Consider the following 144,179-nt stretch of genomic DNA (forward strand, 5'->3'; position numbering starts at 1 on the left):
GAACACGTGCCTGATCATACACTGATCACGTGGCTCATCATGCAGTGAATACGAAGCTGATCATACACTGATTACATGACTCTGTATGCACTGATCACTTCGCTGATCTTGCACTGTTCATGTGGCTGATCATGCACTGATCACGTGGTTGATCATACACTGATCACATGGCTGACCGTGAACTAATCACGAAGCTCATCATACACTGATAACGTGACTTTGCATGCACTGATACGTGGTTGATCATACACTGATCACGTGCCTGATCATACACTGACCACGAGACTGCACAGGCACTGATCACGTGGCTGATCATGCACTGATCATGAAGCTGATCATAAACTGATTACGGGACTGTGCATGCACTGATTATGTGGTTGATCCTGCACTGATCACCTGGCTGATCATGCACTGATAACCTTGCTATCATACACTGATCACGTGACTGTTCAAGCCCTCTTCAAGTGCCTGATAATGAACTGATCACGTGGCTGACCATGCACTGATCACGAAGCTGATCATACACTGATCACCTGACTGTGCATGCACTGATCACGTGGCTGAACATGCAATGATCACGTGGGAGATCATGCACTGATCACGTGTCTGATCACTCACTCTTCCCTTGCCTGATCATGCACTGATCACGTGGCTGACCATGCACTGATCACGAAGCTGATCATACACTGTTCACATGACTGTGCACGCACTGATCACGTGGCTGAACATGCAATGATCACGTGGCTGATCATGCACTGATCACGAAGTTGATCATACACAGATCACGTGACTGTGCATGCACTGATCACGTGACAGAACAGGCAATGATCACATGGCTGATCATGCACTGATTACGTGGCTCATCATGCACTGATCACGTGGCTGATCATGCACTGATCACGTGGGAGGTCATGCACTAATCAAGTGGCTGATCATGCACTCTTCACGTGCCTGATCATGCAGTGATCACGTGGCTGACCATGCACTGTTCACGAAGCTGATCATACACTGATCACGTGTCTGTGCATGCACTGAACCCGTGGCTGAACTTGCTATGATCACGTGGCTGATCATGCACTGATCACGAAGCTGATCATACAATGGACACGTGACTGTGCATGCACTGATCACTTGGCTGATCATACAGTGATCACGTGGCTTATCATGCACTGGTTACATGGCTGATCATGCTCTGATCACGTGGCTGATCATACAGTGATCACGTGACTGATCATGCACTCATCACATGCCTGATCATGCTCTGATCACGTGGCTGATCATACAGTGATCACGTGGTTGATCATGCACTGATTACGTTGCTGATCATGCACTGATCATGAAGTTGATCATACACTAATCCCGTGACTGTGCATGCACTGATCACACGGCTGATCATGCACTGATCACGTGGATGATCATGCACTGATCACATGGCTGATCATACACTGATCACGTGCCTGGTCATGCAGTGATCATGTGGTTGATCATGCAATGAAGACGAAGCTGATCATACACTGATCATGGGACCATGCATGCACTGATCACGTGGCTAATCATGCACTGATCACGTGACTGTGGATGCACTGATCACGTGGCTGATCATACACTGATCACGTGCCTGACCATGCAGTGATCATGTGGTTGATCATGCAATGAAGACGAAGCTGATCATACACTGATCATGGGTCCATGCATGCACTGATCACGTGGCTGATCATGCACTGATCACGTGGTTGATCATACACTGATCACATGGCTGATCATGAACTAATCACGAAGCTGATCATACACTGATCACATGACTGTGCATGCACTGATCACGTGGCTGATCATGCACTGATCACGTGCCTGGTCATACACTGATCACGAGCCTGCACATGCACTGATCACCTGGCTGATCATTCACTCTTCACTTGCCTGATCATGCACTGATCACGTGGCTGACCATGTACTGATCACGAAGCTCATCATTCACTGATCACGTGACTGTGCATGCACTGATCACGTGGTTGAACATCCAATGATCACGTGGCTGATCATGCACTGATTATGTGGCTGATCATGCGCTGATCCCATAGCTATCATGCACTGATCACATGGCTATCATGCACTCATCACATGCCTGATCATGCACTGATCACGTGGCTGATCATAAACTGATTACGAAGCTGATCATACACTGGTCACGTGACTGTGCATGCACTGATCACGTGGCTGATCATACAGTGGTTATGTGACTGAACAAGCAATGATTACGTTACTGATCATGCAGTGATCATGTAGCAATCATGCACTGATCACATGGCTATCTTGCACTGATCCCATGGCTCATCGTGCACTGATCACGTAGCTATCATGCACTGATCACATGGCTATCATGCACTGATCCCATGGCTCATCATGCACTGATCACGTGACTGATCATGCAGGGGTCACGTGGCTATCATGCACTGATCACGTGCCGGATATTGCACTGATCTTGAAGCTGATCATACACAGATAACGTGGTATCATGCACTGATCACGTGGCTGATCATACACTGATCACGTGCCTGATCATGCACTGATCACGTGGCTCATCATGCAGTGATCACGAAGCTGATCATACACTGATTACATGACTCTGTATGCACTGATCACTTCGCTGATCTTGCACTGTTCATGTGGCTGATCATGCACTGATCACGTGGTTGATCATACACTGATCACGTGGCTGATCATGCACTGATCACGTGGCTGATCATGCACTGATCACGTGGCTGATCATGCACTGATCACGTGGCTGATCATGCGCTGATCACGTGCCTGATCATACACGGATCACTAGACTGCACATGCACTGATCTCGTGGCTGGTCATGCACTGAACACGTGGCTGATCATGCACTGATCATGAAGCTGATCATACACTGATCACGTGACTGTGCATGCAATGATCACGTGGCTGATCATGCACTGATCACGTGTCTGACCATGCACTGATCACGAAGCTGATCATACACTGATCACCTGACTATGCATGCACTGATCACGTGGCTGAACATGCAATGATCACGTTGGAGATCATGCACTGTTCACATGTCTGATCACTCACTCTTCCCTTACCTGATCATGCACTGATCACCTGGCTGACCATGCACTGATCACGAAGCTGATCATACACTGTTCACATGACTGTGCATGCACTGATCACGTGGCTGAACATGCAATGATCACGTGGCTGATCATGCACTGATCACGAAGTTGATCATACACAGATCACGTGACTGTACATGCACTGATCACGTGACTGAACAGGCAATGATCACGTGGCTGATCATGCACTGATTACGTGGCTCATCATGCACTGATCACGTGGCTGATCATGCACTGATCACGTGGGAGATCATGCACTAATCAAGTGGCTGATCATGCACTCTTCACGTGCCTGATCATGCAGTGATCACGTGGCTGACGATGCACTGTTCACGAAGCTGATCATACACTGATCACGTGACTGGGCATGCACTGAACCCATGGCTGATCAAACAGTGATCACGTGGCTGATCATGCACTGATCTCGTGGCTGATCAGACACTGATCATCAGGCTGTTCATGCACTCATCATGTGTCTGATCATACACTGATCACATTACTGATAATGCACTGAACACGTGCCTGATCATGCACTGATCACATGGCTCATCATGCACTGATCACGAAGCTGATCATACACTGATTACGTGACTGTGCATGCACTGATCACTTGGCTGATCTTGCACTGTTCATGTGGTTGATCATGCACTGATTACGTGGTTGATCATACACTGATCACGAGGCTGATCATGAACTAATCACTAAGCTGATCATACACTGATCACGTAACTGTGCATGCACTGATTACGTGGCTGATCATGCACTGATCACGTGGCCGATTATGCACTGATCACGTGCCTGATCCTACACTGATCACGAGACTGCACATGCACTGATCACGTGGCTGATCATGCACTGATCATGAAGCTGATCATACACTGTTCACATGACTGTGCACGCACTGATCACGTGGCTGAACATGCAATGATCACGTGGCTGATCATGCACTGATCACGTGGCTGATCATGCACTGATCATGAAGCTGATCATACACTGATCACGTGACTGTGCATGCACTGATCACATGGCTGATCATGCACTGATCACGTGGGAGATCATGCACTGATCACGTGTCTGATCACTCACTCTTCCCTTGCCTGATCATGCAATGATCACGTGGCTGACCATGCACTGATCACGAAGCTGATCATACACTGTTTACATGACTGTGCACGCACTGATCACGTGGCTGAACATGCAATGATCACGTGGCTGATCATGCACTGATCACGAAGTTGATTATACACAGATCACGTGACTGTGCATGCACTGATCACGTGACAGAACAGGCAATGATCACGTGGCTGATCATGCACTGATTACGTGGCTCATCATGCACTGATCACGTGGCTGATCATGCACTGATCATGTGGGAGGTCATGCACTAATCAAGTGGCTGATCATGCACTCTTCACGTGCCTGATCATGCAGTGATCACGTGGCTGACCATGCACTGTTCACGAAGCTGATCATACACTGATCACGTGTCTGTGCATGCACTGAACCCGTGGCTGAACTTGCTATGATCACGTGGCTGATCATGCACTGATCACGAAGCTGATCATACAATGGACACGTGACTGTGCATGCACTGATCACTTGGCTGATCATACAGTGATCACGTGGCTTATCATGCACTGGTTACATGGCTGATCATGCTCTGATCACGTGGCTGATCATACAGTGATCACGTGACTGATCATGCACTCATCACATGCCTGATCATGCTCTGATCACGTGGCTGATCATACAGTGATCACGTGGTTGATCATGCACTGATTACGTTGCTGATCATGCACTGATCATGAAGTTGATCATACACTAATCCCGTGACTGTGCATGCACTGATCACACGGCTGATCATGCACTGATCACGTGGATGATCATGCACTGATCACATGGCTGATCATACACTGATCACGTGCCTGATCATGCAGTGATCATGTGGTTGATCATGCAATGAAGACGAAGCTGATCATACACTGATCATGGGACCATGCATGCACTGATCACGTGGCTAATCATGCACTGATCACGTGACTGTGGATGAACTGATCACGTGGCTGATCATACACTGATCACGTGCCTGACCATGCAGTGATCATGTGGTTGATCATGCAATGAAGACGAAGCTGATCATACACTGATCATGGGTCCATGCATGCACTGATCACGTGGCTGATCATGCACTGATCACGTGGTTGATCATACACTGATCACATGGCTGATCATGAACTAATCACGAAGCTGATCATACACTGATCACATGACTGTGCATGCACTGATCACGTGGCTGATCATGCACTGATCACGTGCCTGGTCATACACTGATCACGAGACTGCACATGCACTGATCACCTGGCTGATCATTCACTCTTCACTTGCCTGATCATGCACTGATCACGTGGCTGACCATGTACTGATCACGAAGCTCATCATTCACTGATCACGTGACTGTGCATGCACTGATCACGTGGTTGAACATCCAATGATCACGTGGCTGATCATGCACTGATTATGTGGCTGATCATGCGCTGATCCCATAGCTATCATGCACTGATCACATGGCTATCATGCACTCATCACATGCCTGATCATGCACTGATCACGTGGCTGATCATAAACTGATTACGAAGCTGATCATACACTGGTCACGTGACTGTGCATGCACTGATCACGTGGCTGATCATACAGTGGTTATGTGACTGAACAAGCAATGATTACGTTACTGATCATGCAGTGATCATGTAGCAATCATGCACTGATCACATGGCTATCTTGCACTGATCCCATGGCTCATCGTGCACTGATCACGTAGCTATCATGCACTGATCACATGGCTATCATGCACTGATCCCATGGCTCATCATGCACTGATCACGTGACTGATCATGCAGGGGTCACGTGGCTATCATGCACTGATCACGTGCCGGATATTGCACTGATCTTGAAGCTGATCATACACAGATAACGTGGTATCATGCACTGATCACGTGGCTGATCATACACTGATCACGTGCCTGATCATGCACTGATCACGTGGCTCATCATGCAGTGATCACGAAGCTGATCATACACTGATTACATGACTCTGTATGCACTGATCACTTCGCTGATCTTGCACTGTTCATGTGGCTGATCATGCACTGATCACGTGGTTGATCATACACTGATCACGTGGCTGATCATGCACTGATCACGTGGCTGATCATGCACTGATCACGTGGCTGATCATGCACTGATCACGTGGCTGATCATGCGCTGATCACGTGCCTGATCATACACGGATCACTAGACTGCACATGCACTGATCTCGTGGCTGGTCATGCACTGAACACGTGGCTGATCATGCACTGATCATGAAGCTGATCATACACTGATCACGTGACTGTGCATGCAATGATCACGTGGCTGATCATGCACTGATCACGTGTCTGACCATGCACTGATCACGAAGCTGATCATACACTGATCACCTGACTATGCATGCACTGATCACGTGGCTGAACATGCAATGATCACGTTGGAGATCATGCACTGTTCACATGTCTGATCACTCACTCTTCCCTTACCTGATCATGCACTGATCACCTGGCTGACCATGCACTGATCACGAAGCTGATCATACACTGTTCACATGACTGTGCATGCACTGATCACGTGGCTGAACATGCAATGATCACGTGGCTGATCATGCACTGATCACGAAGTTGATCATACACAGATCACGTGACTGTACATGCACTGATCACGTGACTGAACAGGCAATGATCACGTGGCTGATCATGCACTGATTACGTGGCTCATCATGCACTGATCACGTGGCTGATCATGCACTGATCACGTGGGAGATCATGCACTAATCAAGTGGCTGATCATGCACTCTTCACGTGCCTGATCATGCAGTGATCACGTGGCTGACGATGCACTGTTCACGAAGCTGATCATACACTGATCACGTGACTGGGCATGCACTGAACCCGTGGCTGATCAAACAGTGATCACGTGGCTGATCATGCACTGATCTCGTGGCTGATCAGACACTGATCATGAGGCTGTTCATGCACTCATCATGTGTCTGATCATACACTGATCACATTACTGATAATGCACTGAACACGTGCCTGATCATGCACTGATCACATGGCTCATCATGCACTGATCACGAAGCTGATCATACACTGATTACGTGACTGTGCATGCACTGATCACTTGGCTGATCTTGCACTGTTCATGTGGTTGATCATGCACTGATTACGTGGTTGATCATACACTGATCACGAGGCTGATCATGAACTAATCACTAAGCTGATCATACACTGATCACGTAACTGTGCATGCACTGATTACGTGGCTGATCATGCACTGATCACGTGGCCGATTATGCACTGATCACGTGCCTGATCCTACACTGATCACGAGACTGCACATGCACTGATCACGTGGCTGATCATGCACTGATCATGAAGCTGATCATACACTGATCACCTGACTGTGCATGCACTGATCACATGGCTGATCATGCACTGATCACGTGGGAGATCATGCACTGATCACGTGGCTGATCATGCACTCTTCCCTTGCCTGATCATGCAATGATCACGTGGCTGACCATGCACTGATTACAAAGCTGATCATACACTGATCACGTGACTGTGCATGCACTGATCACGTGGCTGAACATGCAATGATCACGTGGCTGATCATGCACTGATTACGTGGCTGAACATGCGCTGATCACGTAGCTATCATGCACTGTTCACATGGCTATCAGGCACTAATCCCATGGCTCATCATGCACTGTTATGTGATTGATCATGCAGGGGTCACGTGGCTATCATGCACTGATCACATGCCTGATCATGAACTGATCAAGTGCCTGATCATGCACTTATCACGTGACTGATCATGCACTCATCACATGCCTGATCATGCTCTGATCACGTGGCTGATCATACAGTGATCACGTGGCTGATCATGCACTGATTACGTGGCTGATCATGCACTGATCGTGAAGCTGATCATACACTAATCCCGTGACTGTGCATGCACTGATCACACTGCTGATCATGCACTGATCACATGGCTGATCATACACTGATCACGTGCCTGATTATGCAGTGATCATGTGGTTGATCATGCAATGAAGACGAAGCTGATCATACAGTTAACATGGGTCCATGCATGCACTGATCACGTGGCTGATCATGCACTGATCACGTGACTGTGTATGCACTGATCACGTGGCTGAACATTCAATGATCACGTGGCTTATCATGCACTGATCACGTGGCTGATCATGCACTGATCACGTGGCTTATCATGCACTCTTCACGTTCCTGATCATGCACTGATCACGTGGCTGACCATGCACTGATCACGAAGCTGATCATACGATGATCACGTGTCTGTGCATGCACTGATCCCGTGGCTGAACATGGAATGATCACGTGGCTGATCGTGCAATGATCACGAAGCTGATCATACACTGGTCACGTGACTGTGCATGCACTGATCACGTGGATGATCTTACAGTGATCACGTGGCTGATCATTCACTGATTACATGGCTGAACATGCACTGATCACGTAGCTATCATCATTGTTAACATGACAATCAAGCAATGATCACGCGGCTGATCATACACTGATCATGAGGCTGTTCATGCACTCATCACGTGTCTGATCATACACTGATCTCATTACTGATAATGCACTGAACACGTGCCTGATCATGCACTGATCACGTGCTTCATCATGCACTGATCACGAAGCTGATCATACACTGATTATGTGACTGTGCATGCAAGGATCACTTGGCAGATCTTGCACTCTTCATGTGGCTGATCATGCACTGATCACGTGGCTGATCATGAACTGATCACGTGGCTGATCATGCGCTGATCACGTGCCTGATCATGCACTCATCACATGCCTGATCATGCTCTGATCACGTGGCTGGTCATGCACTGAACACGTGGCTGATCATGCACTGATTACGTGGCTGATCATGCACTGATCATGAAGCTGATCATACACTAATCCCGTGACTGTGCATGCACTGATCACACGGCTGATCATGCACTGATCACGTGGGTGATCATGCACTGATCACATGGCTTATCATACACTGATCACGTGCCTGATCATGCAGTGATCATGTGGTTGATCATGCAATGAAGACGAAGCTGATCATACACTGATCATGGGACCATGCATGCACTGATCACGTGGCTGATCATGCACTGATCACGTGACTGTGGATGCACTGATCACGTGGCTGAACATGAACTGCTCACTAACCTGATCATACACTGATCACGTGTCTGTGGATGCACTGATCACTTGGCTGAACATTCAATGATCACGTGGCTTATAATGCACTGATCACGTGGCTGATCATGCACTGATCACGTGGCTGATCATGCGCTGATCACGTGCCTGATCATACACGGATCACTAGACTGCACATGCACTGATCACGTGGCTGATCATGCACTGATCACGTGGCTGATCATGCACTGATTACGAAGCTGATCATACACTGATCACGTGACTGTGCATGCACTGATCCCGTGGCTGAAAATGCAATGGTCACGTGGCTGATCATGCACTGAACACGAAGCTGATCATACACTGGTCACGTGACAGTGCATGCACTGATCACGTGGCTGATCATACAGTAATCACGTGGGTGATCATGCACTGACTACATGGCTGATCATGCACTGATCACGTAGCTATCATGCACTATTAACATGGCTATCATGCACTTATCACACGGCTGATCGTACACTGATCATGAGGCTGTTTATGCACTCATCACTTGTCTGATCATACACTGATATAATTACTGATAATGCACTGAACACGTGCCTGATCATGCACTGATCACGTGGCTCATCATGCACTGATCACGAAGCTGATCATACACTGATTACGTGACTGTGCATGCACTGATCACTTGGCTGATCTTGCACTGTTCATGTGGTTGATCATGCACTGATCACGTGGTTGATCATACACTGATCACGTGGCTGATCATGAACTAATCACGAAGCTGATCATACACTGATCACGTGACTGTGCATGCACTGATCACGTGGCTCACCATGCACTGATCACGTTGCTGATCATGCACTGATCACGTGCCTGATCATACACTGATCACAAGACTGCACATGCACTGATCACCTGGCTGATCATTCACTCTTCACTTGCCTGATCATGCACTGCTCACGTGGTTGACCATGCACTGATCACGAAGGTCATCATTCACTGATCATGTGACTGTGCATGAGTGATCACGTGGCTGAACATGCAATGATCACGTGGCTGATCATGCACTGATTACGTGGCTGTTCATGCGCTGATCCCATAGCTATCATGCACTGTTCACATGGCTATCATGCACTGATCAAGTGCCTGATATTGCACTTATCACGTGACTGATCATGCACTCATCACATGCCTGATCATGCACTGATCACGTGGCTGATCATAAACTGATTACGAAGCTGATCATACACTGGTCACGTGACTATGCATGCACTGATCACGTGGCTGATCATACAGTGTTTATGTGACTGAACAAGCAATGATTACGTTGCTGATCATGCACTGATCATGTAGCAATCATGCACTGATCACATGGCTATCTTGCACTGATCCCATGGCTCATCATGCACTGATCACGTAACAGATCATGCAGGTGTCACGTGGCTTTCATGCACTGATCACGTGGCTGATCATACACTGATCATGTGACTGATTATGCACTGATCACATGCCTGATCAGTAACTGATCACGTGCCTGATCATGCACTTATCACGTGACTGATCATGCACTCATCACCTGCCTGATCATGCACTGATCACGTGGCTGATCCTGCACTGATCACGAAGCTGATCATACACTTGTCACGTGACTGTGCATGCACTGATCACGTGGCTTATCATACAGTGATCACATGGCTGATCATGCACTGATTATATGGCTGATCATGCACTGATCACATGGCTATCATGCACTTATCCCATGGCTCATCATGCAGTGATCACGTGACTGATCATGCAGGGGTCATGTGGCAATCATGCACTGAACACGTGCCGGATAATACACTGATCTTGAAGCTGATCATACACAGATAACGTGGTATCATGCACTGATCACGTGGCTGATTATACACTGATCACGTGCCTGATCATGCACTAATCACGTGGCTGATCATGCACTGATCACGAAGCTGATCATACACTAATCCCGTGACTGTGCATGCACTGATCACATGCCTGATCATGCACTGATCACGTGGGTGATCATGCACTCTTCACTTGCCAGATCTTGCAAAGATCACGTGGCTGACAATGCACTGATCATGTGGCTGATCATGCACTGAAGACGAAGCTGATCATACACTGATCATGGGACCATGCATGCACTGATCACGTGTCTGATCATGCACTGATCACGTGGGTGATCATGCTCTGATCACATGTCTGATATTACACAGATCACGTGACTGATCATGCACTGATCACGTGGCTGATCATGAACTGATCATGAAGTTGATCATACACAGATCACGTGACTGTGCATGCACTGATCACGTGACTGAACAGGCAATGATCACGTGGCTGATCATGCACTGATTACGTGGCTGATCATGCGCTGATCACGTAGCTATCATGCACTGATCACATGGCTATCATGCACTGATCCCATGGCTAATCATGCACTGATACGTGATTGATCATGCAGGGGTCACGTGGCTATCATGTACTGTTCACGTGGCTGATCATACACTGGTAATATGACTGTCATGCACTGATCACATCCCTGATCATGAACTGATCAAGTGCCTGATCATGCACTTACCACGTGACTGATCATGCACTCATCACATGCCTGATCATGCACTGATCACGTGGCTGATCATGCACTGATCACATGGCTGACCGTGAATTAATCACGAAGCTCATCATACACTGACCACGTGACTGTGCATGCACTGAAACGTGGTTGATCATACACTGATCACGTGCCTGATCATACACTGACCACGAGACTGCACATGCACTGATCACGTGGCTGATCATGCACTGATCATGAAGCTGATCATACACTGATCACGGGACTGTGCATGCACTGATCATGTGGTTGATCCTGCACTGTTCAACTGGCTGATCATGCACTGATAACCTTGCTATCATACACTGATCACGTGACTGTTCAAGCCCTCTTCACGTGCCTGATAATGAACTGATCACGTGGCTGACCATGCACTGATCACGAAGCTGATCATACACTGATCACCTGACTGTGCATGCACTGATCACGGGGCTGAACATGCAATGATCACGTGGGAGATCATGCACTGATCACGTGTCTGATCACTCACTCTTCCCTTGCCTGATCATGCACTGATCACGTGGCTGACAATGCACTGATCACGAAGCTGATCATACACTGTTAACATGACTGTGCATGCACTGATCACGTGGCTGAACATGCAATGATCACGTGGCTGATCATGCACTGATCACGAAGTTGATCATACACAGATCACGTGACTGTGCATGCGCTGATCACGTGACTGAACAGGCAATGATCACGTGGCTGATCATGCACTGATTACGTGGCTCATCATGCACTGATCACGTGGCTGATCATGCACTGATTACGTGGCTCATCCTGCACTGATCACGTGGCTGATCATGCACTGATCACGTGGGAGATCATGCACTAATCAAGTGGCTGATCATGCACTCTTCACGTGCCTGATCATGCAGTGATCACTTTGCTGACCATGCACTGATCACGAAGCTGATCATACACTGATCACGTGTCTGTGCATGCACTGAACCCGTGGCTTAATTTTCAATGATCACGTGGCTGATCATGCACTGATCACGAAGCTGATCATACAATGGACGCGTGACTGTGCAAGCACTGATCACGTGGCTGATCATACAGTGATCACGTGGCTTATCATGCACTGGTTACATGGCTGATCATGCACTGATCACGTAGCTATCATGCACTGATAACATGGCTATCATGCACTGATCACGTGGCTGATCAGACACTGATCATGAGGCTGTTCATGCACTTATCATGTGTCTGATTATACACTGATCACATTACTGATAATGCACTGAACACGTGCCTGATCATGCACTGATCACGTGGCTCATCATGCACTGATCACGAAGCTGATCATACAGTGATTACGTGACTGTGCATGTATGATCACTTGGCTGATCTTGCACTGTTCATGTGGTTGACCATGCACTGATCACGTGTTTGATCATACACTGATCACGTGGCTGATCATGAACTAATCACGAAGCTGATCATACACTGATCACGTGACTGTGCATGCACTGATCACGTGGCTGATCATGCACTAATCACGTGGCCGATCAGGCACTGATCACGTGCCTGATCCTACACTGATCACGAGACTGCACATGCACTGATCCCGTGGCTGATCATGCACTGATCATGAAGCTGATCATACACTGATCACGTGACTGTGCATGCACTGATCACATGGCTAATCATGCACTGATCACGTGGGAGATCATGCACTGATCACGTGGCTGATCATGCACTCTTCACTTGCCTGATCAGGCAATGATCACGTGGCTGACCATGCACTGATTACGAAGCTGATCATACACTGATCACATGACTGTGCATGCACTGATCACGTGGCTCAACATGCAATGATCACGTGGCTGATCATGCACTGATTAAGTGGCTGATCATGCGCTGATCACGTAGCTATCATGCACTGATCACATGGCTATCAGGCACTGATCCCATGGCTCATCATGCACTGTATGTTATTGATCATGCAGGGGTCACGTGGCTATCATGCACTGATCACATGCCTGATCATGAACTGATCAAGTGCCTGATCATGCACTTATCACGTGACTGATCATGCACTCATCACATGCCTGATCATGCTCTGATCACGTGGCTGATCATACAGTGATCACGTGGCTGATCATGCACTGATTACGTGGCTGATCATGCAATGATCATGAAGCTGATCATACACTAATCCCGTGACTGTGCATGCACTGATCACACGACTGATCATGCACTGATCATGTGGGTGATCATGCACTGATCACATGGCTGATCATACACTGATCACGTGCCTGATCATGCAGTGATCATGTGGTTGATCATGCAATGAAGACGAAGCTGATCATACACTGATCATGGGACCATGCATGCACTGATCACGTGGCTGATCATGCACTGATCACGTGACTGTGGATGCACTGATCACGTGGCTGAACATGAGCTGATCACTAACCTGATCATACACTGATCACGTGACTGTGGATGCACTGATCACGTGGCTGATCATGCACTGATCACGTGGCTTATCATGCACTCTTCACGTTCCTGATCATGCACTGATCATGTGGCTGACCATGCACTGATCACGAAGCTGATCATATGCTGATCACGTGTCTGTGCATGCACTGATCCCGTGGCTGAACATGGAATGATCACGTGGCTGATCATGCAATGATCACGAAGCTGATCATACACTGGTCACGTGACTGTGCATGCACTGATCACGTGGATGATCATACAGTGATCACGTGGCTGATCATTCACTGATTACATGGCTGAACATGCACTGATCCCGTAGCTATCATGCACTGATAACATGACAGTCAAGCAATGATCACGCGGCTGATCATTCACTGATCATGAGGCTGTTCATGCACTCATCACGTGTCTGATCATACACTGATCACATTACTGATAATGCACTGAACACGTGCCTGATCATGCACTGATCACGTGGCTCATCATGCACTGATCACGAAGCTGATCATACACTGATTACGTGACTGTGCATGCACTGATCACTTGGCAGATATTGCACTGTTCATGTGGCTGATCATGCACTGATCACGTGGCTGATCATGCACTGATAACGTGGCTGATCATGCGCTGATCACGTGCCTGATCATACACTGATCACTAGACTGCACATGCACTGATCACATGGCTGGTCATGCACTGAACCCGTGGCTGATCATGCACTGATCATGAAGCTGATCATTCACTGATCACGTGACTGTGCATGCAATGATCACGTGGCTGATCATGCACTGATCACGTGGCTGATCATGCACTGATCACGAAGCTGATCATACAGTGATCACGTGACTGTGCATGCACTGATCCCGTGGCTGAACATGCAATGGTCACGTGGCTGATCATGCACTGAACACGAAGCTGATCATACACTGGTCACGTGACTGTGCATGCACTGATCACGTGGCTGATCATACAGTAATCACGTGGGTGATCATGCACTGACTACATGGCTGATCATGCACTGATCACGTAGCTATCGTGCACTATTAACATGGCTATCATGCCCTGATCACACGGCTGATCGTACACTGATCATGAGGCTGTTTATGCACTCATCACGTGTCTGATCATACACTGATATAATTACTGATAATGCACTGAACACATGCCTGATCATGCACTGATCACGTGGCTCATCATGCACTGATCACGAAGCTGATCATACACTGATTACGGGACTGCATGCACTGATCACTTGGCTGATCTTGCACTGTTCATGTGGCTGATCATGCACTGATCACGTGGTTGATCATACACTGATCACATGGCTGATCATTAACTGATCACGAAGCTGATTATACACTGATCACATGACTGTGCATGCACTGATCACGTGGCTGATCATGCACTGATCACGTGCCTGGTCATACACTGATCACGAGACTGCACATGCACTGATCACCTGGCTGATCATTCACTCTTCACTTGCCTGATCATGCACTTATCACGTGGCTGACCATGCACTGATCACGAAGCTCATCATTCACTGATCACGTGACTGTGCATGCACTGATCACGTGGCTGAACATCCAATGATCACGTGGCTGATCATGCACTGATTACGTGGCTGATCATGCGCTGATCCCATAGCTATCATGCACTGATCACATGGCTATCATGCACTGATCAAGTGCCTGATATTGCACTTATCACGTGACTGATCATGCACTCATCACATGCCTGATCATGCACTGATCACGTGGCTGATCATAAACTGATTACGAAGCTGATCATACACTGGTCACGTGACTGTGCATGCACTGATCACGTGGCTGATCATACAGTGTTTATGTGACTGAACAAGCAATGATTACGTTGCTGATCATGCACTGATCATGTAGCAATCATGCACTGATCACATGGCTATCTTGCACTGATCCCATGGCTCATCATGCACTGATCACGTAGCTATCATGCACTAATCACATGGCTATCATGCACTGATCCCATGGCTCATCATGCACTGATCACGTGACTGATCATGCAGGGGTCACGTGGCTATCATGCACTGATCACGTGCCGGATATTGCACTGATCTTGAAGCTGATCATACACAGATAACGTGGTATCATGCACTGATCACGTGGCTGATCATACACTGATCACGTGCCTGATCATGCACTGATCACGTGGCTCATCATGCAGTGATCACGAAGCTGATCATACACTGATTACATGACTCTGTATGCACTGATCACTTCGCTGATCTTGCACGGTTCATGTGGCTGATCATGCACTGATCACGTGGTTGATCATACACTGATCACGTGGCTGACTATGAACTAATCACGAAGCTCATCATACACTGATCACGTGACTGTGCATGCACTGATACGTGGTTGATCATACACTGATCACGTGCCTGATCCTACACTGATCACGAGACTGCACATGCACTGATCACGTGGCTGATCATGCACTGATCATGAAGCTGATCATACACTGATCACCTGACTGTGCATGCACTGATCATGTGGTTGATCCTGCAGTGATCACCTGGCTGATCATGCACTGATAAACTAGCTATCATACACTGATCACGTGACTGTTCAAGCCCTCTTCACGTGCCTGATAATGAACTGATCACGTGGCTGACCATGCACTGATCACGAAGCTGATCATACACTGATCACCTGACTGTGCATGCACTGATCACGTGGCTGAACATGCAATGATCACGTGGGAGATCATGCACTGATCACGTGTCAGATCACTCACTCTTCCCTTGCCTGATCATGCACTGATCACGTGGCTGACAATGCACTGATCACGAAGCTGATCATACACAGTTCACATGACTGTGCATGCACTGATCACGTGGCTGAATATGCAATGATCACGTGGCTGATCATGCACTGATCACGAAGTTGATCATACACAGATCACGTGACTGTGCATGCACTGATCATGTGGCTGAACAGGCAATGATCACGTGGCTCATCATGCACTGATCACGTGGCTGATCATGCACTGATCATGTGGGAGATCATGCACTAATCAAGTGGCTGATCATGCACTCTTCATGTGCCTGATCATGCAGTGATCACGTGGCTGACCATGCACTGTTCACGAAGCTGATCATACACTGATCACCTGTCTGTGCATGCACTGAACCCGTGGCTGAAATTGCTATGATCACGTGGCTGATCATGCACTGATCACGTGCCTGATCCTACACTGATCACGAGACTGCACATGCACTGATCACGTGGCTGATCATGCACTGATCATGAAGCTGATCATACACTGATCACATGACTGTGCATTCACTGATCACGTGGCTGACCATGCACTGATCACGAAGCTGATCATACACTGTTCACATGACTGTGCATTCACTGATCACGTGGCTGAACATGCAATGATCACGTGGCTGATCATGCACTGATCACGTGGCGGATCATGCACTGATTACGTGCCTGATCCTACACTGATCACGAGACTGCACATGCACTGATTACATGGTTCATCATACACTGATCACGTGGCTGATCATGAACTAATCACGAAGCTGATCATACACTGATCACGTGACTGTGCATGCACTGATCACGTGGCTGATCATGCACTGATCACGTGGCCGATCTTGCACTGATCACGTGCCTGATCCTACACTGATCACGAGACTGCACATGCACTGATCACGTGGCTGATCATGCACTGATCACGTGGCTGATCATGCACTGATTACGAAGCTGATCATACACTGGTCACGTGACTGTGCATGCACTGATCACTTGGCTGATCATACAGTGATCACGTGGCTGATCATGCACTGATTACATGGCTGATCATGCACTGATCACGTAGCTATCATGCACTGATCACATGGCTATCATGCACTGATCCCATGGCTCATCATTCACTGATCACGTGACTGATCATGCAGGGGTCAGGTGGCAATCATGCACTGAACACGTGCCGGATAATACACTGATCTTGAAGCTGATCATACACAGATAACGTGGTATCATGCACTGATCACGTGGCTGATCATACACTGATCACGTGCCTGATCATGCACTGATCACGTGGCTGATCATGCACTGATCACGAAGCTGATCATACACTAATCCCGTGACTGTGCATGCACTGATCACATGGCTGATCATGCACTGATCACGTGGGTGATCATGCACTCTTCACTTGCCAGATCTTGCACCGATCACGTGGCTGACAATGCACTGATCATGTGGCTGATCATGCACTGAAGACGAAGCTGATCATAAACTGATCATGGGAACATGCATGCACTGATCACGTGTCTGATCATGCACTGATCACGTGGGTGATCATGCTCTGATCACATGGCTGATCATACACTGATCACCTGACTGATCATGCACTAATATCGTTGCGGATCATGCACTGATCACGCAGCTGATCATACACTGGTCATGAGGCTGTTCATGCACTCATCACGTGTCTGATCATACACTGATCACATTACTGAAAATGCACTGATCACGTGCCTTAACATGCACTGATCACGTGGCTGATCATGAACTGATCACGAAGTTGATCATACACAGATCACGTGACTGTGCATGCACTGATCACGTGACTGAACAGGCAATGATCACGTGGCTGACCATGCACTGATTACGTGGCTGATCATGCGCTGATCACGTAGCTATCATGCACTGATCACATGGCTATCATGCACTGAACCCATGGCTAATCATGCACTGATACGTGATTGATCATGCAGAGGTCACGTGGCTATCATGTACTGTTCACGTGGCTGATCATATCCTGGTCATGTGACTGATCATGCACTGATCACATGCCTGATCATGAACTGATCAAGTGCCTGATCATGCACTTACCACGGGACTGATCATGCACTCATCACATGCCTGATCATGCACTGATCACGTGGCTGATCATGCACTGATCACGAAGCTGATCATACACTGGTCACGTGACTGTGCATGCACTGATCACGTGGCTGATCATACAGTGATCACGTGACTGATCATGCACTGATCACGTAGCTATCATGCACTGGTCACATGGCTATCATGCACTGATCCCATGGCTCATCATGCAGTGATCACGTGACTGATCATGCAGGGGTCACGTGGCTGCCATGTACTGATCACACGGCTGATCATACACTGATCTTGTGACTGATTAGGCAATGATCACATGCCTGATCAGTAACTGATCACGTGCCTTATCATGCACTTATTACGTGACTCATCATGCACTCATTACCTGCCTGATCGAGCACTGATCACGTGGCTTTTCCTGCACTGATAACGAAGCTGATCATACACTGGTCACGTGACTGTGCATGCACTGATCACGTGGCTGATCATACAGTGATCACGTGGCTGATCATGCACTGATCACGTGGCTGATCATGCACTGATTACATGGCTGATCATGCACTGATCACGTAGCTATCATGCACTGATAACATGCCTATCATGCACTGAGCACGCGGCTGAACATACACTGGTCACGTGACTGTGCATGCAATGATCTCGTGGCTGATCATACACTGATTACGTGCCTAATCATGCACTGATCACGTGGCTGATCATGCAGTCATCACGAAGCTGATCATACACTAATCCCGTGACTGTGCATGCCCTGATCACATGGCTGAACATGCACTGATCACGTGGGTGATCATGCACTCTTCCCTTGCCAGATCATGCACTGATCACGTGGCTGACCATGCACTGATCATGTGGACGATAATGCACTGAAGACGAGGCTGATCATACACTGATCATGGGACCATGCATGCACTGATTACATGGCTGAACATGCAATGATTATGTGGCAGACAATGACGGATCACGAAGCTGATCATACACTGTTCACGTGACTCTTCATGCACTGATCACGTGGCTCAACATGCAATGATCAAGTGGCTGATCATGCACTGATCACGAATTTGATCATACACATATCACGTGACTGTGCATGCACTGATCACGTGACTGAACAGGCAATGATCACGAGGCTGATCATGCACTGATTACGTGTCTGACCATGCACTGATCACGAAGCTGATCATACAGTGATCACCTGACTGTGCATGCACTGATCACGTGGCTGAACATGCAATGATCACGTGGGAGATCATGCACTGATTACATGTCTGATCACTAAATCTTCCCTTACCTGATCATGCACTGATCACGTGGCTGACCATGCACTGATCACGAAGCTGATCATACACTGTTCACATGACTGTGCATGCACTGATCACGTGGCTGAACATGCAATGATCACGTGGCTGATCATGCACTGATCACGAAGGTGATCATACACAGATCACGTGACTGTACCTGCACTGATCACGTGACTGAACAGGCAATGATCACGTGGCTGATCATGCACTGATTACGTGGCTCATCATGCACTGATCACGTGGCTGATCATGCAATGATCACGTGGGAGATCATGCACTAATCAAGTGGCTGATCATGCACTCTTCACGTGCCTGATCATGCAGCGATCACGTGGCTGACCATGCACTGTTCACGAAGCTGATCATACACTGATCACGTGTCTGTGCATTCACTGAACCCGTGGCTGAACTTGCTATGATCACGTGGCTGATCATGCACTGATCACGTGACTGATCATGCACTCATCACATGCCTGATCATGCACTGATCACGTGGCTCATCATAAACTGATTACGAAGCTGATCATACACTGGTCACGTGACTGTGCATGCACTGATCACGTGGCTGATCATACAGTGGTTATGTGACTGAACAAGCACTGATTACGTTGCTGATCATGCACTGATCATGTAGCAAACATGCACTGATCTCATGGCTATCTTGCACTGATCCCATGGCTAATCATGCACTGATCACGTTACTCATCATGCAGGGGTCACGTGGCGTCATGTACTGATCACGTGGCTGATCATACACTGACCATGTGACTGAATATGCACTGATCCCATGGCTCATCATGCACTGATCACGTGGCTGATCATCCACTGATTACATGGCTGATCAAGCACTGATCACGTAGCTGTCATGCACTGATCACATGGCTATCATGCACTGATCCCATGGCTCATCGTGCACTGATCACGTGACTAATCATGCAGGGGTCACGTGGCTATCATGCACTGATCACGTGCCGGATCATGCACTGATCTTGAAGCTGATCATACACTGATCACGTGGTATCATGCACTGATCACGTGGCTGATCATACACTAATCCCGTGATTGTGCATGCACTGATCACATGTCTGATCATGCACTGATCACGTGGGTGGTCATGCACTCTTCACTTGCCAGGTCTTGCACTGATCACGTGGCTGACCATGCACTGATCATGTGGCTGATCATGCACTGAAGATGAAGCTGATCATACACTGATCATGGGACCATGCATGCACTGATCACGTGGGTGATCATGCTCTGATCACATGGCTGATCATACACTGATCACGTGAGTGATCTTGCACTAATAACGTTTCGGATGATGCACTGATCACGCAGCTGATCATACACTGATCATGAGGCTGTTCATGCACTCAACACGTGTCTGATAATACACTGATCACATTACTGAAAATGCACTGATCACGTGCCTTATCATGCACTGATCACGTGGCTCATCATGCACTGACCACGAAGGTGATCATACACTGATCACGTGGCTGTTCATGAACTAATCACGAAGCTGACATTACACTGATCACGTGACTGTGCATGCACTGATCACATGGTTGATCTTGCACTGTTCATGTGGCTGATCATGCACTGATCACGTGGTTGATCATACACTGATAACGTGGCTGTTCATGAACTAATCACGAAGCTGATCATACACTGATCACGTAACTGTGCATGCACTGATCACGTGCCTGATCATACACTGATCACGAGACTGCACATGCACTGATCACCTGGCTGATCATTCTCTCTTCACTTGCCTGATCATGCACTGATCACGTGGCTGACCATGCACTGATCACGAAACTGATCATACACTGATCACGTGACTGTGCATGCACTGATCACATGGTTGATCTTGCACTGTTCATGTGGCTGATCATGCACTGATCACGTGGTTGATCATACACTGATAACGTGGCTGTTCATGAACTAATCACGAAGCTGATAATACACTGATCACGTAACTGTGCATGCACTGATCACGTGCCTGATCATACACTGATCACGAGACTGCATATGTACTGATCACGTGGCTGATCATGCACTGATCACGAAGCTCATCAAACACTGGTCACGTGACTGTGCATGCACTGATCACGTGGCTGATCATACAGTGATCACGTGGCTGATCATGCACTGATTACGTGGCTTACCATCGCTGATCCCGTAGCTATCATGCACTGATTACATGGCTGATCATGCAGTGATCACGTAGCTATCATGCACTGATAACATGTCTATCATTCACTGATCACGCGGCTGATCATACACTGATCATGAGGCTGTTCATGCACTCATCACGTGTCTGATCATACACTGATCACATTACTGATAATGCACTGAACACGTGCCTGATCATGCACTGATCACGTGGCTCATCATGCACTGATCACGAAGCTGATCATACACTGATTACGTGACTGTGCATGCACTGATCACTTGGCTGATCTTGCACTGTTCATGTGGTTGATCATGCACTGATCACGTGGTTGATCATACACTGAATACATGACTCTGCATGCACTGATCACTTGGCTGATCTTGCACTGTTCACGTAACTGTTCATGCCCTCTTTACGTGCCTGATAATGAACTGATCACGTGGCTGACCATGCACTGATCACGAAGCTGATCATACACTGATCACCTGATTGTGCATGCACTGATCACGTGGCTGAACATGCAATGATCACGTGGGAGATCATGCACTGATCACGTGTCTGATCACTCACTCTTCACTTGCCTGATCATGCACTGATCACGTGGCTGACCATGCACTGATCACGAAGCTGATCATACACTGTTCACATGACTGTGCATGCACTGATCACGTGGCTGAACATGCAAAGATCACGTGGCTGATCATGCACTGATCACGAAGTTGATCATACACAGATCACGTGACTGTGCATGCACTGATCACGTGGCTGATCATGCACTGATTACGTGGCTGATCATGCGCTTATTACGTAGCTATCATGCACTGATCACATGGCTATCATGCACTGATCCCATGGCTCATCAGGCACTGATGCGTGATTGATCATGCAGGGGTCACGTGGCTATCATGCACTGTTCACGTGGCTGATCATACCCTGGTCATGTGACTGATCATGCACTGATCACATGCCTGATCATGAACTGAACAAGTGCCTGATCATGCACTTACCACGTGACTGATCATGCACTCATCACATGCCTGATCATGCACTGATCATGGGGCTGATCATGCACTGATCACGAAGCTGATCATACACTGCTCACGTGACTGTGCATGCACTGATCACGTGGCTGATCATACAGTGATCACGTGGCTGATCATGCACTGATCACGTAGCTATCATGCACTGGTCACATGGCTATCATGCACTGATCCCATGGCTCATCATGCACTGATCACGTGACTGATCATGCAGGGGTCACGTGGCTGCCATGTACTGATCACACGGCTGATCATACACTGATCTTGTGACTGATTAGGCAATGATCACATGCCTGATCAGTAACTGATCACGTGCCTTATCATGCACTTATTACGTGACTCATCATGCACTCATCACCTGCCTGATCGAGCACTGATCACGTGGCTGATCCTGCACTGATCACGAAGCTGATCATACACTGGTCACGTGACTGTGAATGCACTGATCATGTGGCTGATCATACACTGATCACGTGACTGCATGCACTGATCACGTGGCTGATCATGCACTGATCATGAGGCTGTTCATGCACTCATCACGTGGCTGATCATGCACTGATCATGAAGCTGATCATACACTGATCACGTGACTGCATGCACTGATTACGCGGCTGATCATACACTGATCATGAGGCTGTTCATGCACTCATCACGTGTCTGATCATACACTGATCTCATTACTGGTAATGCACTGAACACGTGCCTGATCATGCACTGATCACGTGCTTCATCATGCACTGATCAGGAAGCTGATCATACACTGAGTAGGTGACTGTGCATGCACTGATCACTTGGCAGATATTGCACTGTTCATGTGGCTGATCATGCACTGATCACGTGGCTGATCATGCACTGATCACGTGGCTGATCATGCACTGATCACGTGGCTGATCATGCACTGATCACGTGCCTGATCATACACTGATGACGAGACTGCACATGCACGGATCACCTGGCTGATCATTCACTCTTCACTTGCCTGATCATGCACTGATCACGTGGCTGACCATGCACTGATCACGAAGCTCATCATACACTGCTCACGTGACTGTGCATGCACTGATCACGTGGCTGATTATACAGTGATCACGTGGCTGATCATGCACTGATTACATGGCTTATCATGCGCTGATCCCGTAGCTATCATGCACTGATCACATGGCTATCATGCACTGATCCCATGGCTCATCATGCACTGATACGTGATTGATCATGCAGGGGTCACGTGGCTATCATGCACAGTTCACGTGGATGATCATACCCTGATCATTTGACTGATCATGCACTGATCACATGCCTGATCATGAACTGATCAAGTGCCTGATATTGCACTTATCACGTGACTGATCATGCACTAATCACATGCCTGATCATGCACTGATCACGTGGCTGATCATGCACTGATTACGAAGCTGATCATACACTGGTTACGTCACTGTGCATGCACTGATCACGTGGCTGATCATACAGTGGTTACGTGACTGAACAAGCACTGATTACGTTGCTGATCATGCACTGATCATGTAGCAATCATGCACTGATCACATGGCTGTCTTGCACTGATCCCATGGCTCATCATGCACTGATCACGTGGCTGATCATCCACTGATTACATGGCTGATCAAGCACTGATCACGTAGCTGTCATGCACTGATCACATGGCTATCATGCACTGATCCCATGGCTCTTCGTGCACTGATCACGTGACTAATCATGCAGGGGTCACGTGGCTATCATGCACTGATCACGTGCCGGATCATGCACTGATCTTGAAGCTGATCATACACTGATCACGTGGTATCATGCACTGATCACGTGGCTGATCATACACTAATCCCGTGATTGTGCATGCACTGATCACATGTCTGATCATGCACTGATCACGTGGGTGGTCATGCACTCTTCACTTGCCAGGTCTTGCACTGATCACGTGGCTGACCATGCACTGATCATGTGGCTGATCATGCACTGAAGATGAAGCTGATCATACACTGATCATGGGACCATGCATGCACTGATCACGTGGGTGATCATGCTCTGATCACATGGCTGATCATACACTGATCACGTGAGTGATCTTGCACTAATAACGTTTCGGATGATGCACTGATCACGCAGCTGATCATACACTGATCATGAGGCTGTTCATGCACTCAACACGTGTCTGATAATACACTGATCACATTACTGAAAATGCACTGATCACGTGCCTTATCATGCACTGATCACGTGGCTCATCATGCACTGACCACGAAGGTGATCATACACTGATCACGTGGCTGTTCATGAACTAATCACGAAGCTGACATTACACTGATCACGTGACTGTGCATGCACTGATCACATGGTTGATCTTGCACTGTTCATGTGGCTGATCATGCACTGATCACGTGGTTGATCATACACTGATAACGTGGCTGTTCATGAACTAATCACGAAGCTGATCATACACTGATCACGTAACTGTGCATGCACTGATCACGTGCCTGATCATACACTGATCACGAGACTGCATATGTACTGATCACGTGGCTGATCATGCACTGATCACGAAGCTCATCAAACACTGGTCACGTGACTGTGCATGCACTGATCACGTGGCTGATCATACAGTGATCACGTGGCTGATCATGCACTGATTACGTGGCTTACCATCGCTGATCCCGTAGCTATCATGCACTGATTACATGGCTGATCATGCAGTGATCACGTAGCTATCATGCACTGATAACATGTCTATCATTCACTGATCACGCGGCTGATCATACACTGATCATGAGGCTGTTCATGCACTCATCACGTGTCTGATCATACACTGATCACATTACTGATAATGCACTGAACACGTGCCTGATCATGCACTGATCACGTGGCTCATCATGCACTGATCACAAAGCTGATCATACACTGATTACATGACTCTGCATGCACTGATCCCTTGGCGGATCTTGCACTGTACATGTGGCTGATCATGCACTGATCACGTGGTTGATCGTACACTGATCACGTGGCTGATCATACAGTGATTACGTGGCTGAACATGCACTCATTACGTTGCTGATCATGCACTGATCACGTAGCAATCATGCACTGATCACATGGCTATCATGCACTGATCCCATGGCTCATCATGCACTGATCACGTGACTGATCATGCAGGGGTCACGTGGCTGTCATGCACTGATCACGTGGCTGATAATACACTGATCATGTGACTGATTATGCACTGATCACATGCCTGATCAGTAACTGATCACGTGCCTGATCATGCACTTATCAAGTGACTGATCATGCACTCATCACCTGCCTGATCATGCACTGATCACGTGACTGATCCTGCACTGATCACGAAGCTGATCATACACTGGTCACGTGACTGTGCATGCACTGATCACGTGGCTGATCATACAGTGATCATGTGGCTGATCATGCACTGATTACATGGCTGATCATGCACTGATCACGTAGCTATCATGCACTGATCACATGGCTATCATGCACTGATCCCATGGCTCATCATGCACTGATCACGTGACTGATCATGCAGGGTTCACGTGGCTCTCATGCACTGATCACGTGCCGGATCATATACTGATCTTGAAGCTGATCATACACTGATCATGTGGTATCATGCACTGATTACGTGCCTGATCATGCACTGATCACGTGGGTGATCATGCTCTGATCACATGGCTGATCATACACTGATGACGTTACTGATCATGCACTAATAACGTTGCGGGTCATGCACTGATCACGCAGCTGATCATACACTGATCATGAGGCTGTTTTTGCACTCATCACGTGTCTGATAATACACTGATCACATTACTGAAAATGCACTGATCAAGTGCCTTATCATGCAATGATCACGAGGCTCATCATGCAATGATCACGAAGCTGATCATACACTGATTACGTGACTGTGCGTGCACTGATCACTTGGCTGATCTTGCACTGTTCATGTGGCTGATCATGCACTGATCACGTGGTTGATCATACACTGATGACGTGGCTGTTCATTAACTAATCACGAAGCTGATGAAACACTGATCACGTGACTGTGCATGCACTGATCACGTGCCTGATCATACACTGATCACGAGACTGCATATGCACTGATCACGTGGCTGATCATGAACTGATCACGAAGCTCATCATACACTGGTCTCGTGACTGTGCAGCACTGATTACGTGGCTGATCAGACAGTGATCACGTGGCTGATCATGCACTGGTTACATGGCTGATCATGCACTGATCACGTAGCTATCATGCACTGATAACATGGCTATCATGCACTGATCACGCGGCTGATCATACACTGATCATGAGGCTGTTCATGCACTCATCACGTGTCTGAGCATACACTGATCACATTACTGATAATGAACTGAACACGTGCCTGATCATGCACTGATCACGTGGCTCATCATGCACTGATCACGAAGCTGATCATACACTGATTACATGACTCTGCATGCACTGATCACTTGGCTGATCTTGCACTGTTCATGTGGCTGATCATGCACTGATCACGTGGTTGATCATACACTGATCACGTGGCTGATCATGAACTACTCAAGAAGCTCATCATACACTGACCACGAGACTGCACATGCACTGATCACGTGGCTGATCATGCACTGATCATGAAGCTGATCATACACTGATCACGGGACTGTGCATGCACTGATAATGTGGTTGATCCTGCACTGATCACCTGGCTGATCATGCACTGATAACCTTGCTATCATACACTGATCACGTGACTGTTCATGACCTCTTCACGTGCATGATGATGAACTGATCATGTGGCTGACCATGCACTGATCACGAAGCTGATCATACACTGATCACCTGACTGTGCATGCACTGATCAGGTGTCTGAACATGCAATGATCACGTGGGAGATCATGCACTGATCACGTGTCTGATCACTCACTCTTCACTTGCCTGATCATGCACTGATCACGTGGCTGACCATGCACTGATGACGTGGCTGATCATGCACAGATCTCATGGCTGATCATGCACTGATCACGTGGCTGATCATACACTGATCACGTGAATGTGCATGCGCTGATCACATTGATGATCATGCACTGATCACGAAGCTGATCGTACACTAATCCCGTGCCCGATCATGCACTGATCACGAAGCTGATCATACACTAATCCCGTGACTGTGCATGCACTGATCACATGGCTGATCATGCACTGATCACGTGGGTGATCATGCACTGTTCTCATGGCTGATAATACACTGATCACGTGCCTGGTCATGCAATGATCATGTGGCTGATCATGCACTGAAGGCGTAGCTGATCAAACACTGATCATGGGACCATGCATGCACTGATCACGTGGCTGATCATGCACTGATCAGGTGGGCGATCATGCTCTGATCACATGGCTGATCATACACTGATCACGTGACTGATCATGCACTAATCACATTGCGGAACATGCACTGATCAAGTGGCTTATAATACACTGATCATGAGGCTGTTCATGCATTGATTACGTGTCTGATCATACACTGATCACATTACTGAAAATGCACTGATCACATGCCTGATCATGGACTGATCACGTGGCTCATCATGCACTGATCACGAAGCTGATCATACACTGATCACGTGACTGTGCATGCACTGATCACGAACTGATCATACACTAATCACGTGACTGTGGATTCACTGATCACATGGCTGAACATGCAAAGATCACGTGGCTGATCATGCACTGATCACCTGGCTGATCATGCACTGATCACGTGGGAGATCATGCACTGATCACGTAGCTGATCATACAGTGATCACGTGGCTGAACATGCACTGGTTACATGGCTGATCAGGCACTGATCACGTAGCTATCATGCACTGATAACATGGCTATCATGCACTGATCACGTGGCTGATCATACACTGATCATGAGGCTGTTAATGCACTCATCATGTGTCTGATCATACACTGATCACATTACTGATAATGCACTGAACACGTACCTGATCATGCACTGATCACCTGACTGGTCATGCACTGATAACTTTGCTATCATACACTTATCACGTGACTGATCATTCATACTTGACGTGCCTGATAATGCACTGATCACGTGGCTGATCATGCACTGATCACTTCGGAGATCATGCACTGATCACGTGGCTGATCATGCACTGATCACGAAGCTGATCATACACTTATTACGTGACTGTGCATGCACTGATCACTTGGCTGATCTTGCACTGTTCATGTGGCTGATCATGCACTGATCACGTGGTTGATCATACACTGATCACGTGGCTGTTCATGAATTAATCACGAAGCTGATTATACACTGATCACGTGACTGTGCATGCACTGATCACTTGCCTGATCATACACTGATCACGAGACTGTATATGCAGTGATCACGTGGCTGATCGTGAACTGATCACAAAACTCATCATACACTGATCACGTGACTGTGGATGCACTGATCTCGTGGCTGAACATGCAAAGATCACGTGGCTGATCATGCACTGATCACGTGGCTGATCATGCACTTATCACGTGGGAGATCATGCACTGATCACGTGTCTGATCATGCACTCTTCACGTGCCTGATCATGCACTGATCACGTGGATGACCATGCACTGATCACGAAGCTGATCACACACTGATCACGTGACTGTGCATGCACTAATCACGTTGCGGATCATGCACTGATTAAGCGCCTTATAATACACTGATCATGAGGCTGTTCATGCATTCATTACGTGTCTGATCATACACTGATCACATTACTGAAAATGCACTGATCACATACCTGATCATGGACTGATCACGTGGCTCATCATGCACTGATCACGAAGCTGATCATACACTGATCACGTGACTGGGGATGCACTGATCACGTGGCTGAACATGCAAAGATCACGTGGCTGATCATGCACTGATCACCTGGCTGATCATGCACTGATCACGTGGGAGATCATGCACTGATCACGTAGCTGATCATACAGTGATCACGTGGCTGAACATGCACTGGTTACATGGCTGATCAGGCACTGATCACGTAGCTATCATGCACTGATAACATGGCTATCATGCACTGATCACGTGGCTGATCATACACTGATCATGAGGCTGTTAATGCACTCATCATGTGTCTGATCATACACTGATCACATTACTGATAATGCACTGAACACACGCCTGATCATGCACTGATAACTTTGCTATCATACACTTATCACGTGACTGATCATTCACACTTGATGTGCCTGATAATGCACTGATCACGTGGCTGATCATGCACTGATCACTTTGGAGATCATGCACTGATGACGTGGCTGATCATGCACTCTTCACGTGCCTGATCATGCCCTGATCACGTGGCTGACCATGCACTGATCACGAAGCTGATCATACACTGATCACGTGACTCTGCATGCACTGATCATGGGGCTCATCATGCACTGATCACGTGGCTGATCATGCACTGATAACCTTGCTTTCATACACTTTTTACGTGAATGGTCATTAACTCTTCACATGCCTGATCAAGCACTGATCATGGGGCTGACCGTGCACTGACGACGAAGCTGATCATGCACTGATCACGTGGCTGATCATGCACTGATCACTTGGGAGATCATGCACTGATCATGTGGCCAATCATGCACTCTTCACGTGCCTGATGATGCACTGATCACGTGGCTGACCATGCACTGATCACGAAGCTGATCATACACCGATCACGTGACTGTGCATGCACTGATCACGTGGCTGAACATGCAATGATCACGTGGCTGATCATGCACTGATCACGAGGCTGATCATGCACTGATCATGGGACTGATCATGTACTGATCACATGCCTGATCATGAACTGATCACGTGCCTGATCATGCACTTATCACGTGACTGATCATGAATTCATCACCTGCCTGATCATGCACTGATCACGAAGCTGATCATACACTGGTCACGTGACTCTGCATGCACGGATCACGTGGCTCATCATACAGTGATCACGTGGCTCATCATGCACTGATTACATGGCTGATCATTCACTGATCACGTAGATATCATGCACTGAAAACATGGGTATCATGCACAGATCCCGTGGCTCTACATGCACTGATCATGTAACTGAACATGCAGGGGTCACGTGGCTTTCATGCACTAATCACGTGGCTGATCATACACTGATCAAGTGACTGATGATGCATTGATCACATGCCTGATCATGAACTGATCACGTGACTGATCATGCACTTATCACATGACTGATCATGCACTCATCACCTGCCTGATCGTGCACTGATCACGTGGCTGATCATGCACTGATCACGAAGCTGATCATACACTGGTCACGTGACTGTGCATGCACTGATCATGTGGCTGATCATACAGTGATCACGTGGCTGATGATACACTGATTACGTGGCTGACCATGCACTGATCACGTAGCTATCATGCACTGATCACATTGCTATAATGCACTGATCCAATGGCTCATCATGCACTGATCACGTGACTAATCATTCAGGGGTCACGTGGCTATCATGCACTGATCACGTGCCGGATCATGCACTGATCACGTGGCTGATCATGCACTGATCATGAAGCTGATCATACACTGATCACGTGATTGTGCGTGCACTGATCACGTGGCTGATCATGTACTGATCCCATGGCCGATCATGCACTGATCATGTGACTGATCATACACTGATCACGTGCCTGATCATGCACTGATCATGTGGCTGAACATGCACTAATCACGTGGGTGATCATGCACTGATCTCATGGCTGATCATACACTAATCCCGTGTCTGATCAGGCACTGATCAGGTGGCCGATCATGCACTGATCACGAAGCTGATCATACACTAATCCCGTGACTGTGCATGGTCTGATCACATGGCTGATCATGCACTAATCACGTGGGTGATCATGCACTGATCTCATGGCTGATCATACACTGATCACGTGCCTGATCATGCACTGATCATGTGGCTGATCACGCAGTGAAGACGAAGCTGATTATACACTGATCATGGGACCATGCATGCACTGATCACGTGGCTGATCATGCACTGATCACGTGGGTGATCATGCTCTGATCACATGGCTGATCATACACTGATCACGAAGCTGATCATACACTAATCCCGTGTCTGATCAGGCACTGATCACGTGGCCGATCATGCACTGGTCACGAAGCTGATCATACACTAATCCCGTGACTGTGCATGCACTGATCACATGGCTGATCATGCACTAATCACGTGGGTGAGCATGCACTGATCTCATGGCTGATCATACACTGAGCACGTGCCTGATCATGCACTGATCATGTGGCTGATCACGCACTGAAGACGAAGCTGATTATACACTGATCATGGGACCATGCATGCACTGATCACGTGGCTGATCATGCACTGATCACGTGGGTGATCATGGTCTGATCACATGGCTGATCATAGACTGATCACATGACTGATCATGCACTAATCACGTTGTGGATCATGCACTGATCACGCGGCTGGTAATACACTGATCATGAGGCTGTTCATACACTCATTACTTGTCTCATCATACACTGATCACATTACTGAAAATGCACTGATCACGTGCCTGATCATGCACTGATGACGTGGCTCATCATGTACTGATCACGAAGCTGATCATACACTGATTACATGACTGTGCATGCACTGATCACTTGGCTGATCTTGCACTGTTCATGTGGCTGATCATGCACTGTTCACGTGGTTGATCATACACTGAGCACGTGGCTGTTCATGAACTAATCACGAAGCTGATCATACACTTATCACGTGACTGTGCATGCACTGATCACGTGCCCGATCATATACTGATCATGAGACTGCACATGCACTGATCATGTGTCTGATCATGAACTGATCACGAAACTGATCATACACTGATCACATGACTGTGGATTCACTGATCACGTGGCTGAACATGCAAAGATCACGTGGCTGATCATGCACGGATCACGTGGCTGATCATGTACTGATCACGTGGGAGATCATGCACTGATCACTTGGCTGATCATGCACTCTTCAGGTGCCTGATCATGCACTGATCACGTGGCTGATCAGGCACTGATCACGAAGCTGATCATACACTGATTACGTGTCTGTGCATGCACTGAACCCGTGGCTGAACTTGCTATGATCACGTGGCTGATCATGCACTGATCACGAAGCTGATCATACAATGGACACGTGACTGTGCATGCACAGATCACGTGGCTGATCATACAGTGATCACGTGGCTGATCATGCACTGATTACATGGCTGATCATGTATTGATCACGTAGCTATCATGAACTGATAACATGGCTATCATGCACTGATCACGTGGCTGATCATACACTGATCATGAGGCTGTTCATGCACTCATCATGTGTCTGATTATACACTGATCACATTACTGATAATGCCGTGAACACGTGCCTGATCATGCACTGATCACGTGGCTGATCATGCTCTGATCATGAAGCTGATCATACACTGATCACGTGACTGATCATGCACTGATAACTTTGCTATAATACACTTAACACGTGATTGATCATGCACACTTGACGTGCCTGATCATGCACTGATCACGAAGCTGATCATACACTGATCATGTGACTGTGCATGCACTGATCACGTGGCGGAAAATGCTCTGATCACGTGGGTGATCATGCACTGATCACATGGCTGATCATACACTGATCACATGACTGATCTTGCACTAATCACGTTGTGGATTATGCACTGATCATGCGGCTGATCATAGACTGATCAGGAGGCTGTTCATGCACTCATCACGTGTCTGATCATACACTGATGACATTACGGATTTTGCACTGAACACGTGCCTGATCATGCACTGATCACGTGGCTCATCATGCACTGATCACGAAGCTGATCATACACTGATTACGTGACTGTGAATGCACTGATCGCTTGGCTGATCTTGCACTGTTCATGTGGCTGATCATGCACTGATCACGTGGTTGATCATACACTGATAACGTGGCTGATCATGAACTACTCACTAAGGTGGTCATACACTGATCACGTGACTGTGCATGCACTGATCACGTGGCTGATCATGCATTGATCACCTGGCTGATCATGCACTGATCACGTGCCTGATAATACACTGATCACGAGAGTGCACATGCACTGATCACGTGGCTGATCATTCACTGATCATGAAGCTGATCATACACTGATCACGTGACTGTGCATGCACTGATCACGTGTCTGATCATGCCCTGATCACAAACCTGATCATACACTGATCACGTGACTGTGCATGCACTGATCATGTGGTTGATCATGCACTGAACACCTGGCTGATCATGCACTGATAACCTTGCTATCATACACTGATCACGTGACTGATCATGCGCTCTTCACGTGCCTGATAATGAACTGATCACGTGGCTGACGATGCACTGATCACCAAGCTGATCATACACTGCTCACGTGACTGTGCATGCACTGATCACGTGGCTGATAATACAGTGATTACGTGGCGGATCATGCACTGATCATGTGACTGATTATGCACTGATCATATGCCTGATCACTAACTGATCACGTGCCTGATCATGCACTTATCACGTGACTGATCATGCACACATCACGTGGCTGATCATGCACTGATCACGTAGCTACATTTCAGTGATCACATGGCTATCATGCACTGATCCCATGGCTCATCATGCACTGATTACGTGACTGATCATGCAGGGGTCACGTTGCTATTATGCACTGACCACCTGCCGGATCATGCACTGATCACGTGGCTGATGATGCACTGATCCCATGGCTAATCATTCACTGATCACGTGCCTGATCATGCATTTATGACGTGACTGATCATGCACTCATCACGTGCCTGATAGTGCAATGATCACGTGGCTGATCACGCACTCATCACGAAGCTGATCATACACTGGTCACGGGACTGTGCATGCACTGATCACTTGGCTGATCTTGCACTGTTCATGTGGTTGATCATGCACTGATCACGTGGCTGATCATGCACTGATCACGTGGCTGATCATGCACTGATCACGTGCCTGATCATACACTAATCACGAGACTGCACATGCACTGATCACGTGGCTGATCATTCACTGATCATGAAGCTGATCATACACTGATCACGTGACTGTGCATTCAATGATCACGTGGCTGATCATGCACTGATCACGTGGCTGACCATGCACTGATCACGAAGTTGATCACATATTGATCACGTGACTGTGCATGCACTGATCCCAGGGCTGAACATGCAATGATCACGTGGCTGAGCATGCACTGATCACGAAGCTCATCATACACTGGTCACATGACTGTGCTTGCACTGATCACGTGGCTGATCATACAGTAATCACGGGGGTGATCATGCACTGACTACATGGCTGATCATGCACTGATCACGTAGGTATCATGCACTGATAACATGGCTATCATGCACTGATAACATGGCTAAAATGCACTGACCACACTGCTGGTCATACACTGATCATGAGGCTGTTCCTGCACTCATCACGTGTCTGATCATACACTGATGTAATTACTGATAATGCACTGAACACGTGCCTGATCATGCACTGATCACGAGGCTCATCATGCACTGATCACGAAGCTGATCATACACTGATCACATGACTGTGCATGCACTGATCTCTTGGCTGATCTTGCACTGTTCATGTGGCTGATCATGCACTGATCACGTGGTTGATCATACACTGATCACGTGGCTGATCATGAACTAATCACGAAGCTGATCATACACTGAACACGTGACTGTGCAGGGACTGATCACATGCCTGATCATGCACTGATCACGTGCCTGATCATGCACTTATCACGTGACTGATCATGCACTCATCACGTGCCTGATCGTGCACTGATCACGTGGCTGATCATGCACTCATCACGAAGCTGATCATACACTGGTCACGGGACTGTGGATGCACTGATCACGTGGCTGATCATACAGTGATCACGTGGCTGATCATGCCCTGATTACATGGCTGATCATGCACTGATCACGTAGCTACAATTCAGTTATCACATGGCTATCATGCAGTGATCCCATTGCTCATCATGCACTGATCACGTAACTGATCATGCACTGATCACGTGGCTATCATGCACTGACAAAGTGGCTATCATTCACTGATCATGTGTCGAATCATGCAATGGTCAGGTGACTGATCATGCACTGATCACGTGATTGGGCATGCACTGATCACGTAACTGATCATGCACTGATCACGTGGCTATCATCACTGATCATGTGGCTATCATGCACTGATCAGGTGTCTATCATTCACTGATCATGGGTCGAATCATGCAATCATCACGTGACTGATCATGCACTGATCTCGTGACTGATCATGCACTGATCATGTGGCTATCATGCACTGATCAGGTGGCTATCATGAACTGATCAGGTGGCTATCATTCACTGATCATGTGTCAAATCATGCAATGATCACGTGACTGATCATGCACTGATCACGAGGCTCTTAGGCACTGAGCAGGTGGCTATCTTTCACTGAACAGGTGGCTATCATCCACTGATCAGGTGACTATCATGCAGTGCTCACGTGGATAATCATGCACTGATCATGTAGCTATGATGCACTGATCACGTGATCCGGCATGCACTGATCACGTAACTGATCATGCACTGATCAGGTGACTTATCATGCACTGATTACGTGGCTATCATGCACTGATCACGTGGCTATCATGCACTGATCAGGTGGCTATAATTCAATGATCATGTGCCGAATCATGCAATGGTCAGGTGACTGATCATGCACTGATCACGTGATTGGGCATGCACTGATCACATAACTGATCATGCACTCATCATGTGGCTATCATGCACTGATCATGTGGCTCTCATGCACTGATCTGGTGGCTATCATTCACTGATCATGTGTCGAATCATGCAATGATCACGTGACAGATCATGCACAGATCACGTGACTGATCATGCACTGATCACGTGGCTATCATGCACTGATCTGGTGGCTATCATGCACTGATCAGGTGGCTTTCATTCACTGAGCATGTATCGAATCATGCAATGATCACGTGACTGATCATGCACTGATCACTTGGCTATCATGCACTGATCAGGTGGCTATCATGCACTGATCAGGTGGCTCTCATTCACTGATCATGCACTGATCATGAGACTGATCATGCACTGATCACGTGGCTCTTATGCAATGAGAAGGCGGCTATCATTCACTGATCAGGTGGCTATCATCCACTGATCAGGTGAGTATCATGCAGTGGTCACGTGGATAATCATGCACTGATCATGTAGCTATGATGCACTGATCACCTGATTGGGCATGCACTGATCACGTAACTGATCATGCACTGATCAGGTGACTCATCATGCACTGATTACGTGGCTATCATGCACTGATCACGTAACTGATCATGCACTGATCATGTGACTGTGCATGCACGGATCACGTAACTGATCATGCACTGTTCACATGGCTATCTTGCAATGATCAGGTGTCTATCATGCACTGATCTGTTGGCTATCATTCACTGATCATGTGTCGAATCCTGCAAAGATCACGTGACAGATCATGCACTGATCACGTGGCTATCATGCAATGATCAGGTGTCTATCATGCACTGATCAGGTGGCTATCATTCACTGATCATGTGTCGAATCATGCAATGATCACGTGACTGATCATGCAGTGATCTCCTGCCTGATCGTGCACTGATCACGTGGCTGATCATGCACTGATCACGAAGCTGATCATACACTGGTCACGTGACTGTGCATGCACTCATCACATGGCTGATCATACAGTGATCACGTGGCTGATCATGCACTGATCACATGGCTATCATGCACTGATCCCATGGCTCATCATGCACTGATCACGTGACTGATCATGCAGGGGTCACGTGGCTATCATGCACTGATCACGTGCCAGATCATGCACTGATCACGTGGCTGATCATGCACTGATCATGAAGCTGATCATACACTGATCACGTGGCTATCATGCACTGATCATGTGGTTGATCATGCACTGAAAACGAAGCTGATCATTCACGGATCATGGGACCATGCATGCACTGATCACGTGGCTGATCATGCACTGATCACGTGACTGTGGATGCACTGATCACGTGGGAGATCATGCACTGATCCCGTGGCTGATCATGCACTGATCACGAAGTTGATCATACACTGATCACGTGACTGAACATGCAATGATCATGTAGCTATCATGCACTGATCACATGACTATCATGCACTAATCCCATGGCTCATCATTCACTGATCACGTGACTGATCATGCTGGGGTCACGTGGCTGTCATGCACTGATCACGTGGCTGATCATGCACTGATTACGTGGCTGATCATGCACTGATCCCATGGCTGATCATGCACTGATCACGTGCCTGATCATGCACTTATCACGTGACTGATCAAGCACTCATCTCCTGCCTGATCGTGCACTGATCACGTGGCTGATCATGCACTGATCACGTGGGTGGTCATGCACTGATCAAATGGCTGATCATACACTGATCACCTTACTGATGATGCACTAATCACGTTGCGGATCATGCACTGATCACGCGGCTGATCATAAACTGATCATGAGGCTGTTCATGCACTCATCACGTGTCTGATCATACACTGATCACATTACTGATAATGCACTGAACACGTGCCTGATCATGCACTGATCACGTGGCTCATGATGCACTGATCACGAAGCTGATCATACACTGATTACGTGACTGTGCATGCACTGATCACTTGGCTGATCTTGCACTGTTCACGTGGTTGATCATACACTGATAACGTGGCTGATCATGAACTAATCACGAACCTGATCATACACTGATCACGTGACTGTGCATGCACTGATCACGTGGCTGATCATACACTGATCACGAGACTGCACATGCACTGATCACGTGGCTGATCATGCACTGAACACGACGCTTATCATACACTGATCACGTGACTGCATGCACTGATCACATGGCTGATCATGCACTGATCAGGTGGGAGATCATGCACTGATCACGTGGCTGATCATGCACTCTTCACTTGCCTGATCATGCACTGATCTCGTGGCTGACCATGCGCTGATCACGAAGCTGATCATACACTGATTACGTGACTGTGCATGCACTGATCACTTGGCTGATCTTGCACTGTTCATGTGGCTGATCATGCACTGATCACGTGGCTGATCATGCACTGATCACGTGGCTGATCATGCACTGATCACGTGCCTGATCATACACTAATCACGAGACTGCACATGCACTGATCACGTGGCTGATCATGCACTGATCACGCGGCTGGTAATACACTGATCATGAGGCTGTTCATACACTCATTACGTGTCTCATCATACACTGATCACATTACTGAAAATGCACTGATCACGTGCCTGATCATGCACTGATGACGTGGCTCATCATGTACTGATCACGAAGCTGATCATACACTGATTACATGACTGTGCATGCACTGATCACTTGGCTGATCTTGCACTGTTCATGTGGCTGATCATGCACTGTTCACGTGGTTGATCATACACTGAGCACGTGGCTGTTCATGAACTAATCACGAAGCTGATCATACACTTATCACGTGACTGTGCATGCACTGATCACGTGCCTGATCATATACTGATCATGAGACTGCACATGCACTGATCATGTGGCTGATCATGAACTGATCACGAAACTGATCATACACTGATCACATGACTGTGGATTCACTGATCACGTGGCTGAACATGCAAAGATCACGTGGCTGATCATGCACGGATCACGTGGCTGATCATGTACTGATCACGTGGGAGATCATGCACTGATCACTTGGCTGATCATGCACTCTTCAGGTGCCTGATCATGCACTGATCACGTGGCTGATCATGCACTGATCACGAAGCTGATCATACACTGATTACGTGTCTGTGCATGCACTGAACCCGTGGCTGAACTTGCTATGATCACGTGGCTGATCATGCACTGATCACGAAGCTGATCATACAATGGACACGTGACTGTGCATGCACAGATCACGTGGCTGATCATACAGTGATCACGTGGCTGATCATGCACTGATTACATGGCTGATCATATTGATCACGTAGCTATCATGAACTGATAACATGGCTATCATGCACTGATCACGTGGCTGATCATACACTGATCATGAGGCTGTTCATGCACTCATCATGTGTCTGATTATACACTGATCACATTACTGATAATGCCGTGAACACGTGCCTGATCATGCACTGATCACGTGGCTGATCATGCTCTGATCATGAAGCTGATCATACACTGATCACGTGACTGATCATGCACTGATAACTTTGCTATAATACACTTAACACATGATTGATCATGCACACTTGACGTGCCTGATCATGCACTGATCACGAAGCTGATCATACACTGGTCATGTGACTGTGCATGCACTGATCACGTGGCGGAAAATGCTCTGATCACGTGGGTGATCATGCACTGATCACATGGCTGATCATACACTGATCACATGACTGATCTTGCACTAATCACGTTGTGGATTATGCACTGATCATGCGGCTGATCATAGACTGATCAGGAGGCTGTTCATGCACTCATCACGTGTCTGATCATACACTGATGACATTACGGATTATGCACTGAACACGTGCCTGATCATGCACTGATCACGTGGCTCATCATGCACTGATCACGAAGCTGATCATACACTGATTACGTGACTGTGAATGCACTGATCGCTTGGCTGATCTTGCACTGTTCATGTGGCTGATCATGCACTGATCACGTGGTTGATCATACACTGATAACGTGGCTGATCATGAACTACTCACTAAGGTGGTCATACACTGATCACGTGACTGTGCATGCACTGATCACGTGGCTGATCATGCATTGATCACCTGGCTGATCATGCACTGATCACGTGCCTGATAATACACTGATCACGAGAGTGCACATGCACTGATCACGTGGCTGATCATTCACTGATCATGAAGCTGATCATACACTGATCACGTGACTGTGCATGCACTGATCACGTGTCTGATCATGCCCTGATCACGAACCTGATCATACACTGATCACGTGACTGTGCATGCACTGATCATGTGGTTGATCATGCACTGAACACCTGGCTGATCATGCACCGATAACCTTGCTATCATACACTGATCACGTGACTGATCATGCGCTCTTCACGTGCCTGATAATGAACTGATCACGTGGCTGACGATGCACTGATCACCAAGCTGATCATACACTGCTCACGTGACTGTGCATGCACTGGTCACGTGGCTGATAATACAGTGATCACGTGGCGGATCATGCACTGATCATGTGACTGATTATGCACTGATCATATGCCTGATCACTAACTGATCACGTGCCTGATCATGCACTGATCACGTAGCTACAATTCAGTGATCACATGGCTATCATGCACTGATCCCATGGCTCATCATGCACTGATTACGTGACTGATCATGCAGGGGTCACGTTGCTATTATGCACTGACCACCTGCCGGATCATGCACTGATCACGTGGCTGATGATGCACTGATCCCATGGCTAATCATGCACTGATCACGTGCCTGATCATGCATTTATGACGTGACTGATCATGCACTCATCACGTGCCTGATAGTGCAATGATCACGTGGCTGATCACGCACTCATCACGAAGCTGATCATACACTGGTCACGGGACTGTGCATGCACTGATCACTTGGCTGATCTTGCACTGTTCATGTGGTTGATCATGCACTGATCACGTGGCTGATCATGCACTGATCACGTGGCTGATCATGCACTGATCACGTGCCTGATCATACACTAATCACGAGACTGCACATGCACTGATCACGTGGCTGATCATTCACTGATCATGAAGCTGATCATACACTGATCACGTGACTGTGCATTCAATGATCACGTGGCTGATCATGCACTGATCACGTGGCTGACCATGCACTGATCACGAAGTTGATCACATATTGATCACGTGACTGTGCATGCACTGATCCCAGGGCTGAACATGCAATGATCACGTGGCTGAGCATGCACTGATCACGAAGCTCATCATACACTGGTCACATGACTGTGCTTGCACTGATCACGTGGCTGATCATACAGTAATCACGTGGGTGATCATGCACTGACTACATGGCTGATCATGCACTGATCACGTAGGTATCATGCACTGATAACATGGCTATCATGCACTGATAACATGGCTATCATGCACTGACCACACTGCTGGTCATACACTGATCATGAGGCTGTTCCTGCACTCATCACGTGTCTGATCATACACTGATGTAATTACTGATAATGCACTGAACACGTGCCTGATCATGCACTGATCACGAGGCTCATCATGCACTGATCACGAAGCTGATCATACACTGATCACATGACTGTGCATGCACTGATCTCTTGGCTGATCTTGCACTGTTCATGTGGCTGATCATGCACTGATCACGTGGTTGATCATACACTGATCACGTGGCAGATCATGAACTAATCACGAAGCTGATCATACACTGAACACGTGACTGTGCAGGGACTGATCACATGCCTGATCATGCACTGATAACCTGCCTGATCATACACTGATCACGAGACTGCACATGCACTGATCACCTGGCTGATCATTCTCTCTTCACTTGCCTGATCATGCACTGATCACGTGGCTGACCATGCACTGATCACGAAACTGATCATACACTGATCACGTGACTGTGCATGCACCGATCACGTGGCAGAACATGCAATGATCACGTGGCTGATCATGCACTGATCACGAAGCTGATCATACACTGATCACGTGACTGTGCATGCACTGATCACGTGACTGAACATGCAATGATCCTGTAGCTATCATGCACTGATCACATGGCTATCATGCACTGATCCCATGGCTCGTCATTCACTGATCACGTGACTGATCATGCTGGGCTCACGTGGCTGTCATGCACTGATCACGTGGCTGAGCATACAGTGATCACGTGGCTGATCATGCACTGATTACATGGCTGATAATGCACTGATCACGTAGCTATCATGCACTGATCACATGGCTATCATGCACTGATCACGTGGCTGAACATGCACTGATCACGTGGGTGGTCATGCACTGATCACATGGCTGATCATACACTGATCACCTGACTGATCATGCACTAATCACGTTGCGGATCATGCACTGATCACGCGTCTGAACATATACTGATCATGAGGCTGTTCATGCACTCATCACGTGTCTGATCATACACTGATCACATTACTGATAATGCACTGAACACGTGCCTGATCATGCACTGATCACGTGGCTCATCATGCACTGATCACGAAGCTGATCATACACTGATTAGGTGACTGTGCATGCACTGATCACTTGGCTGATCTTGCACTGTTCATGTGGCTGATCATGCACTGATCACGTGGTTGATCATACACTGATCACGTGGCTGATCATGCACTCATCACGAAGCTGATCATACACTGGTCACGGGACTGTGCATGCACTGATCACGTGGCTGATCATACAGTGATCACGTGGCTGATCATGCACTGATTATGTGACTGATCATTCACTGATCACGTAGCTACAATTCAGTAATCACATGGCTATCATGCAGTGATCCCATGGCTCATCATGCAGTGATTACGTGAATTATCATGCAGGGGTCACGTTGCTATCATGCACTGACCACCTGCCGGATCATGCACTGATCACGTGCCTGATCATGCACTTATCACGTGACTGATCATGCACTGATCACGTGCCTGATCATGCACTTATCACGTGACTGATCATGCACTCATCACGTGCCTGATCGTGCACTGATCACGTGGCTGATCATGCACTCATCACGAAGCTGATCATACACTGGTCACGGGACTGTTGATGCACTGATCACGTGGCTGATCATACAGTGATCACGTGGCTGATCATGCCCTGATTACATGGCTGATCATGCACTGATTACATGGCTGATCATGCACTGATCACGTAGCTACAATTCAGTGATCACATGGCTATCATGCAGTGATCCCATTGCTCATCATGCACTGATCACGTAACTGATCATGCACTGATCACGTGGCTATCATGCACTGACAAAGTGGCTATCATTCACTGATCATGTGTCGAATCATGCAATGGTCAGGTGACTGATCATGCACTGATCACGTGATTGGGCATGCACTGATCACGTAACTGATCATGCACTGATCACGTGGCTATCATCACTGATCATGTGGCTATCATGCACTGATCAGGTGTCTATCATTCACTGATCATGGGTCGAATCATGCAATCATCACGTGACTGATCATGCACTGATCTCGTGACTGATCATGCACTGATCATGTGGCTATCATGCACTGATCAGGTGGCTATCATGAACTGATCAGGTGGCTATCATTCACTGATCATGTGTCGAATCATGCAATGATCACGTGACTGATCATGCACTGATCACGAGGCTCTTAGGCACTGAGCAGGTGGCTATCTTTCACTGAACAGGTGGCTATCATCCACTGATCAGGTGACTATCATGCAGTGCTCACGTGGATAATCATGCACTGATCATGTAGCTATGGTGCACTGATCACGTGATCCGGCATGCACTGATCACGTAACTGATCATGCACTGATCAGGTGACTTATCATGCACTGATTACGTGGCTATCATGCACTGATCACGTGGCTATCATGCACTGATCAGGTGGCTATAATTCAATGATCATGTGCCGAATCATGCAATGGTCAGGTGACTGATCATGCACTGATCACGTGATTGGGCATGCACTGATCACGTAACTGATCATGCACTCATCATGTGGCTATCATGCACTGATCATGTGGCTCTCATGCACTGATCTGGTGGCTATCATTCACTGATCATGTGTCGAATCATGCAATGATCACGTGACAGATCATGCACAGATCACGTGACTGATCATGCACTGATCACGTGGCTATCATGCACTGATCTGGTGGCTATCATGCACTGATCAGGTGGCTTTCATTCACTGAGCATGTATCGAATCATGCAATGATCACGTGACTGATCATGCACTGATCACTTGGCTATCATGCACTGATCAGGTGGCTATCATGCACTGATCAGGTGGCTCTCATTCACTGATCATGCACTGATCATGAGACTGATCATGCACTGATCACGTGGCTCTTATGCAATGAGAAGGTGGCTATCATTCACTGATCAGGTGGCTATCATCCACTGATCAGGTGAGTATCATGCAGTGGTCACGTGGATAATCATGCACTGATCATGTAGCTATGATGCACTGATCACCTGATTGGGCATGCACTGATCACGTAACTGATCATGCACTGATCAGGTGACTCATCATGCACTGATTACGTGGCTATCATGCACTGATCACGTGACTGATCATGCACTGATCATGTGACTGTGCATGCACGGATCACGTAACTGATCATGCACTGTTCACATGGCTATCTTGCAATGATCAGGTGTCTATCATGCACTGATCTCTTGGCTATCATTCACTGATCATGTGTCGAATCCTGCAAAGATCACGTGACAGATCATGCATTGATCACGTGGCTATCATGCAATGATCAGGTGTCTATCATGCACTGATCAGGTGGCTATCATTCACTGATCATGTGTCGAATCATGCAATGATCACGTGACTGATCATGCAGTGATCTCCTGCCTGATCGTGCACTGATCACGTGGCTGATCATGCACTGATCACGAAGCTGATCATACACTGGTCACGTGACTGTGCATGCACTCATCACATGGCTGATCATACAGTGATCACGTGGCTGATCATGCACTGATCACATGGCTATCATGCACTGATCCCATGGCTCATCATGCACTGATCACGTGACTGATCATGCAGGGGTCACGTGGCTATCATGCACTGATCACGTGCCAGATCATGCACTGATCACGTGGCTGATCATTCACTGATCATGAAGCTGATCATACACTGATCACGTGGCTATCATGCACTGATCATGTGGTTGATCATGCACTGAAAACGAAGCTGATCATTCACGGATCATGGGACCATGCATGCACTGATCACGTGGCTGATCATGCACTGATCACGTGACTGTGGATGCACTGATCACGTGGGAGATCATGCACTGATCCCGTGGCTGATCATGCACTGTACACGTGGCTGATCATGCACTGATCACGAAGTTGATCATACACTGATCACGTGACTGAACATGCAATGATCACGTAGCTATCATGCACTGATCACATGACTATCATGCACTAATCCCATGGCTCATCATTCACTGACACGTGACTGATCATGCTGGGGTCACGTGGCTGTATTGCACTGATCACGTGGCTGATCATGCACTGATCACGTGGCTGATCATGCACTGATCCCATGGCTGATCATGCACTGATCACGTGCCTGATCATGCACTTATCACGTGACTGATCAAGCACTCATCTCCTGCCTGATCGTGCACTGATCACGTGGCTGATCTTGCACTGATTACGTGGCTGACAATTCACTGATCACGAAGCTGATCACATACTGATCACGTGACTGTGCATGCACTGATCCCAGGGCTGAACATGCAATGATCACGTGGCTGATAATGCACTGGTCACGAAGCTGATCCTACACTGGTCACATGACTGTGCTTGCACTGATCACGTGGCTGATCATACAGTAATCACGTGGGTGATCATGCACTGACTACATGGCTGATCATGCACTGATCACGTAGTTATCATGCACTGATAACATGGCTATCATGCACTGATCACACGGCTGGTCATACACTGATCATGAGGCTGTTCATGCACTCATCACTTGTCTGACCATACACTGATGTAATTACTGATAATGCACTGAACACGTGCCTGATCATGCACTCATCACGAGGCTCATCATGCACTGATCACGAAGTTGATCATACACTGATTACGTGACTGTGCATGCACTGATCTCTTGGCTGATCTTGCACTGTTCATGTGGCTGATCATGCACTGATCACGTGGTTGATCATACACTGATCACGTGGCTGATCATGAACTAATCACGAAGCTGATCATACCCTGATCACGTGACTGTGCAGGGACTGATCACGTGGCTGATCATGCACTGATCACGTGCCTGATCATACACTGATCTCGAGACTGCACATGCACTGATCACCTGGCTGATCATTCTCTCTTCACTTGCCTGATCATGCAGTGATCACGTGGCTGACCATGCACTGATCACGAAGCTGATCATACACTGATCACGTGTCTGTGCATGCACTGAACCCGTGGCTGAACTTGCTATGATCACGTGGCTGATCATGCACTGATCACGAAGCTGATCATACAATGGACACGTGACTGTGCATGCACTGATCACTTGGCTGATCTTGCACTGTTCATTTGGCTCATCATGCACTGATCACGTGGTTGATCATACACTGATCACGTGGCTGATCATGAACTAATCACGAACCTGATCATACACTGATCACGTGACTGTGCATGCACTGATCACGTGGCTGAACATGAAATGATCACGTGGCTGATCATGCACTGATTATGTTGCTGATCATGCGCTGATCATGTTGCTAGTATGCAATGATCACATGGCTATCATGCACTGATCCCATGGCTCATCATGCACTGATACGTGATTGGTCATGCAGGGGTCACGTGGCTGTCATGCACTGTTCACGTGGCTGATCATACCCTGATCATGTGACTGATCATGCACTGATCACATGTCTGAACATGAACTGATCAAGTGCCTGATCATGCACTTATCACGTGACTGATCATGCACTCATCTCCTGCCTGATCGTGCACTGATCACGTGGCTGATCATGCACTGATCACGAAGCTGATCATACACTGGTCACGTGACTGTGCATGCACTCATCACATGGCTGATCATACAGTGATCACGTGGCTGATCATGCACTGATCACATGGCTATCATGCACTGATCCCATGGCTCATCATGCACTGATCACGTGACTGATCATGCAGGGGTCACGTGGCTATCATGCACTGATCACGTGCCAGATCATGCAATGATCACGTGGCTGATCATGCACTGATCATGAAGCTGATCATACACTGATCACGTGGCTATCATGCACTGATCATGTGGTTGATCATGCACTGAAAACGAAGCTGATCATTCACGGATCATGGGACCATGCATGCACTGATCACGTGGCTGATCATGCACTGATCACGTGCCTGTGGATGCACTGATCACGTGGCTGAACATGTACTGATCACGAAGCTGATCATAAACTGATCACGTGACTGTGGATGCACTGATCACATGGCTGATCATGCAATGATCACGTGGCTGATCATGCACTGATCACGTGGCTGATCATGCACTGATCACGTGGAGATCATGCACTGATCACGTGGCTTATCATGCACTCTTCACGTGCCTGATCATGCACTGATCACGTGGCTGACCATGCACTGATCACGAAGCTGATTATACACTGATCATGTGTCTGTGCATGCACTGATCCCGTTGCTGATCATGCACTGATCACGTGTCTGATCATGCACTGATCATGAAGCTGATCATACACTGATCACGTTACTCTGCACGCACTGATCACGCGGCTCATCATGCTTTGATCACCTGGCTGAGCATGCACTGATAACCTTGCGCTCATACACTTATTACGTGAATGATCATGCACTCTTCATGTGCCTGTTCATGCACTGATCACGTGGCTGACCGTGTACTATTGACAAAGCTGATCATACAATGATCACGTGATTGTGCATGCACTGATCACGTGGCTGAACATGCACTGATCACGTGGGTGGTCATACCCTGATCACGTGCCTGATCATGCACTGATCACATGGCTGATCATGCACTGATCAGGTGGGAGATCATGCACTGATCACGTGGCTGATCATGCACTCTTCACTTGCCTGATCATGCACTGATCTCGTGGCTGACCATGCACTGATCACGAAGCTGATCATACACTGATCACGTGACTGTGCATGCACTGATCATGTGGTTGATCATGCACTGATCACCTGGCTGATCATGCATTGATAACCTTGCTATCATACACTGATCTCGTGTCTGATCATGCCCTCTTCACGTGCCTGATAATGAACTGATCACTTGGCTGACCATGCACTGATCACGAAGCTGATCATACACTGATCACCTGACTGTGCATGCACTGATCACGTGGCTGAACATGAAATGATCACGTGGCTGATCATGCACTGATTATGTTGCTGATCATGTTGCTAGCATGCAATGATCACATGGCTATCATGCACTGATCCCATGGCTCATCAGGCACTGATACGTGATTGATCATGCAGGGGTCACTTGGCTGTCATGCACTGTTCACGTGGCTGATCATACCCTGATCATGTGACTGATCATGCACTGATCACATGCCTGATCATGAAGTGATCAAGTGCCTGATCATGCACTTACCACATGACTGATCATGCACTCATCACATGCCTGATCATGCACTGATCACGTGGCTGATCATGCACTGATCACGAAGCTGATCATACACTGCTCACGTGACTGTGCAGGCACTAATCACGTGGCTGATCATACAGTGATCACGTGGCTGATCATGCACTTATCACGTAGCTATCATGCACTGGTTACATGGCTATCATGCACTGATCCCATGGCTCATCATGCACTGATCACGTGACTGATCATACAGTGATCACGTGGCTGATCATGCACTGATTACATGGCTGATCATGCACTGATCACGTAGCTACAATTCAGTGATCACATGGCTATCATGCAGTGATCCCATTGCTCATCATGCACTGATCACGTGACTGATCATGCAGGGGTCACGTTGCTATCATGCACTGACCACCTGCCGGATCATGCACGGATCACGTGGCTGATCCTGCCCTCATCCCATGGCTGATCATGCACTGATCACGTGCCTGACCATGCACTTATCACGTGACTGATCATGCACTCATCACGTGCCTGATCGTGCACTGATCACGTGGCTGATCATGCACACATCACGAAGCTGATCATACACTGGTCACAGGACTGTGCATGCACTGATCACGTGGCTGATCATACAGTGATCACGTGGCTGATCATGCACTGATTACATGGCTGATCATGCACTGATCACGTAGCTACAATTCAGTGATCACATGGCTATCATGCAGTGATCCCATGGCTCATCATGCACTGATCACGTGACTGATCATGCAGGGGTCACGTTGCTATCATGCACTGATCACCTGCTGATCATGCACTGATCACGTGGCTGATCATGCACTGATAATGAAGCTGATCATACACTGATCACGTGACTGTGCATGCACTGATCACGTGGCTGATCATGCACTGATCACGTGGTTGATCATACACTGATAACGTGGCTGATCATGAACTAATCACGAACCTGATCATACACTGATCACGTGACTGTGCATGCACTGATCACGTGGCTGATCATACACTGATCACGAGACTGCACATGCACTGATCACGTGGCTGATCATGCACTGAACACGACGCTTATCATACACTGATCACGTGACTGCATGCACTGATCACATGGCTGATCATGCACTGATCAGGTGGGAGATCATGCACTGATCACGTGGCTGATCATGCACTCTTCACTTGCCTGATCATGCACTGATCTCGTGGCTGACCATGCACTGATCAGGAAGCTGATCATACACTGATTACGTGACTGTGCATGCACTGATCACTTGGCTGATCTTGCACTGTTCATGTGGCTGATCATGCACTGATCACGTGGCTGATCATGCACTAATCACGTGGCTGATCATGCACTGATCACGTGCCTGATCATACACTAATCACGAGACTGCACATGCACTGATCACGTGGCTGATCATTCACTGATCATGAAGCTGATCATACACTGATTACGTGATTGTGCATTCAATGATCACGTGGCTGATCATGCACTGATTACGTGGCTGACCATTCACTGATCACGAAGCTGATCACATACTGATCACGTGACTGTGCATGCACTGATCCCAGGGCTGAACATGCAATGATCACGTGGCTGATCATGCACTGGTCACGAAGCTGATCCTACACTGGTCACATGACTGTGCTTGCACTGATCACGTGGCTGATCATACAGTAATCACGTGGGTGATCATGCACTGACTACATGGCTGATCATGCACTGATCACGTAGCTATCATGCACTGATAACATTGCTATCATGCACTGATCACACGGCTGGTCATACACTGATCATGAGGCTGTTCATGCACTGATCAGGTGGGAGATCATGCACTGATCACGTGGCTGATCATGCACTCTTCACTTGCCTGATCATGCACTGATCTCGTGGCTGACCATGCACTGATCACGAAGCTGATCATACACTGATCACGTGACTGTGCATGCACTGATCATGTGGTTGATCATGCACTGATCACCTGGTGTTCATGCACTGATAACCTTGCTATCATACACTGATCACGTGTCTGATCATGCCCTCTTCACGTGCCTGATAATGAACTGATCACTTGGCTGACCATGCACTGATCACGAAGCTGATCATACACTGATCACCTGACTGTGCATGCACTGATCATGTGGCTGAACATGAAATGATCACGTGGCTGATCATGCACTGATTATGTTGCTGATAATGTGCTGATCATGTTGCTAGCATGCAATGATCACATGGCTATCATGCACTGATCCCATGGCTCATCAGGCACTGATACGTGATTGATCATGCAGGGGTCACTTGGCTGTCATGCACTGTACACGTGGCTGATCATACCCTGATCATGTGACTGATCATGCACTGATCACATGCCTGAACATGAACTGATCAAGTACCTGATCATGCACTTATCACGTGACTGATCATGCACTCATCACATGCCTGATCATGCACTGATCACGTGGCTGATCATGCACTGATCACCAAGCTGATCATACACTGCTCACGTGACTGTCATGCACTGATCACGTGGCTGATAATACATTGATAACGTGGCGGATCATGCACTGATCATGTGACTGATTATGCACTGATCATATGCCTGATCAGTAACTGATCACGTGCCTGATCATGCACTTATCACGTGACTGATCATGCACTCATCACGTGCCTGATCGTGCACTGATCACGTGGCTGATCATGCACTCATCACGAAGCTGATCATACACTGGTAACGGGACTGTGCATTCACTGATCACGTGGCTGCTCATACAGTGATCATGTGGCTGATCATGCACTGATTACGTGGCTGATCATTCACTGATCACGTAGCTACAATTCAGTAATCACATGGCTATCATGCAGTGATCCCATGGCTCATCATGCAGTGATTACGTGAATGATCATGCAGGGGTCACGTTGCTATCATGCACTGACCACCTGCCGGATCATGCACTGATCACGTGGCTGATCCTGCACTGATCCCATGGCTGATCATGCACTGATCACGTGCCTGATCATGCACTTATCACGTGACTGATCATGCACTCATCACGTGCCTGATCGTGCACTGATCACGTGGCTGATCATGCACTCATCACGAAGCTGATCATACACTGGTCACGGGACTGTGCATGCACTGATCACGTGGCTGATCATACAGTGATCACGTGGCTGATCATGCACTGATTACATGGCTGATCATGCACTGATCACGTAGCTACAATTCAGTGATCACATGGCTATCATGCAGTGATCCCATGGCTCATCATGCACTGATCACGTGACTAATCATGCAGGGGTCACGTTGCTATCATGCACTGATCACCTGCTGGATCATGCACTGATCACGTGGCTGATCATGCACTGATCATGAAGCTGATCATACACTGATCACGTGACTGTGCATGCACTGATCACGTGGCTGAACATGCACTGATCCCATGGCTGGTCATACACTGATCATGTGACTGATCATACACTGGTCACGTGGCTAACATGCACTGATCACGTGGCTGATCATGCACTGATCACGTGGCTATCATGCACTGACCAGGTGGCTATCATGCACTGATCAGGTGGCTATCATTCACTGATCATGTGTCGAATCATGCAATGATCACGTGACTGATCATGCACTGATCACGTGGGTGGTCATGCACTGATCACATGGCTATTCATACACTGATCACCTGACTGATCATGCACTAATCCCGTTGCGGATCATGCACTGATCACGTGGCTGATCATAAATTGATCATGAGGCTGTTCATGCACTCATCACGTGTCTGATCATACACTGATCACATTACTGATAATGCACTGAACACGTGCCTGATCATGCACTGATCACGTGGCTCATCATGCACTGATCACGAAGCTGATCATACACTGATTACGTGACTGTGCATGCACTGATCACTTGGCTGATCTTGCACTGTTCATGTGGCTGATCATGCACTGTTCACGTGGTTGATCATACACTGATCACGTGGCTGATCATGAACTAATCACGAACCTGATCATACACTGATCACGTGACTGTGCATGCACTGATCACGTGGCTGATCATACACTGATCACGAGACTGCACATGAACTGATCACGTGGCTGATCATGCACTGAACACGACGCTTATCATACACTGATCACGTGACTGCATGCACTGATCACATGGCTGATCATGCACTGATCACGTAGCTACAATTCAGTTATCACATGGCTATCATGCAGTGATCCCATGGCTCATCATGCACTGATCACGTGACTGATCATGCAGGGGTCACGTTGCTATCATGCACTGATCACCTGCTGGATCATGCACTGATCACGTGGCTGATCATGCACTGATCATGAAGCTGATCATACACTGATCACGTGACTGTGCATGCACTGATCACGTGGCTGAACATGCACTGATCCCATGGCTGGTCATACACTGATCATGTGACTGATCATACACTGGTCACGTGGCTAACATGCACTGATCACGTGGCTGATCATGCACTGATCACGTGGCTATCATGCAGTGACCAGGTGGCTATCATGCACTGATCAGGTGGCTATCATTCACTGATCATGTGTCGAATCATGCAATGATCACGTGACTGATCATGCACTGATCACGTGGCTCTTATGCACTGAGCAGGTGGCTATCATTCACTGATCAGGTGGTTATCACCCACTGATCAGGTGACTATCATGCAGTGCTCACGTGAATAATCATGCACTGATCAAGTAGCTATGATGCACTGATCACGTGACTGTGCATGCACGGATCACGTAACTGATCATGCACTGTTCACATGGCTATCTTCCAATGATCAGGTGTCTATCATGCACTGATCTGTTGGCTATCATTCACTGATCATGTGTCGAATCCTGCAAAGATCACGTGACAGACCATGCACTGATCACGTGGCTATCATGCAATCATCAGGTGTCTATCATGCACTGATCAGGTGGCTATCATTCACTGATCATGTGTCGAATCCTGCAAAGATCACGTGACAGACCATGCACTGATCACGTGGCTATCATGCAATCATCAGGTGTCTATCATGCACTGATCAGGTGGCTATCATTCACTGATCATGTGTCGAATCCTGCAATGATCACGAGACTGATCATGCACTGATCACGTGACTGATCATGCATTGATCACGTAGCTATCATGCACTGATCACGTGACTGATCATGCACTGATAACGTGGGTATCATGCACTCATCACGTGGCTGATCATGCACTGATCACGTGACTGATCATTCACTGATCACGTAGCTATCATGGACTGATCATGTGACTGATCATGCACTGATCACGTGGCTATCATGCACTGCTCAGGTGGCTCTCCTGCACTGATTAGGTGGCTATCATTCACTGATCACGTGACTGATCATACACTGATCACGTGGCTGATCATGCACTGATCACGTGGGAGATCATGCACTGATCAAATGGCTGATCATGCACTCTTCACGTGCCTGATCATGCAGTGATCACGTGGCTGACCATGCATTGATCACAAAGCTGATCATACACTGATCACGTGTCTGTGCATGCACTGAACCCGTGGCTGAACTTGCTATGATCACGTGGCTGATCATGCACTGATCACGAAGCTGATCATACAATGGACACGTGACTGTGCATGCACTGATCACTTGGCTGATCTTGCACTGTTCATGTGGCTGATCATGCACTGATCACGTGGTTGATCATACACTGATCACGTGGCTGATCATGAACTCATCACGAACCTGATCATACACTGATCACGTGACTGTGCATGCACTGATCACGTGGCTGAACATGAAATGATCACGTGGCTGATCATGCACTGATTATGTTGCTGATCATGCGCTGATCATGTTGCCAGCATGCAATGATCACATGGCTATCATGCACTGATCCCATGGCTCATCATGCACTGATACGTGATTGATCATGCAGGGGTCACGTGGCTGTCATGCACTGTTCACGTGGCTGATCATACCCTGATCATGTGACTGATCATGCACTGATCACATGCCTGAACATGAACTGATCAAGTGCCTGATCATGCACTTATCACGTGACTGATCATGCACTCATCTCCTGCCTGATCGTGCACTGATCACGTGGCTGATCATGCACTGATCACGAAGCTGATCATACACTGGTCACATGACTGTGCATGCACTGATCACGTGGCTGATCATACAGTGATCACGTGGCTGATCATGCACTGATTACATGGCTAATCATGCACTGATCACGTAGCTACAATTCAGTGATCACATGGCTATCATGCAGTGATCCCATGGCTCATCATGCACTGATCACGTGACTGATCATGCAGGGGTCACGTTGCTATCATGCACTGATATCCTGCTGGATCATGCACTGATCACGTGGCTGATCATGCACTGATCATGAAGCTGATCATACACTGATCACGTGACTGTGCATGCACTGATCACGTGACTGAACATGCACTGATCCCATGGCTGGTCATACACTGATCATGTGACTGATCATACACTGGTCACGTGGCTAACATGCACTGATCACGTGGCTGATCATGCACTGATCACGTGGCTATCATGCACTGAACAGGTGGCTATCATGCACTGATCAGGTGGCTATCATTCACTGATCATGTGTCGAATCATGCAATGATCACGTGACTGATCATGCACTGATCACGTGGGTGGTCGTGCACTGATCACAAGGCTATTCATACACTGATCACCTGACTGATCATGCACTAATCACGTTGCGGATCATGCACTGATCACGTGGCTGATCATAAACTGATCATGAGGCTGTTCATGCACTCATCACGTGTCTGATCATACACTGATCACATTACTGATAATGCACTGAACACGTGCCTGATCATGCACTGATCACGTGGCTCATCATGCACTGATCACGAAGCTGATCATACACTGATTACGTGACTGTGCATGCACTGATCACTTGGCTGATCTTGCACTGTTCATGTGGCTGATCATGCACTGTTCACGTGGTTGATCATACACTGATCACGTGGCTGATCATGAACTAATCACGAACCTGATCATACACTGATCACGTGACTGTGCATGCACTGATCACGTGGCTGATCATACACTGATCACGAGACTGCACATGCACTGATCACGTGGCTGATCATGCACTGAACACGACGCTTATCATACACTGATCACGTGACTGCATGCACTGATCACATGGCTGATCATGCACTGATCACGTAGCTACAATTCAGTGATCACATGGCTATCATGCAGTGATCCCATGGCTCATCATGCACTGATCACGTGACTGATCATGCAGGGGTCACGTTGCTATCATGCACTGATCACCTGCTGGATCATGCACTGATCACGTGGCTGATCATGCACTGATCATGAAGCTGATCATACACTGATCACATGACTGTGCATGCACTGATCACGTGGCTGAACATGCACTGATCCCATGGCTGGTCATACACTGATCATGTGACTGATCATACACTGGTCACGTGGCTAACATGCACTGATCACGTGGCTGATCATGCACTGATCACGTGGCTATCATGCACTGACCAGGTGGCTATCATGCACTGATCAGGTGGCTATCATTCACTGATCATGTGTCGAATCATGCAATGATCACGTGACTGATCATGCACTGATCACGTGGCTCTTATGCACTGAGCAGGTGGCTATCATTCACTGATCAGGTGGTTATCACCCACTGATCAGGTGACTATTATGCAGTGCTCACGTGAATAATCATGCACTGATCAAGTAGCTATGATGCACTGATCACGTGACTGTGCATGCACGGATCACGTAACTGATCATGCACTGTTCACATGGCTATCTTCCAATGATCAGGTGTCTATCATGCACTGATCTGTTGGCTATCATTCACTGATCATGTGTCGAATCCTGCAAAGATCACGTGACAGACCATGCACTGATCACGTGGCTATCATGCAATCATCAGGTGTCTATCATGCACTGATCAGGTGGCTATCATTCACTGATCATGTGTCGAATCCTGCAAAGATCACGTGACAGACCATGCACTGATCACGTGGCTATCATGCAATCATCAGGTGTCTATCATGCACTGATCAGGTGGCTATCATTCACTGATCATGTGTCGAATCCTGCAATGATCACGTGACTGATCATGCACTGATCACGCGACTGATCATGCATTGATCACGTAGCTATCATGCACTGATCACGAGACTGATCATGCACTGATCACGTGGGTATCATGCACTCATCACGTGGCTGATCATGCACTGATCACGTGACTGATCATTCACTGATCACGTAGCTATCATGCACTGATCATGTGACTGATCATGCACTGATCACGTGGCTATCATGCACTGCTCAGGTGGCTCTCCTGCACTGATTAGGTGGCTATCATTCACTGATCACGTGACTGATCATACACTGATCACGTGGCTCATCATGCACTGATCACGTGGCTGATCATGCACTGATCACGTGGGAGATCATGCACTGATCAAATGGCTAATCATGCACTCTTCACGTGCCTGATCATGCAGTGATCACGTGGCTGACCATGCACTGATCACGAAGCTGATCATACACTGATCACGTGTCTGTGCATGCACTGAACCCGTGGCTGAACTTGCTATGATCACGTGGCTGATCATGCACTGATCACGAAGCTGATCATACAATGGACACGTGACTGTGCATGCACTGATCACTTGGCTGATCTTGCACTGTTCATGTGGCTGATCATGCACTGATCACGTGGTTGATCATACACTGATCACGTGGCTGATCATGAACTAATCACGAACCTGATCATACACTGATCACGTGACTGTGCATGCACTGATCACGTGGCTGAACATGAAATGATCACGTGGCTGATCATGCACTGATTATGATGCTGATCATGCGCTGATCATGTTGCTGGCATGCAATGATCACATGGCTATCATGCACTGATCCCATGGCTCATCATGCACTGATACGTGATTGATCATGCAGGGGTCACGTGGCTGTCATGCACTGTTCACGTGGCTGATCATACCCTGATCATGTGACTGATCATGCACTGATCACATGCCTGAACATGAACTGATCAAGTGCCTGATCATGCACTTATCACGTGACTGATCATGCACTCATCTCCTGCCTGATCGTGCACTGATCACGTGGCTGATCATGCACTGATCACGAAGCTGATCATACACTGGTCACGTGACTGTGCATGCACTGATCACGTGGCTGATCATACAGTGATCACGTGGCTGATCATGCACTGATTACATGGCTAATCATGCACTGATCACGTAGCTACAATTCAGTGATCACATGGCTATCATGCAGTGATCCCATGGCTCATCATGCACTGATCACGTGACTGATCATGCAGGGGTCACGTTGCTATCATGCACTGATATCCTGCTGGATCATGGACTGATCACGTGGCTGATCATGCACTGATCATGAAGCTGATGATACACTGATCACGTGACTGTGCATGCACTGATCACGTGACTGAACATGCACTGATCCCATGGCTGGTCATACACTGATCATGTGACTGATCATACACTGGTCACCTGGCTAACATGCACTGATCACGTGGCTGATCATGCACTGATCACGTGGCTATCATGCACTGAACAGGTGGCTATCATGCACTGATCAGGTGGCTATCATTCACTGATCATGTGTCGAATCATGCAATGATCACGTGACTGATCATGCACTGATCACGTGGGTGGTCGTGCACTGATCACATGGCTATTCATACACTGATCACCTGACTGATCATGCACTAATCACGTGGCGGATCATGCACTGATCACGTGGCTGATCATAAACTGATCATGTGGCTGTTCATGCACTCATCACGTGTCTGATCATACACTGATCACGTTACTGATAATGCACTGAACACGTGCCTGATCATGCACTGATCACGTGGCTGATCATGCACTGATCACGTAGCTGATCATACACTGGTCACGTGACTGTGCATGCACTGATCACGTGGCTGATCATACAGTGATCACGTGGCTGATCATGCACTGATTACATGGCTGATCATGCACTGATACGTAGCTACAATTCAGTGATCACATGGCTATCATGCAGTGATCCCATGGCTCATCATGCACTGATCACGTGACTGATCATGCAGGGGTCACGTTGCTATCATGCACTGATCACCTGCTGGATCATACACTGATCACGTGGCTGATCATGCACTGATCATGAAGCTGATCATACACTGATCACGTGACTGAACATGCACTGATCATGTGACTGATCATACACTGGTCACGTGGATAACATGCACTGATCACGTGGCTGATCATGCACTGATCACGTGGCTATCATGCACTGAACAGGTGGCTATCATGCACTGATCTGTTGGCTATCATTCACTGATCATGTGTCGAATCCTGCAAAGATCACGTGACAGACCATGCACTGATCACGTGGCTATCATGCAATCATCAGGTGTCTATCATGCACTGATCACGTGGCTATCATTCACTGATCATGTGTCGAATCCTGCAATGATCACGTGACTGATCATGCACTGATCACGTGACTGATCATGCACTGATCACGTAGCTATCATGCACTGATCACGTGACTGATCATGCACTGATAACGTGGCTATCATGCACTCATCACGTTGCTGATCATGCACTGATCACGTGACTGATCATTCACTGATCACGTAGCTATCATGCACTGATCATGTGACTGATCATGCACTGATCACGTGGCTATCATGCACTGCTCAGGTGGCTCTCCTGCACTGATTAGGTGGCTATCATTCACTGATCACGTGACTGATCATACACTGATCACGTGGCTCATCATGCACTGATCACGTGGCTGATCATGCACTGATCACGTGGGAGATCATGCACTGATCAAATGGCTGATCATGCACTGTTCACGTGCCTGATCATGCAGTGATCACGTGGCTGACCATGCACTGATCACGAAGCTGATCATACACTGATCACGTGTCTGTGCATGCACTGAACCCGTGGCTGAACTTGCTATGATCACGTGGCTGATCATGCACTGATCACGAAGCTGATCATACAATGGACACGTGACTGTGCATGCACTGATCACTTGGCTGATCTTGCACTGTTCACGTGGCTGATCATGCACTGATCACGTGGTTGATCATACACTGATCACGTGGCTGATCATGAACTAATCACGAACCTGATCATGCACTGATCACGTGACTGTGCATGCACTGATCACGTGGCTGAACATGAACTGATCACGTGGCTGATCATGCACTGATTATGATGCTGATCATGCGCTGATCATGTTGCTGGCATGCAATGATCACATGGCTATCATGCACTGATCCCATGGCTCATCATGCACTGATACGTGACTGATCATGCAGGGGTCACGTGGCTGTCATGCACTGTTCACGTGGCTGATCATACCCTGATCACGTGACTGATCATGCACTGATCACATGCCTGAACATGAACTGATCAAGTGCCTGATCATGCACTTATCACGTGACTGATCATGCACTCATCTCGTGCCTGATCATGCACTGATCACGTGGCTGATCATGCACTGATCACTAAGCTGATCATACACTGATCACGTGGCTGTGCATGCACTGATCACGTGGCTGATCATGCACTGATCACGTGGCTGATCATGCACTGATCACGTGCTGATCATGCACTGATCACGTTGCTATCATGCACTGATCACGTGGCTATCATGCACTGATCCCATGCTGATCATGCACTGATACGTGGCTGATCATGCACTGGTCACGTGGCTATCATGCACTGTTCACGTGGCTGATCATGCCCTGATCATGTGGCTGATCATGCACTGATCACGTGCCTGATCATGCACTGATCACGTGGCTGATCATGCACTGATCACGTGACTGATCATGCACTGATCACGTGGCTGATCATGCACTGATCACGCCGCTGATCATGCACTGATCACGTGGCTGATCATACACTGATCACGTGGCTGATCATACAGTGATCACGTGGCTGATCATGCACTGATTACATGGCTAATCATGCACTGATCACGTAGCTAAAATTCAGTGATCACATGGCTATCATGCAGTGATCCCATGGCTCATCATGCACTGATCACGTGACTGATCATGCAGGGGTCACGTGGCTATCATGCACTGATCACCTGCTGGATCATGCACTGATCACGTGGCTGATCATGCACTGATCATGAAGCTGATCATACACTGATCACGTGACTGTGCATGCACTGATCACGTGGCTGAACATGCACTGATCCCATGGCTGGTCATACACTGATCATGTGACTGATCATACACTGGTCACGTGGCTAACATGCACTGATCACGTGGCTGATCATGCACTGATCACGTGGCTATCATGCACTGACCAGGTGGCTATCATGCACTGATCAGGTGGCTATCATTCACTGATCATGTGTCGAATCATGCAATGATCACGTGACTGATCATGCACTGATCACGTGGGTGGTCATGCACTGATCACATGGCTATTCATACACTGATCACCTGACTGATCATGCACTAATCACGTTGCGGATCATGCACTGATCACGTGGCTGATCATAAACTGATCATGTGGCTGTTCATGCACTCATCACGTGTCTGATCATACACTGATCACATTACTGATAATGCACTGAACACGTGCCTGATCATGCACTGATCACGTGGCTCATCATGCACTGATCACGTGGCTGATCATACACTGATCACGTGACTGTGCATGCACTGATCACTTGGCTGATCTTGCACTGTTCATGTGGCTGATCATGCACTGTTCACGTGGTTGATCATACACTGATCACGTGGCTGATCATGAACTAATCACGAACCTGATCATACACTGATCACGTGACTGTGCATGCACTGATCACGTGGCTGATCATACACTGATCACGTGACTGCACATGCACTGATCACGTGGCTGATCATGCACTGAACACGTGCTTATCATGCACTGATCACGTGACTGCATGCACTGATCACATGGCTGATCATGCACTGATCACGTAGCTACAATTCAGTGATCACATGGCTATCATGCACTGATCACGTGACTGATCATGCAGGGGTCACGTTGCTATCATGCACTGATCACCTGCTGATCATGCACTGATCACGTGGCTGATCATGCACTGATCATGAAGCTGATCATACACTGATCACGTGACTGTGCATGCACTGATCACGTGGCTGAACATGCACTGATCCCATGGCTGGTCATACACTGATCATGTGACTGATCATACACTGGTCACGTGGCTAACATGCACTGATCACGTGGCTGATCATGCACTGATCACGTGGCTATCATGCACTGACCAGGTGGCTATCATGCACTGATCAGGTGGCTATCATTCACTGATCATGTGTCGAATCATGCAATGATCACGTGACTGGTCATGCACTGATCACGTGGCTCTTATGCACTGATCACGTGGCTATCATTCACTGATCACGTGGCTGATCACGCACTGATCACGTGCCTATCATGCAGTGCTCACGTGACTGATCATGCACTGATCAAGTAGCTATCATGCACTGATCACGTGACTGTGCATGCACGGATCACGTAACTGATCATGCACTGTTCACATGGCTATCTTCCAATGATCAGGTGTCTATCATGCACTGATCCGTTGGCTATCATTCACTGATCATGTGTCGAATCATGCAATGATCACGTGGCTGACCATGCACTGATCACGTGGCTATCATGCACTGATCACGTGTCTATCATGCACTGATCAGGTGGCTATCATGCACTGATCACGTGCCTGATCATGCACTGATCACGTGACTGATCATGCACTGATCACGTGACTGATCATGCACTGATCACGTAGCTATCATGCACTGATCACGTGACTGATCATGCACTGATCACGTGGCTATCATGCACTCATCACGTGGCTGATCATGCACTGATCACGTGGCTGATCATGCACTGATCACGTAGCTATCATGCACTGATCATGTGGCTGATCATGCACTGATCACGTGGCTATCATGCACTGCTCAGGTGGCTCTCATGCACTGATTAGGTGGCTATCATGCACTGATCACGTGACTGATCATACACTGATCACGTGGCTGATCATGCACTGATCACGTGGCTGATCATGCACTGATCACGTGGGAGATCATGCACTGATCACATGGCTGATCATGCACTCTTCACGTGGCTGATCATGCAGTGATCACGTGGCTGATCATGCACTGATCACGTGGCTGATCATACACTGATCACGTGTCTGATCATGCACTGAACCCGTGGCTGAACTTGCAATGATCACGTGGCTGATCATGCACTGATCACGAAGCTGATCATACAATGGACACGTGACTGTGCATGCACTGATCACTTGGCTGATCTTGCACTGTTCATGTGGCTGATCATGCACTGATCACGTGGTTGATCATACACTGATCACGTGGCTGATCATGAACTAATCACGAACCTGATCATACACTGATCACGTGACTGTGCATGCACTGATCACGTGGCTGAACATGCACTGATCACGTGACTGATCATGCACTGATTATGTTGCTGATCATGCGCTGATCATGTTGCTGGCATGCAATGATCACATGGCTATCATGCACTGATCCCGTGGCTGATCATGCACTGATACGTGACTGATCATGCAGGGGTCACGTGGCTGTCATGCACTGTTCACGTGGCTGATCATACCCTGATCATGTGGCTGATCATGCACTGATCACATGCCTGAACATGAACTGATCAAGTGCCTGATCATGCACTTATCACGTGACTGATCATGCACTCATCTCCTGCCTGATCATGCACTGATCACGTGGCTGATCATGCACTGATCACGACGCTGATCATACACTGGTCACGTGACTGTGCATGCACTGATCACGTGGCTGATCATACAGTGATCACGTGGCTGATCATGCACTGATTACATGGCTAATCATGCACTGATCACGTAGCTACAATTCAGTGATCACATGGCTATCATGCAGTGATCCCATGGCTCATCATGCACTGATCACGTGACTGATCATGCAGTGGTCACGTGGCTGATCATGCACTGACTACATGGCTGATCATGCACTGATCACGTAGCTATCATGCACTGATAACGTTGCTATCATGCACTGATCACGTGACTGATCATGCACTGATCATGAGACTGTTCATGCACTCATCACTTGGCTGGTCATACACTGATCATGTTACTGATAATGCACTGGTCACGTGGCTAATCATGCACTGATCACGTGGCTGATCATGCACTGATCACGAAGCTGATCATGCACTGATCACGTGGCTGTGCATGCACTGATCACTTGGCTGATCTTGCACTGTTCATGTGGCTGATCATGCACTGATCACGTGGTTGATCATGCACTGATCACGTGGCTGATCATGAACTAATCACGAAGCTGATCATACCCTGATTACGTGACTGTGCAGGGACTGATCACGTGGCTGATCATGCACTGATCACGTGCCTGATCATGCACTGATCACGTGACTGCACATGCACTGATCACCTGGCTGATCATGCTCTCTTCACTTGCCTGATCATGCACTGATCACGTGGCTGACCATGCACTGATCACGTGTCTGATCATACACTGATCACGTGACTGTCATGCACTGATCACGTGGCTGATCATGCACTGATCACGTGGCTGATCATGCACTGATCACGAGGCTGATCATACACTGATCACGTGACTGAACATGCAATGATCACGTAGCTATCATGCACTGATCACATGGCTATCATGCACTAATCCCGTGGCTCATCATGCACTGATCACGTGACTGATCATGCTCTGGTCACGTGGCTGTCATGCACTGATCACGTGGCTGATCATGCACTAATGACGTTGCTGATCATGCACTGATCACGTGACTGTGCATGCACTGATCACGTGGCTGATCATGCACTGATCACGTGGCTGGTCATGCACTGATCACATGGCTATCATGCACTGATCACTTGACTGATCATGCACTGATCACGTGCTGATCATGCACTGATCACGTGGCTGATCATACACTGATCACGTGGCTGATCATGCACTGATCACGTGGCTGATCATGCACTGATCACGTGACTGATAATGCACTGATCACGTGCCTGATCATGCACTGATCACGTGGCTCATCATGCACTGATCACGTGGCTGATCATACACTGATCACGTGACTGTCATGCACTGATCACGTGGCTGATCATGCACTGATCATGTGGCTGATCATGCACTGATCACGTGGCTGATCATACACTGATCACGTGGCTGATCATGCACTGATCACGAACCTGATCATGCACTGATCACGTGACTGATCATGCACTGATCACGTGGCTGATCATGCACTGATCACGTGACTGCTCATGCACTGATCACGTGGCTGATCATGCACTGATCACGACGCTTATCATACACTGATCACGTGACTGCATGCACTGATCACGTGGCTGATCATGCACTGATCACGTGGCAGATCATGCACTGATCACGTGGCTGATCATGCACTCTTCACTTGCCTCATCATGCACTGATTACGTGGCTGATCATGCACTGATCACGTGGCTGATCATGCACTGACCACGTGACGGTGCATGCACTGATCACGTGGCTGATCATGCACTGATCACATGGTGATCATGCACTGATCACGTGCCTATCATGCACTGATCACGTGGCTGATCATGCCCTCTTCACGTGCCTGATCATGCACTGATCACGTGGCTGATCATGCACTGATCACGAAGCTGATCATACACTGATCACGTGACTGTGCATGCACTGATCACGTGGCTGATCATGCAATGATCACGTGGCTAATCATGCACTGATTACGTGGCTGATCATGCGCTGATCACGTGGCTAGCATGCAATGATCACATGGCTATCATGCACTGATCCCATGGCTCATCATGCACTGATACGTGACTAATCATGCAGGGGTCACGTGGCTGTCATGCACTGATCACGTGGCTGATCATACACTGATCACGTGGCTGATCATGCACTGATCACATGGCTGATCATGCACTGATCACGTAGCTGATCATGCACTGATCACGTGGCTGATCATGCACTCATCACGTGCCTGATCATGCACTGATCACGTGGCTGATCATGCACTGATCACCAAGCTGATCATACACTGATCACGTGACTGTCATGCACTGATCACGTGGCTGATCATGCACTGATAACGTGGCTGATCATGCACTGATCATGTGGCTGATCATGCACTGATCATGTGGCTGATCATGCACTGATCACGTGCTGATCATGCACTGATCACGTGACTGATCATGCACTGATCACGTGGCTGATCATGCACTGATCACGTGGCTGATCATGCACTGATCACGAAGCTGATCATACACTGGTCACGTGACTGATCATGCACTGATCACGTGGCTGCTCATGCACTGATCACGTGGCTGATCATGCACTGATCACGTGGCTGATCATGCACTGATCACGTAGCTGATCATGCAGTGATCACATGGCTATCATGCACTGATCCCATGGCTGATCATGCACTGATTACGTGACTGATCATGCAGGGGTCACGTGGCTATCATGCACTGATCACGCGCCTGATCATGCACTGATCACGTGGCTGATCCTGCACTGATCACGTGGCTGATCATGCACTGATCACGTGCCTGATCATGCACTGATCACGTGACTGATCATGCACTCATCACGTGCCTGATCGTGCACTGATCACGTGGCTGATCATGCACTGATCACGAAGCTGATCATACACTGGTCACGTGACTGTGCATGCACTGATCACGTGGCTGATCATACAGTGATCACGTGGCTGATCATGCACTGATTACATGGCTGATCATGCACTGATCACGTAGCTACAATTCAGTTATCACATGGCTATCATGCAGTGATCCCATGGCTCATCATGCACTGATCACGTGACTGATCATGCAGGGGTCACGTTGCTATCATGCACTGATCACCTGCTGGATCATGCACTGATCACGTGGCTGATCATGCACTGATCATGAAGCTGATCATACACTGATCACGTGACTGTGCATGCACTGATCACGTGGCTGAACATGCACTGATCCCATGGCTGGTCATACACTGATCATGTGACTGATCATACACTGGTCACGTGGCTAACATGCACTGATCACGTGGCTGATCATGCACTGATCACGTGGCTATCATGCACTGACCAGGTGGCTATCATGCACTGATCAGGTGGCTATCATTCACTGATCATGTGTCGAATCATGCAATGATCACGTGACTGATCATGCACTGATCACGTGGCTGGTCATGCACTGATCACGTGGCTATTCATACACTGATCACGTGACTGATCATGCACTAATCCCGTTGCGGATCATGCACTGATCACGTGGCTGATCATGCACTGATCACGTGGCTCATCATGCACTGATCACGAAGCTGATCATACACTGATTACGTGACTGTGCATGCACTGATTACGTGACTGATCTTGCACTGTTCATGTGGCTGATCATGCACTGATCACGTGGTTGATCATACACTGATCACGTGGCTGATCATGCACTAATCACGAACCTGATCATACACTGATCACGTGACTGTGCATGCACTGATCACGTGGCTGATCATACACTGATCACGTGACTGCACATGCACTGATCACGTGGCTGATCATGCACTGATCACGTCGCTATCATACACTGATCACGTGACTGCATGCACTGATCACATGGCTGATCATGCACTGATCACGTAGCTACATGCAGTGATCCCATGGCTATCATGCACTGATCACGTGACTGATCATGCAGGGGTCACGTTGCTATCATGCACTGATCACCTGCTGATCATGCACTGATCACGTGGCTGATCATGCACTGATCACGAAGCTGATCATGCACTGATCACGTGACTGATCATGCACTGATCACGTGGCTGATCATGCACTGATCCCGTGGCTGATCATACACTGATCACGTGACTGATCATACACTGGTCACGTGGCTATCATGCACTGATCACGTGGCTGATCATGCACTGATCACGTGGCTATCATGCACTGACCAGGTGGCTATCATGCACTGATCAGGTGGCTATCATTCACTGATCACGTGTCGGATCATGCAATGATCACGTGACTGATCATGCACTGATCACGTGGCTGATCATGCACTGAGCAGGTGGCTATCATTCACTGATCAGGTGGTTATCACCCACTGATCAGGTGACTATCATGCAGTGCTCACGTGGCTGATCATGCACTGATCACGTGGCTGATCATGCACTGATCACGTGACTGTGCATGCACGGATCACGTGGCTGATCATGCACTGTTCACGTGGCTATCTTGCACTGATCAGGTGTCTATCATGCACTGATCACTTGGCTGATCATTCACTGATCACGTGGCTGATCCTGCACAGATCACGTGACAGACCATGCACTGATCACGTGGCTATCATGCAATCATCAGGTGGCTATCATGCACTGATCACGTGGCTATCATTCACTGATCATGTGTCGAATCATGCAATGATCACGTGACTGATCATGCACTGATCACGTGGCTGATCATGCACTGATCACGTGGCTATCATGCACTGATCACGTGACTGATCATGCACTGATCACGTGGCTATCATGCACTGATCACGTGGCTGATCATGCACTGATCACGTGGCTGATCATGCACTGATCACGTGGCTGATCATGCACTGATCACGTGACTGATCATGCACTGATCACGTGCCTGATCATGCACTGATCACGTGGCTGATCATGCACTGATCACGAAGCTGATCATGCACTGATCACGTGACTGTGCATGCACTGATCACGTGGCTGATCATACACTGATCACGTGGCTGATCATGCACTGATCACGTGGGTGATCATGCACTGATCAAATGGCTGATCATGCACTCATCACGTGCCTGATCATGCAGTGATCACGTGGCTGACCATGCACTGATCACGAAGCTGATCATACACTGATCACGTGTCTGTGCATGCACTGAACCCGTGGCTGAACTTGCTATGATCACGTGGCTGATCATGCACTGATCACGAAGCTGATCATACACTGGTCACGTGACTGTGCATGCACTGATCACGTGGCTGATCTTGCACTGTTCACGTGGCTGATCATGCACTGATCACGTGGCTGATCATACACTGATCACGTGGCTGATCATGCACTGATCACGAAGCTGATCATGCACTGATCACGTGACTGTGCATGCACTGATCACGTGGCTGAACATGCAATGATCACGTGGCTGATCATGCACTGATCATGTTGCTGATCATGCGCTGATCACGTGGCTAGCATGCACTGATCACATGGCTATCATGCACTGATCCCATGGCTCATCATGCACTGATACGTGACTGATCATGCAGTGGTCACGTGGCTGTCATGCACTGTTCACGTGGCTGATCATACCCTGATCATGTGACTGATCATGCACTGATCACATGCCTGAACATGAACTGATCAAGTGCCTGATCATGCACTTATCACGTGACTGATCATGCACTCATCTCCTGCCTGATCGTGCACTGATCACGTGGCTGATCATGCACTGATCACGAAGCTGATCATACACTGGTCACGTGACTGTGCATGCACTGATCACGTGGCTGATCATACAGTGATCACGTGGCTGATCATGCACTGATCACGTGGCTAATCATGCACTGATCACGTGGCTATCAATGCAGTGATCACATGGCTATCATGCACTGATCACGTGGCTGATCATGCACTGATCACGTGACTGATCATGCACTGATCACGTGGCTGATCATGCACTGATCACGTGGCTGATCATGCACTGATCACGTGGCTGATCATGCACTGATCACGTGGCTATCATACACTGATCACGTGACTGATCATGCACTGATCACGTGGCTGATCATGCACTGATCACGTGGCTGATCATGCACTGATCATGTGGCTGATCATGCACTGATCACGTGGCTGATCATGCACTGATCACGTGGCTGATCATGCACTGATCACGTGGCTGATCATGCACTGATCACGTGGCTGATCATGCACTGATCACGTGGCTGATCATACACTGATCACATGACTGATCATGCACTGATCACGTGACTGATCATGCACTGATCACGTGGCTGATCATGCACTGATCACGTGGCTGATCATACACTGATCACGTGACTGATCATGCACTGATCACGTGGCTGATCATGCACTGATCACGTGGCTGATCATGCACTGATCACGTGGCTGATCATGCACTGATCACGTGGCTGATCATGCACTGATCACGTGGCTGATCATGCACTGATCACGTGACTGATCATGCACTGATCACGTGGCTGATCATGCACTGATCACGTGACTGTCATGCACTGATCACGTGGCTGATCATGCACTGATCACGTGGCTTATCATACACTGATCACGTGACTGATCATGCACTGATCACGTGGCTGATCATGCACTGATCACGTGGCTATCATGCACTGATCACGTGACTATCATGCACTGATCACGTGGCTCATCATGCACTGATCACGTGGCTGATCATGCACTGATCACGTGGCTGATCATGCACTGATCACGTGGCTGATCATGCACTGATCATGAAGCCGATCATGCACTGATCACGTGGCTGATCATGCACTGATCACGTGGCTGATCATGCACTGATCACGTGGCTGATCATTCACTGATCATGTGACTATCATGCACTGATCACGTGACTGACCATGCACTGATCACGTGGCTGATCATGCAATCATCACGTGGCTGATCATGCACTGATCAGGTGGCTATCATGCACTGATCATGTGGCTGATCATGCACTGATCACGTGGCTGATCATGCACTGATCACGTGACTGATCATGCACTGATCACGTGGCTGATCATGCACTGATCACGTGGCTGATCATGCACTGATCACGTGGCTATCATGCACTGATCACGTGGCTGATCATGCACTGATCACGTGGCTGATCATTCACTGATCACGTAGCTGATCATGCACTGATCATGTGGCTGATCATGCACTGATCACGTGGCTGATCATGCACTGCTCAGGTGGCTATCCTGCACTGATTAGGTGGCTATCATTCACTGATCACGTGACTGATCATGCACTGATCACGTGGCTCATCATGCACTGATCACGTGGCTGATCATGCACTGATCACGTGGGATCATGCACTGATCACGTGGCTAATCATGCACTCTTCACGTGGCTGATCATGCACTGATCACGTGGCTGATCATGCACTGATCACGTAGCTGATCATGCACTGATCACGTGTCTGATCATGCACTGATCACGTGGCTGAACTTGCAATGATCACGTGGCTGATCATGCACTGATCACGTGGCTGATCATGCAATGGTCACGTGACTGTGATCATGCACTGATCACGTGGCTGATCTTGCACTGATCATGTGGCTGATCATGCACTGATCACGTGGTTGATCATGCACTGATCACGTGGCTGATCATGAACTAATCACGTGGCTGATCATACACTGATCACGTGACTGTGCATGCACTGATCACGTGGCTGAACATGAAATGATCACGTGGCTGATCATGCACTGATTATGTGGCTGATCATGCGCTGATCATGTTGCTGGCATGCAATGATCACATGGCTGATCATGCACTGATCCCATGGCTCATCATGCACTGATACGTGATTGATCATGCAGGGGTCACGTGGCTGTCATGAACTGTTCACGTGGCTGATCATACCCTGATCATGTGGCTGATCATGCACTGATCACATGCCTGAACATGAACTGATCAAGTGGCTGATCATGCACTTATCACGTGACTGATCATGCACTCATCACCTGCCTGATCGTGCACTGATCACGTGGCTGATCATGCACTGATCACGTGGCTGATCATACACTGATCACGTGACTGTCATGCACTGATCACGTGGCTGATCATGCACTGATCACGTGGCTGATCATGCACTGATCACGTGGCTGATCATACACTGATCACGTGGCTGATCATGCACTGATCACGTGCCTGATCATACACTGATCACGTGGCTGATCATGCACTGATCACGTGGCTGAACATGCACTGATCACGTGGCTGATCATGCACTGATCACGAACCTGATCATACACTGATCACGTGACTGTGCATGCAATGATCACATGGCTGATCATGCACTGATCACATGGCTCATCATGCACTGATTACGTTGCTGATCATGCACGGATCATGTTGCTGGCATGCAATGATCACGTGGCTATCATGCACTGATCCCGTGGCTCATCATGCACTGTTCACGTGGCTGATCATGCCCTGATCATGTGACTGATCATGCACTGATCACGTGCCTGAACATGAACTGATCACGTGCCTGATCATGCACTTATCACGTGACTGATCATGCACTCATCACGTGCCTGATCGTGCACTGATCACGTGGCTGATCATGCACTGATCACGTGGCTGATCATACAGTGATCACGTGGCTGATCATGCACTGATTACATGGCTAATCATGCACTGATCACGTAGCTACAATTCAGTGATCACATGGCTATCATGCAGTAATCCCATGGCTCATCATGCACTGATCACGTGACTGATCATGCAGGGGTCACGTTGCTATCATGCACTGATCACCTGCTGGATCATGCACTGATCACGTGGCTGATCATGCACTGATCATGAAGCTGATCATACACTGATCACGTGACTGTGCATGCACTGATCACGTGACTGAACATGCACTGATCCCATGGCTGGTCATACACTGATCATGTGACTGATCATACACTGGTCACCTGGCTAACATGCACTGATCACGTGGCTGATCATGCACTGATCACGTGGCTATCATGCACTGAACAGGTGGCTATCATGCACTGATCAGGTGGCTATCATTCACTGATAATGTGTCGAATCATGCAATGATCACGTGACTGATCATGCACTGATCACGTGGGTGGTCGTGCACTGATCACATGGCTATTCATACACTGATCACCTGACTGATCATGCACTAATCACGTTGCGGATCATGCACTGATCACGTGGCTGATCATAAACTGATCATGAGGCTGTTCATGCACTCATCACGTGTCTGATCATACACTGATCACATTACTGATAATGCACTGAACACGTGCCTGATAATGCACTGATCACGTGGCTGATCATGCACTGATCACGAAGCTGATCATACACTGGTCACGTGACTGTGCATGCACTGATCACGTGGCTGATCATGCAGTGATCACGTGGCTGATCATGCACTGATTACATGGCTGATCATGCACTGATACGTAGCTACAATTCAGTGATCACATGGCTATCATGCAGTGATCCCGTGGCTCATCATGCACTGATCACGTGACTGATCATGCACGGGTCACGTTGCTGATCATGCACTGATCACCTGCTGGATCATGCACTGATCACGTGGCTGATCATGCACTGATCATGAAGCTGATCATACACTGATCACGTGACTGTGCATGCACTGATCACGTGACTGAACATGCACTGATCATGTGACTGATCATACACTGGTCACGTGGATAACATGCACTGATCACGTGGCTGATCATGCACTGATCACGTGGCTATCATGCACTGAACAGGTGGCTATCATGCACTGATCATGTTGGCTGATCATGCACTGATCATGTGGCGGACCCTGCACAGATCACGTAGCTGATCATGCACTGATCACGTGGCTATCATGCACTGATCAGGTGGCTATCATGCACTGATCACGTGGCTGGTCATTCACTGATCACGTGACCTGATCATACACTGATCACGTGACTTGCATGCACTGATCACGTGGCTGATCATACACTGATCACGAGACTGAACATGCACTGATCACGTGGCTGATCATGCACTGATCACGTGGCTTATCATACACTGATCACGTGACTGATCATGCACTGATCACATGGCTGATCATGCACTGATCACGTAGCTACAATTCAGTGATCACATGGCTATCATGCAGTGATCCCATGGCTCATCATGCACTGATCACGTGACTGATCATGCAGGGGTCACGTTGCTATCATGCACTGATCACCTGCTGATCATGCACTGATCACGTGGCTGATCATGCACTGATCATGAAGCTGATCATACACTGATCACGTGACTGTGCATGCACTGATCACGTGACTGAACATGCACTGATCATGTGACTGATCATACACTGGTCACGTGGATAACATGCACTGATCACGTGGCTGATCATGCACTGATCACGTGGCTATCATGCACTGAACAGGTGGCTATCATGCACTGATCTGTTGGCTATCATTCACTGATCATGTGTCGAATCCTGCAAAGATCACGTGACAGACCATGCACTGATCACGTGGCTATCATGCAATCATCAGGTGTCTATCATGCACTGATCAGGTGGCTATCATTCACTGATCATGTGTCGAATCCTGCAATGATCACGTGACTGATCATGCACTGATCACGTGACTGATCATGCATTGATCACGTAGCTATCATGCACTGATCACGTGACTGATCATGCACTGATCACGTGGCTATCATGCACTGATCACATTGCTGATCATGCACTGATCACGTGACTGATCATTCACTGATCACGTAGCTATCATGCACTGATCATGTGACTGATCATGCACTGATCATGTGGCTATCATGCACTGCTCAGGTGGCTCTCCTGCACTGATTAGGTGGCTATCATTCACTGATCACGTGGCTGATCATGCACTGATCACGTGGCTGATCATGCACTGATCACGTGGGAGATCATGCACTGATCACGTGGCTGATCATGCACTCTTCACGTGCCTGATCATGCAGTGGTCACGTAGCGGACTATGCACTGATCACGAAGCTGATCATACACTGATCACGTGTCTGTGCATGCACTGAACCCGTGGCATAATTTTCAATGATCACGTGGCTGATCATGCACTGATCACGAAGCTGATCATACAATGGACACGTGACTGTGCATGCACTGATCACTTGGCTGATCTTGCACTGTTCATGTGGCTGATCATGCACTGATCACGTGGTTGATCATACACTGATCACGTGGCTGATCATGAACTAATCACGAACCTGATCATACACTGATCACGTGACTGTGCATGCACTGATCACGTGGCTGAACATGAAATGATCACGTGGCTGATCATGCACTGATTATGATGCTGATCATGCGCTGATCATGTTGCTGGCATGCAATGATCACATGGCTATCATGCACTGATCCCATGGCTCATCATGCACTGATACGTGATTGATCATGCAGGGGTCACGTGGCTGTCATGCACTGTTCACGTGGCTGATCATACCCTGATCACGTGACTGATCATGCACTGATCACATGCCTGAACATGAACTGATCAAGTGCCTGATCATGCACTTATCACGTGACTGATCATGCACTCATCTCCTGCCTGATCGTGCACTGATCACGTGGCTGATCATGCACTGATCACGAAGCTGATCATACACTGGTCACGTGACTGTGCATGCACTGATCACCTGGCTGATCATACAGTGATCACGTGGCTGATCATGCACTGATTACATGGCTAATCATGCACTGATCACGTAGCTAAAATTCAGTGATCACATGGCTATCATGCAGTGATCCCATGGCTCATCATGCACTGATCACGTGACTGATCATGCAGGGGTCACGTTGCTATCATGCACTGATCACCTGCTGGATCATGCACTGATTACGTGGCTGATCATGCACTGATCATGAAGCTGATCATACACTGATCACGTGACTGTGCATGCACTGATCACGTGGCTGAACATGCACTGATCCCATGGCTGGTCATACACTGATCATGTGACTGATCATACACTGGTCACGTGGCTAACATGCACTGATCACGTGGCTGATCATGCACTGATCACGTGGCTATCATGCACTGAACAGGTGGCTATCATGCACTGATCAGGTGGCTATCATTCACTGATCATGTGTCGAATCATGCAATGATCACGTGACTGATCATGCACTGATCACGTGGGTGGTCGTGCACTGATCACAAGGCTATTCATACACTGATCACCTGACTGATCATGCACTAATCACGTTGCGGATCATGCACTGATCACGTGGCTGATCATAAACTGATCATGAGGCTGTTCATGCACTCATCACGTGTCTGATCATACACTGATCACATTACTGATAATGCACTGAACACGTGGCTGATCATGCACTGATCACGTGGCTCATCATGCACTGATCACGAAGCTGATCATACACTGATTACGTGACTGTGCATGCACTGATCACTTGGCTGATCTTGCACTGTTCACGTGGCTGATCATGCACTGTTCACGTGGTTGATCATACACTGATCACGTGGCTGATCATGAACTAATCACGAACCTGATCATACACTGATCACGTGACTGTGCATGCACTGATCACGTGGCTGATCATACACTGATCACGAGACTGCACATGCACTGATCACGTGGCTGATCATGCACTGAACACGACGCTTATCATACACTGATCACGTGACTGCATGCACTGATCACATGGCTGATCATGCACTGATCACGTAGCTACAATTCAGTGATCACATGGCTATCATGCAGTGATCCCATGGCTCATCATGCACTGATCACGTGACTGATCATGCAGGGGTCACGTTGCTATCATGCACTGATCACCTGCTGGATCATGCACTGATCACGTGGCTGATCATGCACTGATCATGAAGCTGATCATACACTGATCACGTGACTGTGCATGCACTGATCACGTGGCTGAACATGCACTGATCCCATGGCTGGTCATACACTGATCATGTGACTGATCATACACTGGTCACGTGGCTAACATGCACTGATCACGTGGCTGATCATGCACTGATCACGTGGCTATCATGCACTGACCAGGTGGCTATCATGCACTGATCAGGTGGCTCTCCTGCACTGATTAGGTGGCTATCATTCACTGATCACGTGACTGATCATACACTGATCACGTGGCTCATCATGCACTGATCACGTGGCTGATCATGCACTGATCACGTGGAGATCATGCACTGATCAAATGGCTAATCATGCACTCTTCACGTGCCTGATCATGCAGTGATCACGTGGCTGATCATGCACTGATCACGTGGCTGATCATACACTGATCACGTGTCTGTGCATGCACTGAACACGTGGCTGAACTTGCTATGATCACGTGGCTATCATGCACTGACGTGGCTATCATGCACTGATCACGAGGCTGATCATACAATGGACACGTGACTGTGCATGCACTGATCACTTGGCTGATCTTGCACTGTTCATGTGGCTGATCATGCACTGATCACGTGGTTGATCATACACTGATCACGTGGCTGATCATGAACTAATCACGAACCTGATCATACACTGATCACGTGACTGTGCATGCACTGATCACGTGGCTGAACATGAAATGATCACGTGGCTGATCATGCACTGATTATGTTGCTGATCATGCGCTGATCATGTTGCTGGCATGCAATGATCACATGGCTGATCATGCACTGATCCCATGGCTCATCATGCACTGATCACGTGATTGATCATGCAGGGGTCACGTGGCTGTCATGAACTGTTCACGTGGCTGATCATACCCTGATCATGTGGCTGATCATGCACTGATCACATGCCTGAACATGAACTGATCAAGTGCCTGATCATGCACTTATCACGTGACTGATCATGCACTCATCTCCTGCCTGATCGTGCACTGATCACGTGGCTGATCATGCACTGATCACGTGGCTGATCATACAGTGATCACGTGGCTGATCATGCACTGATTACATGGCTAATCATGCACTGATCACGTGCCTGCTACATTCAGTGATCACATGGCTGATCATGCAGTAATCCCATGGCTCATCATGCACTGATCACGTGACTGATCATGCACGGGTCACGTGGCTGATCATGCACTGATCACCTGCTGGATCATGCACTGATCACGTGGCTGATCATGCACTGATCATGAAGCTGATCATACACTGATCACGTGACTGTGCATGCACTGATCACGTGACTGAACATGCACTGATCCCATGGCTGGTCATACACTGATCATGTGACTGATCATACACTGGTCACCTGGCTAACATGCACTGATCACGTGGCTGATCATGCACTGATCACGTGGCTGATCATGCACTGAACAGGTGGCTATCATGCACTGATCAGGTGGCTGATCATTCACTGATAATGTGTCGAATCATGCAATGATCACGTGACTGATCATGCACTGATCACGTGGGTGGTCGTGCACTGATCACATGGCTATTCATGCACTGATCACCTGACTGATCATGCACTAATCACGTGGCGGATCATGCACTGATCACGTGGCTGATCATGCACTGATCATGAGGCTGTTCATGCACTCATCACGTGTCTGATCATACACTGATCACATTACTGATAATGCACTGAACACGTGCCTGATAATGCACTGATCACGTGGCTGATCATGCACTGATCACGTGGCTGATCATACACTGGTCACGTGACTGTGCATGCACTGATCACGTGGCTGATCATACAGTGATCACGTGGCTGATCATGCACTGATTACATGGCTGATCATGCACTGATCACGTAGCTACAATTCAGTGATCACATGGCTATCATGCAGTGATCCCATGGCTCATCATGCACTGATCACGTGACTGATCATGCAGGGGTCACGTTGCTATCATGCACTGATCACCTGCTGGATCATGCACTGATCACGTGGCTGATCATGCACTGATCATGAAGCTGATCATACACTGATCACGTGACTGTGCATGCACTGATCACGTGACTGAACATGCACTGATCATGTGACTGATCATGCACTGATCATGTGACTGATCATACACTGGTCACGTGGCTAACATGCACTGATCACGTGGCTGATCATGCACTGATCACGTGGCTATCATGCACTGAACAGGTGGCTATCATGCACTGATCAGGTGGCTATCATTCACTGATCATGTGTCGAATCCTGCAAAGATCACGTGACTGATCATGCACTGATCACGTGGCTGATCATGCACTGATCACGTGTCTATCATGCACTGATCACGTGGCTGATCATTCACTGATCACGTGGCGGATCATGCACTGATCACGTGGCTGATCATGCACTGATCACGTGACTGATCATGCACTGATCACGTGGCTGATCATGCACTGATCACGTGGCTGATCATGCACTGATCACGTGGCTGATCATGCACTGATCACGTGGCTGATCATGCACTGATCATGTAGCTGATCATACACTGATCACGTGACTGTCATGCACTGATCACGTGGCTGATCATGCACTGATCATGTGGCTGATCATGCACTGATCACGTGGCTGATCATGCACTGATCACGTGGCTATCATGCACTGATCACGTGGCTATCATGCACTGATCACGTGGCTGATCATGCACTGATCACGTGACTGATCATGCACTGATCACGTGGCTGATCATGCACTGATCACGTGACTGATCATGCACTGATCACGTGGCTGATCATGCACTGATCAGGTGGCTGATCATGCACTGATCACGTGACTGATCATGCACTGATCACGTGGCTGATCATGCACTGATCACGTGGCTGATCATGCACTGATCACGTGGCTATCATGCACTGATCACGTGGCTGATCATGCACTGATCACGTGGCTATCATGCACTGATCACGTGGCTATCATGCACTGATCACGTGGCTGATCATTCACTGATCACGTGGCTGATCATGCACTGATCACGTGACTGATCATGCACTGATCATGTGGCTATCATGCACTGATCAGGTAGCTATCATGCACTGATCAGGTGGCTATCATGCACTGATCACGTGTCGATCATGCACTGATCACGTGGCTGATCATGCACTGATCACGTGGCTGATCATGCACTGATCACGTGGCTGATCATGCACTGATCACGTGGCTGATCATGCACTGATCACGTGGCTGATCATGCACTCATCACGTGGCTGATCATGCACTGATCACGTGGCTGATCATGCACTGATCACGTGGCTGATCATGCACTGATCACGTGGCTGATCATGCACTGATCACGTGGCTGATCATGCACTGATCACGTGGCTCATCATGCACTGATCACGTGACTGATCATGCACTGATCACGTGGATATCATGCACTGATCACGTGGCCTGATCATGCACTGATCACGTGGCTGATCATGCACTGATCACGTAGCTGATCATACACTGATCACGTGGCTGATCATGCACTGATCACGTGGCTGATCATGCACTGATCACGTGGCTGATCATGCACTGATCACGTGGCTGATCATGCACTGATCACGTGGCTGATCATGCACTGATCACGTGGCTGATCATGCACTGATCACGTGGCTGATCATGCACTGATCACGTGGCTGATCATGCACTGATCACGTGGCTGATCATGCACTGATCACGTGGCTGATCATGCACTGATCACGTGGCTGATCATGCACTGATCACGTGACTGATCATGCACTGATCACGTGGCTGATCATGCACTGATCACGTGGCTGATCATGCACTGATCACGTGACTGATCATGCACTGATCACGTGGCTGATCATGCACTGATCACGTGGCTGATCATGCACTGATCACGTGGCTGATCATGCACTGATCACGTGGCTGATCATGCACTGATCACGTGGCTGATCATGCACTGATCACGTGGCTGATCATGCACTGATCACGTGGCTGATCATGCACTGATCACGTGGCTGATCATGCACTGATCACGTGGCTGATCATGCAGTGATCACGTGGCTATCATGCACTGATCACGTGACTGATCATGCACTGATCACGTGGCTGATCATGCACTGATCACGTGGCTGATCATGCACTGATCACGTGGCTGATCATGCACTGATCACGTGACTGATCATGCACTGATCACGTGGCTGATCATGCACTGATCACGTGGCTGATCATGCACTGATCACGTGGCTGATCATGCACTGATCACGTGGCTGATCATACACTGATCACGTGGGTGCATGCACTGATCACGTGGCTGATCATGCACTGATCACGTGGCTGATCATGCACTGATCACGTGGCTGATCATACACTGATCACGTGGCTATCATGCACTGATCACGTGGCTGATCATGCACTGATCACGTGACTGATCATGCACTGATCACGTGGCTGATCATGCACTGATCACGTGGCTGTTCATGCACTGATCACGTGGCTGATCATGCACTAATCACGTGGCTGATCATGCACTGATCACGTGGCTGATCATACACTGATCACGTGGCTGTTCATGCACTCATCACGTGCTGATCATACACTGATCACGTGACTGATAATGCACTGAACACGTGCCTGATCATGCACTGATCACGTGGCTGATCATGCACTGATCACGTGACTGATCATGCACTGATTACGTGGCTGTCATGCACTGATCACTTGGCTGATCTTGCACTGTTCACGTGGCTGATCATGCACTGATCACGTGGTTGATCATACACTGATCACGTGGCTGATCATGCACTAATCACGTGCCTGATCATGCACTGATCACGTGACTGTACATGCACTGATCACGTGGCTGATCATACACTGGTCACGAGCTGAACATGCACTGATCACGTGGCTGATGCATGCACTGATCACGTGGCTTATCATACACTGATCACGTGGCTGATCATGCACTGATCACGTGGCTGATCATGCACTGATCACGTAGCTACAATTCAGTGATCACGTGGCTATCATGCAGTGATCCCGTGGCTCATCATGCACTGATCACGTGACTGATCATGCACGGGTCACGTGGCTATCATGCACTGATCACGTGCTGATCATGCACTGATCACGTGGCTGATCATGCACTGATCATGAAGCTGATCATGCACTGATCACGTGACTGTGCATGCACTGATCACGTGGCTGAACATGCACTGATCACGTGGCTGGTCATACACTGATCATGTGACTGATCATACACTGGTCACGTGGCTAACATGCACTGATCACGTGGCTGATCATGCACTGATCACGTGGCTATCATGCACTGACCAGGTGGCTATCATGCACTGATCAGGTGGCTGATCATTCACTGATCATGTGTCGAATCATGCAATGATCACGTGACTGATCATGCACTGATCACGTGACTGCTCATGCACTGATCAGGTGGCTATCATTCACTGATCAGGTGACTGATCATGCACTGATCACGTGGCTGATCATGCACTGATCACGTGGCTGATCATGCACTGATCACGTGGCTGATCATGCACTGATCACGTGGCTGATCATGCACTGATCACGTGACTGATCATGCACTGATCACGTGGCTGATCATGCACTGATCACGTGGCTATCATGCACTGATCACGGCTGATCATGCACTGATCACGTGACTGATCATGCACTGATCACGTGGCTCATCATGCACTGATCACGTGGCTGATCATGCACTGATCACGTGGCTGATCATGCACTGATCACGTGGCTGATCATGCACTGATCACGTGGCTGATCATGCACTGATCACGTGGCTGATCATGCACTGATCACGTGGCTGATCATGCACTGATCACGTGACTGATCATGCACTGATCACGTGGCTGATCATGCACTGATCACGTGGCTGATCATGCACTGATCACGTGACTGCATGCACTGATCACGTGGCTGATCATGCACTGATCATGTGGCTGATCATGCACTGATCACGTGGCTGATCATGCACTGATCACGTGGCTGATCATGCACTGATCACGTGGCTGATCATACACTGATCACGTGGCTGATGCATGCACTGATCACGTGGCTGATCATGCACTGATCACGTGGCTGATCATGCACTGATCACGAAGCTGATCATACACTGATCACGTTACTGTGCATGCACTGATCACGTGGCTGATCATGCACTGATCACGTGGCTGATCATGCACTGATCACGTGGCTGATCATGCACTGATCACGTGGCTGATCATGCACTGATCACGTGGCTGATCATGCACTGATCACGTGGCTGATCATGCACTGATCACATGGCTGATCATGCACTGATCACGTGGCTGATCATGCACTGATCACGTGGCTGGTCATGCACTGATCACGTGGCTGATCATACACTGATCACGTGACTGATCATGCACTGATCACATGCCTGATCATGCACTGATCACGTGGCTGATCATGCACTGATCACGTGGCTGATCATGCACTGATCACGTGGCTGATCATGCACTGATCACGTGGCTGATCATGCACTGATCACGTAGCTGATCATGCACTGATCACGTGGCTGATCATGCACTGATCACGTGGCTGATCATGCACTGATCACGTGGCTGATCATGCACTGATCACGTGACTGATCATGCACTGATCACGTGCCTGATCATGCACTGATCACGTGGCTGATCATGCACTTATCACGTGGCTGATCATGCACTGATCACGTGCCTGATCATGCACTGATCACGTGGCTGATCATGCACTGATCACGAAGCTGATCATACACTGGTCACGTGACTGTGCATGCACTGATCACGTGGCTGAACATGCACTGATCACGTGGCTGATCATGCACTGATCACGTGGCTGATCATGCACTGATCACGTGGCTATCATTCACTGATCACATGGCTATCATGCAGTGATCCCATGGCTCATCATGCACTGATACGTGACTGATCATGCAGGGGTCACGTGGCTATCATGCACTGATCACGTGGCTGATCATGCACTGATCACGTGGCTGATCATGCACTGATCACGTGGCTGATCATGCACTGATCACGTGGCTGATCATGCACTTATCACGTGACTGATCATGCACTCATCACGTGGCTGATCATGCACTGATCACGTGGCTGATCATGCACTGATCACGTGGCTGATCATACACTGATCACGTGGCTGATCATGCACTGATCACGTGGCTGATCATGCACTGATCACGTGCTGATCATGCACTGATCACGTGGCTGATCATGCACTGATCACGTGGCTGATCATGCACTGATCACGTGGCTGATCATGCACTGATCACGTGGCTGATCATGCACTGATCACGTGGCTGATCATGCACTGATCACGTGGCTGATCATGCACTGATCACGTGGCTGATCATACACTGATCACGTGACTGTGCATGCACTGATCACGTGGCTGATCATGCACTGATCACGTGGCTGATCATGCACTGATCACGTGACTGATCATGCACTGATCACGTGGCTATCATGCACTGATCACGTGGCTGATCATGCACTGATCACATGGCTATCATGCACTGATCACGTGGCTATCATGCACTGATCACGTGGCTGATCATGCACTGATCACGTGGCTGATCATGCACTGATCACGTGACTGATCATGCACTGATCACGTGGCTGATCATGCACTGATCACGTGGCTGATCATGCACTGATCACGTGACTGATCATGCACTGATCACGTGGACTGATCATGCACTGATCACGTGGCTGATCATGCACTGATCACGTGGCTGATCATTCACTGATCACGTGACTGATCATACACTGATCACGTTGCTGATCATGCACTGATCACGTGGCTGATCATGCACTGATCACGTGGCTGATCATGCACTGATCACGTGGCTGATCATGCACTGATCACGTGGCTGATGCATGCACTGATCACGTGGCTGATCATGCACTGATCACGTGGCTGATCATGCACTGATCACGTGGCTGATCATGCACTGATCACGTGGCTGATCATGCACTGATCACGTGGCTGATCATGCACTGATCACGTAGCTGATCATACACTGATCACGTGACTGTGCATGCACTGATCACGTGGCTGATCATGCACTGATCACGTGGCTGCTCATGCACTGATCACGTGGCTGATCATGCACTGATCACGTGGCTGATCATACACTAATCACGTGACTGATCATGCACTGATCACGTGGCTGAGCATGCACTGATCACGTGGCTGAACATGCACTGATCACGTGGCTATCATGCACTGATTACGTGGCTGATCATGCGCTGATCATGTGGCTGATCATGCAATGATCACGTGGCTGATCATGCACTGATCCCGTGGCTCATCATGCACTGATCACGTGACTGATCATGCAGGGGTCACGTGGCTGATCATGCACTGTTCACGTGGCTATCATACCCTGATCATGTGACTGATCATGCACTGATCACATGCCTGAACATGAACTGATCACGTGCCTGATCATGCACTTATCACGTGACTGATCATGCACTCATCACGTGGCTGATCGTGCACTGATCACGTGGCTGATCATGCACTGATCACGTGGCTGATCATGCACTGGTCACGTGACTGTGCATGCACTGATCACGTGGCTGATCATACAGTGATGACGTGGCTGATCATGCACTGATTACGTGGCTGATCATGCACTGATCACGTAGCTACAATTCAGTGATCACATGGCTATCATGCAGTGATCCCATGGCTCATCATGCACTGATCACGTGACTGATCATGCAGGGGTCACGTGGCTATCATGCACTGATCACCTGCTGGATCATGCACTGATCACGTGGCTGATCATGCACTGATCACGAAGCTGATCATACACTGATCACGTGACTGTGCATGCACTGATCACGTGACTGAACATGCACTGATCATGTGACTGATCATACACTGGTCACGTGGATAACATGCACTGATCACGTGGCTGATCATGCACTGATCACGTGGCTATCATGCACTGAACAGGTGGCTATCATGCACTGATCTGTTGGCTATCATTCACTGATCATGTGTCGAATCCTGCAAAGATCACGTGACAGACCATGCACTGATCACGTGGCTATCATGCAATCATCAGGTGTCTATCATGCACTGATCAGGTGGCTATCATTCACTGATCATGTGTCGAATCCTGCAATGATCACGTGACTGATCATGCACTGATCACGTGACTGATCATGCATTGATCACGTAGCTATCATGCACTGATCACGTGACTGATCATGCACTGATAACGTGGGTATCATGCACTCATCACGTTGCTGATCATGCACTGATCACGTGACTGATCATTCACTGATCACGTAGCTATCATGCACTGATCATGTGACTGATCATGCACTGATCATGTGGCTATCATGCACTGCTCAGGTGGCTCTCCTGCACTGATTAGGTGGCTATCATTCACTGATCACGTGACTGATCATACACTGATCACGTGGCTCATCATGCACTGATCACGTGGCTGATCATGCACTGATCACGTGGGAGATCATGCACTGATCAAATGGCTGATCATGCACTCTTCACGTGCCTGATCATGCAGTGATCACGTGGCTGACCATGCACTGATCACGAAGCTGATCATACACTGATCACGTGTCTGTGCATGCACTGAACCCGTGGCTGAACTTGCTATGATCACGTGGCTGATCATGCACTGATCACGAAGCTGATCATACAATGGACACGTGACTGTGCATGCACTGATCACTTGGCTGATCTTGCACTGTTCATGTGGCTGATCATGCACTGATCACGTGGTTGATCATACACTGATCACGTGGCTGATCATGAACTAATCACGAACCTGATCATACACTGATCACGTGACTGTGCATGCACTGATCACGTGGCTGAACATGAAATGATCACGTGGCTGATCATGCACTGATTATGATGCTGATCATGCGCTGATCATGTTGCTGGCATGCAATGATCACATGGCTATCATGCACTGATCCCATGGCTCATCATGCACTGATACGTGATTGAAAATGCAGGGGTCACGTGGCTGTCATGCACTGTTCACGTGGCTGATCATACCCTGATCATGTGACTGATCATGCACTGATCACATGCCTGAACATGAACTGATCAAGTGCCTGATCATGCACTTATCACGTGACTGATCATGCACTCATCTCCTGCCTGATCGTGCACTGATCACGTCGCTGATCATGCACTGATCACGAAGCTGATCATACACTGATCACGTGGCTGATCATACAGTGATCACGTGGCTGATCATGCACTGATTACATGGCTAATCATGCACTGATCACGTAGCTACAATTCAGTGATCACATGGCTATCATGCAGTGATCCCATGGCTCATCATGCACTGATCACGTGACTGATCATGCAGGGGTCACGTTGCTATCATGCACTGATCACCTGCTGGATCATGCACTGATCACGTGGCTGATCATGCACTGATCATGAAGCTGATCATACACTGATCACGTGACTGTGCATGCACTGATCACGTGGCTGAACATGCACTGATCCCATGGCTGGTCATACACTGATCATGTGACTGATCATACACTGGTCACCTGGCTAACATGCACTGATCACGTGGCTGATCATGCACTGATCACGTGGCTATCATGCACTGACCAGGTGGCTATCATGCACTGATCAGGTGGCTATCATTCACTGATCATGTGTCGAATCATGCAATGATCACGTGACTGATCATGCACTGATCACGTGGGTGGTCATGCACTGATCACATGGCTATTCATACACTGATCACCTGACTGATCATGCACTAATCACGTTGCGGATCATGCACTGATCACGTGGCTGATCATAAACTGATCATGAGGCTGTTCATGCACTCATCACGTGTCTGATCATACACTGATCACATTACTGATAATGCACTGAACACGTGCCTGATCATGCACTGATCACGTGGCTCATCATGCACTGATCACGAAGCTGATCATACACTGATTACGTGACTGTGCATGCACTGATCACTTGGCTGATCTTGCACTGTTCATGTGGCTGATCATGCACTGTTCACGTGGTTGATCATACACTGATCACGTGGCTGATCATGAACTAATCACGAACCTGATCATACACTGATCACGTGACTGTGCATGCACTGATCACGTGGCTGATCATACACTGATCACGAGACTGCACATGCACTGATCACGTGGCTGATCATGCACTGAACACGACGCTTATCATACACTGATCACGTGACTGCATGCACTGATCACATGGCTGATCATGCACTGATCACGTAGCTACAATTCAGTGATCACATGGCTATCATGCAGTGATCCCATGGCTATCATGCACTGATCACGTGACTGATCATGCAGGGGTCACGTTGCTATCATGCACTGATCACCTGCTGGATCATGCACTGATCACGTGGCTGATCATGCACTGATCATGAAGCTGATCATACACTGATCACGTGACTGTGCATGCACTGATCACGTGGCTGAACATGCACTGATCCCATGGCTGGTCATACACTGATCATGTGACTGATCATACACTGGTCACGTGGCTAACATGCACTGATCACGTGGCTGATCATGCACTGATCACGTGGCTATCATGCACTGACCAGGTGGCTATCATGCACTGATCAGGTGGCTATCATTCACTGATCATGTGTCGAATCATGCAATGATCACGTGACTGGTCATGCACTGATCACGTGGCTCTTATGCACTGAGCAGGTGGCTATCATTCACTGATCAGGTGGTTATCACCCACTGATCAGGTGACTATCATGCAGTGCTCACGTGAATAATCATGCACTGATCAAGTAGCTATGATGCACTGATCACGTGACTGTGCATGCACGGATCACGTAACTGATCATGCACTGTTCACATGGCTATCTTCCAATGATCAGGTGTCTATCATGCACTGATCTGTTGGCTATCATTCACTGATCATGTGTCGAATCCTGCAAAGATCACGTGACAGACCATGCACTGATCACGTGGCTATCATGCAATCATCAGGTGTCTATCATGCACTGATCAGGTGGCTATCATTCACTGATCATGTGTCGAATCCTGCAATGATCACGAGACTGATCATGCACTGATCACGTGACTGATCATGCATTGATCACGTAGCTATCATGCACTGATCACGTGACTGATCATGCACTGATCACGTGGGTATCATGCACTCATCACGTGGCTGATCATGCACTGATCACGTGACTGATCATTCACTGATCACGTAGCTATCATGCACTGATCATGTGACTGATCATGCACTGATCACGTGGCTATCATGCACTGCTCAGGTGGCTCTCCTGCACTGATTAGGTGGCTATCATTCACTGATCACGTGACTGATCATACACTGATCACGTGGCTCATCATGCACTGATCACGTGGCTGATCATGCACTGATCACGTGGGAGATCATGCACTGATCAAATGGCTGATCATGCACTCTTCACGTGCCTGATCATGCAGTGATCACGTGGCTGACCATGCATTGATCACGAAGCTGATCATACACTGATCACGTGTCTGTGCATGCACTGAACCCGTGGCTGAACTTGCTATGATCACGTGGCTGATCATGCACTGATCACGAAGCTGATCATACAATGGACACGTGACTGTGCATGCACTGATCACTTGGCTGATCTTGCACTGTTCATGTGGCTGATCATGCACTGATCACGTGGTTGATCATACACTGATCACGTGGCTGATCATGAACTAATCACGAACCTGATCATACACTGATCACGTGACTGTGCATGCACTGATCACGTGGCTGAACATGAAATGATCACGTGGCTGATCATGCACTGATTATGTTGCTGATCATGCGCTGATCATGTTGCTGGCATGCAATGATCACATGGCTATCATGCACTGATCCCATGGCTCATCATGCACTGATACGTGATTGATCATGCAGGGGTCACGTGGCTGTCATGCACTGTTCACGTGGCTGATCATACCCTGATCATGTGACTGATCATGCACTGATCACATGCCTGAACATGAACTGATCAAGTGCCTGATCATGCACTTATCACGTGACTGATCATGCACTCATCTCCTGCCTGATCGTGCACTGATCACGTGGCTGATCATGCACTGATCACGAAGCTGATCATACACTGGTCACGTGACTGTGCATGCACTGATCACGTGGCTGATCATACAGTGATCACGTGGCTGATCATGCACTGATTACATGGCTAATCATGCACTGATCACGTAGCTACAATTCAGTGATCACATGGCTATCATGCAGTGATCCCATGGCTCATCATGCACTGATCACGTGGCTGATCATGCACTGATCACGTGGGTGGTCATGCACTGATCACATAGCTATTCATACTCTGATCACCTGACTGATCATGCACTAATCACGTTGCGGATCATGCACTGATCACGTGGCTGATCATAAACTGATCATGAGGCTGTTCATGCACTCATCACGTGTCTGATCATACACTGATCACATTACTGATAATGCACTGAACACGTGCCTGATCATGCACTGATCACGTGGCTCATCATGCACTGATCACGAAGCTGATCATACACTGATTACGTGACTGTGCATGCACTGATCACTTGGCTGATCTTGCACTGTTCATGTGGCTGATCATGCACTGTTCACGTGGTTGATCATACACTGATCACGTGGCTGATCATGAACTAATCACGAACCTGATCATACACTGATCACGTGACTGTGCATGCACTGATCACGTGGCTGATCATACACTGATCACGAGACTGCACATGCACTGATCACGTGGCTGATCATGCACTGAACACGACGCTTATCATACACTGATCACGTGACTGCATGCACTGATCACATGGCTGATCATGCACTGATCACGTAGCTACAATTCAGTGATCACATGGCTATCATGCAGTGATCCCATGGCTCATCATGCACTGATCACGTGACTGATCATGCAGGGGTCACGTTGCTATCATGCACTGATCACCTGCTGGATCATGCACTGATCACGTGGCTGATCATGCACTGATCATGAAGCTGATCATACACTGATCACGTGACTGTGCATGCACTGATCACGTGGCTGAACATGCACTGATCCAATGGCTGGTCATACACTGATCATGTGACTGATCATACACTGGTCACGTGGCTAACATGCACTGATCACGTGGCTGATCATGCACTGATCACGTGGCTATCATGCACTGACCAGGTGGCTATCATGCACTGATCAGGTGGCTATCATTCACTGATCATGTGTCGAATCATGCAATGATCACGTGACTGGTCATGCACTGATCACGTGGCTCTTATGCACTGAGCAGGTGGCTATCATTCAGTGATCAGGTGGTTATCACCCACTGATCAGGTGACTATCATGCAGTGCTCACGTGAATAATCATGCACTGATCAAGTAGCTATGATGCACTGATCACGTGACTGTGCATGCACGGATCACGTAACTGATCATGCACTGTTCACATGGCTATCTTCCAATGATCAGGTGTCTATCATGCACTGATCTGTTGGCTATCATTCACTGATCATGTGTCGAATCCTGCAAAGATCACGTGACAGACCATGCACTGATCACGTGGCTATCATGCAATCATCAGGTGTCTATCATGCACTGATCAGGTGGCTATCATTCACTGATCATGTGTCGAATCCTGCAATGATCACGAGACTGATCATGCACTGATCACGTGACTGATCATGCATTGATCACGTAGCTATCATGCACTGATCACGTGACTGATCATGCACTGATCACGTGGGTATCATGCACTCATCACGTGGCTGATCATGCACTGATCACGTGACTGATCATTCACTGATCACGTAGCTATCATGCACTGATCATGTGACTGATCATGCACTGATCACGTGGCTATCATGCACTGCTCAGGTGGCTCTCCTGCACTGATTAGGTGGCTATCATTCACTGATCACGTGACTGATCATACACTGATCACGTGGCTCATCATGCACTGATCACGTGGCTGATCATGCACTGATCACGTGGGAGATCATGCACTGATCAAATGGCTGATCATGCACTCTTCACGTGCCTGATCATGCAGTGATCACGTGGCTGACCATGCATTGATCACGAAGCTGATCATACACTGATCACGTGTCTGTGCATGCACTGAACCCGTGGCTGAACTTGCTATGATCACGTGGCTGATCATGCACTGATCACGAAGCTGATCATACAATGGACACGTGACTGTGCATGCACTGATCACTTGGCTGATCTTGCACTGTTCATGTGGCTGATCATGCACTGATCACGTGGTTGATCATACACTGATCACGTGGCTGATCATGAACTAATCACGAACCTGATCATACACTGATCACGTGACTGTGCATGCACTGATCACGTGGCTGAACATGAAATGATCACGTGGCTGATCATGCACTGATTATGTTGCTGATCATGCGCTGATCATGTTGCTGGCATGCAATGATCACATGGCTATCATGCACTGATCCCATGGCTCATCATGCACTGATACGTGATTGATCATGCAGGGGTCACGTGGCTGTCATGCACTGTTCACGTGGCTGATCATACCCTGATCATGTGACTGATCATGCACTGATCACATGCCTGAACATGAACTGATCAAGTGCCTGATCATGCACTTATCACGTGACTGATCATGCACTCATCTCCTGCCTGATCGTGCACTGATCACGTGGCTGATCATGCACTGATCACGAAGCTGATCATACACTGGTCACGTGACTGTGCATGCACTGATCACGTGGCTGATCATACAGTGATCACGTGGCTGATCATGCACTGATTACATGGCTAATCATGCACTGATCACGTAGCTACAATTCAGTGATCACATGGCTATCATGCAGTGATCCCATGGCTCATCATGCACTGATCACGTGACTGATCATGCAGGGGTCACGTTGCTATCATGCACTGATATCCTGCTGGATCATGGACTGATCACGTGGCTGATCATGCACTGATCATGAAGCTGATGATACACTGATCACGTGACTGTGCATGCACTGATCACGTGACTGAACATGCACTGATCCCATGGCTGGTCATACACTGATCATGTGACTGATCATACACTGGTCACCTGGCTAACATGCACTGATCACGTGGCTGATCATGCACTGATCACGTGGCTATCATGCACTGAACAGGTGGCTATCATGCACTGATCAGGTGGCTATCATTCACTGATCATGTGTCGAATCATGCAATGATCACGTGACTGATCATGCACTGATCACGTGGGTGGTCGTGCACTGATCACAAGGCTATTCATACACTGATCACCTGACTGATCATGCACTAATCACGTTGCGGATCATGCACTGATCACGTGGCTGATCATAAACTGATCATGAGGCTGTTCATGCACTCATCACGTGTCTGATCATACACTGATCACATTACTGATAATGCACTGAACACGTGCCTGATCATGCACTGATCACGTGGCTCATCATGCACTGATCACGAAGCTGATCATACACTGATTACGTGACTGTGCATGCACTGATCACTTGGCTGATCGTGCACTGTTCACGTGGCTGATCATGCACTGTTCACGTGGTTGATCATACACTGATCACGTGGCTGATCATGAACTAATCACGAACCTGATCATACACTGATCACGTGACTGTGCATGCACTGATCACGTGGCTGATCATACACTGATCACGAGACTGCACATGCACTGATCACGTGGCTGATCATGCACTGAACACGACGCTTATCATACACTGATCACGTGACTGCATGCACTGATCACATGGCTGATCATGCACTGATCACGTAGCTACAATTCAGTGATCACATGGCTATCATGCAGTGATCCCATGGCTCATCATGCACTGATCACGTGACTGATCATGCAGGGGTCACGTTGCTATCATGCACTGATCACCTGCTGGATCATGCACTGATCACGTGGCTGATCATGCACTGATCATGAAGCTGATCATACACTGATCACATGACTGTGCATGCACTGATCACGTGGCTGAACATGCACTGATCCCATGGCTGGTCATACACTGATCATGTGACTGATCATACACTGGTCACGTGGCTAACATGCACTGATCACGTGGCTGATCATGCACTGATCACGTGGCTATCATGCACTGACCAGGTGGCTATCATGCACTGATCAGGTGGCTATCATTCACTGATCATGTGTCGAATCATGCAATGATCACGTGACTGATCATGCACTGATCACGTGGCTCTTATGCACTGAGCAGGTGGCTATCATTCACTGATCAGGTGGTTATCACCCACTGATCAGGTGACTATCATGCAGTGCTCACGTGAATAATCATGCACTGATCAAGTAGCTATGATGCACTGATCACGTGACTGTGCATGCACGGATCACGTAACTGATCATGCACTGTTCACATGGCTATCTTCCAATGATCAGGTGTCTATTATGCACTGATCTGTTGGCTATCATTCACTGATCATGTGTCGAATCCTGCAAAGATCACGTGACAGACCATGCACTGATCACGTGGCTATCATGCAATCATCAGGTGTCTATCATGCACTGATCAGGTGGCTATCATTCACTGATCATGTGTCGAATCCTGCAAAGATCACGTGACAGACCATGCACTGATCACGTGGCTATCATGCAATCATCAGGTGTCTATCATGCACTGATCAGGTGGCTATCATTCACTGATCATGTGTCGAATCCTGCAATGATCACGTGACTGATCATGCACTGATCACGCGACTGATCATGCATTGATCACGTAGCTATCATGCACTGATCACGTGACTGATCATGCACTGATCACGTGGGTATCATGCACTCATCACGTGGCTGATCATGCACTGATCACGTGACTGATCATTCACTGATCACGTAGCTATCATGCACTGATCATGTGACTGATCATGCACTGATCACGTGGCTATCATGCACTGCTCAGGTGGCTCTCCTGCACTGATTAGGTGGCTATCATTCACTGATCACGTGACTGATCATACACTGATCACGTGGCTCATCATGCACTGATCACGTGGCTGATCATGCACTGATCACGTGGGAGATCATGCACTGATCAAATGGCTGATCATGCACTCTTCACGTGCCTGATCATGCAGTGATCACGTGGCTGACCATGCACTGATCACGAAGCTGATCATACACTGATCACGTGTCTGTGCATGCACTGAACCCGTGGCTGAACTTGCTATGATCACGTGGCTGATCATGCACTGATCACGAAGCTGATCATACAATGGACACGTGACTGTGCATGCACTGATCACTTGGCTGATCTTGCACTGTTCATGTGGCTGATCATGCACTGATCACGTGGTTGATCATACACTGATCACGTGGCTGATCATGAACTAATCACGAACCTGATCATACACTGATCACGTGACTGTGCATGCACTGATCACGTGGCTGAACATGAAATGATCACGTGGCTGATCATGCACTGATTATGTTGCTGATCATGCGCTGATCATGTTGCTGGCATGCAATGATCACATGGCTATCATGCACTGATCCCATGGCTCATCATGCACTGATACATGATTGATCATGCAGGGGTCACGTGGCTGTCATGAACTGTTCACGTGGCTGATCATACCCTGATCATGTGACTGATCATGCACTGATCACATGCCTGAACATGAACTGATCAAGTGCCTGATCATGCACTTATCACGTGACTGATCATGCACTCATCTCCTGCCTGATCGTGCACTGATCACGTGGCTGATCATGCACTGATCACGAAGCTGATCATACACTGGTCACGTGACTGTGCATGCACTGATCACGTGGCTGATCATACAGTGATCACGTGGCTGATCATGCACTGATTACATGGCTAATCATGCACTGATCACGTAGCTACAATTCAGTGATCACATGGCTATCATGCAGTGATCCCATGGCTCATCTTGCACTGATCACGTGACTGATCATGCAGGGGTCACGTTGCTATCATGCACTGATCACCTGCTGGATCATGCACTGATCACGTGGCTGATCATGCACTGATCATGAAGCTGATCATACACTGATCACGTGACTGTGCATGCACTGATCACGTGACTGAACATGCACTGATCATGTGACTGATCATACACTGGTCACGTGGCTAACATGCACTGATCACGTGGCTGATCATGCACTGATCACGTGGCTGATCATGCACTGAACAGGTGGCTATCATGCACTGATCTGTTGGCTATCATTCACTGATCATGTGTCGAATCCTGCAAAGATCACGTGACAGACCATGCACTGATCACGTGGCTATCATGCAATCATCAGGTGTCTATCATGCACTGATCAGGTGGCTATCATTCACTGATCATGTGTCGAATCCTGCAATGATCACGTGACTGATCATGCACTGATCACGTGACTGATCATGCATTGATCACGTAGCTATCATGCACTGATCACGTGACTGATCATGCACTGATAACGTGGGTATCATGCACTCATCACGTTGCTGATCATGCACTGATCACGTGACTGATCATTCACTGATCACGTAGCTATCATGCACTGATCACGTGACTGATCATGCACTGATCATGTGGCTATCATGCACTGCTCAGGTGGCTCTCCTGCACTGATTAGGTGGCTATCATTCACTGATCACGTGACTGATCATACACTGATCACGTGGCTCATCATGCACTGATCACGTGGCTGATCATGCACTGATCACGTGGGTGATCATGCACTGATCAAATGGCTGATCATGCACTCTTCACGTGCCTGATCATGCAGTGATCACGTGGCTGACCATGCACTGATCACGAAGCTGATCATACACTGATCACGTGTCTGTGCATGCACTGAACCCGTGGCTGAACTTGCTATGATCACGTGGCTGATCATGCACTGATCACGAAGCTGATCATACAATGGACACGTGACTGTGCATGCACTGATCACTTGGCTGATCTTGCACTGTTCATGTGGCTGATCATGCACTGATCACGTGGTTGATCATACACTGATCACGTGGCTGATCATGAACTAATCACGAACCTGATCATACACTGATCACGTGACTGTGCATGCACTGATCACGTGGCTGAACATGAAATGATCACGTGGCTGATCATGCACTGATTATGATGCTGATCATGCGCTGATCATGTTGCTGGCATGCAATGATCACATGGCTATCATGCACTGATCCCATGGCTCATCATGCACTGATACGTGATTGATCATGCAGGGGTCACGTGGCTGTCATGCACTGTTCACGTGGCTGATCATACCCTGATCATGTGACTGATCATGCACTGATCACATGCCTGAACATGAACTGATCAAGTGCCTGATCATGCACTTATCACGTGACTGATCATGCACTCATCTCCTGCCTGATCGTGCACTGATCACGTGGCTGATCATGCACTGATTACGAAGCTGATCATACACTGGTCACGTGACTGTGCATGCACTGATCACGTGGCTGATCATACAGTGATCACGTGGCTGATCATGCACTGATTACATGGCTAATCATGCACTGATCACGTAGCTACAATTCAGTGATCACATGGCTATCATGCAGTGATCCCATGGCTCATCATGCACTGATCACGTGACTGATCATGCAGGGGTCACGTTGCTATCATGCACTGATCACCTGCTGGATCATGCACTGATCACGTGGCTGATCATGCACTGATCATGAAGCTGATCATACACTGATCACGTGACTCTGCATGCACTGATCACGTGGCTGAACATGCACTGATCCCATGGCTGGTCATACACTGATCATGTGACTGATCATACACTGGTCACCTGGCTAACATGCACTGATCACGTGGCTGATCATGCACTGATCACGTGGCTATCATGCAGTGACCAGTTGGCTATCATGCACTGATCAGGTGGCTATCATTCACTGATCATGTGTCGAATCATGCAATGATCACGTGACTGATCATGCACTGATCACGTGGGTGGTCATGCACTGATCACATGGCTATTCATACACTGATCACCTGACTGATCATGCACTAATCACGTTGCGGATCATGCACTGATCACGTGGCTGATCATAAACTGATCATGAGGCTGTTCATGCACTCATCACGTGTCTGATCATACACTGATCACATTACTGATAATGCACTGAACACGTGCCTGATCATGCACTGATCACGTGGCTCATCATGCACTGATCACGAAGCTGATCATATACTGATTACGTGACTGTGCATGCACTGATCACTTGGCTGATCTTGCACTGTTCATGTGGCTGATCATGCACTGTTCACGTGGTTGATCATACACTGATCACGTGGCTGATCATGAACTAATCACGAACCTGATCATACACTGATCACGTGACTGTGCATGCACTGATCACGTGGCTGATCATACACTGATCACGAGACTGCACATGCACTGATCACGTGGCTGATCATGCACTGAACACGACGCTTATCATACACTGATCACGTGACTGCATGCACTGATCACATGGCTGATCGTGCACTGATCACGTAGCTACAATTCAGTGATCACATGGCTATCATGCAGTGATCCCATGGCTCATCATGCACTGATCACGTGACTGATCATGCAGGGGTCACGTTGCTATCATGCACTGATCACCTGCTGGATCATGCACTGATCACGTGGCTGATCATGCACTGATCACGTGGCTGATCATGCACTGACCAGGTGGCTATCATGCACTGATCAGGTGGCTATCATTCACTGATCATGTGTCGAATCATGCAATGGTCACGTGACTGATCATGCACTGATCACGTGGCTCTTATGCACTGAGCAGGTGGCTATCATTCACTGATCAGGTGGTTATCACCCACTGATCAGGTGACTATCATGCAGTGCTCACGTGAATAATCATGCACTGATCAAGTAGCTATGATGCACTGATCACGTGACTGTGCATGCACGGATCACGTAACTGATCATGCACTGTTCACATGGCTATCTTCCAATGATCAGGTGTCTATCATGCACTGATCTGTTGGCTATCATTCACTGATCATGTGTCGAATCCTGCAAAGATCACGTGACAGACCATGCACTGATCACGTGGCTATCATGCAATCATCAGGTGTCTATCATGCACTGATCAGGTGGCTATCATTCACTGATCATGTGTCGAATCCTGCAATGATCACGTGACTGATCATGCACTGATCACGTGACTGATCATGCATTGATCACGTAGCTATCATGCACTGATCACGTGACTGATCATGCACTGATCACGTGGGTATCATGCACTCATCACGTGGCTGATCATGCACTGATCACGTGGGAGATCATGCACTGATCAAATGGCTGATCATGCACTCTTCACGTGCCTGATCATGCAGTGATCACGTGGCTGACCATGCACTGATCACGAAGCTGATCATACACTGATCACGTGTCTGTGCATGCACTGAACCCGTGGCTGAACTTGCTATGATCACGTGGCTGATCATGCACTGATCACGAAGCTGATCATACAATGGACACGTGACTGTGCATGCACTGATCACTTGGCTGATCTTGCACTGTTCATGTGGCTGATCATGCACTGATCACGTGGTTGATCATACACTGATCACGTGGCTGATCATGAACTAATCACGAACCTGATCATACACTGATCACGTGAATGTGCATGCACTGATCACGTGACTGAACATGAAATGATCACGTGGCTGATCATGCACTGATTATGTTGCTGATCATGCGCTGAGCATGTTGCTAGCATGCAATGATCACATGGCTATCATGCACTGATCCCATGGCTCATCATGCACTGATACGTGATTGATCATGCAGGGGTCACGTGGCTGTCATGCACTGTTCACGCGGCTGATCATACCCTGATCATGTGACTGATCATGCACTGATCACATGCCTGAACATGAACTGATCAAGTGCCTGATCATGCACTTATCACGTGACTGATCATGTACTCATCTCCTGCCTGATCGTGCACTGATCACGAAGCTGATCATACACTGGTCACGTGAATGTGGATGCACTAATCACATGGCTGAACATGCAATGATCACGTGGCTGATCATGCACTGATCACGTGGCTGATCATGCACTGATCACGTGGCTGATCATGCACTGATCACGTGGGAGATCATGCACTGATCACGTGGCTTATCATGCACTCTTCACGTGCCTGATCATGCACTGATCACGTGGCTGACCATGCACTGATCACGAAGCTGATTATACACTGATCACGTGTCTGTGCATGCACTGATCCCGTGGCTGATCATGCACTGATCACGTGTCTGATCATGCACTGATCGTGAAGCTGATCATACACTGATCACGTGACTCTGCACGCACTGATCACGCGGCTCATCATGCTTTGATCACCTGGCTGAGCATGCACTGATAACCTTGCGCTCATACACTTATTACGTGAATGATCATGCACTCTTCATGTGCCTGTTCATGCACTGATCACGTGGCTGACCATGTACTATTGACGAAGCTGATCATACATTGATCACGTGATTGTGCATGCACTGATCACGTGGCTGAACATGCACTGATCACGTGGGTGGTCATGCACTGATCACATGGCTGATCATACACTGATCACCTGACTGATCATGCACTAATCACGTTGCGGATCATGCACTGATCACGTGGCTGATCATAAACTGATCATGAGGCTGTTCATGCACTCATCACGTGTCTGATCATACACTGATCACATTACTGATAATGCACTGAACACGTGCCTGATCATGCACTGATCACGTGGCTCATCATGCACTGATCACGAAGCTGATCATATACTGATTACGTGACTGTGCATGCACTGATCACTTGGCTGATCTTGCACTGTTCATGTGGCTGATCATGCACTGTTCACGTGGTTGATCATACACTGATCACGTGGCTGATCATGAACTAATCACGAACCTGATCATACACTGATAACGTGACTGTGCATGCACTGATCACGTGGCTGATCATACACTGATCACGAGACTGCACATGCACTGATCACGTGGCTGATCATGCACTGAACACGACGCTTATCATACACTGATCACGTGACTGCATGCACTGATCACATGGCTGATCATGCACTGATCAGGTGGGAGATCATGCACTGATCACGTGGCTGATCATGCACTCTTCACTTGCCTGATCATGCACTGATCTCGTGGCTGACCATGCACTGATCACGAAGCTGATCATACACTGATCACGTGACTGTGCATGCACTGATCATGTGGTTGATCATGCACTGATCACCTGGCTGATCATGCACTGATAACCTTGCTATCATACACTGATCACGTGTCTGATCATGCCCTCTTCACGTGCCTGAAAATGAACTGATCACTTGGCTAACCATGCACTGATCACGAAGCTGATCATACACTGATCACCTGACTGTGCATGCACTGATCACGTGGCTGAACATGAAATGATCACGTGGCTTATCATGCACTGATTATGTTGCTGATCATGTGCTGATCATGTTGCTAGCATGCAATGATCACATGGCTATCATGCACTGATCCCATGGCTCATCAGGCACTGATACGTGATTGATCATGCAGGGGTCATTGGTTGTCATGCACTGTTCACGTGGCTGATCATACCCTGATCATGTGACTGATCATGCACTGATCACATGCCTGAAAATGAACTGATCAAGTACCTGATCATGCACTTATCACGTGACTGATCATGCACTCATCACATGCCTGATCATGCACTGATCACGTGGCTGATCATGCACTGATCACCAAGCTGATCATACACTGCTCACGTGACTGTGCATGCACTGATCACGTGGCTGATAATACATTGATCACGTGGCGAAACATGCACTGATCATGTGACTGATTATGCACTGATCATATGCCTGATCAGTAACTGATCACGTGCCTGATCATGCACTTATCACGTGACTGATCATGCACTCATCACGTGCCTGATCGTGCACTGATCACGTGGCTGATCATGCACTCATCATGAATCTGATCATACACTGGTCACGGGACTGTGCATGCACTGATCACATGGCTGATCATACAGTGATCACGTGGCTGATCATGCACTGATTACATGGCTGATCATGCACTGATCACGTAGCTACAATTCAGTGATCACATGGCTATCATGCAGTTATCCCATGGCTCATCATGCACTGATCACGTGACTGATCATGCAGGGGTCACGTTGCTCTCATGCACTGATCACCTGCTGGATCATGCACTGATCACGTGGCTGATCATGCACTGATCCCATGGCTGGTCATACACTGATCATGTGACTGATCATACACTGGTCACGTGGCTAACATGCACTGATCACGTGGCTGATCATGCACTGATCACGTGGCTATCATGCACTGACCAGGTGGCTATCATGCACTGATCAGGTGGCTATCATTCACTGATCATGTGTCGAATCATGCAATGATCACGTGACTGATCATGCACTGATCACGTGGCTCTTATGCACTGAGCAGTTGGCTATCATTCACTGATCAGGTGGTTATCACCCACTGATCAGTTGACTATCATGCAGTGCTCACGTGAATTATCATGCACTGATCAAGTAGCTATGATGCACTGATCACGTGACCGGGCATGCACGGATCACGTAACTGATCATGCACTGTTCACATGGCTATCTTCCAATGATCAGGTGTCTATCATGCACTGATCTGTTGGCTATCATTCACTGATCATGTGTCGAATCCTGCAAAGATCACGTGACAGATCATGCACTGATCACGTGGCTATCATGCAATCATCAGGTGTCTATCATGCACTGATTAGGTGGCTATCATTCACTGATCATGTGTCGAATCCTGCAATGATCACGTGACTGATCATGCACTGATCACGTGACTGATCATGCCCTGATCACGTAGCTATCATGCACTGATCACGTGACTGATCATGCACTGATAACGTGGGTATCATGCACTCATCACGTGGCTGATCATGCACTGATCACGTGACTGGTCATTCACTGATCACGTAGCTATCATGCACTGATCATGTGACTGATCATGCACTGATCACGTGGCTATCATGCACTGCTCAGGTGGCTCTCCTGCACTGATTAGGTGGCTATCATTCACTGATCACGTGACTGATCATACACTGATCACGTGGCTATCATGCACTGATCTCGTGAGTGCCCATGCACTCATCACCTCCTGATCATGCACCTAACACGTGACTGAATATGCACTGATCACGTGGCTATCATGCACTGATCACGTGACTGATCAGGCACTGATCACATCATGGACCATGCACTGATCAAGTGGCTATCATGCACTGATCATGTGACTGAATATGCACTGATCACGTGGCTATTAGGCACTGATCAGGTGACTATCATGCAGTGCTCACGTGGATAATCATGCACTGATCATGTAGCTATCATGCACTTATCACGTGATTGGGCATTTACTGATCACATAACTGATCATGCACTGATCACGTGGCTATCATGCACTGATAAAGTGGCTATAATTCACTGATCATGTGTCGAATCATGCAATGGTCAGGTGACTGATCATGCACTGATCACGTGATTGGGCATGCACTGATCACGTAACTGATCATGCACTGATCACGTGGCTATCATGCACTGATCATGTGGCTATCATGCACTGATCAGGTGGCTATCATTCACTGATCATGTGTCGAATCATGCAATGATCACGTGACTGATCATGCACTGATCACTTGGCTATCATGCACTGATCAGGTGGCTATCATGCACTGATCAGGTGGCTCTCATTCACTGATCATGCACTGATCATGTGACTCATCATGCACTGATCACATGGCTCTTACGCACTGAGCAGGTGGCTATCTTTCACTGATCAGGTGGCTATCATCCACTGATCAGGTGACTATCATGCAGTGCTCACGTGGATAATCATGCACTGATTATGTAGCCATGATGCACTGATCACGTGATTGGGCATGCACTGATCACGTAACTGATCATGCACTCATCAGGTGACTCATCATGCACTGATTACGTGGCTATCATGCACTGATGAGGTGGCTATCATTCACTGGTCATGTGTCGAATCATGCACTGACCACCTGACTGATCATGCACTGATCACGTGACTGTGCATGCACGGATCACGTAACTGATCATGCACTGTTCACATGGCTATCTTGCAATGATCAGTTGTCTAACATGCACTGATCTGGTGGCTATCATTCACTGATCATGTGTCGAATCATGCAATGATCAGGTGACTGATAATGCACTGATCACGTGATTGGGCATGCACTGATCACGTAACTGATCATGCACTGATCACGTGGCTATCAAGCACTGATCATGAGGCTATCATGCACTGATCCTGTGGCTATCATTAACTGATCATGTGTCGAATCATGCAATGATCACGTGACTGATCATGCACTGATCTCGTGACTGATCATGCACTGATCACGTGGCTATCATGCACTGATCACGTGACTGATCAGGCACTGATCACATCACGGACCATGCCCTGATCAAGTGGCTATCATGCACTGATCATGTGACTGAATATGCACTGATCACGTGGCTATTAGGCACTGATCAGGTGACTATCATGCAGTGCTCTCGTGGATAATCATGCACTGATCATGTAGCTATCATGCACTTATCACGTGATTGGGCATTTACTGATCACGTAACTGATCATGCACTGATCACGTGGCTGTCATTCACTGCTCAGGTGGCTCTCCTGCACTGATTAGGTGGCTATCATTCACTGATCACGTGACTGATCATGCACTGATCACGTGGCTATCATGCACTGATCACGTGAGTGCCCATGCACTGATCACCTACTGATCATGCACTGAATACATGACTGAATATGCACTGATCACGTGGCTATCATGCACTGATCTCGTGACTGATCATGCACTGATCACGTGGCTATCATGCACTGACCAGGTGGCTATCATGCACTGATCACGTGGCTATCATGCACTGACCAGGTGGCTATCATGCACTGATCAGGTGACCATCATTCACTGATCATGTGTCGAATCCTGCAAAGATCACGTGACAGATCATGCACTGATCACGTGGCTATCATGCAATGATTAGGTGTCTATCATGCACTGATCAGGTGGCTATCATTCACTGATCATGTGTCGAATCCTGCAATGATCACCTGACTGATCATGCACTGATCACGTGACTGATCATGCACTGATTACGTAGCTATCATGCACTGATCACGTGACTGATCATGCACTGATAACGTGGGTATCATGCACACATCACGTGGCTGATCATGCACTGATCACGTGACTGATCATGCACTGATCACGTAGCTATCATGCACTGATCATGTGACTGATCATGCACTGATCAATTGGCTATCATGCACTGCTCAGGTGGCTCTGCTGCACTGATTAGGTGGTTATCATTCACTAATCACGTAACTGATCATGCACTGATACCGTGAGTGCCCATGCACTGATCACCTACTGATCATGCACTGAACACGTGACTGAATATGCACTGATCATGTGGCTATCATGCACTGATCACGTGACTGATCAGGCACTGATCACATCACGGACCATGCACTGATCAAGTGGCTATCATGCACTGATCACGTGACTGATAATGCACTGATCACGTGGCTATTAGGCACTGATCAGGTGACTATCATGCAGTGCTCACGTGGATAATCATGCACTGATCATGTAGCTATCATGCACTTATCACGTGATTGGGCATTTACTGATAGGTAACTGATCATGCACTGATCACGTGGCTATCATGCACTGATAAAGTGGCTATCATTCACTGATCATGTGTCGAATCATGCAATGATCAGGTGACTGATCATGCACTGATCACGTGATTGGGCATGGACTGATCACGTAACTTATCATGCACTGATCACGTGGCTATCATGCACTGATCAAGTGGCTATCATGCACTGATCAGGAGGCTATCATTCACTGTTCATGTGTTGAATCATGCAATGATCATGTGACTGATCATGCACTGATCACGTGACTGATCATGCACTGATCACATGGCTCTTATGCACTGAGCAGGTGGCTATCTTTCACTGATCAGGTGGCTATCATCCACTGATCAGGTGACTATCATGCAGTGCTCACGTGGATAATCATGCACTGATCATGTAGCTATGATGCACTGATCAGGTGATTGGGCATGCACTGATCACGTAACTGATCATGCATGATCAGGTGACTCATCATGCACTGATTACGTGGCTATCATGCACTGATCACGTGGCTATCATGCACTGATCAGGTGGCTATCATGCACTGATCAGGTGGCTATGATTCACTGATCATGTGTCGAATCATGCAATGAACACGTGACTATCATGCACTGATCACGTGGCTCTTATGCACTGAGCAGGTGGCTATCATTCACTGATCAGGTGGCTATCATCCACTGATCAGGTGACCATCATGCAGTGCTCACGTGGATATTCATGCACTGATCATGTAGCTATGATGCACTGATCACGTGATTGGGCATGCACTGATCACGTAACTGATCATGCATGATCAGGTGACTCATCATGCACTGATTATGTGGCTATCATGCACTGATCAGGTGGCTATCATGCACTGATCACGTGGCTATCATGCACTGATCAGGTGGCTATCATTCACTGATCATGTGTAATCATGCAATGATCACGTGACTGATCATGCACTGATCACTTGGCTCTTATGCACTGAGCAGGTGGCTATCATTCACTGATCAGGTGGCTATCATCCACTGACCAGGCGACTATCATGCAGTGCTCAGGTGGATAATCATGCACTGATCATGTAGCTATGATGCACTGATCACGTAACTGATAATGCACTGATGAAGTGACTCATCATGCACTGATTACGTGGCTGTCATGCACTGATCACGTGGCTATCATGCACTGATGAGGTGACTATCATTCACTGGTCATGTGTCGAATCATGCACTGATCACGTGACTGATCATGCAGGGGTCACGTTGCTATCATGCACTGATCACCTGCTGGATCATGCACTGATCACGTGGCTGATCATGCACTGATCATGAAGCTGATCATACACTGATCACGTGACTGTGCATGCACTGATCACGTGGCTGAACATGCACTGATCCCATGGCTGGTCATACACTGATCGTGTGACTGATCATACACTGGTCACGTGGCTAACATGCACTGATCACGTGGCTGATCATACACTGATCAAGTGCCTGATCATGCACTGATTACGTGGCTGATCATTCACTGATCACGATGCTGATCATACACTAATCCCGAGACTGTGCATGCACGGATCACATGGCTGATCATGCACTGGTCACGTGGGTGATCATGCACTGATCACATGGCTGTTCATACCCTGATCACGTGCCTGATCATGCACTGATCACATGGCTCATCATGCACTGATCAGGTGGGGATCATGCACTGATCACGTGGCTGATCATGCACTCTTCACTTGCCTGATCATGCACTGATCTCGTGGCTGACCATGCACTGATCACGAAGCTGATCATACACTGATCACGTGACTGTGCATGCACTGATCATGTGGATATCATCCAATGATCAGGTGTCTATCACTCACTGATCTGGTGGCTATCATTCACTGATCATGTGTCGATTCATGCAATGATCACGTGACTGACCATGCGCTGATCACGTGACTGATCATGCAGTGATCACGTAGCTATCATGCACTAATCACGTGGCTGATCATGCACTGATCACGTGACTAGTCATGCACTGATCATGTGACTGATCAGTCACTGATAACCTGACTATAATGCACTGATCATGTGGCTATCATGCACTTATGAGGTGGCTAGCATTCACAGATCACGTGGCTATCATGCACTGATCAGGTGGTTATCATTCATTGATCACGTGTCTGATCATGCACTGATCACGTCGCTATCATGCACTGATCAGGTGGCTATCATTCACTGATCACATGGCTGATCATGCATTGATTACGTGACTGATCATGCACTTATCACGTGGCTATCATGCACTGATCACGTGGCTATCATGCACTGATCACGTGGCTGATCATGTAGTGATCACGTGGCTATCATTCAATGATCACGTGGCTGAACATTCAGTGATCATCTGGCTTTACTGCACTGATCACGTGACTGTGCATTCAGTGATCACGTGGATATCATACACTGATCACGTGAGATATCATGCACTGATCATGTGTCTGATCATGCACTGATAAGTTGGGTGATCATGCACTAATCACGTGACTGATGACGCACTGATTACGTGGTTATCATGCACTGATATGGTGGCTATGATACCCTGATCACGTGGCTGATCATACACAGATCACATGACTGATTATTCACTGATCACCTGGCTCTCATGTATTGATCACGTGGCTATCATGCAATGATCACGTGGCTGATCATACACTGATCACGTGGCTGATCATGTAGTCATCACATGGATGATACACCCTGATCTCGTGACTCATCATGCACTTATCACCTAGCTGTCATGCACTGATCACGGGGCTGATCAGGCACTGATCATGTGAGTGATCATGAACTGATCACGTGGCTATCATGCACTGATCACTTGGCTGAATGTACACTGGTCACGTAACTGATCATGCACTGATCACGTGGCAATCATTCACTGATCACGTGGCTGATCATGCAGTGATCACGTGGATGATCATAGAGTGATAACGTGACTGACCATGCACTGATCATGTGGCTGATCGTGCACTGATAACGTGGGTGATCATGCACTGATCACGTGACTGATGATGCACTGATAACGTGGCTATCATGCACTGATCAGTTGGCTATGATACCGTTATCAAGTGGATGATCATACACTGATCACGTGACTGATCATGCACTAATCATGTGGCTATAATGCACCGATCACGTGGCTGATCATACACTGATCACGTGGCTGATCATGCACAGATCACGTGGCTGATCATACACAGATCACATGACGGATTATTCACTGATCACCTGGCTCTCATGAATTGATCACGTGGCTATCATGCAATTATCACGTGGCTGATCATACACTGATCACGTGGCTGATCATGCACTAATCATGTGGCTATAATGCACCGATCACGTGGCTGATCATACACTGATCACGTGGCTGATCATGCACAGATCATGTGGCTGATCATGCACAGATCACGTGACTAATCATGAACTGAACACGTGGCTATCAGGCACTGATCAGCTGGCTATCATTCACTAAACACGTGGCTGATCATGCACTGATCACGTGGCTGATCATGTACTGATCACGTGACTGATCATGCGCTGATCAGCTGTCTATCATTCACTGAACACGTGTCTGAATATGCACTGATCACGTGGCTGATAATGTACTGATCACGTTTCTGATAATGCACTGATCACGTGGCTGACATGCACTGACCAGGTGGCTGACCATACACTGTTCACGTGGCTATCATTTACTGATCATTTGACTGTGCATGCATTGATCACGTGGATGATCATACAATGATGACATGACTGATCATGCACTGTTCACGTGACTGATCATGCACTGATTACGTTGCTATCATGCACTGCTCAGGTGGCTATCATGCACTGATCACTGATCATGGCCATCATGCACTGATCCCGTGAGTGCCCATGCACTGATCACCTGACTGATCATGCACTGAACACGTGACTGAACATGCACTGATCACGTGGCTATCATGCACTGATCACGTGGCTATCATGCCCTGATCACGTGACTGATCAGGCACTGATCACATCACGGACCATGCACTGATCAGGTGGCTATCATGCACTGATCACTTGACTGATCATGCACTGATCATGTGACTGATAATGCACTGATCACGTGGCTATCATGCACTGATCACGTGACTGATCATTCACTGAACACGTAGCAATCATGCACTGATCACGTGATTGATCATGCACTGGTCACGTTGCTATCATGCACTGATCACGTGGCTGATCATACACTGATCACGTAACTGATCATGCACTGATCACGTGGCTATCATTCAATGATCACGTGGCTGAACATTCAGTGATCATCTGGCTTTACTGCACTGATCACGTGACTGTGCATTCAGTGTTCACGTGGATATCATACAATGATCACGTGAGATATCATGCACTGATCATGTGTCTGCTCATGCACTGATAAGTTGGGTAATCATGCACTAGTCACGTGACTGATGACGCACTGATTACGTGGTTATCATGCACTGATAAGGTGGCTATGATACCCTGATCACGTGGCTGATCATACACAGATCACATGACTGATTATTCACTGATCACCTGGCTCTCATGAATTGATCACGTGGCTATCATGCAATTATCGCGTGGCTGATCATACACTGATCACGTGGCTGATCATACACAGATCTCGTGACAGATCTTCCACTGATCACGTGGGTAACATGCACTGATAACGTGGCTATCATGCACTGACCACGTGGCTGATCCTACACTGATCACGTGGCTGATCATGCACAGATCACGTGACTAATCATGAAATGATCACGGGGCTATCATTCACTGATCACATGGATATCATGCACTGAACACGTGGCTGGTCATACACTGATCATGTGACTGATCAGACACTGATCACTTGGCTATCATCCACTGATCACGTGACTGATCATGCACTGATCACGTGGCTATCATTCACTGATCCCCTGGCTGATCAAACACCTATCACCTGACAGATCATGCACTGATCACGTGGCTATCATGCACTGATCAGGTGGCTATCATGCACTGATCACGTGGCTGATCATACACTGCTAACGTAACTGATCATGCACTGATCACATGGATATCATGCACTGATCACGTGGATATCATGCACTGATCTCGTGACTGCGGATGCAGTGATCACGTAACTGATCATGCACTGATCACGTGTCTGATCATGCACTGATCACGTGTCTGATCATGCACTGATCACGTGACTGATCATGCACTGATCACCTGGCTATTATGCACTGATCAGGTAACTGATCATGCACTGATCACTTCGCTATCATCCACTTATCACATGACTGTGCATGCACTGATCTCGTGGCTATATGCACTGATTTACTGACTGATCATGCACTGATCACGTGGCTATCATCCGCTGATCACATGTCTGTGCATGCCCTGATCACGTGGATGGTCATGTACTGATCACGTGGCTTATCATGCCCTGATCACGTGGCTGATCATACACTGATCACGTGACTGATCATGCACTGATCACGTGGCTATCATGAACTGATCAGGTGGCAATCACGCACTGATCCAGTGGCTATCATGAACTGATTAGGTGGCTATCATTCTCTGATCACGTGAGTGATCATGCACTGATCATGTGACTGATCATGCACTGATCACGTGGCTCTTATGCACTGATCAGGTGGCTATCATTCACTGGTCAGGTGGCTATCATCCAGTGCTCACGTGGATAATCATGCACTGATCATGTAGCTATGATGCACTGATCACGTGATTGGGCATGCACTGTTCACGTGCCTGATCATGCACTGATCAGGTGGCTATCATTCACTGGTCATGTGTCGAATCATGCAATGATCACGTGACTGATCATGCACTGATCACATGACTGCGCATGCACTGATCACGTAACTGATCATGCACTGATCAAGTGGATATCATCCAATGATCAGGTGTCTATCACTCACTGATCTGGTGGCTATCATTCACTGATCATGTGTCGATTCATGCAATGATCACATGACTGACCATGCGCTGATCACGTGACTGATCATGCAGTGATCACGTAGCTATCATGCACTAATCACGTGGCTGATCATGCACTGATCACGTGACTAGTCATGCACTGATCATGTGACTGATCAGTCACTGATAACCTGACTATAATGCACTGATCATGTGGCTATCATGCACTTATGAGGTGGCTAGCATTCACAGATCACGTGGCTATCATGCACTGATCAGGTGGTTATCATTCATTGATCACGTGTCTGATCATGCACTGATCACGTCGCTATCATGCACTGATCAGGTGGCTATCATTCACTGATCACATGGCTGATCATGCATTGATTACGTGACTGATCATGCACTTATCACGTGGCTATCATGCACTGATCACGTGGCTATCATGCACTGATCACGTGGCTGATCATGTAGTGATCACGTGGCTATCATTCAATGATCACGTGGCTGAACATTCAGTGATCATCTGGCTTTACTGCACTGATCACGTGACTGTGCATTCAGTGATCACGTGGATATCATACACTGATCACGTGAGATATCATGCACTGATCATGTGTCTGATCATGCACTGATAAGTTGGGTGATCATGCACTAATCACGTGACTGATGACGCACTGATTACGTGGTTATCATGCACTGATATGGTGGCTATGATACCCTGATCACGTGGCTGATCATACACAGATCACATGACTGATTATTCACTGATCACCTGGCTCTCATGTATTGATCACGTGGCTATCATGCAATGATCACGTGGCTGATCATACACTGATCACGTGGCTGATCATGCAGTCATCACATGGATGATACACCCTGATCTCGTGACTCATCATGCACTTATCACCTAGCTGTCATGCACTGATCACGGGGCTGATCAGGCACTGATCATGTGAGTGATCATGAACTGATCACGTGGCTATCATGCACTGATCACTTGGCTGAATGTACACTGGTCACGTAACTGATCATGCACTGATCACGTGGCAATCATTCACTGATCACGTGGCTGATCATGCAGTGATCACGTGGATGATCATAGAGTGATAACGTGACTGACCATGCACTGATCATGTGGCTGATCGTGCACTGATAACGTGGGTGATCATGCACTGATCACGTGACTGATGATGCACTGATAACGTGGCTATCATGCACTGATCAGTTGGCTATGATACCGTTATCAAGTGGATGATCATACACTGATCACGTGACTGATCATGCACTAATCATGTGGCTATAATGCACCGATCACATGGCTGATCATACACTGATCACGTGGCTGATCATGCACAGATCACGTGGCTGATCATACACAGATCACATGACGGATTATTCACTGATCACCTGGCTCTCATGAATTGATCACGTGGCTATCATGCAATTATCACGTGGCTGATCATACACTGATCACGTGGCTGATCATGCACTAATCATGTGGCTATAATGCACCGATCACGTGGCTGATCATACACTGATCACGTGGCTGATCATGCACAGATCATGTGGCTGATCATGCACAGATCACGTGACTAATCATGAACTGAACACGTGGCTATCAGGCACTGATCAGCTGGCTATCATTCACTAAACACGTGGCTGATCATGCACTGATCACGTGGCTGATCATGTACTGATCACGTGACTGATCATGCACTGATCAGCTGTCTATCATTCACTGAACACGTGGCTGAATATGCACTGATCACGTGGCTGATAATGTACTGATCACGTTTCTGATAATGCACTGATCACGTGGCTGACATGCACTGACCAGGTGGCTGACCATACACTGTTCACGTGGCTATCATTTACTGATCATTTGACTGTGCATGCATTGATCACGTGGATGATCATACAATGATGACATGACTGATCATGCACTGTTCACGTGACTGATCATGCACTGATTACGTTGCTATCATGCACTGCTCAGGTGGCTATCATGCACTGATTCGGTGGCTATCATTCACTGATCACGTGACTGATCATGCACTGATCACGTGGCCATCATGCACTGATCCCGTGAGTGCCCATGCACTGATCACCTGACTGATCATGCACTGAACACGTGACTGAACATGCACTGATCACGTGGCTATCATGCACTGATCACGTGGCTATCATGCCCTGATCACGTGACTGATCAGGCACTGATCACATCACGGACCATGCACTGATCAGGTGGCTATCATGCACTGATCACTTGACTGATCATGCACTGATCATGTGACTGATAATGCACTGATCACGTGGCTATCATGCACTGATCACGTGACTGATCATTCACTGAACACGTAGCAATCATGCACTGATCACGTGATTGATCATGCACTGGTCACGTTGCTATCATGCACTGATCACGTGGCTGATCATACACTGATCACGTAACTGATCATGCACTGATCACGTGGCTATCATTCAATGATCACGTGGCTGAACATTCAGTGATCATCTGGCTTTACTGCACTGATCACGTGACTGTGCATTCAGTGTTCACGTGGATATCATACAATGATCACGTGAGATATCATGCACTGATCATGTGTCTGCTCATGCACTGATAAGTTGGGTAATCATGCACTAGTCACGTGACTGATGACGCACTGATTACGTGGTTATCATGCACTGATAAGGTGGCTATGATACCCTGATCACGTGGCTGATCATACACAGATCACATGACTGATTATTCACTGATCACCTGGCTCTCATGAATTGATCACGTGGCTATCATGCAATTATCGCGTGGCTGATCATACACTGATCACGTGGCTGATCATACACAGATCTCGTGACAGATCTTCCACTGATCACGTGGGTAACATGCACTGATAACGTGGCTATCATGCACTGACCACGTGGCTGATCCTACACTGATCACGTGGCTGATCATGCACAGATCACGTGACTAATCATGAAATGATCACGGGGCTATCATTCACTGATCACATGGATATCATGCACTGAACATGTGGCTGGTCATACACTGATCATGTGACTGATCAGACACTGATCACTTGGCTATCATCCACTGATCACGTGACTGATCATGCACTGATCACGTGGCTATCATTCACTGATCCCCTGGCTGATCAAACACCTATCACCTGACAGATCATGCACTGATCACGTGGCTATCATGCACTGATCAGGTGGCTATCATGCACTGATCACGTGGCTGATCATACACTGCTAACGTAACTGATCATGCACTGATCACGTGGATATCATGCACTGATCACGTGGATATCATGCACTGATCTCGTGACTGCGGATGCAGTGATCACGTAACTGATCATGCACTGATCACGTGTCTGATCATGCACTGATCACGTGTCTGATCATGCACTGATCACGTGACTGATCATGCACTGATCACCTGGCTATTATGCACTGATCAGGTAACTGATCATGCACTGATCACTTCGCTATCATCCACTTATCACATGACTGTGCATGCACTGATCTCGTGGCTATATGCACTGATTTACTGACTGATCATGCACTGATCACGTGGCTATCATCCGCTGATCACATGTCTGTGCATGCCCTGATCACGTGGATGGTCATGTACTGATCACGTGGCTTATCATGCCCTGATCACGTGGCGGATCATACACTGATCACGTGACTGATCATGCACTGATCACGTGGCTATCATGAACTGATCAGGTGGCAATCACGCACTGATCCAGTGGCTATCATGAACTGATTAGGTGGCTATCATTCTCTGATCACGTGAGTGATCATGCACTGATCATGTGACTGATCATGCACTGATCACGTGGCTCTTATGCACTGATCAGGTGGCTATCATTCACTGGTCAGGTGGCTATCATCTAGTGCTCACGTGGATAATCATGCACTGATCATGTAGCTATGATGCACTGATCACGTGATTGGGCATGCACTGTTCACGTGCCTGATCATGCACTGATCAGCTGGCTATCATTCACTGGTCATGTGTCGAATCATGCAATGATCACGTGACTGATCATGCACTGATCACATGACTGCGCATGCACTGATCACGTAACTGATCATGCACTGATCAAGTGGATATCATCCAATGATCAGGTGTCTATCACTCACTGATCTGGTGGCTATCATTCACTGATCATGTGTCGATTCATGCAATGATCACATGACTGACCATGCGCTGATCACGTGACTGATCATGCAGTGATCACGTAGCTATCATGCACTAATCACGTGGCTGATCATGCACTGATCACGTGACTAGTCATGCACTGATCATGTGACTGATCAGTCACTGATAACCTGACTATAATGCACTGATCATGTGGCTATCATGCACTTATGAGGTGGCTAGCATTCACAGATCACGTGGCTATCATGCACTGATCAGGTGGTTATCATTCATTGATCACGTGTCTGATCATGCACTGATCACGTCGCTATCATGCACTGATCAGGTGGCTATCATTCACTGATCACATGGCTGATCATGCATTGATTACGTGACTGATCATGCACTTATCACGTGGCTATCATGCACTGATCACGTGGCTATCATGCACTGATCACGTGGCTGATCATGTAGTGATCACGTGGCTATCATTCAATGATCACGTGGCTGAACATTCAGTGATCATCTGGCTTTACTGCACTGATCACGTGACTGTGCATTCAGTGATCACGTGGATATCATACACTGATCACGTGAGATATCATGCACTGATCATGTGTCTGATCATGCACTGATAAGTTGGGTGATCATGCACTAATCACGTGACTGATGACGCACTGATTACGTGGTTATCATGCACTGATATGGTGGCTATGATACCCTGATCACGTGGCTGATCATACACAGATCACATGACTGATTATTCACTGATCACCTGGCTCTCATGTATTGATCACGTGGCTATCATGCAATGATCACGTGGCTGATCATACACTGATCACGTGGCTGATCATGCAGTCATCACATGGATGATACACCCTGATCTCGTGACTCATCATGCACTTATCACCTAGCTGTCATGCACTGATCACGGGGCTGATCAGGCACTGATCATGTGAGTGATCATGAACTGATCACGTGGCTATCATGCACTGATCACTTGGCTGAATGTACACTGGTCACGTAACTGATCATGCACTGATCACGTGGCAATCATTCACTGATCACGTGGCTGATCATGCAGTGATCACGTGGATGATCATAGAGTGATAACGTGACTGACCATGCACTGATCATGTGGCTGATCGTGCACTGATAACGTGGGTGATCATGCACTGATCACGTGACTGATGATGCACTGATAACGTGGCTATCATGCACTGATCAGTTGGCTATGATACCGTTATCAAGTGGATGATCATACACTGATCACGTGACTGATCATGCACTAATCATGTGGCTATAATGCACCGATCACATGGCTGATCATACACTGATCACGTGGCTGATCATGCACAGATCACGTGGCTGATCATACACAGATCACATGACGGATTATTCACTGATCACCTGGCTCTCATGAATTGATCACGTGGCTATCATGCAATTATCACGTGGCTGATCATACACTGATCACGTGGCTGATCATGCACTAATCATGTGGCTATAATGCACCGATCACGTGGCTGATCATACACTGATCACGTGGCTGATCATGCACAGATCATGTGGCTGATCATGCACAGATCACGTGACTAATCATGAACTGAACACGTGGCTATCAGGCACTGATCAGCTGGCTATCATTCACTAAACACGTGGCTGATCATGCACTGATCACGTGGCTGATCATGTACTGATCACGTGACTGATCATGCGCTGATCAGCTGTCTATCATTCACTGAACACGTGGCTGAATATGCACTGATCACGTGGCTGATAATGTACTGATCACGTTGCTGATAATGCACTGATCACGTGGCTGACATGCACTGACCAGGTGGCTGACCATACACTGTTCACGTGGCTATCATTTACTGATCATTTGACTGTGCATGCATTGATCACGTGGATGATCATACAATGATGACATGACTGATCATGCACTGATCACGTGACTGATCATGCACTGATTACGTGGCTATCATGCACTGCTCAGGTGGCTATCATGCACTGATTCGGTGGCTATCATTCACTGATCACGTGACTGATCATGCACTGATCACGTGGCCATCATGCACTGATCCCGTGAGTGCCCATGCACTGATCACCTGACTGATCATGCACTGAACACGTGACTGAACATGCACTGATCACGTGGCTATCATGCACTGATCACGTGGCTATCATGCACTGCTCACGTGGCTATCATGCACTGATCACGTGGCTATCATGCACTGATCACGTGACTGATCATTCACTGATCACGTAGCAATCATGCACTGATCACGTGACTGATCATGCACTGATCACGTGGCTATCATGCACTGATCACGTGGCTATCATGCACTGATCACGTGACTGATCAGGCACTGATCACATCACGGACCATGCACTGATCAGGTGGCTATCATGCACTGATCACGTGGCTGATCATGCACTGATCATGTGACTGATAATGCACTGATCACGTGGCTATCATGCACTGATCACGTGACTGATCATTCACTGAACACGTGGCTATCATGCACTGATCACGTGGCTGATCATGCACTGGTCAGGTGGCTATCATGCACTGATCACGTGGCTGATCATACACTGATCACGTAACTGATCATGCACTGATCACGTGGCTATCATTCAATGATCACGTGGCTGAACATTCAGTGATCATCTGGCTTTACTGCACTGATCACGTGACTGTGCATTCAGTGTTCACGTGGATATCATACAATGATCACGTGAGATATCATGCACTGATCATGTGTCTGCTCATGCACTGATAAGTTGGGTAATCATGCACTAGTCACGTGACTGATGACGCACTGATTACGTGGTTATCATGCACTGATAAGGTGGCTATGATACCCTGATCACGTGGCTGATCATACACAGATCACATGACTGATTATTCACTGATCACCTGGCTCTCATGAATTGATCACGTGGCTATCATGCAATTATCGCGTGGCTGATCATACACTGATCACGTGGCTGATCATACACAGATCTCGTGACAGATCTTCCACTGATCACGTGGGTAACATGCACTGATAACGTGGCTATCATGCACTGACCACGTGGCTGATCCTACACTGATCACGTGGCTGATCATGCACAGATCACGTGACTAATCATGAAATGATCACGGGGCTATCATTCACTGATCACATGGATATCATGCACTGAACATGTGGCTGGTCATACACTGATCATGTGACTGATCAGACACTGATCACTTGGCTATCATCCACTGATCACGTGACTGATCATGCACTGATCACGTGGCTATCATTCACTGATCCCCTGGCTGATCAAACACCTATCACCTGACAGATCATGCACTGATCACGTGGCTATCATGCACTGATCAGGTGGCTATCATGCACTGATCACGTGGCTGATCATACACTGCTAACGTAACTGATCATGCACTGATCACGTGGATATCATGCACTGATCACGTGGATATCATGCACTGATCTCGTGACTGCGGATGCAGTGATCACGTAACTGATCATGCACTGATCACGTGGCTGATCATGCACTGATCACGTGTCTGATCATGCACTGATCACGTGACTGATCATGCACTGATCACCTGGCTATTATGCACTGATCAGGTAACTGATCATGCACTGATCACTTCGCTATCATCCACTTATCACATGACTGTGCATGCACTGATCTCGTGGCTATATGCACTGATTTACTGACTGATCATGCACTGATCACGTGGCTATCATCCGCTGATCACATGTCTGTGCATGCCCTGATCACGTGGCTGGTCATGTACTGATCACGTGGCTTATCATGCCCTGATCACGTGGCTGATCATACACTGATCACGTGACTGATCATGCACTGATCACGTGGCTATCATGAACTGATCAGGTGGCAATCACGCACTGATCCAGTGGCTATCATGCACTGATTAGGTGGCTATCATTCTCTGATCACGTGAGTGATCATGCACTGATCATGTGACTGATCATGCACTGATCACGTGGCTCTTATGCACTGATCAGGTGGCTATCATTCACTGGTCAGGTGGCTATCATCTAGTGCTCACGTGGATAATCATGCACTGATCATGTAGCTATGATGCACTGATCACGTGATTGGGCATGCACTGTTCACGTGCCTGATCATGCACTGATCAGCTGGCTATCATTCACTGGTCATGTGTCGAATCATGCAATGATCACGTGACTGATCATGCACTGATCACATGACTGCGCATGCACTGATCACGTAACTGATCATGCACTGATCAAGTGGATATCATCCAATGATCAGGTGTCTATCACTCACTGATCTGGTGGCTATCATTCACTGATCATGTGTCGATTCATGCAATGATCACATGACTGACCATGCGCTGATCACGTGACTGATCATGCAGTGATCACGTAGCTATCATGCACTAATCACGTGGCTGATCATGCACTGATCACGTGACTAGTCATGCACTGATCATGTGACTGATCAGTCACTGATAACCTGACTATAATGCACTGATCATGTGGCTATCATGCACTTATGAGGTGGCTAGCATTCACAGATCACGTGGCTATCATGCACTGATCAGGTGGTTATCATTCATTGATCACGTGTCTGATCATGCACTGATCACGTCGCTATCATGCACTGATCAGGTGGCTATCATTCACTGATCACATGGCTGATCATGCATTGATTACGTGACTGATCATGCACTTATCACGTGGCTATCATGCACTGATCACGTGGCTATCATGCACTGATCACGTGGCTGATCATGTAGTGATCACGTGGCTATCATTCAATGATCACGTGGCTGAACATTCAGTGATCATCTGGCTTTACTGCACTGATCACGTGACTGTGCATTCAGTGATCACGTGGATATCATACACTGATCACGTGAGATATCATGCACTGATCATGTGTCTGATCATGCACTGATAAGTTGGGTGATCATGCACTAATCACGTGACTGATGACGCACTGATTACGTGGTTATCATGCACTGATATGGTGGCTATGATACCCTGATCACGTGGCTGATCATACACAGATCACATGACTGATTATTCACTGATCACCTGGCTCTCATGTATTGATCACGTGGCTATCATGCAATGATCACGTGGCTGATCATACACTGATCACGTGGCTGATCATGCAGTCATCACATGGATGATACACCCTGATCTCGTGACTCATCATGCACTTATCACCTAGCTGTCATGCACTGATCACGGGGCTGATCAGGCACTGATCATGTGAGTGATCATGAACTGATCACGTGGCTATCATGCACTGATCACTTGGCTGAATGTACACTGGTCACGTAACTGATCATGCACTGATCACGTGGCAATCATTCACTGATCACGTGGCTGATCATGCAGTGATCACGTGGATGATCATAGAGTGATAACGTGACTGACCATGCACTGATCATGTGGCTGATCGTGCACTGATAACGTGGGTGATCATGCACTGATCACGTGACTGATGATGCACTGATAACGTGGCTATCATGCACTGATCAGTTGGCTATGATACCGTTATCAAGTGGATGATCATACACTGATCACGTGACTGATCATGCACTAATCATGTGGCTATAATGCACCGATCACATGGCTGATCATACACTGATCACGTGGCTGATCATGCACAGATCACGTGGCTGATCATACACAGATCACATGACGGATTATTCACTGATCACCTGGCTCTCATGAATTGATCACGTGGCTATCATGCAATTATCACGTGGCTGATCATACACTGATCACGTGGCTGATCATGCACTAATCATGTGGCTATAATGCACCGATCACGTGGCTGATCATACACTGATCACGTGGCTGATCATGCACAGATCATGTGGCTGATCATGCACAGATCACGTGACTAATCATGAACTGAACACGTGGCTATCAGGCACTGATCAGCTGGCTATCATTCACTAAACACGTGGCTGATCATGCACTGATCACGTGGCTGATCATGTACTGATCACGTGACTGATCATGCGCTGATCAGCTGTCTATCATTCACTGAACACGTGGCTGAATATGCACTGATCACGTGGCTGATAATGTACTGATCACGTTGCTGATAATGCACTGATCACGTGGCTGACATGCACTGACCAGGTGGCTGACCATACACTGTTCACGTGGCTATCATTTACTGATCATTTGACTGTGCATGCATTGATCACGTGGATGATCATACAATGATGACATGACTGATCATGCACTGATCACGTGACTGATCATGCACTGATTACGTGGCTATCATGCACTGCTCAGGTGGCTATCATGCACTGATTCGGTGGCTATCATTCACTGATCACGTGACTGATCATGCACTGATCACGTGGCCATCATGCACTGATCCCGTGAGTGCCCATGCACTGATCACCTGACTGATCATGCACTGAACACGTGACTGAACATGCACTGATCACGTGGCTATCATGCACTGATCACGTGGCTATCATGCCCTGATCACGTGACTGATCAGGCACTGATCACATCACGGACCATGCACTGATCAGGTGGCTATCATGCACTGATCACTTGACTGATCATGCACTGATCATGTGACTGAACATGCACTGATCACGTGGCTATCATGCACTGATCACGTGACTGATCATTCACTGAACACGTAGCAATCATGCACTGATCACGTGATTGATCATGCACTGGTCACGTTGCTATCATGCACTGATCACGTGGCTGATCATACACTGATCACGTAACTGATCATGCACTGATCACGTGGCTATCATTCAATGATCACGTGGCTGAACATTCAGTGATCATCTGGCTTTACTGCACTGATCACGTGACTGTGCATTCAGTGTTCACGTGGATATCATACAATGATCACGTGAGATATCATGCACTGATCATGTGTCTGCTCATGCACTGATAAGTTGGGTAATCATGCACTAATCACGTGACTGATGACGCACTGATTACGTGGTTATCATGCACTGATAAGGTGGCTATGATACCCTGATCACGTGGCTGATCATACACAGATCACATGACTGATTATTCACTGATCACCTGGCTCTCATGAATTGATCACGTGGCTATCATGCAATTATCGCGTGGCTGATCATACACTGATCACGTGGCTGATCATACACAGATCTCGTGACAGATCTTCCACTGATCACGTGGGTAACATGCACTGATAACGTGGCTATCATGCACTGACCACGTGGCTGATCCTACACTGATCACGTGGCTGATCATGCACAGATCACGTGACTAATCATGAAATGATCACGGGGCTATCATTCACTGATCACATGGATATCATGCACTGAACACGTGGCTGGTCATACACTGATCATGTGACTGATCAGACACTGATCACTTGGCTATCATCCACTGATCACGTGACTGATCATGCACTGATCACGTGGCTATCATTCACTGATCCCCTGGCTGATCAAACACCTATCACCTGACAGATCATGCACTGATCACGTGGCTATCATGCACTGATCAGGTGGCTATCATGCACTGATCACGTGGCTGATCATACACTGCTAACGTAACTGATCATGCACTGATCACATGGATATCATGCACTGATCACGTGGATATCATGCACTGATCTCGTGACTGCGGATGCAGTGATCACGTAACTGATCATGCACTGATCACGTGTCTGATCATGCACTGATCACGTGTCTGATCATGCACTGATCACGTGACTGATCATGCACTGATCACCTGGCTATTATGCACTGATCAGGTAACTGATCATGCACTGATCACTTCGCTATCATCCACTTATCACATGACTGTGCATGCACTGATCTCGTGGCTATATGCACTGATTTACTGACTGATCATGCACTGATCACGTGGCTATCATCCGCTGATCACATGTCTGTGCATGCCCTGATCACGTGGATGGTCATGTACTGATCACGTGGCTTATCATGCCCTGATCACGTGGCTGATCATACACTGATCACGTGACTGATCATGCACTGATCACGTGGCTATCATGAACTGATCAGGTGGCAATCACGCACTGATCCAGTGGCTATCATGAACTGATTAGGTGGCTATCATTCTCTGATCACGTGAGTGATCATGCACTGATCATGTGACTGATCATGCACTGATCACGTGGCTCTTATGCACTGATCAGGTGGCTATCATTCACTGGTCAGGTGGCTATCATCCAGTGCTCACGTGGATAATCATGCACTGATCATGTAGCTATGATGCACTGATCACGTGATTGGGCATGCACTGTTCACGTGCCTGATCATGCACTGATCAGGTGGCTATCATTCACTGGTCATGTGTCGAATCATGCAATGATCACGTGACTGATCATGCACTGATCACATGACTGCGCATGCACTGATCACGTAACTGATCATGCACTGATCAAGTGGATATCATCCAATGATCAGGTGTCTATCACTCACTGATCTGGTGGCTATCATTCACTGATCATGTGTCGATTCATGCAATGATCACATGACTGACCATGCGCTGATCACGTGACTGATCATGCAGTGATCACGTAGCTATCATGCACTAATCACGTGGCTGATCATGCACTGATCACGTGACTAGTCATGCACTGATCATGTGACTGATCAGTCACTGATAACCTGACTATAATGCACTGATCATGTGGCTATCATGCACTTATGAGGTGGCTAGCATTCACAGATCACGTGGCTATCATGCACTGATCAGGTGGTTATCATTCATTGATCACGTGTCTGATCATGCACTGATCACGTCGCTATCATGCACTGATCAGGTGGCTATCATTCACTGATCACATGGCTGATCATGCATTGATTACGTGACTGATCATGCACTTATCACGTGGCTATCATGCACTGATCACGTGGCTATCATGCACTGATCACGTGGCTGATCATGTAGTGATCACGTGGCTATCATTCAATGATCACGTGGCTGAACATTCAGTGATCATCTGGCTTTACTGCACTGATCACGTGACTGTGCATTCAGTGATCACGTGGATATCATACACTGATCACGTGAGATATCATGCACTGATCATGTGTCTGATCATGCACTGATAAGTTGGGTGATCATGCACTAATCACGTGACTGATGACGCACTGATTACGTGGTTATCATGCACTGATATGGTGGCTATGATACCCTGATCACGTGGCTGATCATACACAGATCACATGACTGATTATTCACTGATCACCTGGCTCTCATGTATTGATCACGTGGCTATCATGCAATGATCACGTGGCTGATCATACACTGATCACGTGGCTGATCATGCAGTCATCACATGGATGATACACCCTGATCTCGTGACTCATCATGCACTTATCACCTAGCTGTCATGCACTGATCACGGGGCTGATCAGGCACTGATCATGTGAGTGATCATGAACTGATCACGTGGCTATCATGCACTGATCACTTGGCTGAATGTACACTGGTCACGTAACTGATCATGCACTGATCACGTGGCAATCATTCACTGATCACGTGGCTGATCATGCAGTGATCACGTGGATGATCATAGAGTGATAACGTGACTGACCATGCACTGATCATGTGGCTGATCGTGCACTGATAACGTGGGTGATCATGCACTGATCACGTGACTGATGATGCACTGATAACGTGGCTATCATGCACTGATCAGTTGGCTATGATACCGTTATCAAGTGGATGATCATACACTGATCACGTGACTGATCATGCACTAATCATGTGGCTATAATGCACCGATCACATGGCTGATCATACACTGATCACGTGGCTGATCATGCACAGATCACGTGGCTGATCATACACAGATCACATGACGGATTATTCACTGATCACCTGGCTCTCATGAATTGATCACGTGGCTATCATGCAATTATCACGTGGCTGATCATACACTGATCACGTGGCTGATCATGCACTAATCATGTGGCTATAATGCACCGATCACGTGGCTGATCATACACTGATCACGTGGCTGATCATGCACAGATCATGTGGCTGATCATGCACAGATCACGTGACTAATCATGAACTGAACACGTGGCTATCAGGCACTGATCAGCTGGCTATCATTCACTAAACACGTGGCTGATCATGCACTGATCACGTGGCTGATCATGTACTGATCACGTGACTGATCATGCGCTGATCAGCTGTCTATCATTCACTGAACACGTGGCTGAATATGCACTGATCACGTGGCTGATAATGTACTGATCACGTTGCTGATAATGCACTGATCACGTGGCTGACATGCACTGACCAGGTGGCTGACCATACACTGTTCACGTGGCTATCATTTACTGATCATTTGACTGTGCATGCATTGATCACGTGGATGATCATACAATGATGACATGACTGATCATGCACTGATCACGTGACTGATCATGCACTGATTACGTGGCTATCATGCACTGCTCAGGTGGCTATCATGCACTGATTCGGTGGCTATCATTCACTGATCACGTGACTGATCATGCACTGATCACGTGGCCATCATGCACTGATCCCGTGAGTGCCCATGCACTGATCACCTGACTGATCATGCACTGAACACGTGACTGAACATGCACTGATCACGTGGCTATCATGCACTGATCACGTGGCTATCATGCCCTGATCACGTGACTGATCAGGCACTGATCACATCACGGACCATGCACTGATCAGGTGGCTATCATGCACTGATCACTTGACTGATCATGCACTGATCATGTGACTGAACATGCACTGATCACGTGGCTATCATGCACTGATCACGTGACTGATCATTCACTGAACACGTAGCAATCATGCACTGATCACGTGATTGATCATGCACTGGTCACGTTGCTATCATGCACTGATCACGTGGCTGATCATACACTGATCACGTAACTGATCATGCACTGATCACGTGGCTATCATTCAATGATCACGTGGCTGAACATTCAGTGATCATCTGGCTTTACTGCACTGATCACGTGACTGTGCATTCAGTGTTCACGTGGATATCATACAATGATCACGTGAGATATCATGCACTGATCATGTGTCTGCTCATGCACTGATAAGTTGGGTAATCATGCACTAATCACGTGACTGATGACGCACTGATTACGTGGTTATCATGCACTGATAAGGTGGCTATGATACCCTGATCACGTGGCTGATCATACACAGATCACATGACTGATTATTCACTGATCACCTGGCTCTCATGAATTGATCACGTGGCTATCATGCAATTATCGCGTGGCTGATCATACACTGATCACGTGGCTGATCATACACAGATCTCGTGACAGATCTTCCACTGATCACGTGGGTAACATGCACTGATAACGTGGCTATCATGCACTGACCACGTGGCTGATCCTACACTGATCACGTGGCTGATCATGCACAGATCACGTGACTAATCATGAAATGATCACGGGGCTATCATTCACTGATCACATGGATATCATGCACTGAACACGTGGCTGGTCATACACTGATCATGTGACTGATCAGACACTGATCACTTGGCTATCATCCACTGATCACGTGACTGATCATGCACTGATCACGTGGCTATCATTCACTGATCCCCTGGCTGATCAAACACCTATCACCTGACAGATCATGCACTGATCACGTGGCTATCATGCACTGATCAGGTGGCTATCATGCACTGATCACGTGGCTGATCATACACTGCTAACGTAACTGATCATGCACTGATCACATGGATATCATGCACTGATCACGTGGATATCATGCACTGATCTCGTGACTGCGGATGCAGTGATCACGTAACTGATCATGCACTGATCACGTGTCTGATCATGCACTGATCACGTGTCTGATCATGCACTGATCACGTGACTGATCATGCACTGATCACCTGGCTATTATGCACTGATCAGGTAACTGATCATGCACTGATCACTTCGCTATCATCCACTTATCACATGACTGTGCATGCACTGATCTCGTGGCTATATGCACTGATTTACTGACTGATCATGCACTGATCACGTGGCTATCATCCGCTGATCACATGTCTGTGCATGCCCTGATCACGTGGATGGTCATGTACTGATCACGTGGCTTATCATGCCCTGATCACGTGGCTGATCATACACTGATCACGTGACTGATCATGCACTGATCACGTGGCTATCATGAACTGATCAGGTGGCAATCACGCACTGATCCAGTGGCTATCATGAACTGATTAGGTGGCTATCATTCTCTGATCACGTGAGTGATCATGCACTGATCATGTGACTGATCATGCACTGATCACGTGGCTCTTATGCACTGATCAGGTGGCTATCATTCACTGGTCAGGTGGCTATCATCCAGTGCTCACGTGGATAATCATGCACTGATCATGTAGCTATGATGCACTGATCACGTGATTGGGCATGCACTGTTCACGTGCCTGATCATGCACTGATCAGGTGGCTATCATTCACTGGTCATGTGTCGAATCATGCAATGATCACGTGACTGATCATGCACTGATCACATGACTGCGCATGCACTGATCACGTAACTGATCATGCACTGATCAAGTGGATATCATCCAATGATCAGGTGTCTATCACTCACTGATCTGGTGGCTATCATTCACTGATCATGTGTCGATTCATGCAATGATCACATGACTGACCATGCGCTGATCACGTGACTGATCATGCAGTGATCACGTAGCTATCATGCACTAATCACGTGGCTGATCATGCACTGATCACGTGACTAGTCATGCACTGATCATGTGACTGATCAGTCACTGATAACCTGACTATAATGCACTGATCATGTGGCTATCATGCACTTATGAGGTGGCTAGCATTCACAGATCACGTGGCTATCATGCACTGATCAGGTGGTTATCATTCATTGATCACGTGTCTGATCATGCACTGATCACGTCGCTATCATGCACTGATCAGGTGGCTATCATTCACTGATCACATGGCTGATCATGCATTGATTACGTGACTGATCATGCACTTATCACGTGGCTATCATGCACTGATCACGTGGCTATCATGCACTGATCACGTGGCTGATCATGTAGTGATCACGTGGCTATCATTCAATGATCACGTGGCTGAACATTCAGTGATCATCTGGCTTTACTGCACTGATCACGTGACTGTGCATTCAGTGATCACGTGGATATCATACACTGATCACGTGAGATATCATGCACTGATCATGTGTCTGATCATGCACTGATAAGTTGGGTGATCATGCACTAATCACGTGACTGATGACGCACTGATTACGTGGTTATCATGCACTGATATGGTGGCTATGATACCCTGATCACGTGGCTGATCATACACAGATCACATGACTGATTATTCACTGATCACCTGGCTCTCATGTATTGATCACGTGGCTATCATGCAATGATCACGTGGCTGATCATACACTGATCACGTGGCTGATCATGCAGTCATCACATGGATGATACACCCTGATCTCGTGACTCATCATGCACTTATCACCTAGCTATCATGCACTGATCACGGGGCTGATCAGGCACTGATCATGTGAGTGATCATGAACTGATCACGTGGCTATCATGCACTGATCACTTGGCTGAATGTACACTGGTCACGTAACTGATCATGCACTGATCACGTGGCAATCATTCACTGATCACGTGGCTGATCATGCAGTGATCACGTGGATGATCATAGAGTGATAACGTGACTGACCATGCACTGATCATGTGGCTGATCGTGCACTGATAACGTGGGTGATCATGCACTGATCACGTGACTGATGATGCACTGATAACGTGGCTATCATGCACTGATCAGTTGGCTATGATACCGTTATCAAGTGGATGATCATACACTGATCACGTGACTGATCATGCACTAATCATGTGGCTATAATGCACCGATCACATGGCTGATCATACACTGATCACGTGGCTGATCATGCACAGATCACGTGGCTGATCATACACAGATCACATGACGGATTATTCACTGATCACCTGGCTCTCATGAATTGATCACGTGGCTATCATGCAATTATCACGTGGCTGATCATACACTGATCACGTGGCTGATCATGCAGTAATCATGTGGCTATAATGCACCGATCACGTGGCTGATCATACACTGATCACGTGGCTGATCATGCACAGATCATGTGGCTGATCATGCACAGATCACGTGACTAATCATGAACTGAACACGTGGCTATCAGGCACTGATCAGCTGGCTATCATTCACTAAACACGTGGCTGATCATGCACTGATCACGTGGCTGATCATGTGCTGATCACGTGACTGATCATGCACTGATCAGCTGTCTATCATTCACTGAACACGTGGCTGAATATGCACTGATCACGTGGCTGATAATGTACTGATCACATTGCTGATAATGCACTGATCACGTGGCTGACATGCACTGACCAGGTGGCTGACCATACACTGTTCACGTGGCTATCATTTACTGATCATTTGACTGTGCATGCATTGATCACGTGGATGATCATACAATGATGACATGACTGATCATGCACTGATCACGTGACTGATCATGCACTGATTACGTGGCTATCATGCACTGCTCAGGTGGCTATCATGCACTGATTCGGTGGCTATCATTCACTGATCACGTGACTGATCATGCACTGATCACGTGGCCATCATGCACTGATCCCGTGAGTGCCCATGCACTGATCACCTGACTGATCATGCACTGAACACGTGACTGAACATGCACTGATCACGTGGCTATCATGCACTGATCACGTGGCTATCATGCCCTGATCACGTGACTGATCAGGCACTGATCACATCACGGACCATGCACTGATCAGGTGGCTATCATGCACTGATCACTTGACTGATCATGCACTGATCATGTGACTGAACATGCACTGATCACGTGGCTATCATGCACTGATCACGTGACTGATCATTCACTGAACACGTAGCAATCATGCACTGATCACGTGATTGATCATGCACTGGTCACGTTGCTATCATGCACTGATCACGTGGCTGATCATACACTGATCACGTAACTGATCATGCACTGATCACGTGGCTATCATTCAATGATCACGTGGCTGAACATTCAGTGATCATCTGGCTTTACTGCACTGATCACGTGACTGTGCATTCAGTGTTCACGTGGATATCATACAATGATCACGTGAGATATCATGCACTGATCATGTGTCTGCTCATGCACTGATAAGTTGGGTAATCATGCACTAGTCACGTGACTGATGACGCACTGATTACGTGGTTATCATGCACTGATAAGGTGGCTATGATACCCTGATCACGTGGCTGATCATACACAGATCACATGACTGATTATTCACTGATCACCTGGCTCTCATGAATTGATCACGTGGCTATCATGCAATTATCGCGTGGCTGATCATACACTGATCACGTGGCTGATCATACACAGATCTCGTGACAGATCTTCCACTGATCACGTGGGTAACATGCACTGATAACGTGGCTATCATGCACTGACCACGTGGCTGATCCTACACTGATCACGTGGCTGATCATGCACAGATCACGTGACTAATCATGAAATGATCACGGGGCTATCATTCACTGATCACATGGATATCATGCACTGAACACGTGGCTGGTCATACACTGATCATGTGACTGATCAGACACTGATCACTTGGCTATCATCCACTGATCACGTGACTGATCATGCACTGATCACGTGGCTATCATTCACTGATCCCCTGGCTGATCAAACACCTATCACCTGACAGATCATGCACTGATCACGTGGCTATCATGCACTGATCAGGTGGCTATCATGCACTGATCACGTGGCTGATCATACACTGCTAACGTAACTGATCATGCACTGATCACGTGGATATCATGCACTGATCACGTGGATATCATGCACTGATCTCGTGACTGCGGATGCAGTGATCACGTAACTGATCATGCACTGATCACGTGTCTGATCATGCACTGATCACGTGTCTGATCATGCACTGATCACGTGACTGATCATGCACTGATCACCTGGCTATTATGCACTGATCAGGTAACTGATCATGCACTGATCACTTCGCTATCATCCACTTATCACATGACTGTGCATGCACTGATCTCGTGGCTATATGCACTGATTTACTGACTGATCATGCACTGATCACGTGGCTATCATCCGCTGATCACATGTCTGTGCATGCCCTGATCACGTGGATGGTCATGTACTGATCACGTGGCTTATCATGCCCTGATCACGTGGCTGATCATACACTGATCACGTGACTGATCATGCACTGATCACGTGGCTATCATGAACTGATCAGGTGGCAATCACGCACTGATCCAGTGGCTATCATGAACTGATTAGGTGGCTATCATTCTCTGATCACGTGAGTGATCATGCACTGATCATGTGACTGATCATGCACTGATCACGTGGCTCTTATGCACTGATCAGGTGGCTATCATTCACTGGTCAGGTGGCTATCATCCAGTGCTCACGTGGATAATCATGCACTGATCATGTAGCTATGATGCACTGATCACGTGATTGGGCATGCACTGTTCACGTGCCTGATCATGCACTGATCAGGTGGCTATCATTCACTGGTCATGTGTCGAATCATGCAATGATCACGTGACTGATCATGCACTGATCACATGACTGCGCATGCACTGATCACGTAACTGATCATGCACTGATCAAGTGGATATCATCCAATGATCAGGTGTCTATCACTCACTGATCTGGTGGCTATCATTCACTGATCATGTGTCGATTCATGCAATGATCACATGACTGACCATGCGCTGATCACGTGACTGATCATGCAGTGATCACGTAGCTATCATGCACTAATCACGTGGCTGATCATGCACTGATCACGTGACTAGTCATGCACTGATCATGTGACTGATCAGTCACTGATAACCTGACTATAATGCACTGATCATGTGGCTATCATGCACTTATGAGGTGGCTAGCATTCACAGATCACGTGGCTATCATGCACTGATCAGGTGGTTATCATTCATTGATCACGTGTCTGATCATGCACTGATCACGTCGCTATCATGCACTGATCAGGTGGCTATCATTCACTGATCACATGGCTGATCATGCATTGATTACGTGACTGATCATGCACTTATCACGTGGCTATCATGCACTGATCACGTGGCTATCATGCACTGATCACGTGGCTGATCATGTAGTGATCACGTGGCTATCATTCAATGATCACGTGGCTGAACATTCAGTGATCATCTGGCTTTACTGCACTGATCACGTGACTGTGCATTCAGTGATCACGTGGATATCATACACTGATCACGTGAGATATCATGCACTGATCATGTGTCTGATCATGCACTGATAAGTTGGGTGATCATGCACTAATCACGTGACTGATGACGCACTGATTACGTGGTTATCATGCACTGATATGGTGGCTATGATACCCTGATCACGTGGCTGATCATACACAGATCACATGACTGATTATTCACTGATCACCTGGCTCTCATGTATTGATCACGTGGCTATCATGCAATGATCACGTGGCTGATCATACACTGATCACGTGGCTGATCATGCAGTCATCACATGGATGATACACCCTGATCTCGTGACTCATCATGCACTTATCACCTAGCTGTCATGCACTGATCACGGGGCTGATCAGGCACTGATCATGTGAGTGATCATGAACTGATCACGTGGCTATCATGCACTGATCACTTGGCTGAATGTACACTGGTCACGTAACTGATCATGCACTGATCACGTGGCAATCATTCACTGATCACGTGGCTGATCATGCAGTGATCACGTGGATGATCATAGAGTGATAACGTGACTGACCATGCACTGATCATGTGGCTGATCGTGCACTGATAACGTGGGTGATCATGCACTGATCACGTGACTGATGATGCACTGATAACGTGGCTATCATGCACTGATCAGTTGGCTATGATACCGTTATCAAGTGGATGATCATACACTGATCACGTGACTGATCATGCACTAATCATGTGGCTATAATGCACCGATCACATGGCTGATCATACACTGATCACGTGGCTGATCATGCACAGATCACGTGGCTGATCATACACAGATCACATGACGGATTATTCACTGATCACCTGGCTCTCATGAATTGATCACGTGGCTATCATGCAATTATCACGTGGCTGATCATACACTGATCACGTGGCTGATCATGCACTAATCATGTGGCTATAATGCACCGATCACGTGGCTGATCATACACTGATCACGTGGCTGATCATGCACAGATCATGTGGCTGATCATGCACAGATCACGTGACTAATCATGAACTGAACACGTGGCTATCAGGCACTGATCAGCTGGCTATCATTCACTAAACACGTGGCTGATCATGCACTGATCACGTGGCTGATCATGTACTGATCACGTGACTGATCATGCGCTGATCAGCTGTCTATCATTCACTGAACACGTGGCTGAATATGCACTGATCACGTGGCTGATAATGTACTGATCACGTTGCTGATAATGCACTGATCACGTGGCTGACATGCACTGACCAGGTGGCTGACCATACACTGTTCACGTGGCTATCATTTACTGATCATTTGACTGTGCATGCATTGATCACGTGGATGATCATACAATGATGACATGACTGATCATGCACTGATCACGTGACTGATCATGCACTGATTACGTGGCTATCATGCACTGCTCAGGTGGCTATCATGCACTGATTCGGTGGCTATCATTCACTGATCACGTGACTGATCATGCACTGATCACGTGGCCATCATGCACTGATCCCGTGAGTGCCCATGCACTGATCACCTGACTGATCATGCACTGAACACGTGACTGAACATGCACTGATCACGTGGCTATCATGCACTGATCACGTGGCTATCATGCCCTGATCACGTGACTGATCAGGCACTGATCACATCACGGACCATGCACTGATCAGGTGGCTATCATGCACTGATCACTTGACTGATCATGCACTGATCATGTGACTGATAATGCACTGATCACGTGGCTATCATGCACTGATCACGTGACTGATCATTCACTGAACACGTAGCAATCATGCACTGATCACGTGATTGATCATGCACTGGTCACGTTGCTATCATGCACTGATCACGTGGCTGATCATACACTGATCACGTAACTGATCATGCACTGATCACGTGGCTATCATTCAATGATCACGTGGCTGAACATTCAGTGATCATCTGGCTTTACTGCACTGATCACGTGACTGTGCATTCAGTGTTCACGTGGATATCATACAATGATCACGTGAGATATCATGCACTGATCATGTGTCTGCTCATGCACTGATAAGTTGGGTAATCATGCACTAATCACGTGACTGATGACGCACTGATTACGTGGTTATCATGCACTGATAAGGTGGCTATGATACCCTGATCACGTGGCTGATCATACACAGATCACATGACTGATTATTCACTGATCACCTGGCTCTCATGAATTGATCACGTGGCTATCATGCAATTATCGCGTGGCTGATCATACACTGATCACGTGGCTGATCATACACAGATCTCGTGACAGATCTTCCACTGATCACGTGGGTAACATGCACTGATAACGTGGCTATCATGCACTGACCACGTGGCTGATCCTACACTGATCACGTGGCTGATCATGCACAGATCACGTGACTAATCATGAAATGATCACGGGGCTATCATTCACTGATCACATGGATATCATGCACTGAACACGTGGCTGGTCATACACTGATCATGTGACTGATCAGACACTGATCACTTGGCTATCATCCACTGATCACGTGACTGATCATGCACTGATCACGTGGCTATCATTCACTGATCCCCTGGCTGATCAAACACCTATCACCTGACAGATCATGCACTGATCACGTGGCTATCATGCACTGATCAGGTGGCTATCATGCACTGATCACGTGGCTGATCATACACTGCTAACGTAACTGATCATGCACTGATCACGCGGATATCATGCACTGATCACGTGTCTGATCATGCACTGATCACGTGTCTGATCATGCACTGATCACGTGACTGATCATGCACTGATCACCTGGCTATTATGCACTGATCAGGTAACTGATCATGCACTGATCACTTCGCTATCATCCACTTATCACATGACTGTGCATGCACTGATCTCGTGGCTATATGCAGTGATTTACTGACTGATCATGCACTGATCACGTGGCTATCATCCGCTGATCACATGTCTGTGCATGCCCTGATCACGTGGATGGTCATGTACTGATCACGTGGCTTATCATGCACTGATCACGTGGCTGATCATGCACTGATCACGTGACTGATCATGCACTGATCACGTGGCTATCATGAACTGATCAGGTGGCAATCACGCACTGATCCAGTGGCTATCATGAACTGATTAGGTGGCTATCATTCTCTGATCACGTGAGTGATCATGCACTGATCATGTGACTGATCATGCACTGATCACGTGGCTCTTATGCACTGATCAGGTGGCTATCATTCACTGGTCAGGTGGCTATCATCCAGTGCTCACGTGGATAATCATGCACTGATCATGTAGCTATGATGCACTGATCACGTGATTGGGCATGCACTGTTCACGTGCCTGATCATGCACTGATCAGGTGGCTATCATTCACTGGTCATGTGTCGAATCATGCAATGATCACGTGACTGATCATGCACTGATCACATGACTGCGCATGCACTGATCACGTAACTGATCATGCACTGATCAAGTGGATATCATCCAATGATCAGGTGTCTATCACTCACTGATCTGGTGGCTATCATTCACTGATCATGTGTCGATTCATGCAATGATCACATGACTGACCATGCGCTGATCACGTGACTGATCATGCAGTGATCACGTAGCTATCATGCACTAATCACGTGGCTGATCATGCACTGATCACGTGACTAGTCATGCACTGATCATGTGACTGATCAGTCACTGATAACCTGACTATAATGCACTGATCATGTGGCTATCATGCACTTATGAGGTGGCTAGCATTCACAGATCACGTGGCTATCATGCACTGATCAGGTGGTTATCATTCATTGATCACGTGTCTGATCATGCACTGATCACGTCGCTATCATGCACTGATCAGGTGGCTATCATTCACTGATCACATGGCTGATCATGCATTGATTACGTGACTGATCATGCACTTATCACGTGGCTATCATGCACTGATCACGTGGCTATCATGCACTGATCACGTGGCTGATCATGTAGTGATCACGTGGCTATCATTCAATGATCACGTGGCTGAACATTCAGTGATCATCTGGCTTTACTGCACTGATCACGTGACTGTGCATTCAGTGATCACGTGGATATCATACACTGATCACGTGAGATATCATGCACTGATCATGTGTCTGATCATGCACTGATAAGTTGGGTGATCATGCACTAATCACGTGACTGATGACGCACTGATTACGTGGTTATCATGCACTGATATGGTGGCTATGATACCCTGATCACGTGGCTGATCATACACAGATCACATGACTGATTATTCACTGATCACCTGGCTCTCATGTATTGATCACGTGGCTATCATGCAATGATCACGTGGCTGATCATACACTGATCACGTGGCTGATCATGCAGTCATCACATGGATGATACACCCTGATCTCGTGACTCATCATGCACTTATCACCTAGCTATCATGCACTGATCACGGGGCTGATCAGGCACTGATCATGTGAGTGATCATGAACTGATCACGTGGCTATCATGCACTGATCACTTGGCTGAATGTACACTGGTCACGTAACTGATCATGCACTGATCACGTGGCAATCATTCACTGATCACGTGGCTGATCATGCAGTGATCACGTGGATGATCATAGAGTGATAACGTGACTGACCATGCACTGATCATGTGGCTGATCGTGCACTGATAACGTGGGTGATCATGCACTGATCACGTGACTGATGATGCACTGATAACGTGGCTATCATGCACTGATCAGTTGGCTATGATACCGTTATCAAGTGGATGATCATACACTGATCACGTGACTGATCATGCACTAATCATGTGGCTATCATGCACTGATCACGTGGCTGATCATACACTGATCACGTGGCTGATCATGCACAGATCACGTGGCTGATCATACACAGATCACATGACGGATTATTCACTGATCACCTGGCTCTCATGAATTGATCACGTGGCTATCATGCAATTATCACGTGGCTGATCATACACTGATCACGTGGCTGATCATGCACTAATCATGTGGCTATAATGCACCGATCACGTGGCTGATCATACACTGATCACGTGGCTGATCATGCACAGATCATGTGGCTGATCATGCACAGATCACGTGACTAATCATGAACTGAACACGTGGCTATCAGGCACTGATCAGCTGGCTATCATTCACTAAACACGTGGCTGATCATGCACTGATCACGTGGCTGATCATGTGCTGATCACGTGACTGATCATGCGCTGATCAGCTGTCTATCATTCACTGAACACGTGGCTGAATATGCACTGATCACGTGGCTGATAATGTACTGATCACGTTGCTGATAATGCACTGATCACGTGGCTGACATGCACTGACCAGGTGGCTGACCATACACTGTTCACGTGGCTATCATTTACTGATCATTTGACTGTGCATGCATTGATCACGTGGATGATCATACAATGATGACATGACTGATCATGCACTGATCACGTGACTGATCATGCACTGATTACGTGGCTATCATGCACTGCTCAGGTGGCTATCATGCACTGATTCGGTGGCTATCATTCACTGATCACGTGACTGATCATGCACTGATCACGTGGCCATCATGCACTGATCCGTGAGTGCCCATGCACTGATCACCTGACTGATCATGCACTGAACACGTGACTGAACATGCACTGATCACGTGGCTATCATGCACTGATCACGTGGCTATCATGCCCTGATCACGTGACTGATCAGGCACTGATCACATCACGGACCATGCACTGATCAGGTGGCTATCATGCACTGATCACTTGACTGATCATGCACTGATCATGTGACTGATAATGCACTGATCACGTGGCTATCATGCACTGATCACGTGACTGATCATTCACTGAACACGTAGCAATCATGCACTGATCACGTGATTGATCATGCACTGGTCACGTTGCTATCATGCACTGATCACGTGGCTGATCATACACTGATCACGTAACTGATCATGCACTGATCACGTGGCTATCATTCAATGATCACGTGGCTGAACATTCAGTGATCATCTGGCTTTACTGCACTGATCACGTGACTGTGCATTCAGTGTTCACGTGGATATCATACAATGATCACGTGAGATATCATGCACTGATCATGTGTCTGCTCATGCACTGATAAGTTGGGTAATCATGCACTAATCACGTGACTGATGACGCACTGATTACGTGGTTATCATGCACTGATAAGGTGGCTATGATACCCTGATCACGTGGCTGATCATACACAGATCACATGACTGATTATTCACTGATCACCTGGCTCTCATGAATTGATCACGTGGCTATCATGCAATTATCGCGTGGCTGATCATACACTGATCACGTGGCTGATCATACACAGATCTCGTGACAGATCTTCCACTGATCACGTGGGTAACATGCACTGATAACGTGGCTATCATGCACTGACCACGTGGCTGATCCTACACTGATCACGTGGCTGATCATGCACAGATCACGTGACTAATCATGAAATGATCACGGGGCTATCATTCACTGATCACATGGATATCATGCACTGAACACGTGGCTGGTCATACACTGATCATGTGACTGATCAGACACTGATCACTTGGCTATCATCCACTGATCACGTGACTGATCATGCACTGATCACGTGGCTATCATTCACTGATCCCCTGGCTGATCAAACACCTATCACCTGACAGATCATGCACTGATCACGTGGCTATCATGCACTGATCAGGTGGCTATCATGCACTGATCACGTGGCTGATCATACACTGCTAACGTAACTGATCATGCACTGATCACATGGATATCATGCACTGATCACGTGGATATCATGCACTGATCTCGTGATGCGGATGCAGTGATCACGGACTGATCATGCACTGATCACGTGTCTGATCATGCACTGATCACGTGACTGATCATGCACTGATCACCTGGCTATTATGCACTGATCAGGTAACTGATCATGCACTGATCACTTCGCTATCATCCACTTATCACATGACTGTGCATGCACTGATCTCGTGGCTATATGCAGTGATTTACTGACTGATCATGCACTGATCACGTGGCTATCATCCGCTGATCACATGTCTGTGCATGCCCTGATCACGTGGATGGTCATGTACTGATCACGTGGCTTATCATGCACTGATCACGTGGCTGATCATGCACTGATCACGTGACTGATCATGCACTGATCACGTGGCTATCATGAACTGATCAGGTGGCAATCACGCACTGATCCAGTGGCTATCATGAACTGATTAGGTGGCTATCATTCTCTGATCACGTGAGTGATCATGCACTGATCATGTGACTGATCATGCACTGATCACGTGGCTCTTATGCACTGATCAGGTGGCTATCATTCACTGGTCAGGTGGCTATCATCCAGTGCTCACGTGGATAATCATGCACTGATCATGTAGCTATGATGCACTGATCACGTGATTGGGCATGCACTGTTCACGTGCCTGATCATGCACTGATCAGGTGGCTATCATTCACTGGTCATGTGTCGAATCATGCAATGATCACGTGACTGATCATGCACTGATCACATGACTGCGCATGCACTGATCACGTAACTGATCATGCACTGATCAAGTGGATATCATCCAATGATCAGGTGTCTATCACTCACTGATCTGGTGGCTATCATTCACTGATCATGTGTCGATTCATGCAATGATCACGTGACTGACCATGCGCTGATCACGTGACTGATCATGCAGTGATCACGTAGCTATCATGCACTAATCACGTGGCTGATCATGCACTGATCACGTGACTAGTCATGCACTGATCATGTGACTGATCAGTCACTGATAACCTGACTATAATGCACTGATCATGTGGCTATCATGCACTTATGAGGTGGCTAGCATTCACAGATCACGTGGCTATCATGCACTGATCAGGTGGTTATCATTCATTGATCACGTGTCTGATCATGCACTGATCACGTCGCTATCATGCACTGATCAGGTGGCTATCATTCACTGATCACATGGCTGATCATGCATTGATTACGTGACTGATCATGCACTTATCACGTGGCTATCATGCACTGATCACGTGGCTATCATGCACTGATCACGTGGCTGATCATGTAGTGATCACGTGGCTATCATTCAATGATCACGTGGCTGAACATTCAGTGATCATCTGGCTTTACTGCACTGATCACGTGACTGTGCATTCAGTGATCACGTGGATATCATACACTGATCACGTGAGATATCATGCACTGATCATGTGTCTGATCATGCACTGATAAGTTGGGTGATCATGCACTAATCACGTGACTGATGACGCACTGATTACGTGGTTATCATGCACTGATATGGTGGCTATGATACCCTGATCACGTGGCTGATCATACACAGATCACATGACTGATTATTCACTGATCACCTGGCTCTCATGTATTGATCACGTGGCTATCATGCAATGATCACGTGGCTGATCATACACTGATCACGTGGCTGATCATGCAGTCATCACATGGATGATACACCCTGATCTCGTGACTCATCATGCACTGATCACGTAGCTATCATGCACTGATCACGGGGCTGATCAGGCACTGATCACGTGACTGATCATGCACTGATCACGTGGCTATCATGCACTGATCACGTGGCTGAATGTACACTGGTCACGTAACTGATCATGCACTGATCACGTGGCAATCATGCACTGATCACGTGGCTGATCATGCACTGATCACGTGGATGATCATAGAGTGATAACGTGACTGACCATGCACTGATCATGTGGCTGATCGTGCACTGATAACGTGGCTGATCATGCACTGATCACGTGACTGATCATGCACTGATAACGTGGCTATCATGCACTGATCAGTTGGCTATGATACCGTTATCAAGTGGATGATCATACACTGATCACGTGACTGATCATGCACTAATCATGTGGCTATAATGCACTGATCAGTGGCTATCATGCCGATCACGTGGCTGATCATGCACTGATCACGTGGCTGATCATGCACAGATCACGTGGCTGATCATACACAGATCACATGACGGATTATTCACTGATCACCTGGCTCTCATGAATTGATCACGTGGCTATCATGCACTGATCACGTGGCTGATCATGCACTGATCACGTGGCTGATCATGCACTAATCATGTGGCTATAATGCACCGATCACGTGGCTGATCATACACTGATCACGTGGCTGACATGCACTGATCACGTGGCTGATCATGCACTGATCACGTGACTAATCATGCACTGAACACGTGGCTATCAGGCACTGATCAGCTGGCTATCATTCACTAAACACGTGGCTGATCATGCACTGATCACGTGGCTGATCATGTGCTGATCACGTGACTGATCATGCACTGATCAGCTGTCTATCATTCACTGAACACGTGGCTGAATATGCACTGATCACGTG

Source organism: Bos javanicus, unplaced genomic scaffold (assembly GCF_032452875.1).
Source record: "Bos javanicus breed banteng unplaced genomic scaffold, ARS-OSU_banteng_1.0 tig00000391_1, whole genome shotgun sequence".
Classification (NCBI taxonomy): Eukaryota; Metazoa; Chordata; class Mammalia; order Artiodactyla; family Bovidae; genus Bos; species Bos javanicus.